Here is a 136,240-nt window from a genome sequence, read left to right as displayed (position 1 = left end):
ATTCGGCGTACACAGGGGCAGAAGTATAACTCAAAGGACATGACAACCTCAAACAGAGTCTCCAAATCATTGTCAATGGAGTCACTCTATGGGAGTCAAAGACAACTGGCAGGGCCCAGCCCGCAGTGACTTTACAAGCACTCAGCCACCATCACCGCCAGCCCCTGCCCCCACAACCCTCAAGAATGAAGCACTCAGCTGCCAACAAGACATATTTCAAATAGTTTAATTTTAAAAATATTCTATTCAGTGCTAAAATATGTCTTCACTCACCGTTGTCCATTTCCATTTTCTTAAACTTTTTTGAAACAAAAAATAAAATCACAAGGTTTGATGAAACATGCAGATTTCAAGGAAAAGGGAACTTTCTAGAAAGTCTGGGCTGAAGAAGTACTGTGGGGATGAGTACTATCAGAACCTCAAATTCTCGCTGGGGCAGAGTCTGCGGCAGGAGAGCTGGGGACCATGGCGGGAGGCAGGGGGATACTGGAATGAAATGTCCAGGTGGAAACAACTGCGAGTATATGTGTGTATGTGTGTTGGGGGAAGGGGGTGGTTACAGTGGGGGGACAAAGGACTGTCAACAGCCAGAGAGCCCATGCGAGGCAGGATGGCCTCAGGAATGGGTACAAGTGCCAGGACAGCATGAAGTCTAGGTGGGACTTTTCTGCCGTCGTGTGGAGTTAAGCCCTTCCCTTCCCTCCAGCGTCTACTCAGGCATTCTCCAACAGCAGCCTATAGGGTCCCTAGCCCTATGGGCAAGTCCATGAATCTACAGTCTCCATTCAAGTTCAAGTAAGCCCTCGGCACGCTCTTCTCTGGAGGGTGCCTTCCCCCCCTCCTTCCTCTTGCAGAGGCACCAGCAGCTCAATCCAGAGGCTGTGGAGCAGAGACTGCTACTGGAGGTGACAGATGATCCTGGAGTGGCTGAGGCGCCAGCCTCCTTGGGGTGCAAAGAGGACAGGAGTGCTCCTCTTCTCAGGATCAGGCAGACACAGGTGCCGGGGACGGGAAGATGATGCTACGACCCCAGGTCCCGCGTCCACCTTCCAGCCCAGAAGGCTCTGAGGTGCAGGCTCTGGACCCCGGTGCTCGCCCTTACCCCAGCAACACAGCACAGCCAGAACCAGAATGCAATAAATAGAGGCATGGGGCCTGGAGGTGAAGGGCGCCAGGGCGGTGCTAGCTTTCCGACGCTGTCTGCGGCACTGCAGGCTGGTCCATACAGAAGCGTTTCAGGGGAGGGGCACTTGAGTCTTCCTCTTCCTCAGCAATCTAGATGTAGCCAGAGCACGGAATGACAGGGCTATCCCTCTGAAGCAGACCTCCCCTTCCACCCTAACTGTCTCACCCGACTGTCTCACCAATCACAGGACCTCTTCCCTACCTCCTGACCTAACCTTCCCCGACCTTCTAACCAGCATCCCTCACTGCCTCTCCACCCCCACTACATCCCTCCCATGCTAGAGAGCCAGTGCATATCAACAGAGCCCTGACATTTTCCTTAGAAACCAGGAAACCCAAAGCACCTCCTTACCTGTGTCTCTAGAGGAACTGGTTCTTCCTTCGTGAGGGTCGGAGGTTCATCAGCAACTTCTGAGGCAGGCAGGGAGGGCTCTGAAAAAGCAAGGTCAGTGTAACTGCAGGGCCTGCTGGGACGGGAGAGCCCCCAGGTTGGGGGAGTGCTCCTAGGAGGCACCTTGGTGAAGGGGTATCCACTGGTTATAGAATCAACATACATTCTAAGAAGAAATTTGCAGAATCCAGTACAAAGGGCACTAACTCCGAAGTCAGAAGGAATGAAACAAATCAGGCAGTTCCACTAAATGTGGGATCGTGGCCAAGCAACTGAATTTTTTAAGACAACTTCCTCATCGATAAAATGGAGACAACAGTTGCTATTCCATGGGCTTTTCGAAAGGAGAATCATGTTTGCTGTTTTAGTCACTAAGTTGTGTCCAACTCTTTTGTGACCCCATGGAGTGTAGCCTGCCAGGCTCCTCTGTGGGATTTCCCAGCAAGAATACTAGAGTGGGTCGCCATTTCCTTCTCCAGGGGATCTTCCCAACCTAGGGATCGAGCCCACATCTCTTGCACTGCAGGCAGATTCTTTACTGCTGAGCCACCAGGGAAACCTGAGAATCATACCAGGCCTCAAATATGAAAAGTGCCTTCCTTGCGGAGAGCCTGGCACTCAATCGTGTTGCTGTTTCTTTCCGTCATTCTGTGAAAGGGGAAAATACAACCATTCCCCAAAAGAGCCTCAAACAACTGACAAACAGCTTGAAGCTGCCAGTTCTGAGGCACCGTCTCTAACCTGTGACTCTAAAGAAGAAAACCATCGAGAGCAAGAGCATGGCCCTCCAAGACACACGTCCTGGGCCAGGGAGACTCACCCTCAAGGATCTCCTGGCCCAGGGTGGGGGGCTGGGAGTCGTCTGTGCGGAAGTCAGAGGTGTGCGCAGGGCTCAAGGACTCGCTCTGCTGGGGGCTGGGGCTCGAGTTGGTGCTGCTGTCCACCTTGAGCTGGTAGACATCAGACACGGAGCTCTGGTTGCTGTTTTCATCTGAAAATCACACACGACAAAGGCAACGGCTGAGGCCGGTCATGGTTGAGGGGGCTCAGTACAGAGCCAAGGGCCTGGGGTCTCTGCAGACAGCGTGGACACAGCTGGGCACACACAGATCACAGCTGCAAACAGCCCCTGAACCAAGGGCAGACATTTCCAGGGCTTCTGCACATCACGAATTACCAACAGAATCTAAATTGATGAATTTAAGCACATGTTATTTTATGACATATATTCTAAGCACCACCGGATGCAGTCAGAATCTTTAAGTTTATGCAAAATTTATATGTCAGGGAGGTCAATATAAGCGTATGAGTCCCTTCTTTAGCATCCACTAATTATAGCTGGGACCTGGTATCTTCTCACTATCCAGTGAATGGAAGGACATGGCTCTGCCTCTCAACCTTTCTCACAAGAGGTATAGAAAAGGACAGTCTGCCTGCCATTCTCAGCTATCTGAAGGAGGGTGACGGGGTCTGGAGATGGTCAGCTCAGGCCTTGCACCTGCCCAGGCTCTGCCTCACTGCCTCACAGACCACTGGATCCCACCTGGGAAGCGCTGTTGAAGGCTTAACGTCACCAGCTAAGTTAAAAACCGACTCAGCAATTCCTTCCTCTCCCCCACCTCCAGCAGCCAGTCACCAAATTGTACCCGTCCTACTGCTCTGCTGCCACGTGTATCCACTCCTTCCTCCCCCACTGCCTCAGTGCAGGCCTGGCCTCTGGCAACAGCCATCCAGCTGCCCTTCCTCGGGTCTCAGCCACGCCCGGCGACCTCACACCACTGCCAGAGTGAACTTTCTAAACCCTTCTGTGGTTCCCTGCTGCCCACGAGAGGGCCCTATCACATCCTACACACTGCTCTCCAGGCCCACCGCCTGCCCTTCTTCCTACGTACCCCTGGCTCCAGCCAGGTCAGACCCAAGCCTCGGAGCAGCTACCAGCACCATGTCTGGATGATGTGCTCCTTCCCGTCTTCCTGCAAAGCCCCTACACCTGGCCGCCGGCAGCTCAGGCATCCTCTCCTCTGCAGAGCCCTGTGTCCCAGGCTCCCCTGGGTGGAGACGACCACCCCCTCTCATGCCCCTGCTGCTTCCTATGTGCACCTGCATTTACTGTATTCACACCGGTCTACCTCCAGGACACCCGGTGCGGGTAGGCTCTGTGGCCCACAGAGGTCCTTGGGTCTCCAGCACAGTACATAGTACCCGGCACCCGGTAGGAGCGCATTAAACGTTCACTGCGTGAAAAGGATGAGACAGTGGCCAGGCTGAAGAAACAGAGCCTCCCATGTCTCCCGAGCTTTATGCTGCGGGGAAAGCTCACGCAGCTGGAGAACTGTCCACCCTTCTGTACCACACCAACCTTGGGGTTAGGGGAGAGGGAAGGAGGGGATACCTGGTCGTTCCCAGTCTAGCTCCAAAGAGAAAATCGTAAGCCTTTTCTAGTCTTCATCCTACAATGACCACTATCTTCTACACTAAAATGGAAGTAGCATTTTATTATACAAAATAATAAAGTCCTGTCAGTCTTCAGCTTAGGTAGATGCTTTTCTTCTCCAAGTATCAGTTTCCTTAAATTGGGATGATGGTAACTGCCTGGTTTGTATCCCAGGCTGATGCAAGGGTAAAAAGGAGACACTGAAGTGAAAGTGCCTCATAAGCAGTAACTACCACACAGGTATAAAAGGTAAAGTTCTCAGTGCAGTGCTGACTCTGGCCGGACGTCTACCAGAGACTGGTTTAGGAGGCAGAACTTGGACAAACTGTAGACAAACAAGCAGATGCCCCAGCCTGGGTTGGGGGCCGGGTGGGGTGGGGCACGGTCCTCTGAAGCGCTCTCATCAAACACACAGTCTAAAGAAAAGAGCTTCTGATCCAGAAAACCAGGACCTACCATGGGTCCTCACTTACGAGTGACTAACTTTAGATACGTAACCTCACGTCCCTGAGCCTCAGTTTCCTTAACTGGAAAGTGAGGAGACTGTTGTCTGTCTTGCAAGGTTACTATGAAGTTGAAATGCAAAGACTTCTGTCAGGTGCCCGGCAAGATACCAGCAAAACCGTGGGCACTGAAATGACACACAGACTAGTCTTTGGATTATTGATGGGTCATTTAAATGCTCATTTTCCTGCAAGGAAGACATAAGGATGCAACTCACCCTGGAATTCAAGAAGGAGAGAGGAATTGGCTGAGGCATCAGAGGGAAAGCCATTAGGTTCCCGGGCTGCGGAACTGTTCGATTTTGACTTTTCTTTCTAGAAAAGGAAAAAAAGAGGAATATGACAGAGCCAAGCAGAAGACTCACAGAGAGAGAGAGAGAAGGTGCTGAGACACCACAGAGGTCTGGATTAGGAACATGAGGAACAACAGTGGTTTCAGGACCCAAGGAATAACAGGATCCTGGACAAGGTGTTCCCGGGCCTCAGTGGCTCTATCAGTAAAATGGACCCTTCCCACTTTAATCTCATGACTCACAAGAGACAGGCAGCTATATACATCTGCTTCCACTGGAGTTCTCTGTGGGACCTTCCTGCTTTCTGCCCTCATCAGAATGCTCTGCCCGATCCTTCCCTACATGGATGGGTAAGAATTACAAAATACTCATTTGAGAAAGATCCCTGTTTCAGGAGCACAGCTAGGGGTAAAAAGAGAAAGAAGAAAGGCCCTTTGACTGGACAAAGGAAGGAGTCACTTTATATGCAATGTGAGCAGGGACAGGACAAGGGGTCCCTACAAGCTCTACTCCTGACCAATCTACCCCATCCACTCAGTGACCTCCCATGTCCACCTCTGCCTTCAAGCAAATGCAAGTCACATGGGTAGGGGAACCACAGTGGAAGGTAAGCACTAGCTTGCAACATACCAGCCCACAGGAAAGGCAATCACCAACCCAAGCATTTGCAAATGAGAGCATCCTCACAGCTGGAATTTCAAATCTGGACAATCCCAAACTTGCTAATCCATACTTCACATACTTGTCACTTTATTGTACATGCATTGTACTAGTAACACAGCTTAGTTTTTGTGAATACTCTCAATCCTAACTCAGCAATAAGTCAACTGTACATATATATGTGTGTAGTCCTTTCCTTCATGTTTTATATGCAGACATAATTTTAGTGCAATTACACTTTACCATTTAACTACAGAGGCTACCTAAACCTGATTTTTACTGGCTGCATAATATTCCAGGTATCATACTCATTCAATCAATACTCAACTAGTGGACATTTAGCTTTACCTTATTTAGGACTGTGTTTGTTTAGTACTAGTAGAAATAAATCTACAATGCTTAACTTTTATTTTTTCCTGGATTATTTGGCTAAATTCACACCAAAAAAAAAAAATCCCTTCTAGATCAGAAAGTAAAACCATTTCGCTTAAAATACCCTGTGCCTCCCAACTCTCCACCAGAAGGTTGGCAATGCATTTGGAGTATGAGCATCACAGCACCCATGCCAACTTTTGGTGCTCCTGTTATTTTTTCCTGATCTCTCATTAGTTCAATGATTCTGTGCCCACATAAAATATGCACTCACCATAAGAAATTCTGAAAATACATGAAATGAAAATCACCTGCACAACCAGAGATACCCGAAACATATAATTGTATCGAAATGGACCATGATTCAGCATTATAACTTGCTCCCCCGCAACTCATCATATTAGAAACATTTTTCTATGCCATTGAGTAGTTTTTTAGACCATCTTTTACAAGGGTAACAAAGCTGTACAATATACGGGTGCACAATAACTTAATTCTTTAGCTAAGATCTTCATTTTGCTTGCAATTTTTAAATACCATGAACAATACTGGAGTACTCAACACAGCAGATGTAACTTGTACACATCATGATTATGTCCCAGAGAATAAATGTCTAGAGGTAAAACTTCTAGATCAAAGGCATAAATATTTTGAAGGCTCCCCCCGACACACACCCTCAGCTTCACTGAGGTATAAGTGACAAATAAAACGGTACAGTATTTAAAGTATATCCTGGGGTGATTTGATATGTGTATATATTGTGAAAGGATTCCCAACATCTGGTTAATTAAGCTTTTAAGTATACATATATGATCAACCTGTAGAAAGTTTGTCCCAGTTTATTCTCCCATCAGCAGAGTCCCACTCCCTTACATCCTTCACTTATTCTTCTTTACCAATTTGATCATTTTCTATTTTTCCTAACCTAATAGGTCTATGCTAGTACCTTCGAAGCTGGCACACGACCACAGACCACTGGAAGGTAGATAAACCAATGGACCTCAGGGTCCAGCTCAGAAACCAATACAAACACTGTGAGAAGTCCTTCGGAGAGACAAAAGGAGCAGAGTCCTGAGCAAGGAGAACCTGAAACAGCAAAGGGGGATGTCCCCCAGGTCCAGTGGTTACGATTCTGCACTTCCTATGCAGGAGGGGCAAATCTGATCTCTGGTTGAGGAAGTGAGATCCCATATGCCACATGGCACAAGCAAAGAAAAAAAAAAAAAAGAAATAGGAAAGGGTCAGGGGCTTCTATGTGAGAAATGGGGAATGGGCTGTTGGCAGTGTCCTTCCCCCACACAAGAGATCTAGCAGCCTGACCTTTGGCCTTTATGGTATTGGCATCACCAGAGCCAAGGTTAGATGAAATACAAAGGGTGGCCCCAGAGCCCCTCTAACGTTCACCCACCGGCTCCATGGACTTGGCGAGGATGGCTGCTTGCAGATAAAGGCAGCATGTGGAGACCAGTACTAGAGAGCTCCTTGGGAGACAGCGGAAGATGAGAGAGGGGAAAAGGGAAAGACTGAATCCCGAGGCTAATCCCATCCCCTCAGCTATAGAGGAGAAAGCACGGAGCTCAGGCTCATGGTCTCCCCTCGGTTACACGTTTCTAGCCAACACAGCTCAAAGTTAAAAGGAATAAAAGACGAGTGCACAGAGAAAACCAACCAGACACTGCAGGAGAACAAGTACCATGAGAGACAATTAACAGAGCAAGCTGTACCAGGAATAGTGCACCAATGGGACATGAGAACTTCAATAAAACATGGCAGGTCTCCTAAGAAAGACAAGGATGACACGGGAAAGTTATTCTGAACCACCGCCAAGGATATTTGGTATGAGCAATGAAATTGTTCAAAGTAAAAATTAGGTGAATGAGTTTATTAGCAGAAATAGATAACAGCTGAAGAAAAGATTAATGAGCAAAAACTGGATGAAGAAGTCAGAATATACAAAGAAAGGATAAAGAGATGAAACAAACTAAAAATTAAGAAATGAAGCTAGATGTCATCATTACAGGATATTGCATTTAGGGAGTTCCCTGGTGGCCCAGTGGTTAGGATTCCGGGCTCCCAGTGCTTTGACCAGGGTTCAATTCCTGGCCAGGCAACTGAGATCCCACAAGCCACATGGTGTGGCCAAAAAAAAGATGAAATTCCATTCAAAACGAAGGACAGAGTAGAGATGAAGGGTGGGGGGAGGGGGGGGTGATGGAGACCAGAGGCTCAGAGGAAAAATACAGATTTTGATAAGCTTTATACATTGACATGGAAAAATAGTGTAAGTTTTATTAGGTTGGAAGTTGCCAATAAAAAGATTAAAAATAGAATGTAGAACTTCCAGATCAGCAGAAGAAAATGTGTCTAGTCATCATGAGGTGAAGAGGAAAAAAATAAAAGGAAAGTGTATTATGACCGAAATCCTTGTCCATAAAAATATAATTTTTAGGCAGTCACACTTTCCCAGCCTTTCTGGCACCTAGACGTGCCACAGCTACTATGAACACTTAGTATATATGTCTTAAGGAGACTTCTGGGAAACTCCTTACATTCATTAAAACACTATTTGCTAACCCTCCCACTCTCTTACTGCCTTGAACTTGAATGTGCTGAATGATGGCTGGAGCTCGAACTTGGAATATAAGGTCAAACATGAACAGAGGAATGGGGAATTATTTAATGGGTATAGAGTTTTTTACCTCTGCAAGATGAAGAGTTTCAGAGATGGGTTACACAAGGTGAATGCACTCAACACTACTGAACTGTACACGCTGAAGTGGTTAAGATGGTAAACTTCATGATAGGTATATTTTAACACAACAGAAACAATGTAAAATGAATAGAACCACTACTCTCTTAAAAGGAAATTTAAAAACAAAAGGAATAGAGAGGGTGCCAGAAACCTGAGTCCCTGGGGACTCTTAGAACAAAATTACCACACCAGTCCTGGACTGCATACTTCTGTTTCTCTAAGAACAAAACAACTGCTTTAAACCACTGCTATTTTGAGTTTTCCGTCACCCACAGCTAAACCTAATCCTAATATGCCCAATAAGCAGAAAAATGTAAAACAGGAGAAATAGCATTACAAGACATACCAGGCAAATACAAATCAAAAGAAGACGGGATATACAGTTAGTATCAGATAAAACAGAATTTGAGGTGAGAAAGGGACAAAGAAGGACTTTACATACTGGTAAAAGGAGGAACAGGTCACGATGAGGTAAGAATCATAAACATACATGGATCAAAAATAGAGCTTCAAAGTACAAAGGATAACTGACTCAGACCATGAAGAAGCAAACAAACCAACGATTTCACACACTCTTCTCAGAAACATACAGAGCAAACCATACAAAGATGAGCAAAGATACAGATTTGGATAACATAACAAATCCATCAATTGTTTAATTTCATATATATGTTTTAATTATAAGTGAACTGTCCACAATTCAATTACAGATCAGGTCACAAAAAAAGTCCCAGTAAGCCCAAAGAACAAATACCCTACCAATTCCATAGAATCAGTGCACCAATTTTAAAAGGACAGCTTTAAAAAATCTCACCTATCTAAAAACTAAATTATCATTCTATTAAATAACCTTTGGGTTAAAGAGGAAACCAAAGAGAAACCTATGAAAATCTTACAGTGAAACGACACTATCAATGATATCCTGATACTCATGGATGTCCAAATTTGTGACAGATAACTACAGAAGTGAAATGGACTACAAAAAAAAAAAAAAGCAAAGAAAAACTAGAAAAAAACATGCTAAGTATTCAACACAAGAAGTGGAAAAAACAGAATAAAACAAACAAAGGAAAATAACAAGGGCAAAAATTAATCAAAAAGAGAACAAAGCAAAATGAAAAGAAAGATGAACAAAAATTACATGATGATTCTTTTAATAAAGATTTTAGGACCATTTTACATGGAAAAAACATAAATAACAAATGCAAAAAAGACAAAATAATTACCAACAGAGACTTTAAAGTACAAAAGGATATTATAAATGACTACACAGCAGTACACATGAAAACTGATCAGTGTTCATCAGCAGGGTACTGCTGGCCTTCCGGACAGGCTGATTAAGTCTTCACTGCACAGGACTGACTCATGTATTGCCAAAAGCTTAGCATGGCTGGCCAACCAAACAGTGCCTTGTCTCATTTCTAAACACTCTTGGGGAAGTGGGTAAGGGTGAAGACTCAGCACTGTCCCCCACTAAAGAAACAATCCCCTACTTGAAATGGAAACGTTTTTTAGAAAAGACACAAAACAGCAAAATAAGTACAGAAAAAGGGAAAACCTAAATACATCAATCACCATGAGAGCCACTGTAATGATAATCAACACCTCTCTCGCCACCAAAGACCCAGAAGGTACTAAAGGTAGACCCTTCATTTTATGCAAGTTGTTCTAGAAATCAAAAGAGGAGAATCTGCCTAATTTGTTTTAGGATGCTGGTGTAAACAAGGTAAAGATAGCATAAGGAAAGAGTATTACAAACCAATTTACAAACCAGATGCAAATGCCTCAATTATTTGTGCATTGAATGTAACATTAAAAAGGAAAAAAAGAAGAAAGGCATGTCCAAGTAGAATTTGTCTTAAGAATGCAAGAATGGTTCAAACATCAGAAATTCATCATTTTAATAGATTAAAGGACAAAAGTCCCATGAACATTTAAGTAGATGCAGGAAAAGCAGCTGGATTAAGTCCAAATTATCTATTCATAATTTTTAATAAGCCTTAGAAAGCTAAAGAGAGAAGGAATTTTTCATTCTGGTAAAGACTATCTTTCCAAAAACCTACAAGAGAGAAAACTCACCCTACTTAACATGAAGACACACTAAAAGCATAGTAAATAAATCTAGAGCAGAAACAGATAAAATAACAACAAAAAAATGGAAAGCTCAAAAACAAAAACATGTGAATATAGCATAAAACAGGAACGACATCACATACCAGTGGAGAAGGACAGATTATGGAGTGACCAGTATCAGGGGTAGTGGCTCACTATATGAAGGAAAATTAAAATTAGATTCTTATCTTCACCATTTAAAAAAAAACAACAAAAAACCTACATGGATTAAAGGTCTAAAAATGAAAGTTAAAATTAAAAAGCTAGCAGAAGATGCAGAAGTCCTCTATAACCAGGAAATGGAGAATAATTTTGAAACATCACTCTGGAAATAAAAATCATAAGGAAAAAGTTAACTTGACAGAAAAAAATTAAAGGCTGTTACTGACAAAGTTACCACATGTGACATGTTAGACAAAGACAACTGCCATGTACAAATCTAATTAGAGGTTTTCTTTATCTATAACATGAACGAATCCATGCAAATCAGAAAAGTAAAGACAGGAAGTCCAATATAAGAATAAGGAGAATTTAAGAAATCAGAGGGGAATTCCCTGGTGGTCCAGTGGTTAGTAGGACTCCACGCTTTCACTGCTGAGGGCCTGGGTTTAATCCCTGGTTGGGGAACTAAGATCCCGCAAAGCCACATAGCCAAAAAAGAAAGAAAGAAGAAATCAGAGAAGAGGAAATCTAAATGCATAAAAAGGAAATCTGAAGAGATAAAATTATCAATCTCCCTAGTATTCAGAGAAATGCAGAATAAACAAAGAGATACCACTTTACATCTACCAGACTATCAGGATTTAGGAATTAGGTGTTAGACGATACCAAATGTTGGTGAGGATGTGGGAAACAGGAGGTGACTATCCAGGGAAACTGTTCAGGAGAGAGATCTGGCCGCATCGAGTAAAAACAATCATGTATGGGACTTCCCTGGTGGTCCTGTGGCTTAGAATCCACACTCCTAATGCAGGGGGGCCTTGGTTTCAATCCCTGATCCAGGAACCAGATCCTGCATGCTGCAACTAAGACCCAGCACAACCAAATAACTAACTAAATATTTTAAAAAATCAATCATATATGGACAGCCAACAACAGAGCAATCTCACTCCTGGGCATCTAATCCAGAGAAAACTTCTCACAAGTCCTCAAGGAGAATGGATAAAGGATGTCCACCACAGTCAACCAGGCTACCAAAAAAGCTGGCAGCAAAACACACAAACAGACCCATATCTATACTTGAAATATGGCAAAGGTGGTTCTACAGAGCAAGACGAAAAGAAGTCTCTTCAAGTGGTGGCATAAATGTATACCCACATGGAAAAATATGAAATTGGGCCCCTACTTCAAAATACACAAAAATCAACTCCAGGTGTATTATAAATGGGAATAGAATAACAAGCTTGTAGATTATACAGAAAAATATCTTTGTAACCTCAAAAAAGGAAAAGATTTAAGACATTTAAAAGCACTAATTATAAAGAAAAGGATTATTTTGTCTACATTAAAATTAAAAAAACTTCTGCTACTCGGGCCTGCATAAACAGAGGGTGAAGATAAGCCATGGAATGGAACAACGTACAGACAGTATTCAAGCAATAAAGAATATGTGTCCACAACACAGAGAATCCCTACAAGTTGCAAGAAAAAGACCATAACCAATTAGACTTAAACTGGCACTGCCTAAAAGAGGAAATCCCAAAGGATGCTGAAAAGGTTCTCCATCTCATTAGTAATTACGTCCTTAACCACCCTATCAAAACCAAAATGAGATATCTTAATACATGAAGTCCAAGAACAGTAACTGTTGATGAGGGTTTGGAGCAGGGAGAACTCTGGTATGTCTGGTGGGAATATACAATGGTACAATCACTTTGGCATTCCTGGTATAGGTCAAAATACACATACCCTAAGATTTGGCAATTCTACTCCTAGGAATATACTCTAGGAAAACTCACACACATGTTGACCCATATACAAAATAAGAACGGTCACAGGAGCTTTGTTCCTATTATCCCAAACTGGAGACAATCCAAATATCCATCTACAGGAAAACTGATAAGATATTAATAAATTATGGTACAGTCCTGTAACAGAACTCCATACATCAAAGAAAAGGAACAAACAGCTCCAAGGACAACATGGATGATTCTACAAACATAACACTAGGCAAAAAAAGCCAGACATGCAAAAATAGATACTTCGTGATGCTGTTTAAAGAAATGTTTACATATGACTAAATAAGTAATAAGAAAAGCAAAAGGAGATTGATCTCCCCTGGAGGGGAGAAAGAGGGATGATAGGAAGAGTTTCAGAGGCTGCTGGGGGAGTTAGCAACATCTATCTTTTGACATAGGTGGCTTTTACAAGGGTATTAGCTTCATATTTTTTTCCCTATATAGTACATTATGTTTTAGATACTTTTGTATGCATTTTATAGTTTAGACCTTTTAAAAACAATTAGAATAAAAAGAAGGGGAGAAATCTGGGAGTTTATCACTCAGGGAATGTATAGATAGATAAATGTGGTTACTGCACATAAGAGAATATAATGCAAGAGTAAAGATAATAATCTTATTTACAATTATAGAAGTATGTTCAAGTTTTCAAACAAAAAAAGAAAAGAGGTTTACAGCACAGTGCTATATATGAATGCAAAGTTTTAAAAATACAAATATGAAACAATGTGTATTTTTCAAGAATATACAGATGTACAAATAAAATCATGGAAGGGGAATTAGAAAGGCATATATACATACAAAACACATCTAACATGCTACAATGGGCAGCAGGAGTCCACAAACTTTTTCTTATGAGGCCAGATAATAAATATCTTGGGCTTTGCAGGCCATTAGATGTTATGGCCTACTCAACTCTACCATTACAACTCAAAAGCCACCACAAATAAGGAAACCAACGGGCACAAGTGTGTTCAAACTAAACTATATGGAACCACAGGGAGCAGGCCTGGGCTGTAGTTGGCCAAGCCCTGGAAAAGAGGAATGGGTTAAGAAAAGGGAATAACGGGGAGAAGGGGGAATCTAATAAAATGAGAGGCTTTGCATGGAACAATGACAGAGGGGTCCCTGAAGTATTTTCAACTCAATTCTGGGGAAATAAATCCCATAACAGCTAAGAGGCAATCAAACAAAGAAAGAAACAAGACGTTACCTTTTTGTTGTTTTGATTTTCTTCCTCACTTACCTCCTTGCTGTCTGTCACAGGAACCCACTTAAATATCCTAAGGGACGTGTCACCCACAGTCACCCACTTCTTCTCCCTAAAACAAAGACACTTCTCAGAACTGATAAAATAAAACAGATTTTCTGATCAGAACTTGTGCTTTTCTACTTCTCACCAGATGTCTTCAATCTTAAATGCTTCATAAACTTTCTGTCCAATCATACTTTACTTTTCAAGGCAAAATCACCCTTTCCAGAAACACTTTGCTATCGAATTCCTTTAACCCTGAACCTTCCACCTGTCACCTCTGCTCACATGGTGTACCAAAACCATTTTTTTCCTCACAGACTACAGTAGTACGGAGTATGAGCACAAATTCAAACTCAGGTATCCATCTCGCATAACTTCTTCATCTCCCCAAAATTAATTCAATCCCACTGATTTTATAAAGTCCTATTATACAGAGCCTTACAGGTGATAAAGGATATATAAGATAGCGTCCCTATCTTGGGAACTCACAGCAATGAAAAGATAAGTAATATGTGAAGGTGGCAAGAAAGAAGGCTGAAAGACCAGGATATTCCATGGAAGGCAAAACTCCTGTGAAACTCTGGGTGCATTAGTCGCTCAGTCGTGTCCAACTCTTTGTGACCCCATGGACTGCAGCCCGCCAGGCTCCTCATGGGATTCTCCAGGCAAGAATACTGGTGTGGGTTGCCATTTCCTTCTCCAGGGGAATCTTCCCGACCCAGGGATCAAACCTGTGTCTCCCGCATTGCAGGCAGACTCTTTATCATCTGAGCCACCAGGGAAACTCTGGGTTGAAACACAATTCCAATACCAAGGAGCAGGACACGATGCTTTCAGCTAACAGAACTGAGCCTCACACTGGCTTTTGGAAAAGGTGAAGGCCAAGTGCCATGGAAATATGGCTTTAAGGTTTTGTTTTACAGAAGAGATACTTTTGAGATAGGCCTTTAAAACAAACGAGTAGCTGTTCTCCCCTCCCCACACATACCTGGGGAGGGAAAGGCAAGTAACATTCTTAAATAAGGGGCAGATTATGGACGGCAAGAGTTGGGGAGCCTGAAGTGTGACTTCTGAAAGTTTCGAGTCCTAATGTGAGCACAAAAAAGCAAAAAAAGTAACTGCTGTTATTAATGATGCTATTCAGCAAATGACATCACAAAAATATAAAGACTGTGATGTAACATGAAAAAGAATGAACTAGACTTAGAAACTAGAATTAATTCCTGGACAAGCCACTCATTTATTCAACAAGTATTTAACTTACAAGACCCTCTGCTAGGTCCTGAGCACACAGGGCACAAGATGCACAGTCCTGACGCTCCCGAGCCTGAATTCCAACTGGAAACAGACACCACACAACTCATTTCAGTTAGACACCTGATCATTAGATTCAACCACATCAAACTGCCATTTCTGCAGATAGAAAAGGCAAATACAGATGTCTTATAGTTCAACCTAATGCCACTGTGGAAAGTTCCATATAGGAGAGGACCCGATTTAGACTGGGGCTCTTGAAAGGTTTTGGTGAGGAAGCAACTGCAGAGCAGAGCCAGGCACTAACTAGGCAAGTGGAAGGAGCAGGGAGAGGAAGGTTGCCGAGAGGAAGGAAAGGTAGGGTGGCCCCAACTGAAAGATGGCCAGCATCTTGCAAAAGAGGGCAGTTTGAGCCAGTCTAGTGAGGTATGAAGAATCATTTTTGGTCTTTATCCTAAGGACAAGAAGAGAGCAATGAAGCATTATTTCCTAAGCAAAAGAGTGCTAAAAAAAAATTCACACTTGAGAAAAATACAAAGTAATGAATGGACCAGGGAACTGAGCCAGCCCTGAAGCAGGCAGACAGATCACAGGGAGCCCAGTACAGAGTTCCAGGTGAGACAGAGTTCCAGGTGACAGAAGATGCTCAACTGCCCCAGACTACAGGTAAGAACAGAGATGGCCAGAAGAGGAAGGGATGCCCAGTCCTAGGTTTCACAAAACCTAAAGCATTAGATTCGGAGGAGGAAAATCATTAACTATTTAACCTAGTATTTGTAAGTCCTTAGAGATGAGGAACTTGGTCATGTAGCAAAATGGACAAATAAACATGCAAATAAAGTCCAAGGTAATGATGACCTTCAGTTTTCCAGGTGGCTCAGTGGTAAAGACCCCACCTGCCAAAGCAGAAGACGCGGGTTTGATCCCTGGGTTGGGAAGATACCCTGGATAAGGAAATGGCAACCCACTCCAGTATTCTTGCCTGGAAAAACCCATGGACAGAGGAGCCTGGCGGGCTATATGGTGTTGCAAAGAGTAGGACATTACTTAGCGACTAAACAGTAACAACAATGACTCTACAGGGAGTGGAGGGTGAAGGGCAGGAGGTCTTGGAGAAGGCTTCCTGGAGGGAGCTAACACCTACCCGGCTTTAAAGTTACTAGTAAAGTAAAAGTTATCGGTAGCAATCAGCTAGAGAAAAGTACTCAAGAAGTTGGCGCAAACACCTGGCTGTGAAAACTTAAGGTGATAGCGGACTGGAACTCTTGGTACAAAATAGGCGGTCAACCTGCGCCTGCAATGAACATGACAGCAGCCGTTTCCAAACAAAGCGGAGATCCTGACTCTTCTACTAACAGCTCCCAGGTCACCAAGAGAAAATGCCTACCCAGTTCGCGCGCGTGAGCCCATATTAGGAGAAAGATAGGAATTTTTCTTCTAATGATTCCCTGGTCCGGTGGCAGGTAGCTTGACGAAAAGTTCTCACCTAACCCAGACGCCTTAATACGCAGAGTGCTCAGTCTGGCCAACGGGAACCCCTCAGAGATTGTTAGTTAGTATACTGGACAGTTCAGAACGCAAAAGGTTCCTCACGCAGGCGAGCGCGGAGACTAGGCCCGCGCCTACCCGCGGCTAAACAAACCCCTCAGACCCGGCGCCGCCGGAAGCCGGCAGCTCCCCGCCGGCGCCGCGCTGCCGGGGGCAGGAGCAGGTGGGCGGGCCTGCGGGCCGGGCAGCCCTCTGATTGGTCGCGGCCGGCGCGCCCTCTGACCTCACGCCGACGCGAGCGGCTCCCTCCTCCCGCCTTCTCCGCTCCCCCCCCCCCCCCCAAGCGCCCGCCGGTCGGCTCCCACCCCACCCGCCAGTTCGCCGCTGCTATGGACCTGGGCCGGCGGCCCTCCCCGCCAGCACCCTTGGGCCTGGCCCCTCACCATTTCCGCACTTTCTCGATGGCCGCCATCACCTTCTTGATGTCATCCTTGGCCCGGCTGCGGGTCTCGGCCCGGACCGACCGGCCCGACATGGCGGCAGCGGGAACGGCGGGGGCCGGGGCACTGCTCCCAAGACACCGAGAATCGCGCGCCTCACGCGCCGCCGCCCGCCCGGCGCAGTAGCGTCACCGCGGCCGTCGCCCCCTCCGTGCGCGCGTGCGCGAGAAGTGCGCGCACCCGCCCTCCCCTTGGGGCTCGAGGCATCAGCGCGCCTGCGCGCTCCGCCCCAGGTGCCCCACCCCGGGCGTCCCACCCAACAGGCCCCACCCTGGGCATCTCAGAGTACACTGAGCTCCCAAGCGGCCCAGGGTCTGCGGGCAAGGTGGCAGCACGTGTTGTGTGCAGGGTGAGGTGCGAGGCACTGCCAGTGGGGTCTCTGGCTCTTGCCCAGGGCAACATCTTAATTCTCTGGTCAGGGCTGCAGCCATAATCTATATTTTATGGACTTGACACCAATGTTACTGAGGTTCTACACTATCCTGTACTGCTTTCTCTCCTGTTTGGGGCCCTCGCTCCGCAGATACACCACTGTGCTCCAACTATAGAGAATTTCACACCTTCAATATGCCTTCCAACGTTTGCACACATCTGTTCTCACCTGGAATTCTCTTCTCTCTTCTTGATGACCACTTACTCTTCCAACATTCAGTTAGAATTCCAACAAGACTTCCCCCTGAGATCCTGAGGTGCCACTTTGTCCATACTTGACACTACATCAATGTCTCATTTAATTCAATAATCGTTGACTAAACGATGCCTGCGCTGTGCAAGTTGGCATGCAAAGTGCTGAGGACAAAATTGGATTTTGCTTTCAAAGAGCTTCCAGGTTAGCAGAACATGCAGACCAGAAAACAAGCATTTCAAATGCCATTTTATAAACGCTAGGTTAAAGGGAAGTACTGTACAAGATGCTATGACAACCCTAATCTAGATGAAGGGTGTCCAGAGGAATCTGGGGGAAAAAATGACCTTGAAGTTGAATTTTGAGAATACAGTAGATGCAATTGCTCTAAGTCCTCACTGTGTCCACAGACACTGTAGATGCTCAGTAGATGTTTGGGTGAATACTCAGTCTTCACTGCAGCTCCCTGTCTTCTCCTGTCACCCCAGGCATTTATTCATGCTAGCGGTATGCAGAGAGGGCCCTGAAGCAACTGCTTTGAGAAACATAAAGGAAGCAGGTGACAGTTTGCATTGCTTGGTAGCAGCTATTTCTTTCACCTCTAGAGAAACTTCCTTCTGTGTACCCAGAGAACTGTCTCACTAACCCTGAACTTGACATAGCCTCTGACTATGACTGTTCCCTATTCTGTAATCCACCAATATCATGGCTCAATAACCACATATCACCTTGCTGATGAGGAGCCCAGGAATAGTGTCTGCCCCCTTGAGGAGTGAAAGAGCTGAACTAGCATGTGGAGGGAAGGATGGGTCTACTAATAGTGAGATCAAAGGTGGCACATGTTTCTCAAAGCCATTGATTCAAAATAACTGAACCGAAGAGCTAGCTTGAGTATCTGCTACATGCCCTATAGTGGTGGACACTGTGGGTGATGCAAAGATGAGTAAAACACACTCCCTGCCCTTTAGGTGAGGATAAGGAAAGCAACAGGAAAATTCAAAGGCAGAGCTTGCTAAGTGTTGTGACAGAGGCCAGCTCTCTAGAATTCTCTAGTTTTCTTCTTAGGGCCCCCTGGTCTAGGCACACAGCACCCGGCAGTTACGACTCTGTTCTCTCTCAACCTGTCCAAGTCCTGGCCAGCCCCCTACCCCACCCCCCAGAGGTTTCTTATCTATAGCTTCCCTGCTCCACAGCCCACTGCTCCTCCCAGCAGTGTTAGCCTCCTGCGCCCTGCTCTCCTCCAGCCCACCCTGCCAGTCACCACCTTCCTCGGGCCTTCCCTGCTCTGAAGACCCAGTGATCCTCCTGATTCCCACTCACGTTTGTCCACCTGACCCTACATTCCCCACCTTCCTCCCATTGATGCTTTATTTAAGAGAGTGGTCAAAATGAGCAACTGCCAACTATTCCCCAAAGCCTGCACAAATGCCCTCTGATGACATACTTCTCTTTAAAAAAAAGTCTCCCCTTGGGACTTCCCTGGCAGTCCAGTGGTTAAGACTGAGTTTCCAATGCAGGGGGTGTGGGTCCGATCACTGGTTGGGGAACTAAGATCCCACATGCCATGTGGAGTGACCATTAAAAAAAAAAAAAAAAAGAAAAATTCTGATACATACCTGGCTGAACATCCAGGAACTCACAATAAAATACTGTTTTTCATGTCTGATGTGTTGAGAAGTTTAGCTTAGTGAACTTGAAATTGCAGGGAAAAGATGAAGTGTGGTCAACAGAATGGTTAACAGTGTCAGATGTGGGCAAGACGACTCCTCCAGAGGGACCCATCCTGGCCCTGCCCTGCCATGCCCTCCCCACGAGGCATAGTTGCAAGACCAGGGAGATGTGACCACCTGGTGCAAGCGGTCACCATCCCATTCACCAGACCCCGGCTTCCCTGTCCAGACAGACGCAAGCCTGCTTCAGGGGCTTGTACGAGCCTCTCCCCTGGGTCCACCCTCACAGAGGTGGCACTGCCCTGGTGCACAGCCTGAGGCCTAAGTGGTTGGTGGCCAAGGGGCGGGTGTTTGTCTCACAGGGATATGACGGCATATGAGGTGTGGGCTGGGGTGTCCCTTGCAGTGTGGAAAAGAACCCGGTGGGAAAAGGAGAGCGGCCTTGATCATGGGATGGTCACCTTTGACAACACACTGTGGCACAGACCTAAGTGAGAATTCTGAATTTGAACATGGCCTTCCAGGACGCTGTATCAAGGGAGGAGAACAGCACATATTGGAGCACACCTTAATTTATAACAGATAGTAAGACTTGCACAGCATGTGGGTCTCCATCTGTATTCTTGTCTCTGGCTTTACACACGTTGGTTAAAGGAATGTATTTTATTGTGTGAATGTATTTATTGTGAGTTCCTAGATAGGCCTAAACTCAAAGGTCTGGGCAAGCCTTTTATAGGTTATGTGTGTTGGGCAATTAGACTCCCTAATAATATTGATGTCAAGGCTCTCTCAGTTTCAAGAGTATCCCAATTCAAATTGACAGTCATACACAGGACTTTCTTGGCTCTTAGTAACTTGGTTGTCCAGTGCTGGCAACCTCAGGTGTCTGGATCCAGCAGCTGAAACAAGAAGCATCCTCAGCCTGAGGTCTCTTTGGCTGCTTTCCTGTGTTGGCTTCATTCTTGGGCAGGACTACACAGTTAACAACTTTACGTTCTACTTATTAAGCAATTCTAGCAGAAAACTAAACATATTTTCAGTTTTTTCTAAAGTCCAGCAAAGTCCAGGAGTCTGCTGATTGGTTATATGCCTACCATTCTTGCCTGGAGAATTCCATGGACAGAGAAGCCTGGTGTGCTGCAGTCCATGGGGTTGCAAAGAGTTGGACATGACTGAGTGACTATCACTTTCACCTTTCATGGAGGGTCAAGGCTTATCCTCTATAAATTGTACAGATAAAGATTTGGGGAGGTGGTAGTTCACCAGATAAACACTAAGATAGGGTTGTTTCCTCAGGCAGAAACAATAGTGAGATGGTAGGGATTGAAGGCTTAGCACTCAATGTGAGCCACTATCAACGGTGAACAAGAAAATGCAAATACACTTAGATTGGGTATGTCTACTGAATAGAAAGCAACTGGAGATCACACTCATTTTCCTACTGCCCTGAACTCTGGGATCAGAATTGGAAGCTTGAAGAAATAAAGCTTCATACAGTCACAGTCTCACAAGGCGTTCCTAGGTTTGTGTTTATGAATCATGCTTTCAGTTTCTGTGGCTGATTCTGCAGTACCAACCTGTGTCATCAGTGGGCCTCAGTCTCAAGAGCTGTGTGCTGAAATCAAGTCATGCTCACCTGGAAGACTCATATTTCTGGAATTTTGTAGAGAACATGAATCCCAAATTATTAAATTTCTAGACACGTGGCCAATTTGGGGCACTGTTGGGTCTATGATATCACATATCATCACTGATAATTCATCACAACAGTAGGTGTTTCCTACTTACCTGCTATAATCTCCAATTATAGAACATCTTTTAAAGATAAGTCTTATTACCTTAATTGAAATTGATGAAGACTATCAACAGACCTTCAGACATGCACTTTTGTGCTTTAAGTATTTTTTATTTTTAATGACTGATAAAAATAATCTATACACCATTTTTTAATTTCCCCAAATTGTTATTCTGAAAACTTTCAAACCCACAGAAATTGAAATAGTAATATTAAAGTATTAACACTGCCTTCACACACAAGGATTTTTTATCAAAAAAACATAGTGGCCTCTGGGCTACATGAATATCCAGGTAACTTTTGCCAGGCTGACAAGGGAAGCAGTCTCATCTTTAGTGAGAGGAGCTGTTTTCTTTCCCCGGGACATCTCTGTAATGACTCTTCTAGTGTTTTCATTCATTTTATTAGAAATTCATAACCCTGGCAAGGCATGCAGGGCCGGATTTATTCCCATTTTACAGATGAGGAAACAAACTCAGAGAAGTGAAGTGATGTGTGGGTTCAATAAGTGCCCAGCCGAAACTGGAACCAAAGACTTCTGACTTAAGTAACTCAACATTCTGTGATCACTGCCCCTCCTGGATAAGTGATGAGAGTAAAGCCAGAGCCAAGCAGAAGTGCGAAGAGTTTTAGTCTCATTCTTCTGACAGTCAGAGAGCACAGTGTCACCAGGACCCAGGTGCACAGCATTACCAGTCCTAAGTCTGTTCTCCGGAACATCAAACCACAGTGCTAACTGGGAACACAAAACCACAGTACACAGAGGGTACTGAGATTTCTGTTAGCTACCCTGGTTCCAGTTCAACATTTATTGAGCGCTTACTCTATTCCAGGTACTGTGTGTGGGATACACAGCAAATCAGACAAGGACTCCTGTCACATTCCAGTGGCTTAATGAACAGTCCCCAGGCTGCCAATGAGAGACTGCTGGGCTGCACCCTGCCATTAGCGTTGTTTGGTTCCTACAGTGCTTACGTTTTCCTTTTTATAATAAATTGCCAACTTCTGGCTTCTCTGAAACGGGCAACTTCTGCTGGATTCCTGAATATTAAGTCGCAGCCACCCCTGCCCCTGACCCAGGCCCTCTAGAGGTGACTTCAGTTCCCACCTTTTCCTACTGTCTTTCACCCAGACAACTGTGGCCCAATTCACCTACTTCTATTACCCACCTTACACCCCTGAAGCCAACAAATATCCAAACAAGATAATTTCAGATAGCATTAAGTAATGCAAGCCTGCCAAGAGAAGGGAAAAATGCTTCTAAGCAGAGGGAAGAACAGAGGCACAAGTCCCCTCTGAAGCTGGAAATAACGTGGCCTGGTTGGAGGCATGGTACGGCTGGGAGAGTGGTAGCAAGGCTACAGAAAGAGGAAGAAACCGGATTACACAGGGCCTTGTACGCTACGGTGAGAATTTTGGATTTTATTCCGAGTGCGATGGGGAGTCTTGAGAGGGTTTTAACTTGGGAATGATGTGATCTGCTTTATATTTAGAGATCACCCTGCTATGTACAAGAGTGACTTAATGAGGCAAGCCAGGAAGCAGGAAGGCCAATGAGGAAGCTACATTATCGTGGCCCTTTAGGTGACAGTGGCTAGGACCAGGATGGTATCAGAAGAGATGGAGAGAAGTAACAGATTCAGGATTTACTGCCATGGAACCCAAAGCATTTTCTGCTGGAGTGGATGGTAGTCGTGCAGTAGGGCAGAGGGAGTGAAGAAAAGGGAGTAACTGAGGATAACTCCAAGGCTGTGATTTGTTCACATGTTTATTTGAGCTGGGGGTGATTAGGGGAGGTCCAAGTTTTAGGGAGAGGGAAGAATTTATCTTGGATAAATTTTGCTGAGGCTCAAGTCTTCCTAGATTCCTCATTTCCCTTACCTCTCCCATCCAAGCAGTCCTCAAAGTCCAAAAATGGGAACTTCTAAATAGCCAATCTATTCAATCTATCCCTTCAACGCCACTGCCTCTGTCCTGATTCAGTCCTCTCTCTTGCCTTGACTTTTACAACAGCCTTCTCCAGCTGTGAGTAAACTAACAAAAAACACTTCACAGACATGTGTACCTCTCTTCCACCAGCCATCTTCGATGGCAGAAATCATGTCTTATTCACATTCATCTCCAGTGTCCATGCTATGCTGGGCACAGAATAGGCACTCAAATGCTGGATGAACTGAAAAGAAGTTCTCCTCAAGCAGGATATAACCTCCTGGAAGAGAAAAGCCCTATCTTGGGATTCTGTGATTCCTCTACCCAACGTAAAGCAGAAGCAGATATGAAATGTACAATCAATCAAATCCCAGAAACTTAGCTTTCCCAAGAGATTCAAACTGCCCTATTTGAGTCCCAGGTTTACGCAGTAGTTAATAAATGATATTGGACAACAGATAACAGTTTATGACTCTTTTCCACTTTTCTTCCAAATCTAGGAAGGAGGTCAAAAGATAATTATTCTCCATTTGACAAATAAGAAAACTGAGGCACAGGATGAAATCCCGTAATTACTTCTGGATGAAGTTAGGCGCTTTGCCTGGGTTAAGATCAGCCTTTCCCTGAGCCACTCCCCAGTTCTGGAATAGGAAGGAATCTGTCTGCCACCCCTGCAAGACTGCTGATTAGCACTCAGGTCTTCCCTGGGTTTTGCCTCCATAATTACAAGCTCCTTTGGATAGCAGGGTGTGTTGCCCCAAGGTCAAAGACCATGTGCTCTCTCTCTTCTAATTACCACTCTCCTCAGTGCTTGATGAAGACAGACTCCACCCCTTGGGCCCAGGAAAAAGAAAAGCACCTCGGTCATTAGCCTGGGAGGTCGTCAAGTAGGCCAGGAGTCACCACCAGCAAGGAGAGAGATCTGAGTAGGCCGGAATAGTTTCAATGGGGACAAGGAGAGAGAAGCTGCCATTAGGAAAATCAGGACACTCCTTTCAAAAGGCTTCCAGCTGGGGAGTACCGGAGAAAGGGCAGCAGTGGAGGCAGCAGCAGGTCAGATCCTTCCTACTGTCCCTCCTCCCAGAGTCATTTCTTCAAGGCCCCCAGGTTCTTCAGGGCCTCCTGGGCCTGCGTCAGCTGCTGCTGAAGCCTCTGGCGGGTGCTTTCGTTGGAGGCTCGCTTCAGGAGGGCCTGCATTTCCTCCACCACTGCCCGGTAGCCAGGCGTGTTGTGGAAGAGCCGCACTGCCCGGTCCCCACAGGAGGCCAGAAGCCGGCCAGTGATGTCAAAGGACAAGTCACTGATACACTCCCCGTGGACCTGCTCGAAGCACTCCTCCTTCTCACCCCGCCGCGTGTTGTAGAGATGAATACTGCTGCCACTGGCCAAGGCCAAGACCTGGGCATCAGGGGAGAGCGCCAGGCGGCACGTCACGGTGCTCGCTTCTTCAAAGCGGCCTGTCCTCAGCAAGTAGGGGTCCTGCTGCTTCTTGTATTCCACGTCTGTGTCCCACAGTTTCCACGTGCCGTCCTTGGAGACAGAGGCCATCCTGCAGCATGGAAAGTCAGGGCTCTAGCCTCACACACCCTGGATGGGAGGGCGCTGGGACAGCACTTGGGGATGCTAGCTGGGAAGCCAATTCCACTGCTATGTCTACTTCCTGCTGAGGGCAGGAAAACCCACCCACCGCACAGCTGCTGCAGAGAATGGCTGGAGGCCCCTGGTTGACAAGAGGGGCTGGGAGTCTTGGTAAGAAACTGGTAAGAAATCAGAGAGGATTCGCTCACCTCCGGGAGTCATTGGAGAAAGCGAAGAAGTGCACGGCTGCAGAGTGGCCCTTCAGTTCAAATGCTCGCACAACCTCCTGGAAGTCCCCTTTCTTCCCAAAGCAGACTTCCCAAACTTTTACATCTGGGGTGAAGCCACACGAGGCTACAAACCTGCCAGACAACCCAGGTTCCTTTAAAACTTAATTTTAAGGGCAGTTTTTTCTGCAGATCCACTAAACCCCTTTCCTGAGAGGGTTCATAATCATGTATCTAAATAACACTGTCTTTTAAAAGTGCTTTTATACATGACCCCAGTTCATCCTCACAGCTATAAGATACATAGGACCCCCGCCCCAACCCTTTATATGCTTTAAATGAGGAAGTAGAAACTAAGGACTTGAATCTAGGTGTCCTGATTTCACATGCCTGCTCCTTCTGCTACTCGAAGTTGGCTCTCTACTCTCTCTCCACCCTAGCCCCCAGCTCCAACCTCGGCCCACATCCGATGCCAGAGTCCCCTCTTCCTTACCTGCTACAAGGGGATATAGCAGCATATGTATTGTTCATGTGGTTGGTGTTGATGGTGGACAGCACCTGGCCTTTCAGATTCCAAATGAGGATGGTCGTGTCACTGGAAGCAGTCATGATGAACTTCCCTGGGGGTGAGGGGGCGTAACATGAGCTGAGGAAAATGACCTGATCAACTGACTTATGAAGGCCTCTGCTGCCCTTCATATCATGCTGCCCTCCCGCACCAAGGGTCGCCACAGATAAGGATATGACTGAAGACTATGACTATGGTGATTATCTGCCTCTCCTGGGGACTTCCTGTGGCTCCCAGGACTCCAGGCAAGTCCAGACAAGGTCCCTTTGGTCACACCAGAGCTGAGCATACCTCTCAGGCTGCATTCACTCCTTCAGTGAATATAACAGTCCATTCCCTCTTGCCTGGGGCAAGCTCCATCCTCTGAATGCCTCTCACCTGTGTCAGCGATGCCAATGTTGACAATGGGTGCCTTGTGCTTTTTAGGAAAGTCCTCCGGGGTGGCTGTGAAAGTATAGCCCCCATCTTCTCGTTTCATCATCTTGAAGATACGGAGGGTGTCTCCATTGGCCAGCCAGACAATGAATGCTCTACAAACAGGGAGTAGACAAGTCTCTCACTCCTTCAGACACGGAGACCTGTCTGTGTGAGGTCCTATGATAGACAGGCTTTAAGGAAAATCAAGATCTCCTTTCAGGACCTAGAGTCCAGCCTCACAACCCTTAATTCAGAGTCTTGTAAAACTCCTTAGGAGGTTAGGACTCTCATAGTTCTGGCTCCTTTAGCTTCTCTCTAGGGTTTAGAAAACCATGAGAGCTTCCAAGACTAATCTGGAAATCAGTCGGCTTTGGTACTTCCCAAATAGCAACAGATTTTCCCCACTCTACTTCCTTGTTAGGTAGCTGCATAACCCTCCAGGGGGCCTCAGTGTTCAAGCTATCTGGATGTTCCCTTCTGCCACCACAAGGAAGACCCTGGGTCGCTCCCTCACTATCCCAAACCAGGCATGGGAAGGACCGAGGCCTGGGTCAGGGCTTCTGCAGGCACACCTGGGGCTCCATCCTGTCCCACCTGCAGTCAGGGCTGAAGCGCACCAGGATGGCATGATCCAGCTCCACGTTGGCTCTCATGCTGCGGTGCTCCCGCTGCAGGAAGTCCTTTGTGCTCCAGATGCGGACGGTACGGTCATCTGCACAGGTAGCCAGGTACTTGCCATTGCTGCTGAAGTCCATGCAAGTTATGTTCCCACTGTGGCTCTAGGGCAAGGGCAGCAGCAAGTATGAACGGGAACCCCCTGGGCAAATGCGGAAACCCGTGCAACCATGACTCAGGGGCCCTGTTGCTTAGATCAACAGCAAGCTGCTGATGGGATGTCAGGAGAAGAGATGGGACAGGGCGTCCCCCCTGATCTGGGTCAGAGGCAGAGGAGTCTGTAACATGCACAGAATCCTACAAAGGAGAAGTCTGCGGGGCCGTGAGTCTTTATATATACGTGCGGTGCCTGGGTACCCGTGTACCTTCAATGCTGCAGCCAGAAGGCGGTGGGTGAAGTTGTGTTGCTGAGGCTTCTCCTTGCGAATCCGCTGTTGCGGTTTCTGCTTCTTGGATTTCAAGGACTTGTCAGATGGGCATCCGTTTGCTTTTTGGCCTATAAGGAAGGGCCAGGTCAACCATCCATTTACTGGCTCAGTGAGCACTCAGTGACCAACGATGACTGGCCGGGCATTGAGTGGAGAGGCACAAGAGATGACCCTGTCCTCGAGAAGAGAGAGGGATACAGGGGAAAAAAAAACAGAAGCTTTGGAATCAGACCTGGGTGTGGACTATGTATCACTGAGTGATCCTGGGGAGGCTGCTTGCTATTAGTGTCTGTAACATAACTACATAGCACCTCACTGCACATTAGAGAAGGTGCCCTCTCTGGGCAGGCGGGCTCAGTGGGTTCACAGAAAGGCCAGTGGAGAGCAGATTCTTAACCAGACCTTTCTAAGTGAGGGACAATGTGCACTACAGAAGCTGCTGACGCTGGTGTCAGGTTAAGTTACTTAATTGCTCTGGGCCTTGGCTTTTCTAAAAGAAAAGTTGAGAATTGGGTGAGATAATATATACAAAATGACAAGCACAGTACCCAAAACAAGCACTAAAAAAGGCTCAGGGAATCCCAGAGAGAACCCGGCAATGAGAGGTAGTCAACATGTGTTGAGCATGTTCCCTGTGCTGAAAAGGGTGCCAGTCATTTTTGTATAAAATAGCTAATTTGATTGAGAATCAGGACAGGTGCAAAGCGGGCATGTGTCAGATCGCCACAGATGCTCAATTCTTACAGGAAGAAAACTCCGGAGGCTACTGTTACAAAGGCAAATCTGCCCTCTGCTTGCCTCTTAGCCTTGTCTTAACAAGCCCACTCCTCTCCTCTCACATCACAGTCAAACCAAACGCTGTTTCAGGACTCCTCGGCTTCGTGCACGTTGCTATTGCCAGGAGTATTCTCCTTCTCTTGGCCGTTCTGGCAAACCATTACACAGATCCTTGAAGACCCCACCTTCAGCGTTCTTTACTTGACCCCCGCCCGCCACCGACAAAAGCGGGGCTGACCACTCCCACCCGTGGGAGTACTAGTATTCTAATACTGATCTATGAAACCCACGACACTATATTTTTCACTTACATTTTCAGATGTTCTTTACCCGACATTGGACTCCCCAAAGCCTACAGGAGATAGTAAGTATTCAATAAATGCTGTTTGTCGGTAGACCAGAGCGTTCATAATGGATGTCTCTGTCCCTTCCTCCCCGTTTTCATAAAATAACGAACAAGGAGCGCGCGGGAGAGTTTCCGAGCGGCCTCTCAGCTGTGCTCCGAGGGAAGGTGGCTTGGTTTCGGCCACGGAGAAAGCACACAGCCGCGCGGGACCCAGGTTCTAACAGATCGTCCCAAAGGGACGGGACGGGCTGGGCAAGGCGGCCCCTACTCTCGGGAAGCGAAACTCGTGTCATAGAGGAGAAAATGAGGCGGCAAGAGCGGGTCACTGACAGCCCACAGGCCGGAACGGTGGGTCGGACCCCCGAGGAGGCCGGGGAGCGAGGTCTCGCGGGTCGCCCCTAACCGTCCCCGCCACACTCACCGGCGGACCGGCCGTTCGTCTCCTCCTCCGCGCGCAGCCACCCCCGCGCTACCGCCGCCGTCGCCACGAGGGCCAGCAGCCCTAGAAACAGCGACAGGCCCATCAGCTCCGGCATCTGCGGGAGCTCCATGTCGGCAGGGCCACTGCCACCTCAGCCTCTGGCCTGGCGGACGCCTGCACGTCTCCGCGGGGACGCGCACGCACGCGGGGCGGGGCCCGGCCGTTGGTGCATCCCGAGGGGCGTGGCCTGGTCGCTGTCAAGTCCGAGGGGCGTGGCCTGGTAGTCGTTGAGTCTCCAGGGGCGGGGCCATGATCGTTGGGCCCCCGGAAGGGCGGGGCCTGGCCATTGAGGCTGTGTGATCGCGGAAGCGTTGCGGGGCAAGAAATGTAGTCCAAGTAGTCCAGGCTCAGGCCTTCCCTTGACTACTTTACTGATAATCGTTAGTAACGGCATTATTCCAGCCGTCATCACACTGGATCCTTTCAAGGAGGCAAGGGTCCGATTATTACTCCCGTTCAACAGGTGGGAACGTCTTAGTATTGGGAAATTCAGGTGGATTTTTACTGTTAATGGAGAAGGGAAAGGGTAGTTCTGGAATTAGGGGGTGGGACAGCCTCAGCAAAGACTTGAGCAGGAGGATGCTTTGTGGAGGCAGGGTATGAGTAAAATAAAAAGCCGGTAAGGGAATTCCCTGGCAGGCCGGGGGTTAAGACTTCACATTTCCATCGCAGGGGTCGTGGGTTGGATCCCTGGTCTGGTAACTAAGATCTGGCAAACCAGGCAGTGCAGGCAAGAAAAAAAAAGTAGCAGGTAAAATTGGAAGCTTCCCAGGTGGCTCAGTGGTAAAGGATCTGCCTGCCAATGCAGGAGATGCAGGTTTGATCCCTTGGTCGGTAAGATCCCCTGGAGAAGGAAATGGCAATCCACTTCAGTATTCTTGCCCTGGGAAATCCCATGGACAGAGGAGTCTGGCGGGCTACAGTCTGTGGGGTCGCAAAAGAGTCGGACACAACTCGGCAACTAAACAAGAAGATTGCAAAAGTGTTTGAGGGCCTTGAGTGCTAGTTCAGCCCAGCGAACAGTAGCCTCTGCTAGTCATTTCAGGGTGAGATAGATCAAAATTGGTATCTTGGAGATTCTATGGATGGACTAGTGTGTGTCAAGACCAAAGGAAAGCCAAGAGGCGGTTGCAAGAGTCCAAGATGGAGGTGATAAGAGCCCGGACTTGGGGGTGGCCTGATGGTAGGAAGGAAGCTGAAAAGATTTTTTTTTTTTAATTTGGCTGTTCCATGTCTTATTTGCAGCATGGGGGATCTTTAATTGCACCATGTGGGATCTAGTTCCCTGACCAGGGATCGAACCCAGGCCCCCTTCATTAGGAGTGTGGAATCTTAGCCACTGGACCACCAGGGAAGTCCCTGAAAATATTTTTAACAACACACTTTAAATTTTGAATTATAGATTCAAAAGGAGTTGGGAAAAAAAAAAAAAAAGAACAGGAAAGTCCACGGACTCTTCCCCCAGGTTCCCTCAATGGCAACATAACTATAGTGCAATATCAAAAATCAGGAAGTTGGCAGAATTTAGTCACCAAAAAAAAAGAGATATTCTGAAAGACTAATGATAGACCAGACCCACTTACTGTAGAGGGAATGTTCCCAGAAACAAAGGTGCTCCATGGGCCTCCCACTCCCACAACCCAGAACAAGTGGAAGTACCAGAGTGAGCGCTGCCAGATTCAAACGTTTTCCTGGCCACCAGGGAGCCTCTCCTGGCAGTGTGGGCCCTCTGGCTCTAGAAGGACCCTCGGAGCACAGAGGCTGCTGCAGAGACTAGAGGACAGACAGACTCACCCACAACCTCGGGTGAGGAAACAGATCCACTCAGAGCAAATGAAGTGGCCTCACTTCCTTCCCTTTTGTCCTTGGTGAGGGGGAGAAGGGGAGACTGGCATTGACTCAGCTGTGGGCAGTGGGGTGGGGAGGGCCAGAAGTGGGGTGTCCAGAGCATTCTGGGGCCTTTCCTCCTTAATTTGCTGTTTAGAACCGAAGGCCCAGTCCTGAACCACTTTCTCCACCACCTAGAGACAACGTGGTACTTTTTTTTTTTTTTTTTTACAACGTGGTACTTTTAAGAATTTCATTCACCAAGCATTTTGCCGATGCCATTTGTTGATCCAGGAGCTTGCAGTTCTTCGAATCTTCTCATATTCCCATCCCACAGATTAGGGGACTGATGCTCTAGGAGATGCTCACTAAGTGATTTTCCATAGGTGACACAGATGAAAAGTGAACCTGGGGACACATGCAGGTCTGTGACACTAATCTATCGATGTGGGGGACAAGGAGAAGCAGGAATAGGGCTCTGGTTCAGTTGAGAGTACAGGATTCTTTGACATCATGAACTCAGTTGATCCTTTAAGACAGATGATGCTATGAAATAACTTTAACCAGACCCCCCAAAAAACCCTAGGCTCTGGTCAAGTGACTTACCCCACGTTAACAAGGAAGCCAGGATTCAAACCCAGAGTCCTACTAGGGTCTGCTATACCCCGAGATCCTTATCCATCTGACCTTGCCACGGGGCTGTGGTAATGGCCTTGTTTTTACCCCCAAGTGTCCTACAGCCCAGCTGGAATCTGAAACCAACCCTCAGAAGAACAACTGGTGACACAAAGCAGAATGGGGGAAAACTGGGCAGATCAGGGAGGGAGATCAGCTGATGGGTTCAGAAGGGCAGTGAAATTCAGCTGTACCTTCAAGGGTGGGCATTTAGAACAGGTGAAACAGGATAAAAGGGAATTCTAGGAGGGAAAGTAAGGCATGAGCAAAGATATGGTTGAAGGGGTAACAGGGTCAGTCATTAACCAATGATTTTAAATTAACATCTGCTAGAAACCTGGTCTCATCAGAGGCGAGCAAGAGCCAGAGAAGCAATGGAAGCCCAGCTTCATTTTGCAATTGAAGATCCACCTGGTCTTGCTTGGTGCCTCGCTCCCTACCCCAGGCCTCTCTGTCCGGTAAAATGATACATTTCCTCATCATTTAAGTAGTGGTTCTCAATGTGTGGGCCCTGGACCAGCATCATTAGAAATGCAGATTCTTAGACTTCACCCCCCCAACCCCCCACCCCGTCTGCTGACTCAGACACTTCAGAGATGGGGGCCCTGCAAGCTGTTTACTTTTTTAATACTTATTTTTATTTATTTATTTAGCTGTGCTGAATCTTAGTCACCATATATGGGATCTTCTTTTCTGTGGCATGTGGGATCTAGTTCCCCGACCAGGAATCAAACCCAGAAAGGACCCCCTACATTGGGACTGTGGAGTCTTCACCACTGGACCACAAGGCAAGTCCCAGCAATTTGTATTTTAACGAGCTTATTAGGTGATTCTGATGCCCACTGATGTGTAAGAACCAATGATTTAGATTAACTTGAGCCCCAGACGTAGGTTATTTGCTGCTCACAGTCTCCATTACAGTGGTTCTTAACCTTGAATACATATTGGAATCACTTTAAAAAAAAAATGCTTATGTCTCCTTCCCACAGCCAGATATTCTGATATAATGGGCCTGGACTAGACCTGCTCAAGAAGATTTTGAAAAGGCCCAGCTTATTCACATGTACATTTAAGTTGGAGTTCTAACTGCAAGGGATACCAGAGGCTAATGCAGGGGTCTACGTGTAAAAGTGATGTTTGTCAGACCAGGGCTGTGGCCATGGCGATGGATACTTATAAGATCGACTAGAGACAAGAGGGAAGGGGGCAGGGCACAGCCATTAAAAAGATGGCATAGCCACTGAGGATACAACAAAAACTGGTTAGAACCAACTAGACTCGAGATGGCAGAAGATTTAACTAACTTCCAGTGGACCTGGAGCCTCACAGTACAGCTCGCTCATTGAGATAGGTTCGCATATGCTACATGACAGACTCACCCAAGCCACAAAGTGGGCGGGTAGTCCAATTTCTGGAAATCTCCACCCCTTCCCCCGAAACAGTTGGAGTAACCCTCCCACTTGTTAGCCTGTGGAATTACCCAGCCCATAAAAACGAACCCCCCAGATTCTGGGGAGCTCTCATTTTCCCACTTGACCCCTGCCCTGAGGCCGCTTTCACCTTCTGAGGCTCATGCATCGGAGGCTCATGAGCCAGGCTCATGCTGGCTGGTGGTGGCTCATGCATCCCACCGCATGCTGTCTAGGGAATGTGCGCATGCGTGCGTGCTCTATCTGGTGGACTGTAGCCCACCAGGCTTCTCTGTCCATGGGAGTTTTCAGGGAAGAATACTGGAGTGGTTGCCATTTTCTACTCCAGATGGAATGTGTACCTCTCTCAATAAGCCTACTTTCACTTTACCGGGGCCGCTGTTGAATTCTTTCCCCGTGCAAAGCCAAGGACGCTCACTTGGTGGTCTGACCCAGAGGCTCACCCAAGCCTGGCACATGACCATCTCCTTGTGCCCCATTTTCCTGCAGCAAACTGGCCAGGCCTTGGTAACACACCAGAGGGCAGTGGGGAGTGGGGAAGAGCTGAAGACGACTGTTTTCCGAGGGCACAAGTGTCTGGACGGCAGTGCCCTTCCTGGGCTTGGGGAGCATGGGAAGGTCCAGGTTAGAGGGGGAGCCTGTGAGTTGCAGTCTCGGGAACACTGGGCTCTGTTTTGGCTCCGTCCGGGTTAACGGAGCTGTGGACGGGGAGGTCAGGGTGCGGCTCTGAGCGAGAGCAGCGCAAATACAGGAGAGGAAGCCCTGCAATGGCAGGGCCCGGAGCTTGCCATAGAGTGAGAAGGGAAGTGGGCTGAGGAAGGGACCGGGGGTGGGGCTGGGGGGAAAGGCTCCCACGGCAGGGCCTGGGAGTCACTGCCAGCGGGGAGAAAGGAGAGCCTGGATTTGCAGGAAAAGAGTGATTCAAGAAGGAGGTCCAGGGGACTTCCCTGCTGGTTCAGGGGTCAAGTCTACACTGCCAATGCAGGGGGCCCAGGTTCAATCCTTGGTCAGGGAACTAGATCTCACATGCTGCAACTAAAGATTCCACGTGTGGCAACTAAGACCCAGCGTAGCCAAATAAATTTAAAAAAAAAAAATTTTTTTTTTTTTTTAAGAAAGAGGTCCAAAGGCCCTGGGGGCACTGCAAAATGGTTGTTGGATTTGGCAGTGAGGGAGCCAAGTGACCTTGGAAAGAGCAGATTCAGGGCAGGGATGAGGCTGGGGTAAAAGTAGGGAGGGAGGAGGAGTCCAAAGGCAGGGTCTGGAGGCAAGTGGGAGGGGAAGAGGGGGAAAAGGCAGGTGTACACGACTCTCTTAAGGGAAGGTGGCATCTAGAGGGGGACACAGGGTCAAGGGGATGTCCTCTGGGGACCTTTCCGTCAGGATGAGTGAGTGAAAGCAGCAGAGCAGAAACTCCCAGGTATTGACCTTTCTGAGAGCCTATAAGCCTCTGTCTGCAGCAGCAAGTAACACCTAAAGGCTGGGTACCTCTGTCACCTGCTGTGACAGTGCTGCGCTTAGTCACTCAGTCGTGTCTGACTCTTTGTGACCCATAGACTGCAGCCCACCAGGCTCCCCTGTCCATGGGATTCTCCAGGCAAGAATACTGGAGTGGGTTGCCATGCCCTCCTCCAGGGGATCTTCCCAACCCAGGGATCGAATCCAGGTCTCCCGCATTACAGGTGCATTCTTTACGGTCTGTGCCACCAGGGAAGCCCAAGAATACTGGAGTGGGTAGCCTTTCCCTTCTCCAGGGCATCTTCCTGACACCGGAATCGACCTGGGGTCTCCTGCATTGCAGGTGGATTCTTTACCAACTGAGCTAGCAGGGAAGCTCTACCTGCACAGTAAAAAGTGGCTAGAAGTAAGACAGCCTGGGTGGGCAGCTCGCGAACCATGAGAACTTGGGCTAGCTAACTTCTCTACACCTCAAATTTTTGGTTGTAAAGTGGGGATCATAGTAGATAGTAATCATTATGACAACTCTTCCATTGAATTTATGCCAGGCACTGTGGTAAGTGTGTATACTTACTCTTTGGTCCTCACCGCAGGCCTACTGAGGTAGGTGAGATGAGAATTAAGTGAGGGAATACACATAAAGCACTTAGAATCATGCTTGGAACACGATGAACACTTGGTAACGGTGCAGCTAGTCCTGTTATTGTTATTATTATTCTACATAAATGTAAAAGCCCCCAGAAAACTGTCTCCTGTTTCTAGCCGGCAAACATCTCTGGATGGTCTGAGGACATGCGAGGATTCAGGCTTGAATGATAGTTCTCAGCGGAGAGCGGTACAGCTATGAACATACTCCTCAGAGCCAAGGCCACCATCTGGTCCATAGTGGGCCCTCAGGAAATTGTTGTTTTTTTGTTTAATTTACTTGGCTGCACTGGGTCTTAGTTGTGGCATGCAGGATCTTTTAGTTCTGGCATGTGGGATCCAGCTCCCTGACCAGGGATTAAACCCGGGGCCCCCTGCACTGGGAGCATCCAGTCTCAGCCACTGGACCACTAGGCAAGTACCAAAATATTTGTTAAATGGGTCAATGAAAGGAAATTCCCTGGTGGTCCAGGGGTTAGGACTCCATGCTTTCACTGCAGGGGGCGTGGTTTCAATCCCAGGCCGGGGGACTGAAAGACCGCTCAAGGTGCATGGTGTGGCTTAAAAAAATAAAAGGATCAATGAAAGGATCGATGAATTATTGGGACCATTTACCCCAACTCCCCATCTGCAGCATCGGTTCCTGCTAAGATATCCAGACCCGGCAGCCACCCACCCTCTGCTTGCATTATCTCACATGGTGCGGTGGTCACGACCCCCAAGGCAGCTTTCTCCTTCTGGAAGGTTCCGATGGATCGCCCTGTCGCTTCCACCCTGTGGTCCCTGCCCTGCCCTCCTCCTGTGTGGAAGGTGCGGAGCCTCTCTGAACCTGCCGGGGCCACAGAGGGAGGATCTCCAGGCTGTGTGCTGAGTCACTCAGTCGTGTCCGACTCTTTGCCACACTATGAACTGTACCCTGCCAGGCTCCTCTGTCCATGGGATTTCCCTGGCAAGAATACTGGAGTGTGTTGCCGTGCCCTCCTCCAAGGGATCTTCCTGACCCAGGGATCAAACCCGAGTTTCTCAAGCCTCCTGCCTTGGCAGGAGGATTCTTTACCACTAGTGCCAGCTGGGAAGCGTCTCCCTGCTTCCACCCTTTACTCTCTGCAGCCTATTCTCAACTCTCCACCAGAGGGATCCCGTTAAGGTCCCTCTGATCTTGTCCCACCCTTCAGTCAAAGCCCTCCAGGGGCTTCCAGCTCAGAGAATAAGCTAAGGTCCCCTCGTGGCCAGCGAGGCCCTCTACAAGGCCACAACTCTCTCTCCATCCCAGAATGAGACACGCTGAAAGTCCCTGACAGTTTCTGTTTTTATTGATCAAGAATTCTTTACAAAATACACACACACACACACACACACACACACACACACACACACACACACACACACACACACACACACACACACACACACACACACACACACACACACACACACACACACACACACACACACACACACACACACACACACACACCCCCCCCAGATACCTGCCCTGGTTTGGTCACCCCCCTGCCCACTCTCTCCTGGGATCAGACCTTCCTGGCCTCATCCGGGGACGCCACCCTGTGGCCTCTTCCCCTACCAGCAGAGGAACACAGAGAAGGAACTTCCTTTGTTTCCCTGCTTAGAAACACAGGCTGGGGCCCCACCTGTGGGGGGAGCAGGTGGGAGTGACAAGGAAGCATCACCCCCTTCCCTCTTTCAAACTCCCTGAGTTGCCAGGTTAGCAACCTGGCACTATAGCTGCTAAGGCCTTGGGATCCTTTTCCATTCAAAGCTTCCCCATCCCCACGTTGCAGACTGAAAAATGGAGGTCCAAAGACTGGAGGATGAGCCCCCTTTAGCCGCCACCCCCGCCGCCCCTCCCACCCTGCCCAGGTCACAGCATTAGTTGCTGTAGTAGGACAGGGACTGGAACACAGTTCTTCCTGGCTTTCGAGAGATAAGAAGGAACCCAGCTTGACAGCCAGGACTCAGGGCAGGAGGGGCGTGCCCAGGGAAAGTAGCCCCAGGGTAGCTGAGTGAGCAGCAGGGTCTGGCCAGCACTATAAAGATTTGCCAAGGGCGCCCTCTGTGACTGCCCGTGTGGCTTGCTCGGGTATACAGTCTGGATCCGTCAGGATGCTGGTGGATGTACTCAGCTGACGTAGGGAGTTCAGAACAGCTGGGAAAAGAGAGAGAAAGAGGGGGAGAGACACTTTCTGGGGTCAGGGGTCATCCTACACTTGGATGCTAAAGACAAAAGGATCAGGGGAGGAACTAGTCAGCAAGACTGTCAGTCAGCCCCTGCCAGGAGCTCTGTCTGCAGGTGTCCTAGTGGTCCACCCTGGAGTGTGGTGGGCGATGGACAAAAGTCTAGGCTATACTGAGGACAGGCTGGACTGGGGTCTGAGCAGGGTGGGCCCCCCACCCCCTGCCCTGAGGCTTGGACACTCTGCTGGGCAGGCACATACTTGGTCGGAGAGCAGGCAGGGAGCAGTACTGGTCCAGCCAGGCCAGGGAGGTCTGGCGGAGGCTCTGCAGGCTTGCTGTAGACACCATCCCGTTAAAGGACTCGAACAGGGGCCGGATGAGAATGCTGAACTGGAGCCGGGTCAAGGAGCAGGCCTGGCCTCCGGCTGGTACCCTCACCCACTTCACATGGAGCCCAGATGCCCGGCCACTGTCCAGCCGTGAACCCCAAGGACCCCTACTGTAGCCGCCTTCCCATCCACCGAGGTCCTCCCACAGCTCTCTGGCTCTCAGCTCCCTCCACCAGCTCGCCCATGGCCTTCCCTGGGCTAGCCCCCACCCCTGGGCTTCCTGCTCTGGCTCAGTCAAGGGCTCGACCAGGTAAGGGAATGAAAGATTTGAAGTCCTCCCGAGGGTCCACCCCAGTCATCTTACTCAGAGTTTGGGCCTTCCCTGGTGGCTCGGATGGTAAAGAATCTGCCTGCCATACAGGAGACCTGGGTTCAATCCCTGGGTGGGGAAGATCCCCTGGAGAAGGCAGTGGCTACCCTCTCCAGTACTGGGTTCTCCCCAGCTGCCCCTAGCGCCTTCTGAGGGCAGGGCTGTGGTCCTCTCATCCAGGTTCCTTCCACTCCCCTTCAGTTTCCCTCCACTCCCAGCCCATCACCGGGCAATGCTGCTGGCCAAGGTGCCAAGGGCCAGGCAGGAGAGGGTGGAATCGGAGCCCCTTCCTCCGGGAGCAGCTCCGAGACCGTGCCTGGCCTGGGGAGCAGGGCCTGCATCAGGTACAGCTTGATCTGGCTGCAGCACACACCGGGCCGCTAACCCAGTGAGGATACTACCCAGAACTTCCAGTTGTGCAGCGTGCGGGTCCGGACATAGTCATCGAACATATCTCGCATTTGGTCGAACCGCTGGTGTGTGATGGGCACCCCAGTAGCAGGCAGCTGCTGCTGGCACAGGCTGGAGGGCATGGGGTGGGTGAGGGCGGGGAGTCAGGCAGCAGGCCCCCCCGCTGGCCCTGCACACCCTCCCCGCCCCCACCTACTTGATGGCGGCATTGAGCTCCTCAATCTGGTCCCGGAGCTGCTGGGCCTCCTCCTGCTTGGCTGCGCGCTCCTGCTGAAGCATGGTGATGTACTCGGCTGTCTTCTGCAGCGTGGTGGCCTTGCTCATCTACGGCGGCACCAACCAGGGCGGCCTTGGGTACTGGGGCCCCGGGGTGAGGCATTGGCAGGGGCGGAGGCCAGCGGGTGTGTGGAGGGCCTTGGGGTTTGGTCTTGGGAGGGTGGGTGGGGGTCCACATGCGGCCGGGGGGGCCTGGGCACTCACTTTGAGGTTGGGCTGGGTGCTGAGCGTGCTCACCAGCCCGTGCAGTGTGTCAAAGCCCAGCTTGATGTTGAAGCGCCTCTTCTGCTCCGCAGAGATGTGTGTGATGCGCCGGTTTTCTGTCTGGCGGTTGGGGGAGAGGCAAGAGAGCCGGAGTGAGCCTGGGAGGGAGCACGGGAGGGCCTGGGGCAGAGCAAACAGACCTTAGGATGACAACGGGTGCCACCTTGCTGTCTGGACGGCCCCGGCTCAGCATGGGTTGTGGGGGAGAGATACAGATGCTCAGGGCCCCCGGGCCTGGCAGCGAGGTCAGCTCTGCAGACAGCCGCCGCTCACCACCTGTGCCGGGGACAGATGGACTCACAGACCGACGCAGGGGAGAGGGTCCCATGGCCCCGTCCCTCTCATCCTGGCCTCAGATGTCATCCCCCACATCCCCCTTCCCCTCCTTCCATCCCACAAATCGCCCCTCCCCAGCTCCAACCCCTCCTTACCGCTGGGTGCTGGGGGTGAGAGCCGCTCCACTTTGGGGACAATCAGGGGTCTGGGAGGGGCCGGGGCAGCCGGGCCAGGAGGCAGTAGGGGTGGTGTGGGGGCCGCCGGGGTCGGGGGAAAGAAGGTGCAGGGGAACTCGGGGAGAGTGTCCTGCTGCAGTGGAGAAGGGCAGAGAGTCGGGGTGAAGGCCCAGGGTGCAGCCCCACCTCCCAGTGCCCGCTGTCTTACCGGTGACCCTGGGGGCCGGAGGAGAGCGCCGGACACAAGCGGTGGCTCCAGGGCTTGCTCAGGCTTGGCTGTGCACAGACAGCATGCTGGGGGCCCCATCCACCGTCTCCCAAGGCCCCACCCCTTCCTTCCCAACAGCCCGCACCCCTTCCGGGTTCCCTCTCAGGGTTAAGGAGCCAGGACCTCTGGCTGAGCCAGCCCTTCACTCCCCACCCTCTAATCCCGCAGGCTCCCCGCGTCCGCACTGGGTCCCCATCTCCCCCGCCGGCCTGACTCACCGGCTGTCAGCAGCTGCGTGAGGCAGGGGTTGTTGCTCCCGGCAGCGGCAGTGGGGCTGGCAGTGGCAGGGGCCACGGCGCGGGTGCCGGGCTTCCGCCCTCTGGGGGACGGGGCAGGGGGCTTGCCTCTGGGCCGCGTACCTTGGGGTACCGGGAAGTGAGGCCCAAAGTGGGGCTCTGAATAGCCGGAGGGTAGCAGGTCTATGGGGAAGGGGGCGGGGCCGGGGGCGGGGCCTGGGCCAGGCTGCGGGGTGGGTGGGAAGGCCGCGGGAGCAGACAGCGGGGACACTCCCGCGGCAGGAGGGACGGCTGGGAAAGAGAACCTGGGCGAGAAGAGGGGCTCTTCTTGCAGCAGAGCAGGCGGCGGGGCCATGGGAGGGAAGGGGGGCGGGGGACAGGGCTCCAGGCCCAGCCCCTTGGCAGGGCTAGGGTACTGGAGGAGGGGTGGGGGTGCGGGAGTGGGTGGGAGCTTGGGCTTGGGGTCTTCAGGAAGGAGGAAATCAGAGTTCAGGTAGGTGCTGGAGTCCAGGGAGCCAGGGCAGCTGCTCCGAGCCTGGTTGGGGGACAAAGAGCGGGGGAGAGAGCTGGCCTTTTGGGGGGCCTCCCGAGCAGCCTCCTGCCTGGCTGAGCCCTGGGTTGGACATTGGGGGAGTTGAATAATCCTTGGCCTCAGACACACACATGGGGGACATTACAATCTAATGAGGGGAAAGAGTGGGGCGCATTTATACACAACTTAAGCACGAGAAAGAGCATCAATCTTTCCGCCCGCTCATTCATTCACTAAATTATCAATCTATCCACCAACCCATCCATCCATCCATCCATCCATCCAACCTCCATCCATCCACCTATCTATTTTCTCATCTATGAGCTAGCTCATCCACCTATATTTCCACCAGCCCACCAGGTACTAACCCATTCACCAATCCATCCAACCACCTGTACTTCCTTTACTCACCCACCAACCCTTCCACAGTCCATCCATCTATCCACCAGCTACATATCCATCCACCAGCCCATTTATTGATCCACCACATACCACGTGGTTGTTGCTCAGTCGTGTCCGACTCTTTGCAACCCCCTGGATGGTAAACCCGCCAGGCTCCTCTGTCCACGGGATTCTCCAGGCAAGAATACTGGAGTGGGTTGCCATGCCCTGCTCCAGGGGGTCTTCCCAACCCAGGGACTGAACCTGGGTCTCCTGCATTGCAGGTGGATTCTTTACCATCTTAACCGCCAGAGAAGCCCTTTACTGATCCAATCCACCAGCCCATCCACCCAACCAACCACTCACCGACCTATATATACACCAACCATACAAGCATCTACCCCCATCTACAACCCAACAATCTATTCTGCAACACACCCACCCACTCACACACTCATCCATCCACTGACTTGTTCAATTACTGGGCAACCATTTTTGCCTGCTGTGAATGTGCTTGATCGGTGCTCAGGATGGGAAGATGCAATGTGGCAAGTGTGAGGATGTGGTGAGTGAAGCAGAGCCCTTCCAGCAAGGAGCTCATCATCTAGTCCAGTAGACAGACCTCTCAAACAACGAACTAAGACAGTGCCGGAAAAGTCTGATAACGGAGGGAAAAGGCAGCTAGCCTAGCATCGGGGGCGGGGGGGGGGGGGGGGGCAGCATCGGAATTGGCCCTGGAGTTCCTGAGCCAAAATGACAAGAGTCACATCTTCCTAAAGGCACATGCTCAGCTTTGGTCTCCATGTTTCCGTTCATACTTCTCCTCACATCTGGCTTACCCTGTACTGGTCTCTTCTGCCCAAACCTGACTCATTCACAAAGCCCAGAACTGCCCCCTCTTCCAGGAAGCCCTCCAACAAGCAGCCCAGCCCCATGCTCCTCTGTCCTCAGCCTCCCTCCCTCAACCATCTTGTCAGCTCTGCTTCACGAGGGTCTTTCCTCCCCAGCTGAACCGTGCCCTCCGGTCTCTCTCGATGGACTAAGCATACCCAGGAAGTACCCCGAGGATCTCCTGGACATGGGCAGGTGATCGGGAAAGTGTGGGGCGGGGTGGGTGAGCTCACCTGCAGGCGGTTATGCCCTGAGAGGTGGGTCATGCCCGAGCAGGCAGGGGGCACCTCCGAGCCCAGGATCCCACTGCCGAGGACCGGGTCAACCATGGGCCCGAAGCCGTGGGGCTCTGGGAAGTTTGACGGTGTAGGCGTCTGTGGGGGGCGGTGGTTGGTGAAGAAATCTGGAATTCAGACGCACAGGGTGGCAGCCGTCAGGGCTAAGGCCGTGGCTGGAAGCAGCGGGCTGGCCCTGTCCCTGGCCTGGGTTGGCGGTGGGGTGGGGGCCGGCAAGGGAGGGGGGCCTTCCAGGGGAGATTGTGAAACTGGGATAGTTTCTGTCTCACTCAGGGGAAGCAGCGGCGGGGGCTCTAGTGGGAGACAGCCGGGGAAGGGTGTGGGGGTGTCAGCAGGACCCCAGGAAGCGGCCCTCCCACTGAGCCCCCAAACTGGCTCCTGGGGACCCCCTTCCACACCCCCAGACCTGGGAACCCCAGGCCTTGTCTGCGCCTGCTGGGGACATCGAAAGTGCGTTGGGGGGAGGAGGGGGTGACTAGAGAGTGCCAGGAAGGGAGAGAGGGTGAGGTCCAAGGGGAGGAGGTCTAGGATGGGGAAGGGCACCATCGGGTTGTCAGGAGGTCACGGAGTGAGTCGGGGGAGAGAGAGGTCAGAAGGTCAGTGGGTCTGGGACAAGCTGGGTTTGTTGGAAGGTCAGTGGGTAGGGCTACAAGGGTGGAGACCAGGAGTCGGGGGTGAGAGGCCTAAGAGGGTCTGAGCAGGGTCAGAGGGTGGGCTCAGAGTGGGGGCAGAGGTGAGGGGGCGCTAGAAGGCCTGAAAGAGCTGGCTGGGTGGGGGGCAGCTCTTGTTGGAGGTGGGGGTTGTGTAAGCCCCAGGCTATTCTGGTTTTGGGAAGCAGCTGTCCGCGGCCTAACCACATCCCGGGCCCGCTCGCTGCCCGCCCACCCGCTCCCTTCCGGGCACCTTTCTCTGACCCTGAGCAGCCTTCTGTCTGCATCAGCTCCCAAGGCCTCCTGGTCTGGCCAGAGGCGACCCCACTGGCCCCAGCCACCCTGGCCAAGACAGCCGGTCAGACTTTCTCCCAGGGGCCCCCTGAAGGAAACCCAGGAGTGGGATAAGCCGGCATCAAGCCGCGAGCCCAGTGGGGTCTTATTTGTGCGTCTTATGGGACGGTGGGGCCCAGGTGCTGCTGGGCGGCTGGTTCTGGGTGTGTCTGTCTCACGAAGCATCTGTCTTTCTGCCTCCCTGTGTGTTGGTCCCGCCGTCTGTCGCTCTGTCTGAGCCTGCGTGTACCTGCCCTGGTGTGACTTGGTGTGTACATGTCTGCCCCCTGCCCGTGTCTGTGTTGGGCTGTGTGTCTTTCTCGGCCACGAGGTCAGGATCCTCCAGCCTCCCTTCAGCAGAAGGACTAGGAGGTGGAGGGTGAGCACCCACGGACCCCGCGCCCCCAGCCCCACAGGGACCACGGGCCTCATCCCGTCGCCCCAGGATGCTCAGGGTCTCAGAGCAGCCCCCCTCACAGCTGCCGCCCACTCCCCAGAATCCGGCGGGGCTCACAGAGCAGCAAGCCCAGCCCGGCCCGAGTCACCAGGGTCCCCTGGTGGGGACCATAGCTGGTCCCAACCCCACCTTGGTTGGCAGAAGTCATTTCCTAGCCCCAGCCACCCAGGGAGCCTTCCCTGGCCTGTTCCCCCTCACTGACCTGCCATCCCCTGGCTGAGCTCCAACCCCCACCCCCACCCCCCACCAAGCCCCTTCCCTCCAGAGAGTTATGGCTCCCTTCCTGGGTTTCCTCTCAAGAGAGGAGCTCTTGGGGACAGAGCAGCACCTCTAAGGGCCCTGGTGCTCCGGACGCCCCCAGTTCACAGGGGCACTTGAAAGGGCCACATTAGCCCCCTTGTGTGACCCACGCCCCCTATGGTAGGTCACCCCAGCTGGACCCCACTCCCGCAGCCACCCTGCGCTTCCTAACTCGACACTCAGATTTTTGCCCAGAGCCCTGGGGTGGGGGCCGCTGGGCTCCTACCTGTGGCAGGGGTCTGTGGGCCCCGAGAGGGCCGCTGCCCTCCCAGGCGGGTCTGATCCCAGGGCACTGCCATCAACACGGCTGCGGTCCCTGCAGTACCCCCGCCCCCAGGCAGGGGTGGGGGTGGTTCCTCATTCCCTCGTCCCCGCCCCCATGGGCCTCCACCTCTCAACTGACAGGCCCAGGACCCCGCCGGTCAGGCAAGAGTGGAGGGGTCACCAAAACCAAGCCTTCATGCCAGGAACCCTTTTTGTGTCTCCGAGGCCTCGGCTGAGACAGGTTGGGCCCCAGAGTCCCCTAAGCGTGTGACCATCGGGAGCAGTCTCCAAGGCCGACAGCTGAGTGAAGAAAGCAAAGTGGGAAGAAAGCTGTCGTGGAGACCAAGAGACATCTGTCCCCGTGTGCTGTACAGACGGGATGTCTCTGGAGCGACACGAGCCACCAGTGGCCGGTGGCCCTGGGGCTCAGGAGAGGGAGGTAGGGCAAAGGGCTACTTTAAAGAATGCTTTATAAGTTTCCTGGGATTTAAAAAAAAAAAATTACATAGGAGGAGAGAAATGGGTGAGGTCTAGATGAAAGAAAAATGACCAAGAAATGATAAATGTTGGTGTTGGTGAGGGTTCCATGGAGGTTCTCTTTCCCTACCTGTGTGGGTGCTTGAAATGTTCTTTAACAAACAGTTCTTAAAAATGAGTTACATAAATACAAATAAACAGACTCAAACAAAGGAGAGGGATGAAAGCCCTTCTCTCCCCTGAGAGAGTCCATGCTTTCCTGCGAACTCCTCAGAGCTGGTGGCTTCAATGGACCTGATCCCCTGTCCCCCTCCGGGTACCCTGATCTCACCGGAGGCTACTCCGGCTGCATCCCAAACATCTGCATCTGCCCAGACAAAGGGAGACCAGGAAGATCCCTCAGAAATCACCCAGATCATCTACCCTTTCAGAGGGGCCTGGGACCAGCCTGAGGTCTCAGTCATGCTGGGGCCTTCCTACCACTGACGTGTGGAGGCCCACCCACCCAGGGGGCGGGGCCTGCCCCACCTGAGATCTCCATGAAGTCATCCAGGCTGGGCTGCAGTGGCGTCAGGTCCGGCTGGATCATGTCAGCATTGCCCACATAAGCTGGAGGGGGCAGGGGTGATGTCAGGAGCGTTGGGCAGGGTGGAGGTGGGGGGCACCCGTGCCTGGCCACCTGCCTCTGGCTGCCTGGATCCCTTCAGGCCTCCCTTCCCTCGTGCAGGCCCTCACCATCTTCGGGTGGCAGCTGCAGGGGTGTGGGACTGGGCTGTGTCATGGTGAAGAGCGTATCAGAGATGTCGGACAGGAAGCAATCAAGATCCAGAAGCTGGCGCCCACCGGGCTCCTCCTCCGGGCCCCCCAGCAGCACGGGCACCACGCTGGTGAAGAGCTGCTCGCACCATCGCTCCGGCGGCTGCCACCCCCTTTCCGCCTGGGGAGACAGAGCCGTCAGCAGCCCCAGGAGACCCCACCACCACCCCATTCCTTCCCGCTCCCACTGCCCCTGGCTCTTCCGGGTCGCCCCCTGCCTGGGGGGAGGGGGTGGTCAGCCATCTAGACGGGCTGCTCTCCGCTCCTCTCTCGGGTGGACTCAAGTTTGCTGCCTGAAAGGCTAGGGTCACCGCACTGGCCTCTAACAACTCTCCCCAGGAAATAGACTGAGACGGGATTACTGAAGAGCAAAGGGTCCCCTCCTGCCTCCTGCACTTTTCCCTACCTGGGACCGCGGTTCTTACAGCCCTCGGCTCCCCCATGCCTCCCCACCACTTGCTTAGCCAACCAGAAGTCTTGGGGTCTTCCCACTACTGCGCTTCAATGCTACGCCCCCCAGGGGAAGAAGAGCTCAATTCACCAACCACAGGACAGCGGCCACGCCCACTCCCCTGCCCTCCCACCGCCTCTGCCTAGCCCACCCAGAGGCAACCGTCCATCTTCTGGGTCCAGGGAGCACCCACCTGCTTTGGGGCCAGGAGATCCCCTTCCCGACTGGACTTACGGAGCTGCAGGAACACACAGAGGGGGACACTGGACCTCCTGAACCCATCCATCCCTCCCCGCCAAGGCCTCCCCTACTCGCGGGCTCCCCCCAGATCCACCGGATCCCTCGCAGCCCCTCAGGAGCTCTTTGGCGGTAAGGAGGCTGCGAGGAGGTCCTGTGGCCACGCGGTGGCACTGTCTGCCTGGGTCTTAGTGGAGGGCCGGTGAGGGGATGTTGGTGCAGGGGGGTGGGAAGGGGGCGTTCCCCCAGGGCTCTTGCAAGCGACGCGGTGGCCAGCAGCCGCAAGGGAAAGGGTCCTCCCCCCACCCCCACCCCCCGCGCCCACTGACCCGCTTCTTGTAGTAGATACGCCACTTGTGATACTCGCGCATCACCACCTCGATGCGCCGCTTCCAGTAATTTCCCTCCAAGACGACGGCCTGGGGAGGGCCGGGAAGGGGCCTCAGTGCAGGGGTAGCACTGACCCCACCCTCACCCCAGTCTCCCTCTGGCCCAGTCCCCTCCCGCTCAGCACGAGGAGTGATGGGCAGGAGGGGGCCCGGTTTGGCAGGGCGGCAGGTGATTGGTCCAGCTGGTCTCGGCTACCTGCGGTTTCCGGTGCTCATCAGCCTCAGGCCCCTGCAGGGGGGTCACGAAGCCACACACGGGGCTCTTCCTCCGCTCCACATCTGAGAGAAGGGGGCCAGGTCAGGGGTGCCCAGCTCCCTCATCTGCCACACTATGAAATTCTGCCAGGCCTTCCATGCTCAGATTAAGTGCCACCTCCTCCAGGAGGCCTTCCAGGCTGCTCTGGCCCTCCTAGATCTCCCTTTTCTATGAGACCCTGTGAAACAAACCTCCCACGCTCCATCTGCTCCTTTGGGAGCTTAGTAGGTGTGCAGGCAATGCTTGCTGAGTGGGAACTGTGGGGCCACAGGGAGTGAATTGTCCAGGGAAGGTCTTAGTCAGGCTGGCTGGCTAAAGGTCCAGAGCCCTGGTTCCTGCCTCAGGGTGCCCATTTCCATCTCAGAGAACCATCCCTGCTCCACTTCAGGCCACCTGCCTGAGTCCTTTACCTCCTCCTCTCCCATCCCTGTCTCCAGCCCTGATCTCTCCCCAGGCTCCTTTTGGGCCAATAAACAAGTGCCAGGCTCTCCTTTACCTCTCAAACCTTCCCTTTGGCTTTCCTCCCAAACGCTGGAAGAGCTGTCACTCACCACCTCCACGTCCACGCCTCCCAGTGGCATGGTCACTCCTATACCCCAGCATCTGTCCCACACTCACCCCACTGACCCAGCTCCTGAACTCAAGGCTCTGGCCCTCCCCAGCCCCATGCTCCCTGACCTTGGCTTCAGGGCACCCCTCTCCTCCTCCCTAAGCCCCAGGAAACTTCCCTCTGTTCTCCTGTCTCCCTGACCACTTTTCACTGGCCCTGCTGCCAGCCCCACCCTAACCTTTGTCATCCTGCTCCCTTGCAGCTTCAGACTCATCTTCCAGCTGCCTGGGGGAACCTCCACTAGGCTGTCTCAAAACATCCCTCACAGATGTTTGGGGACTTCCCTGCCAAGCCAGAGCCTCCTCTGGACTGCCCACCTGGCCTCCCAGTGCCCCAACGTCCCATCACCTCCCAGTGTCCCCATCTAATCCATGGACTGACCCTCTCAACCTCAAGGATGTGTGACATTTCTTCCACCATTCCCTCCCCTCCATATGCTCACTGTCACCCCCGGTCTGGTGTCATTTCTCACCTAGACCTCCCTGACTCCAGCCCCACCCTCTCCAGTTCACCTTCCTTCTGTGGCCAGGCCAATTCTTCCTAAACCACTGGCAGTACAGGCCTAAAACACTCCATGGATCCCTGAACCTCCTAGGTAAAGTTCACGCCCCCTTGCCTGACTTCCAAGCCCCTATGACTGACCCCGCTGCTTCTCCTGCCTTTCCGTCTCCTTCATAGGCCCCACCTGGAAGCCAGACAGCTACTCACCCACCCCACTCCCCTGCCCCAGCAGCCCTCTGGTTTTATTCTATGAGGAATGCCTTTCCCTTCCCTCCTTTGCTTCACCCACCCACATCTACACCCCCATCAGGATAGCCCAGGACAGCCTCTCTACTGGGAAGCCTTTCCTTGTCTGAAACAACCCCTCAGTCCCACCTGCCTCGCTCTCCACCCTGCCTCAGCCATTTCTCTGCACGCTGGCCTCTCTGCTGGGAGTGAAAGCAGGGGTGGTGCCCTTTAGCCCCAAATCCTTGCATCTGGCACAGATGCAAGGCACACAGCAGGCCTTTAGAACCCTGGAACCCACCCCCGCCCCACCCCACGATGAAGTGACTTTTCCTGGCAATCTTGACAAAGAGGACTTCCGGGGTGTCTGTGGAGCCCATCCTGCTTCAACCCACAGCCAGCTTCCTCTGACACAGAGAAGGGGGGACCACCTGACCATGGAATTTCTTGGGACCTTCAGCATCATTTACAAAGTTCTGTCCTAAAGGACATCCTCCAAGACTATCCCTGTGGGAGTGGGGATGGGGGTTGTCCTGGTTGCTAAGCAGGGCTTGGACAGAAAGCAAAGGGAGGGCCCTTGGCTGTGTGAACTCCTGGGGATGAGAGCAAGGAGGATCTCAGATTCTCTGCTCCTGGCTTCGTCGTTGAGAATGTGAGCCAGGAAAGATCGGGCTTGTCCAGGGTCTACAGAGAATAAGCGCTGAGCAGGCCTGCTCAGGCTCTGCCCTCCCCCACCCGGTGACCCTGTGCTCTGGATGGAAGGGCAGGGATCATGTGACTTCCTAGGGCTTGGGCATGCTTTACTTAACAATGGTAAGTTCATCCGTTCCTGCAGCCTCCTAGCCCCTTGCACCTGTGCTGGGACAGGGGACGCACAGAGGAATCAGGGATGAACCTCCCAGCTTATGGGGAAAGACAAGGAAAGCACACACATCACAAAAGCTAAAGCAGGGTGGCAGGTCTGCCCAGGAGAGGGGACAGTGCCCTGGGAGCTCAGAGGTAATACGATGATTTGGCGGTGTGGACAAGGAAAAGGAAGGGAGCTTGGAGGCCCGGAGCCTGCCCAAGAGAGGCAGGTGTGAAGGGGAGGAGCCAGGCAGCCCCCCAGCAAACCCGCTCCTCCGCATTTCCTGAAGCCCACCTTCAAACCTTCCAGGCTCAGGAAGGAGGAGTCCTGATACTGGGTTTCAGGCCAGCCTGTGTGCTGTTGTTATTATCACAATAACAGTAATAAATCCCAGCATTCACCTGAAGGGAGCTCTTGTGTGTGTCTGGCCCTGTGATGCGACACGGATCATCTGTCTTGCTGAAAACCCACAGCAAGCCTGAGCAAGAGGGTGTATTATGATTCCCACTTTACAGATGAGCAAGCTCCAGCTGCGGGAGGCAGGGGCCTTGCCCAAGGTCACAGAGCTAGGACATGCGAGAACTTGACTCAACTGCCCTGTCTGACTCGGAACTCGGGGCCCTTCCATCAGCTTGTGCCATAGTCTGGGTGAGGACCCCCGGCTGGCATCAGAAATTCCTTCTGCATAGAGAGAAGGGTTTGCATCCCATCCTGCTTTGGAGGGAAAGCCTAGAGGTGGGAACCTCAGGGTGGCATGGGATGGTGGGGGAAGTTAGAGACTCCTTCTCCCCCTAGCCTACCAGCTTCCTGGTGTGGGCAGGGCCTGTCCTGAGCGTTCTCACTGGAAGCCAGCCAGCTGGGAGCAGTGGAAGGGGCGTTGGGCTGAGCTGGAGAGCCCTGAACTCACAGCCAGTCAGAGCTCCACTCCTTTTATGCTCCGTCGCCCTGAACACGTCAGCATTCCTGCCTGGAGAATCCCCATGGACAGAAGAGCCTGGCGAGCTACAGTCCATGGGGAGGCAAGGAGTTGGACACGACCGAGCGACTAAGCACACACCCTGAACAAGTCACTCGCCTTCTGGGCCTCACCGGCTCATCCGTAAAATGGGGGTAATAATAACCTGTCTCCCAAGGTTGCTTGGAAGCCTTAAGTAAGATGATTTATGAACCTGCCAGGCACATAAGGCAAATAGAAACCAAAAAACAAAACAAAACAAAAACAAAAAAACCACTCCTTTTCTCTGCTTGAATGGAACCCAGCGGGGCCAGTACAGAGAACACACGGGTGGGCCCTTGTGGGCTGTGTGTTCCCAGCTCAGCACAGCCTTCGACCCTGCAGGAGGACCTTCCTGAGCTGGACAAGGTCCAGCATGGGATTGACTGGCCTCTCAGCCTCTGCTGCCCTGCCATCGGGGATGGGTGGGTTTTGCATCCCCAAATGAATGACTGTGACCTCCTCAAGGGTACATCAGATTCAACCGTCATTTATTAAGCGCCGGCTTTGTGCCAGGCCTGTTCATACCTGTGATCCCCATGCCAGCCATGAAAGTTAGGACTCTTGGCCTCCTTTTATAGATGAGGAAATGGGTTCAGAGAGGTCAGACAACTTGCCTGCAGTCACACAGCCAGCAAGGGCCAGAGACAGGGTGGGAAACCAGCTCTGGGTGACTCTGAAGCCAGAGTCCCTTCCACTCAACCACGTGGCCTCTCTGGGCTCCCTCCCCTCAAATCTCCATGGCAGAGGGGGCACCTAAGGACCTCAGGGGTTAGCTGGTGGAGACCCACCAGGATATGAGTTTCCCCTTTGTGATTGGCCCAGATAGTGCTGAACACCTCTTTCTACCCTGGCATTTGAGGCGCCTGACTACACTAATGGGGTGCAGAATGGGCTTTGAACTGTTCCCCCAACTCAGCCCACGTTAGGACTTCTAAGGGGTAACTCCTGCTGTGCCCAGCTTCACAGTGGAGAGTGCCCTTCGGGACGGACACGTCCCCCGCGACCCTCTGGGTTTAGAAGCTGTCGAGGGGTACTGATGCCGGGGACCCCGGTCTCCCCCAAGGTGCTCTGCCGGAGCCGGGGCTGAGGGTGCCCACTCACACTGGATGTACCAGGCCCTCCAGATGGCGTTGTTGAGGCGGATCTTGTCCCTGCACAGCAGCTTGAGGCCTTTGAAATTCTTCCACTTGGGGGAAACCAGCTTGCCGCTGTCAGAGGGAGAGGGCCGGGTCAGGGTGCAGGTGTGGAAAGTTGAAGGGGGGTGGTGGGCTCCACTCTCTTCCCGGGCCCTGGGGTACTCATCTATGGTGAGGGACCACCCCCAAATCCTGCCCCTCACTCTTACCTGCCTGAAATGACTACCTTTAAAATACTCTCCCAGGCCCCACTCCAGGCCTCTGTGTTCCTCTGGCGAGACCTGCTGAGACCTGTTTCTAAGCTCGGGTCCTTGGAATGACAATGCCTGTCCATTTCTTACTGAAGGAAACTGAGGGTCAGGAAGTAAAGGGGACGTGCCCAAGGACACATGGTGGAATCTCACTCAGGCCCTGTGGCTTTTTTTCTCCATCCATCTCACTGGCCCCCTGAGTCCCCAGGGGGGTGGGTCGGGTTTGTCTGAGTACAGAGGGAACCAGTTCACCAGAGGCGACCTCCAGGCAGCCAGCCACTGCCTTTTCACTGCCTGTCCAGTGTCTGCCCAGCCCAAAACCCCAGCATGGCGATCTGGACTGAGCTGGAAGGTACAGTGTCTCCCAGAGTGTGCGTAACGCGACAGCCACCAGGGCCCAAAGGAAGGCAGCTAGGATGGTGGAGTGATGGGCAGGACCCTGACCCAGGTAGTCAATCAAATCCACGCAATGGATTGGGCTTTCCCATGTGAGGGGCTTGACTCTCAGGGTCCTGATGGTCGCAGGCCAAGTCTGCCACCCCCAAGGAGCAGGCCTAGGAGGTCAAGATGTTCAGGGTCTGAGAATCCCTGCTGCTCCCTCCCTCTTCCCTTTTCCCTCCTTCCTCATGGTTCACCAGCTGGGGTAATATACGAGTCCCCTCTGGCCCACCTTCTCTTGCTCACATGGAAGGCTGAGGCCCCAAGGCTTAGTCTTCCAGAAGACTAGGTCTGCTCTCTCTGGGGGCCTCTCTCAATTCCTGGAGCTGAGGGGCAGGTGGGTGGCAGTCTGGCTCCTACAGCCCCTTGAGTACCCGAGTCACTGGGTCCCCTCTACTCTCTGGTCTCCCAGCTCCTGTGTTTGCTTTGGGGTGGGGTGGGGGGACTGCTACCCCAGGGTACAACAGGCCTCATTACCCAAATAGGGTACATGGCCCAAGCACCCAGCCCGCTGGCTTCCCCTCCATCCCTCCTAAGTTAGGTAAACACCATCTGTCCAGTAGGGAGACAGAGAGGGGGGCACTCTGATACCTCCTGGGCCAGCTTCTTTTGTGGCACCTGGGGGAGGGTACTCCTGAGTTTGTGGCCCCAGCCTGTATCCTAGCAACCTCCCAGCCCACTCTGATCACCCAGTGCCTGCCCCCATTCCCCACCTGCCTCCCTCCCTCTGCCATTACCCCACTGAGTTTATAGTGTTTGTGGCCAGGCAGGGCTCGGGGAGGTGAGACAGTGACATCCAAGCCCAGGAGAAAAGGATTTGGCTGGGAGGGGAGGAGAGGGGCCCAGCCTGGAGCAAAAAGCCTGTAGCCAGAGTTCAAAGGATTTTTTATGACCAATAGAAATTCTGGGAATTTAGGGAATGAGAAGAGGAAAATGCATAACTGCCTCCCTCACTCCACATATCTACCTTGCAGAAATTCCTTTAGAGTTTTCCCTGATAGCGTCCTGCTTGTTCTCCTTCATCCCTGAGGCCATTCTTAGCCAGCTAGCTCTGACCATGAACAGGTATTTTCTCAGAACTTTCAGAACTTGCCTCCCTGAAACTTCCACCCACAGAATCGTGGAACACGGGCCTTCTGCCCATGCAAGCAGTCCTTTCTCTGCCCACACAGCCCTGCTGAGGGTGAGAACTGACCAGACGTCCACAGGCTGTCCCTCCAGGTCAAACTGACCAGTTCCACCCCGCACCCCTGGACCCCCCTGCTTTGCTGTCCCTCCCCATCTACTTCCTCTCTTGGGATACCCCAGCTTCGTCACTCCTCTCCCCTCCAAGGAACCCCTAAAATTAGAAGTCTTTAAGGGCTAAAAACACTGTCCGAGTCTGACTCAGTTTTTCCCTCTGCCAAATGGGAGAACTCAAGAGTCCTCTGGTACTGAGCCACTCCCATCCCTACCCCTTAGGCCCCCACTCAGGGCCGGCCACAGAGATGGAATATTCTTGTTTAGGGAGAAAGCCCAAATCTCTCTACCCCAGCTTCCCCTAACTGGGGTCACAACAGTGTCGTCAGCCTCCTAGTGGGGGTGGTTCTGTGAGTGGGCTCTGTCCCCTGCCTGGCCTTTTCCCCTGAATATCCCCTTTTGGGTCACCCATGGTCTGGGATGGGGGGTGGGCCTGAGCCAGCCCAGGCAGAGCAGTGTGTGGTATAAAGCAAGAAGCCTAAGTTGGGAATGGGTGGGAAAAGAGGACCCTGGAGGACCCTGGGAGCAGGTGCTCCCCCTGGCTGGATCCCGCATCTGGTGCCCCGTGACCTTAGATGCCCTGTCCCCTGAGGTCCCGTGATGTCCAAGGAGGGGAGGGAGGAAAGGGATGGGAATTTGAACTTTCCACACAGGTCTGGCACTCTGGGCGATCAGATTGCAACACGACCTGGGCCCGGGGCCAGAGCGTGCGGGCCAAGGTTACAAAGCGTCCAGCCAATGGGGTCCAGGCTGGGCACCGCAGCAGGGGGTGGGCGACACTCCCCCGCAATCCCCACCCCTGCTCCGGGCTCCCTGTCAGTGCCGGTCTCTAGCCAGCGGTTCTCAGAAGAGGAGGAGGCGCCGCAGAGGAAGAGGAATATTTGCACAGAGAAAAGATCAAGGCCGGCCGATCCCCCTTTCTCTCCTCCGAGTTTTCGGTTGATAATTTATCCTGGTCCCTCCGCTCCGAGGAACTTTGCTCCGGGGCACAGAGCCAGGACCCTGGTTCGCGCCCTCCCTTGGGATACAGGCGTGGAGCTGGGGCCGGGGCGCGGCCGGCGTGCTCTGTGACGCGCCGAGCAGGGGTCCCAGGCAATATTAGGCGCAGAACCTCGCGCGACGACTCGGGGAAGCGATCCCAGGCACCCCCCTCCCCGATCCCGGTTCCCGGGGACCAGCGCTGCGCAGCCTGTATCACCCCACGCCGGACCCCGCTGGGAAACTGCGAGGGAGCGCCTCCTGGGTCCTCCCCAGGCACTCTCTTCCCGTCACCCTCGACCCAGCAGGTTAAGAACAGGTTAATTGTCCCGCAATCGAGGGGTGCAGGGTGGACGAGGGACTGGATTTCGGTCAACGTTGACTACGAACTGGGACAACCAAGGCGCGAGGAGTATCGGGCGGGTGCAAGAAGAGTCGGCCTGGGCAAGGGGCTTCCTTATTGGGAGCAGAAGTCTGCAGGTAGTCGGGTAGAGTGACCCCCGGGGTGAACGGTGGGGATGTTAGGACCGCCTAGGGTCCTGGGAGCGATGCCCTGCTGGCATTCTTTGGGAGCGGAGGGGTCAGGACTCGGGGAGAGAGGCCGGAGGTGGGTCTCCGGAGGTCGAGGCGGAGGGCAGGAGGTCCCTGCCCTACGGAGGGAGTCTTGGTGGCGAGGAATGGGAACCCGGGAGGGATGCAAGTCGGGGGGCCAAGTGGAAAGGGCGGGATCAGAGACACTCCGGGGTGGAGGAGAAGAGGGGATCCAGGATGTGGCCCGAGTCTCTGAGAACAGCCGGGACCAAGGCTTAGGGCCGGGTGGGTTGGCCGGGGGCCCCAGAGCGAGGTCCCGCCATGGAGGGCCGAGGCCGTCGGCCCCGGAGCCGCCCTCACCTGTAGGCCAGGCTCATGCACTCGAACAGGCGGGTGAGTGTGGGGTCGATGCTGCGCGGCCCGAAGTCGGCGTGCCCTAGGGACCCCTCCTGGTCGCGCCGCCGGGTCAGCGAGTCGCTGTGCGGCGACGACACCATGAAGTGACCGCTGTGGATGACCTGCGAACGAAGCAGCCCGCCCGCGCTGCGCCGGGTATTCGGGTCCTCCGAGTCTGTGTCTGAGTCCGAATCCGGGCTGGGGACGACCCGCGGGCCCTGCAAGCCCGCGACCAGACCCGCCAGCGCCCCGGCCATGGTCATCGCCACCGCCGCCTAGCCTGGGCTCCGGGCAGCTGCGGGCGCAACCTGTGTGGCCAGACCGGCTCATTAGCATAGGCCCTCCCACCGCTTATAGCATAGCCCCGCCCTCCCACCGCGATAGGTCGCTCGAGGGGGCGGGGCCTCGGGGCGCGCGGGAGCAGACGGGGCGGGCTTACAGTAACAGTCAATACGCCAGTTGTGAGAACGCCGGGTCAGAGCTCTCGCAGTTTTAGAGTTTGGAAGAGGAGATCTCTTATCTCCTCTCCCGTCTTTCCTTATGCTGTGACCACCTGGTTCCTGGTGGAACCGCCCCTACGTCACCAAAACGGCTCTCAAGAAGAGTCGTTCACGCCTGAGCCAGAAAGTCCTCACTGCCAGGAATCCTTGCTCCCCGGGTCGCCCTCCCGTGAGTCGTCTCATCTAACTACGGCCCCCCCTGCCCTCTCTGACCTCCCGGCTCATAGTCACTCCCTCTCCCGTGCTCCACACAGCGGAAAGCACCAAGTCTCGCGTGGCCTGACCCACAGGAAGGTCCGGATACCTCCAGTTATCATTGTAACCGCTGCAGCTGCCCAGAGGTCGTGGGGGGTTTACCTGAGTGTGAATCCTGCCTGGACACGCGGGGCCCTTACCCGTGGTGAAGGGGAAAGGAGAGCCTTGGTCACCCTCCCCCGGACACCCCCTAGGCAGCCCACCGCTCTGGGTCCCCTCCTCTCACCGACCCTGTGGTCCAGCTTGTGTTCTCGTTTCTAGAGGCCCTCTTCTCATCTAGAAGAGACAAACTAGGCTGTTTGGTCAGAGGCATTTCACACCTGTCACTTCACTGGCACCTTTCACAACCTTTCGGGTGGGTTCTTAACCCACATCAGAGGGGGCACCAGAATCCACAGGCATGGAAACAAGCCTGGAAGAATTCCAGGCTTCCCACCCACGGCCATCTCTGCTGGCGGGGGTGGCGGGGCGGTTGCTGAGGTCTGGAGGCAAATGTTAACCTCCCTTGACTTTGCGGAGGGTGTGGTCTCTGTTAAGTCACAGGCAGACCAAGGGAGGACGTGGTCAGTTGGGGGCTGAAGGCTTGGACAAGGCTCCCCCACACACTTTCTTCCAGCCCATGGCAGGGTCACACAGCTCCAAGAAGCAAATGGCAGAGCCCTGAGAGCCACTGAGACCGCTTGAAGTGCTGAAATGGTTACCCAGGCTGGCCACAAGCCAGCCGTTCCATCCACCACGTCCCCTGGACAGGTTCCCTTTGTCCCTGCCAAACAGTCACTACATGTTCCCAGGAGCCCCAGCGACCCTGCACCACTTCCTCCCTGCTGCTCTCTGCAGGGGGAGGATTCTCCCTGCGCACCTCTCCCAGATTCTGGGGAGGTGGGTCCTCACGTTCCCACCTCAGCCTGCCCTCCTCTGGAGAGAGGGCCATCTCTAAATGGCCCTTTTGGAATCCTTGGCTCAGTGAATTATCCCTCATGTGCCTGTCTGACTTCTCCTCTGGCCTCTGGGCCCTGAGGCAGAACTGTGTCCTGGAGTATCTGAACCCCCACAATGGGCACCCAGGGACTTGGGGGACACATTGTGGGGGTAGGGGTGGGAAGCAGGGCTTCCTCTCCCTTGGAGCCTCCTCGCTTCAGGTGGTGATTTAGTCACTCAGTCGTGTCCAACTCTTTGTGACCCTATGGACTACAGCCCACCAGGCTCCTCTGTCCATGGGATTCTCCAGGCAAGAATACTGGAGTGGGTTGCCATTTCCTTCTCTAGGGGATCTTCCCAACCCAGGGATCAAACCCAGATCTCCTGCCTTGCATGCAGATTCTTTACTGACTGAGCTAAAACAGACATCTGATTTCATCCTTCTCTGCCTCTAATTGCATGAAAGACCCTGGGCAAGTCTGTGTCTTACAGGGAATCTGTCTGTCAAATGTGCTCAGTGTATGCCCATTCACTTCAGTCATGTCTGATTCCTTGTGATCCCATTGACTGTAGCCCTCCAGTCTCCTCAGTCCATGGTATTCTCCAGGCAAGAATACTGGAGTGGGTTGCCATGCCCTCCTCCAGGGGATCTTCCCAACCCAGAGATCGAACCTGGGTCTCCTGTGTCTCCTGCATTGCAGGATAGCAGGGACTTAGAACCAAGAGTGTTTCCAGTTGCAGGACCCTAAGACAGGGGATTCCCTGGAGAAGAGAAAGGCTACCCACTCCAGTATTCTGGCCTGGAGAATCCGTGGACTGTATAGTCCATGGAGTCGCAGAGCTGGATGCGACTGAGTGACTTTCACTTTCTTTACTCATTGAGCCGCCTGGAATGGGGAAGTTGAATTCATTGATGTCTTAGGGTCCTGCAACTTGAACCACTCTTGGTTCCAAGTCTCCACTATCACCATTCCAGCTCATGCTCCCATGTTCCTCCAACCTCCTGTCCCCAGGAGAAAATCTAAGAGTAGTGTTCTGTGGCTCAAAAGACTTTCCCCAGGGGCTTTCTCTGGTGGTCCAGTAGTTAAGACTCCATGCTGCCACTGCAGTTCAATCCCTGATCGGGGAACTAAGATCCTGCATGCTACACAGCATAGCCCAAAAAAGAAACTCTCCTCTGAGCTAGTTTTCACCAGGTGGGTTATCTCCCTTACTTCATGCCTCTCTCTTTGCCCAGACATCAGTTGGCTCTCCACAGGCATCTGTACCCCATCTCTGCCCTCCTGAGGCCTGAGCACTGAAAATATAATCCCTCTGCACATAATTCAAAACAAAACAACACTGCAGGAAATAAAAGGAAGTCCACAATAAACAAGACCCTACTTTATAGCATGGAGAGCTGTATTCATTATCTTGTAATTATCTGTATCAGAAAAGAATCTGAAAAAGAATATATATGTGTATGTATGTGTGTATTTTATTGTTGTTTAGTCGCTAAGTCCTGTCCTACTCTTTTGCAACCCCATGGACTGTAGCCCGCCAGGCTTTTCTCCAAGGGATCGCCCATGCAGAATAATGGAGTGGGTTGCCATTTCCTTCTCCAGGGGATCCTCCTGACCCAGAGATCAAACCCAAATCTCTTGCACTGGCAGGGAGATTCTTTACTGCTAAGCCACCTCGGAAGCCCATATGTGTGTGTGTGTGTGTGTGTGTGTGTGTGTGTGTAACTCAATCACTTTGCTGTACACCTAACAATCTAATACAACACTGTAAATCAACTATGCTTCAATTAAAAAAAAAAAAAACTTGACTCCCAAAATACGAAACAGTTACCCAAATGAATTTTGGAAAAAAAAATTTTTAATTCATTTATTTGAATAAAAAAAAGGGAGTCCACAAATTCTGACTTCTCCCATGATGACATCTTCAATTTTTAAAAATGTGTGTATCACTGAGGAAACCAGATCTGAAAGAGACACGTGCACCCCAATGTTCATCGCAGCACTGTTTATAATAGCCAGGACATGGAAGCAACCTAGATGCCCATCAGCAGATGAATGGATAAGGAAGCTGTGGTACATATACACCATGGAATATTACTCAGCCGTTAAAAAGAATTCATTTGAACCAGTCCTAATGAGATGGATGAAACTGGAGCCCCTTATACAGAGTGAAGTAAGCCAGAAAGATAAAGAACATTACAGCATACTAACACATATGTATGGAATTTAGAAAGATGGTAACGATAACCCTATATGCAAAACAGAAAAAGAGACACAGAAATACAGAATAGACTTTTGAACTCTGTGGGAGAATGTGAGGGTGGGATATTTCAAAAGAACAGCATGTATACTATCTATGGTGAAACAGATCACCAGCCCAGGTGGGATGCATGAGTCAAGTGCTTGGACCTGGTGCACTGGGAAGTCCCAGAGGAATCGGGTGGAGAGGGAGGTGGGAGGGGGGATCGGGATGGGGAATACGTGTAAATCTATGGCTGATTCATATCAATGTATGACAAAACCCACTGAAATGTTGTGAAGTAATTAGCCTCCAACTAATAAAAAAAATAAATTAATTAATTAAAATAAATAAATAAATATTAAACAAAATAAAAAAAAATAAAAAATGTGTGTATCAATTACTAAATTTTAAAAAGTGTTCTAATGCTTCAACCTTGCTGAGGCCTTGGATGTATGATTCATTCACCTTGTCTAGCCTCCTCCAACCTATCTGTTGACTGTTTAAAAGGAGTTTTCTTTTTTTTTTTTGGCTGTGCCATGTGGCTTGTGGGATCGTAGTTCCAGACCAGGGATTGAACCCGCACCCTCAGCAGTGAAAGCTTGGAGTATTAACCACTGGACTGCCAGGGAAGTCCCTGCGTCCAACACTTCTGAAACATCATCTCTAACCTACTGAAGTTAGGTGCCACTACCTTCATTTTACAGTTGAAAAGACAGGCTCAGAGAGGGGAAGCAGTCACTCAAGGTCCCCCGCGGGGAAAAGGCAGAGCCAGATCTGACTCAGAAGTCCAGGTTCCTTCACCTGTGAGGCTGCCACCCAAAGCTCACCCATCCTAGAAGTGCCACTCTGCCATCTTCCCCAAGTTACCACAACTCTTGTTCAGCTGCAACTGCAATTTCATTCGGCCCTGGGTTCACACGCACATGCCTCTCTTTCCCACTAGATGGCAGCGTCTCTGAAAGCAAGACTCGCATCTCGCTCTCTCCATGAACCATAATCTCCAGTGCAAATGTGGAAATGGGTATTTGCTGAATGAATGAGTTTATATTTATCTAGAATAAGTGTGCTCTCCGTATCTATCCATCCACATCCACACACATAGATAATATTTATTAAGTGCACATTATCAGCTTGTCCCTGTGCTAAGTATTTCACTTAGTTAAAACACAGTTAAAAAACAAAAAAAGGCAAAGATCTGGCGCTTTTATTTATTTATTTTTAGCCACACTTCGAGGTGGGATCTTAGTTCCCTGACTACGGATCAAACCCATACCACCTGCATTGGAAGTATGGAATCTTAACCACTGGACCAACAGGGAAGCCCCTGGCACTTTTACTATCTATAGGGTAGGAAAATGGAAAATGACTACTACAGGTACAGGGTTTCTTTTTAGGGTGTTGAAAATATTCCAGAATTAGATAGTGGTGATGTTTGCACAACTTTATAAATATACTAAGAGCCAGTGAAAAAGGGTGCAGGCGTGAATGCTAAGTCTCTTCAGTCTTGTCCAACTCTTAGTGACCCCATGGTCACTGCCAGGCTCCTCTGTCAATGGGATACTCTAGGCAAGAACACTGGAATGGGTTGCCATGCCCTCCTCCAGGAGATCTTCCCAACTCAAGGATTGAACCCAAGTCTCATGTCTCCTTCACTGGGACGTGGGCTCTTGACCACTAGCGCCACTTGGGAAGACTCAATAAGTGTATTATATTTTAGTAAAAAAAAAAAAAAATTAGGCACTTTAATATATTTAATTTATATTTAAATATATTTAATATATTACTTAACTCACTGGTAATCTGCTCCACTGTGTGTGTATGTGAATGTGTTTGTATTTTCACTGCCATTTTACAGAAGGGGAAACTCAGGCTCTGAAAAGGGAAGTGATTCAGAGCTTGTTACGAGAATTAACCAAAAATAGCTAATCTTTATGGAGCCTAAACTGCTTGGTGTAGGGTATCTTTCTTACAGTCCCATGACTTTCAACTCATTTTGTAGACAAGAAAAACAGGCTTTGCTGAAGGTCACGAGTAAAAAGAATGGGATTCAATCCCAGGCAATCTAATGGGGGGAGCCTGCCTCCCAAATACCCAATTTCTCAAATTAAAAGGACTAACAGGGACTTCCCTGGTGGTCTACACTCCCAATGCAGGGGGCCCAGGTCTGGTCCCTGGTCAGGAAACTAGATCCCATGTGCAGTAACTAAAAGTGCATGCTGCAGCTGAAAGATCTGACATGCCAAAATGAAGATCGAAGATCCCACATGCTGCAACTAAGACCTGGTGCAGACAAATAAATAAATAATTAAAAAAAAGAAAAAGACAAGCAATTGTTTGCGAGGATGTGGTGTGCGTGGAACCTCCTCCACCGCCACCACCGCTGTGACTTGGCACAATTGTTTTGGAAAACTGTTAGTTGGTATCCACCAGAGCTGAACACCCGTGTACCTTATGACCCAACAGTTCCACAGATACGGGCGCATATGTGCACCAAAAAACAGGTACAAGACTATTCAGGGCAGCATTACCCTTATTAGCTCAGTAGTAGGAACAACGCAAATGTTTATCAACGGGCGAATGAATAAATATATCTCAGCACAGACACACGATAGAGTCTTAACACAGCAAAGAGATGAACACTCTATTACCAAATGCAACCATATGGATGAATCTCACTGACAACATGTTGAGCAAAAGCAGCCTGACGTGGAAGTGTGGATGCTGTAAGGCTTCGTTTATATAAAGCTCCAAAACAGGCTGGTCTTCCCAGGTGGCACTAGTGGTAAAGAACCCGCCTGCCAATGCAGGAGACGTAAGAGATGCAGGTTTCCTGGGTCAGAAAGATCTCCTGGAGGAAGACATGGCAACCCACTCCAGTATTCTTGCCTGGAGAATCCCCATGGACAGAGGGGCCTGGCGGGCTACAGTCCATAGGATCTCAGAGTCGGACACAACTGAAACAACTTAGCATGCACGTACCAAAAGAGGCTAATCTCTGGTGTTAGGCTGTGTTTTAGCCTTGGGGTCACTAGAGGGGATCAAGAAGAGGCTGCTAACATTTTGTCTCTTTATCTGGGCTCAGGAAACATGTGTGTGTTCATTGTGAGTATTCACTGAACTGGACACTTATGAACAGTTTTTATATGGATGTTAGACTTTTTTTTTTAAAAGAGAGGCTAAGGGACTTACCTGGAGGTCTAGTAGTTAAGACTCCATGCTTCCAATACAGGGGGCCCGGGTTTGATTCCTGGTCAGAGAACTAGATCCTGCATGATGCAACTAGGATCCTGGTGCAGCCACATAAGTTTTAAAAACAGAGAGAGAGCTTAAGTTTGCACATGCAGCCTCAAGGAAGCCTGCCTTGCCTGGGAATGGATTGTGCATCCAGGTAGTGGCAGGAGAAGAAATCACTGAGTGAGTTGAGGGAATAGAGGATGGAGAGGTAGATGAGAGAAAGAGGAGTGAGTCTTAGCTAGGTCTCTAACTGGGGCAAGTTGAAAAGTCATTTCCCCTATCTGGGTCTCAGTTTCTGTATCTGAAAAATGGATGTTCAAGTCACGAAGGGAAAATTGATAAACATGACTACATCAAAGTGAGGAAGTTGGACTTAATGATTTTTCATATCAGAAGCACTCAATTGTTCTATCAAAAAATATGAGTCTCAGACTTCCCTGGTGGTCCAGTCGTTAAGAACCTGCCTTCCAATGCAGGGGATGCAGGTTCAATTCTTGGCCAGGGTACTAAGATCCTACATGCCATGGGGCAACTAAGTCTGTGTGCTGCAACTAAGATCCAACACAGTCAAACAAATAAAATCTTAAAAAAAAAAAAAAAAAAAAAAATATATATATATATATATATATATATATATATGAGTCTCATCATAGGAGGAATGAAAAAAGTCACTTCCCTTTGCAAAAATACACTTCATGCTTACAGACTTTCTGCTTCTATATTTACAGTTAGTGATATTATAAGTAAGGTCATGTTATTCATACTTTAAAAAAAATTTTATTTGGCTATGCCAGGCCTTAGTTGCAGCATAAGAACTCTTAGTTGCAGCGTGTGGGATCTAGTTCCCTGACCAGGTATAGAACCGCTGCATTGGGAGCACAGAGTCTTAGCTACTGGATGGCCAGGCAAGGCCCACTAGTACAGCTGAACAGTAGGGAGGAGAGGGAAGCCATTCCCAAAGGGCCCTGGGGTATAGCCCCTAGCAGGGCAGGGAGCGGGTGGCTGGCGTGCAGGGCCAGCCGGGGGAGATGGGGGAAGAAAACAGTGGCCTGTGGCAGGACTGGGGGGAAGGGGTTATCAGCCCAGAAATTTTCTTTTTCTTTTTGGCTGCACCTTGAAGCTTGTGGGATCTTAGTTCGCCAACCAGGGATTGAACCCAGGTCCTCGGCAATGGGAGCTTGAAGTCCTAATCACTGGCTGGCCAGGGAATTCCCTGCCCAGAAACTTCTTTATCCAGCACTGTGGCTGCTTCCTCAGCAGCAAGAGAACCCTATTCCAGGCCAGGTGGAGGCAGGAATGCCATGGGCCAAATTACAAGCTTTTCCCCTCTTCTGTTGGTGGACCAGTAACATGGGATTCTATTTTTGCAGGACCATTTGGCAAAATCTGTTACACCAAAAATGTTGGTACTCTTTGACCCAACAGGTTCAACTGTAGGAATCTGTCCTATGAAATATCTCTATAAGTGTGCAAAGATGTACAAAGACGTTCTGGGCAGCACTGTTTATAATACTGAGAAACTGGAGAATGAATGAATAAATTCTGATAAATCCCTACAGTGAAATACTATGTAGCTGTTAACAACCTCGTGTATAAAACAGGGATAATAATAGGATCTGTCTCTCATAGTTTTCATGAGGATCAAGTGAATTAATACCTGCAAAATGCTTCCATAGTAATGCTAGCTATCATCATCACTACAGATGTAGAAACAGGGAAAAATGCAATGTTGATTAAAAAAGAAATGAGAAATGTGATCCCATTTGAGTAAATTAATAATAGTAAACACATATTAAAAAAGAAGAAAAGTCTGGACATACAAGTATCAAATGATGACACTGGTGGTCTTTGGTGGAGGGGAGGGTAACGGAGACATTTATTTTGCAAATTTCTATAAATTTTAAAGTAATACCTGTGTATTGCTTTTGAAACCGGGGGTGGGGGGGGGGTGGGGAGGGGGAGAAATCCTCCAAAACAGTAAAGAAAACAAGAGGAGAGAGTGAAGTAGAAGATGGCATGAGAGGGACTTCCTTGGTGATCCAGTGGCTAAGACTCTGGGCTCCCAGTACAGGGGGCCTGGGTTTGATCCTTGGTCAGGGAACTATATACCACAACTAAAATCCCACATGCTGTCAAATAAATACTAAAATAAAAAATATATATGGCATGAGAAACCCCCTCCCCTCTTCTTGAGGACCCTGAAGTCCAGAGATCAAAGCTACCCAAACAGGCTCCCTGGGGAATTAAGGGCCTGGGTTTGATCCCTGATCAGGGAACTAGGATCCCACAAGCTTCGAGGCATGACTCCACCCAAAAAGAAAAGGCTCCTGTTTTGGCTGATCAGACACTGGGGGTGCAGCTTCCCACACAGCTTGTCTGACACTTTATTCTCATTCTGGACCCCATGGGGACATCTTCTCATCAGGGCACAAGGCCCGGGAGGCTGGCCAATCAGGGAGGCTGGACCATCTCACACAAGCCGTTTGCCCTCTCTGGGCCTCAGCTGCCCTCCTTGCAACATGGGCAGAAGCAGCCAGCCTCTCGGCGTGTTGTGAACAGCTAGGGAAACAGAATGCACCACTGGCATTGGAGCAGAGTGAGGGAGGGGGGCCAGCCCGGAGCTGCTGCTTCACCAAGAAGAGCCGCTATGCCAAGAGTCTGTCGTCTGTAAAAATGCTGACGGCTGCCATTTGTCAGTGGGCAGTTTGTACTCACAACACTGCTGACACCAAATGCGCAATGTCTTCTCCAGTTCTCCAATACCAGCTGGGTGTCCTCCAATTCAATTCAGCTCTGACATCGTCTACCCGGAGTTAGCCTCAGATCCCACAAGTTAAGGGCTCGGTTCCACAAGACTGCCTCTGCTTCAGACACCAAACTTCTGACCAACTGGCTATAAACAGGGGGATCCTGTGACCCCTGACTGAGGCTCCATCATTTGTTAGAAAGGCTCACAGGACTCAGGAAAGCTCTTTACTTATATTTTGCGGTTTCTCATAAAGGAGAGAACTCAGGAGAGGTGAATGGAAGAGATGCATAGGGCAAAGTACGGGGGCAGGGGGTGCGCGGACCTTCTATGCCCCCTCCTGGTGCACCACTGCCCCCAGTACCCCAACCCAGAAGCTCTCTGATCTCCTTCATTTAGCGATTTTTATGGAGGTTTCATTTCATAAGCACGATTGATTAAATCGTATAACCCTGGGGACTTGCTGGTGCTCCAGTGGCTAACACTCCAAGCTCCCAATGCAGGACCCCTGGGTTTGTGACCCCTCGTCGGGGAACTAGATCCCTGCAGGAACTAGACTAAAGATCCTGTGTGCCACAACTAAGACCTGGGTGCAGCCAAATAAATAAAGAGAAATGAAAATAAAAACAAATCATTAGCTCTTGATGATTGAACTCAATCTCTAGCCCCTGTCCCTCCACCACAACCCTGGAGCTGAAATTCCAACTCTCTAACCATGCCTTGATCTTCCTAGTGACCAGTTCAAAACTATCTAGGGGCCACCAGTCATCTATTAGCATACAAAAGACTCTGAAGATTCCAGGGGTTTTAGGTGCTGTGTGCTAGAAACTAGGAGACAAAAACCAGGTATGTCTGTTTCCCAGGGTACCACAACCAGGCCTCCCTAGCCGCTTGCCCGGCTCTGAACACTGGGTGTCCTGTCTAATCAACACACTCAACCACGTGTCATCTGGGGCTGATGGTCCCCAGCTTACAGAGCACACCTGGCTTGGAGTTGTTTGTTTACATGTGTCAGAGAGAGTAGGACGGTTGTTCCAGGTCATACAGTTAATGAGTCGTGTCGCCTGGATTTGAACCAGGTGCGTCCGATGCCAGAGTCCCAGTGTGTCCTTCCACTGGGCTGCTCGGAGGCACTGAAGGCTGACCTGACCTCCCGCAAACATCAAGTAGCAGAAGGCGTGCATACCAGGGTGGGAGGGGCAGCCGACACACAGTAGGCGCTTTGTGAATACTTGCGGAGTCAGCAAAGGATTGGCACGTCCTTCTCCCCACACGCTCCAGGGTTCAGGGTGTCATCAGCTGCACAAGACTCATACCCATGATCTAGAAGGTTGTAAGTCAGCGAGGGCCACAGACCTCGTGTTACTCAGAGGGAGAGTGGGGATTGGTTGGGCTCAGGGACCGTCTCAGACCACTGGCATGGTGCGACAGTGACCATGCCAGGCCTCCTCCCCCCCCCCCCCCCCGGCTCTGCACACTGCATCGCTGGAGTCTCACAAGAGCAGGCTGGGAGAAGCAGAACGGGGACCATTCCACAGAGGAGAAAAGAGAGAGCTGGATGGCAGGTACGCAGCCTCCTCCTCTGTGCATTTCTGGCCACCTGTGTGTACCAAGCTGAAGTCTGGGTGTGGTAGCCCAGCGTCAGTCTCTGGAGAGTAGAAAGGGAGGTATCTTGGAGGGGTGGAATCATCATCAAGACCGAGACCTCCCTGGCCCCTCAGATCCCTGCCTGGCTGGGAAACGTCAGGGCCAGAGGATGCCTGGCCCGTCTGGGGCTCCCTGGCCCAGAGCCGTGGACTGTGCTGCCCAAGCTACCCCTGATCTGTGACTTTGGGCCCTGCTCTGGGTGTGACCCCAGTATAAGGAGTAAATGCTTCGAGCACTGGTTTCTCATCTTTAAAATGGGTGTGGCAGGACGTCCCTGGCAGCCCAGTGGTTAAAACTCTGGGCTTCCAATGCAAGGGATGGGGATTCGACCCCTGGTCAGGGAATTGAGATCTCACATGCCATGTGGCCAGGCTGATAAAATAAAAAAATAAAATAAAATGGGTGTGTGATATGATGTTATATTTACCTTAAGGGGGTGTTGTGAGGATTAAATGAAGTGAGTGAGTGACAGCCAGTGGTCGGCACTGATAAGTGTGGTTTCCTTCCATGTTCCCTCTCTGCCTCTCCCACCCCTGCCCTTTCTTTTTTCCTTCCTTCCTAGCCAACACCTCTGGGAATGGCGTTAGAGAAAGAACTAGGTACTCTAGGACACAGAAAACAACCTCCACCAGGGAACTTGGGGATGGAAAAGGCCTTGTCAGACCAGCTGTGGAAGGGTGACAGACAGCTCCGCCCTGCCCAGATCCCTGGGCTCCTCTACTGCTGGGGAGCTCTGGGAGTCACACCAGCTGTGCCCCCATTCCAGCTCCATCAGGGCTTCAGGTCCCTGGACTGACATGGAAAGGGGGTCCCAGGGAGGCACATTTTTCACCCAGAGTCTTACAGCTGATGGGGTCCCCCAGCAGCTGACCGTCACCTGCCCACCCACCTGCCAGTTGACCTCCAGGTCCAGCCAGGGGGATGCATCGCCTACTTATTGGTGCCAGGCTCTGCTGTAGGAATAGTCTGTTCCTTCCTGCTGGGGTCTGCCAGGGTCCCCTACACAAGGTCAGCTTGTGTGTGTATGAAGTCGCTTCAGTCATGTCTGATTCTTTGCAACCCCATGGACTGTAGTCAGCCAGGCTCCTCTGTCCATGGGATTCTCCAGGCAAGAGTACTGGAGTGAATTGCCATGGCCTCTTCCAGGGAATCTTCCTAACCCAGGGATCAAACCCACAGTCTTCTTCATCTCCTGCATTGGCAAGTGGGTACTTTACCACTAGCACCACCTAGGAAGCCCTACTGCTGCTGCTAAGTCACTTCAGTTATGTCTGACTCTGTGTGATCCCATAGATGGCAGCCCACCAGGCTCCCCCATCCCTGGGATTCTCCAGGCAAGAACCCGGGAGTGGGTTGCCATTTCCTTCTCCAATGTGTGAAAGAGAAAAGTGAAAGTGAAGTCGCTCAGTCATGTCCAACTCTTAGCGACCCCATGGACCGCAGCCAACCAGGCTCCTCCATCCATGGGATTTTCCAGGCAAGAGTACTGGAGTGGGGTGCCATTGCCCTAAGGTCAACTCGAAAAGGAAAGACAACAGGAGCTGCCTCCTGTCCTTGTATCTCAGGAGGAGGAAAGACAGATAGGGAAATGGATGAGGTGAGGCCATGAGAACACCTATGAGCACCCATGAATACAACCCTTCTTGTGTGCTGCATTTTGAATACAGAACACACACTCACCCACGTTGCCCAACAGTCTGGGTAAGAATGCTTAGACCCAGGTTATAGATGAGCAGAGTGAGGCCCAGGAGAAGACAGGGTCACCTGGAGAAAAGTCAGAGGCAGCAGGGGAAATAGAAGCTTTGGAATTAGGCTGCCTGAGTTTGAATCCCAGCCCTGCCATTTCCAGGCTGCGTGACCTTGAGCCAGTGCCTTGACTTTTCTGAGCCTCTGTTTCCTCATTGGTAAAGTGGATAGAATACCCTTCCCATCTCAGGTTATCAGGAGGAAGGAAACAGCAACAGAAAAGCACACAGTAGGTGCACACAGTGCCTGGCACACAGTAGGTGTACAGCACATTTCGGTTCCTGCCCCGACTCCCAGCTCCCTTGAGCCTCCTTCCTCTGCTTCACACCTGGGCCCAAATCTCTTCTTCAGCCCTGATCAAGGAGTGAGAATTGACCTAAAGATGGCTTCTGCCGGCCTGACAGCCCCAAAACCTGCTTTTGCCCAGAACAGGGCCAGCAGCAGGGTCAAGTGCAGCCTCAGAAGGAGAACCCTGGGAGGGGAGTCTTAGTATTTCTGCAGGTGAGGTCATGGAGTCTCCAAAAAGCCACCCTTCCCACTTCTGTTTCACTCTGCAGTTCCCCAGTGCTTATTACCATCCACCTCAGTTTACAAAAGTCACCTGCACCCGTGTCAGAGTTTCATTCACAGCATTCCAGGACCCCTGCTGGGGCCCTGACCTCAGCTCCCAGCAGCCCTCTCACCCAGGCCCAGGTTGAGTCCTGATCCCTGCCCTAGACCTAAGCCCAGGTCTCAGATAGATTGTGTCCTTAGAGGGGTAATACGTTGGCCAACTGATGCAAAGAACTGACTCATTGGGAAAGACCCTGATGCTGGGAAAGATTGAAGGCAGGAGGAGAAGGGGACGGCGGAGATGGTTAGATGGCATCACCGACTCAATGGACATGAGTTTGAGCAAGCTCCGGGAGTTGGTAATGGACAGGGAGGCCTGGCTTGCGGCAGTTCAGGGGGTCGCAGAGTCAAACACGACTGAGCTGCCGAACTGACTTAGAGGGGTAAGGGGGGGTAGTGGAGGGGCACAGTCGGAAGAATCACCCTCGCCAAAGAGGGAACTCCTGGCTGCCACAGCACAGAGCTCCTCAGTGGGATTCATCCTCTCCTCCAGGAGCCGTTCCTGCCCTGAGGCTGAGGCGCTGAGCCTCCCTAGGGTGGACCTGAGCCCACTACTCAGGTTCCCAGGCTTGAGAGTCCCAGGCCCCTCTTCTGAGGATCTGAGCAGATGTTGAGAGAATTTGGGTAAGATGGAGGTGGGGGCTAGATCCTTGGCCCCATCTGCCACCTGATTCAGCTGAGCCTCCAACATCATCCCCCTTGGGAAGGACTAGACCGATCTGGTTTGGAGGGGGCTGCCTGGTCCTCTGAAGTGGCCCCAGTTTATTCTATCCCTGTTTCTATACCAGTGGCCCAGGAACAAGCCTCCCCAAGTCACAAGAGGGAGAGCCAGGCCCAGAGAAAGGAGGTAACGTGCCCAAGGTCACACACACAGCCAGCCACAGACAAGAGACCAGTCCTGACTCTGGCTTCCTGGCCCCGCGGGTGGACTCAGGAGACCCGGGATGGGGGCAGGGCAGCAGGGGACAGGGTGACTGGGGAGCCGGTGGGAAGCTTCTTCCCAAGCCAGTAGGAGCCAGTGTGGGTGCTTTCACCACTTCCTGGCCCCTGCCTGTTGGCTAGAAGCCGGGTGGCTGGGAATCCAGACGGCTTCTCCCTGTCCAGCCAGGAGGAGTCTGGGTCCTTGTCCCTGATCCACCGGCCCACCTGGAACCAGCTTCTCTACAGACACCCACCCCTGCCCAGGGCAGGGGGCGACAACAGGGAGGAAGGTCCTTCCTCTCGCTCCCTGGCCCACACTCAGCTCCCTAGAGAGCCCCCTGGGCACCTGACCTCTCCACCCATCCACACCCCTGGCCCGAGATTCAGTCCCACCAGCTGGGTGGGACTGAGGAGGCAGCGGGGAGCCTGCGCAGGCTCTCGATCTGAGACTTCTCTAGGGTATGAACTTCAGGGAGGCAGGCAGGTTTGCGAGACTATTAACCCCTAATGCTCGGCAGAGCCATAGGAGCGCCCCTCCCCCTTTGACAGGTGGGGAGACTGAGGTCCGCCTGAGAGAGGTTCCCACTCCCCTCGGGCTAAGCACCTATCCCCACCTGCTCCCCCCCATGCCCCTTACTTGGATTCCGCTCTATCTGCGGGCGGGGTGGCGCCCAGCCAGGGCCACCGGGTCTCCCCGGGCAGCGTCGGGGCGCACGCGGGATGCTCCGGGCCGCTGCCGCCGCCTCTCGGTGTCTTCTCTACGCCGGCGGCAGAGGGCTCTGTGCGCTGCGCTGCGCCGCCTGCCCGGCTTTTAGCAGCGGGTGTGGACGCTGGCACTGCCGGGGCCCCCGCCCTCCCCGCCCGCTTGGGGTGTCCTTTGCCCCTTGATCCGGTGCCTCCTCCTCTCCTTAGCACGTGGGTGGCAGCCGCTCACCCAGCTGGCGGGCTGTGGGGCAGCCTTGGCCCGGACTATGGGCTCAGGCGCCTGCCAATCCCCTTCTGCGACCCGCTCGTGCCTGATCACCTTTAACCCCCCATCTCCGCGGGGGCTTGGTGCCTGGTGCCCAAATCTAGGGCTGGGTTGGAGAGAGGAGGAGCCACAGGTGTGGAGCCAGGCCCAGGTGGGCAAAGGCAGCGCCTGGGAGGCACAGTTACACCCTGAGCCCCAGCCCCTCTTAACTCTCTTGAGTTCCCATCAGGCTATCTGACCACCATTCATTCCCCCTGGACGCCAGCTCCATGGTGCTGGGTTCCCAGCCCCTCTGTCCCTGATTTCCCTTCACCCTTAGGATCCCCACTCCCTTTCCTCCAGAGCAGCCCTCCCCTTCTCACACCCCCACCCCTTACTGCCCTAACCTCCTCCTCCACAGCCTCTCCCTCCCTAAGCGGTTCCTCCTGGAACCTCCTTCCGACATCCTTTCTCCCCCGGGGGTCCCCGTGTCTTTCTATGACCCTGCCCTTTCCCGGAACCACTCCCCACCGTGTGTGCTCATCCTTGAGGCTCAGTCCTCCTCCCTGAACCCCACCACTTTCCTGAACCCCCTTCCCTCACCCACCCCCCAGCCTCCTGGGGCCCACTGGCCTCCCCTTGTGTAACCTCCCCTTCTGGGTCCCTACATTCCTCCTGATTCTTAGCATTCATTCCAAAACACCCCAGACACTCACAGGGTAGCAGCCCAGAGAGATGACAGGGACAGGCCAAAAAGTATTCATAAATAAGAAATTTTTTTTTTTTAAGTTTAAGTATGTCTCATGCACTATTTAGGGTATGTGTGTGTTTGCGTGCTAAGTCACTTCAGTTGTCTCTGACTCTGTGTGACCCTATGGACTGTAGCCCGCCAGGCTCCTCTCTCTATGGGATCCTCCAGGCAAGAACTGGAGTGGGTTGGCACGCCCTCCCCCAGGGGGTCTTCCCCACCCAGGGATTGAACCCGCATCTCTTATGTCTACCTGCATTGGTGCGCAGGTTCTTTACCACTAGTGCCACCTGGGAAGCCCTCTTTAGGGTATACTTGTACTGAAGGATGATTCAGGACTTCCCTGGTGGTCTACTGGCTAAGAATCCACCTGCCAGTACTGTTTACAACAGCCAGAACACGGGAGCCACCTAGATGTCTATCAACAGATGAACTGATAAAGAAGCTGTAGATTACTCAGGCATAAAGGGGAATGAATTTGAGCCGGTTCTAGTGAGGTGGATGAACCTGAGCCTGTGACGCCGAGTGAAAAAGGAAATGTAAGTCAGAAAGAGAAAAACAAATATCATATGTTAAGGCACATATATGGAATCTAGAAAAATACTACTACTGAACCTATTTGTAGGGCAGCAATAGAGATGCAGACATAGAGAACAGACTTGTGGATACTGTAAGGGAAGAAGAGGGTGTGATGAATTGAGAAAGTAGCATTGAAACACATGTATTACCAAATGTAAAATAGATAGCCAGTGGGAACTCGCTGTCTGATTCGGGGAGCTCAACCCAGTGTTCTGTGACAACCTAGAGGGATGGGAAGGGGTGGGAGGTGGAAGGGAGGTTCAAGCAGGAGGGGACACATGTATACCTACGGCGGACTCATGGGGATATATGGCAGAAACCAACACAACATTGTAAAGCAATTATCCTCCAATTAAAAGTAAAAATCTTTTTTAAAACTGCAAAAAAAGAAAAAAGAATTTGCCTCCCGATGCAGGGGACATGGGTTTGATCCCTGGTTCGGGCAGATTACAGGTGGCGTGCAGAGACTAAGCCTGTGCACCACAATCACTCAAGCCTGCCTGCTCTACAGCCTGAGCTCCACAACAAGAGAAGTCACTTAATGAGAAGCCCCAGCACCACAACTAGAGAGTAGCCCCCATCTGCAGCAACCAGAGAAAGCCTGCACACAGCAACGAAGACCCAGGGCAGCCAAAAAATAGGTTATCCATAATGTTTACCAGAAAGTCAGATTTAACTGAGCAACCTGGATTTACCCTACTCATATGTAAAACAGGGGAGGCAGGGAAGTTTGGACAAGATTTTCTCTCTCCAGGGCCCCACTTAGCTCCAGCTACATCTATAAAAAAAAAACCTCAGGATGACCTGAAAGTGGGTCTGGAGGTGGTTACATCCACTGTAGAATAAAAGGAGAGCAAGATGAACATGGGAAGCAGCGTGGGAGTGGGGTGGGGATGGCCTTCACATTAGAGAAAGACAGAGGGAAGGAGAAGTTCATTGAGGCAGTCCAATCCTGGAAGGCTTCCTAAAGGAGGAAGACATTCATGGTTGTTTTGATGCTGAGAATGAAGAGAGGTGAGTTAGATGGTCTCTGGTGGATGCCTCCCCCTTCCTTAATGGAAACCTGGAGAGGCTTGAGGGTCTCTCCGTTTAAGGACGCCTCTTGAAGATCAGTAGAAAGTATCTCCCCCTTTATATGAAGATTCTTTAGACTTAGGGATATTAAGTCATGTCCAACTCTTTTGCAACCCCATAGACCGTAGCCCACCAGGTTCCTGTGTCCATGGGATTTCCAGGCAAGAATACTGGAATGGGTTGCCATTTCCTTCTCCAGAGGACCTTCCTGACCCAGGAATCAAACCCATGTCTTGTGCTTGACAGGTGGATTCTTTACCACTGAGCCACCTGGGAAGTCCTTGAAGACAGGGTCTCATTTCAACCAGAAACTTCTACCACATCTGGCTAGCATTTGCCAAGAGCTGGCTGCTTGCTAGGGTCCTGCCTGCACTTACTAAGCCCTTACGTGGGTTAATTCATTGAATCCCTTCAACAACCAAATGGTGTGGGTATTTTTCCTTATTTTATAGATGAGGAAACTGAGGCACAGAGAGGTTGAGTAATTTGTCTGAGGTTCACACAGGTGAAATTTGAGCCCAGGTGTCCTGGCCCTGGGCTTCCCAAGTGGTAAAGAACTCACCTGCCAATGCAGGAGACATAAGAGACATGGGTTCGATCCCTGGATCAGGAAGATCTCCTGAAGGAGGGCATGGCAACCTACTGCAGCATTCTTCCCTGGAAAATCTCTTGGACAGAGGAGCCTGGTGGGCTTCAGTCCATAGGGTCACAAAGAGTCGGACATAACTGAAGCACTTAATGTGCGTGCCCTGGGTCTGCAACCACCATGTAGCAGATCCTGTGCTGGGGGTTAGGACTGGAAAAAATGACACAAATTCTGTCCTTGCTCTTAGGGGACCTCTTATCTAACAAGAGAGGGGGATGGGTGAGTCTTCAATGACTGGCGCAGGTCAGGCTGGGACTGGGGCTGGGCTAGAGTGGGCTGGGAAGGAAGGATGGACTCTGCCTGTGCAGGAGGAGGTGTGTGCAGTGCCAAAAGGATGGGTCAGTTCTTCAATAGCTCTAGGTTAAGGCATCGGGAGGAAGTGCATTCTGGGTGGAGGGACATCTTGGGCAAAAGCAGGAGAGGTGCAGAGATGCAGCGATGCAGCAGACTGGGGAATGGTCAAGAGTCTGGCATGACTGGAAGAGGGTCTATACGTTGAGTATGGGATGGGCAAAAGGAAAAAGGAAGAAAAGCATAGAGGAACACAAGCATTAGACAAAGTAAGGTAGTTTCCATTGGGTAGAGGATAGGGAGCTGTAAGTTTCCATCAAAGGCAAAACTGGTCAGATTTGCTAGAACAAGAGGGAGGCAGTGGAGGGCCAGCAGGGGGCAGGGGGGCTCAGCCCAAGAGTGGTCAGTCCCCCTGAGCTGGGCCAGGACCACACAACCGTCTTGGGGAAGTGGGTGGAGGACTTACCCAGCAGAAGGGACTGACAGTCACTTGATCAAAGATCTTGGGTCTCATTCAACTCTAGATTCAGCCCCAGAACAGAATCTTTGTTAACAAAATAATACACTTGTAAATGTCAGGAGAACTGGCTAAAGAGGGGACTTACCTGGTGGCCCAGTGGTTAAGAATCCACCTTGCAATGTGGGGACTGGGTTCAATCCCTGGTTAGGGAACTAAGATCCCACATGCCACACGGGGGAAAAAGGTGACGGAGGAGTGATAATCCCTAAATTCAGGGGTGTGAGCAAGCAAAGTAGGAACACCTAGATGTATGGTTGTGGTGAGGTTCTAGTTCTGGAATTGGGTGGGAGATTCACTGGTGCTCATTATAAATGAATAAATCCACAAATAAATGAAATAAATGCAGGCTAAGTAGACACCAAAGAAGAGAGTGTTTTGAAAAATAAGAATTACTATTAATCTATTTCTGTGTACCTGAGGTCTGGATTGTAAAAGAGGATGTGTATGTGTGTGTTCTAGAATAACTGGATGTCCACATGCAGACCCTTAACTCATACCATATACAAAGATTAGTTCAAAATGGACCAATGACCTAAATAGAAGAGCTAAAAACTGTAAAACCTTAGAAGAAAACATAAAGGTAAATCTTTATGATCTTGAGTTATAGAATGATTTCTTAGATATGATGCCAAAGCACAAACAACAGAAGAAGAAAAGAGATAAATAGGATTTCATCAAACTTTTCATAAAAACTTGTGTGCATCAAAGGGCCCCATCAAGAGAGTGAAAAGACAACCTACAGAATGGGAGAAAATTATAAACCGTATCCCTGATAAAGGACTAGTGTCCAGAATATATAAAGAACTCTTACAAACTCAACAATAAAGAGACAAATATGGGCAAAGGATCAGAGTAGAGATGTCTATAAAGGAGATATTGAAAAGGACAAATTGCATAAGAAAAGATGGTCAATATCATGAGTCATCAGAGAAATGCAAATCAAAATCATGAGATACTTCATACCCACTAGGAGAATTATAATTAAAAAAAGATAGACAATAACAAGCGCTGGTGAAGGAACTGGAACCTTCTTTAAAATAAGTAAAATGGTAAATTTTATATCGTGTATGTACCACCAAAAAATCAAAAGGAATTAAGCTCGGCTGGTAAAGAATCCGACTGCAATGCAGGAGACTCCAGTTTGATTCCTGGGTGGGGAAGATCCCCTGGAGAAGGGAAAGGCTACCCACTCCAGTACTCTGGCCTGGAGAATTCCAAGGACTGTATAGTCCAGGGGGTCACAGAGTCGGACACGACTGAGCGACTTTCACTTTCACTTTTTCACAAGAATGAATCTTAAAAACATTATGTTAAATGAAAGAAGCTGTTCATGAAAGACCACATATTAAAGAATTCCATTAGTGTGAAATGTCCAGAACGGGCAAGTAGGTTAGTTGCCTGGGGCTGGTGGTGGGAGTGGGGGTTTGGAGGCACTGGGGAGTCACTGTTAATGACTACAGAGTTTTTGGTTTGTTTTTGTTGTTTTGCCTTGTGGGATCTGAGTTCTCTGCCCAAGATGGAACCCATGGCCCCTACAGTGAAAGCATGGAGTCATAACCTCTGGACCAGGGAATTCCAGGTACAGTTTCTTTTGGGGGTGATGAAAATGTTCTACAATTGTGCCAATGGATTCACAGTTCTGTGAATATACCAGAACCCACTGAATTTGTACAATTTAAATTGTTGACTTGTATGGCATGTATCTCAATGAAGCTTTTTTTTTTTTTTTTAAAGGGGGTGATGATTGAATCCTTTGAGAATAATGAATTTAAAGACTGCGCCAGGCAGCAGAACCCTGAGGACGAAGTGTCCCTTTTCTTTGGGCAGCCCCTGGTGGTGAGTAGGTGCTCCATAAATTAAATCCAAGGGGTCATTTCTAGACAGAGGAACCCATTGCAGCTGCTGTTTCTGGAGCACGATGAAGTGGCAGTCATTGTGCTGGACACATGTCAAGTCACTGAATTCTTCAACCACCCATTTCACAGATGGAATCATTGAGACTCTGGGAATTGAGGAATTTGCTCTTGGTCACATAGGAAGTGGCAGAGCTCAGAAGCAGACCCAGGTCTGTCTGACTTCAAAGCTAAGGTCTAAAAATATACCCTTAAAATTATTGGGTGAGTGTGTGTGCTCAGTCGCTTAAGCGTATCTGACTCTGCGACCCCATGGACTATGGCCCACCAGGCTCCACTGTCCATGGGATTTTCCAGGCAAGAATCCTGGAGTGGGCTGCCATTCTCTCTCCAGGGGATCTTCCTGACCCAGGGATCAAAACTGTGTCTCCTGCATCTCCTGGATTGGCAGGTAAATGCTTTACCTCTGAACCACCAATTTTATACAAAAAATTTCAGGCTTACCCCAAAGTATGCACCTGTGTGTACCCACACTCAGCCTAAGAAACTGAACTATCTCTTTAATTTTAATTAAAAAAAAATCTTTTGGGATCTTAGTGCCCTACCACAGGTTGAACCCACAGCGCCTGCATTGGCAGCACAGAGTCTTAACCACTGGACTGCCAGGGAAACCCCTGAACTATCTCTTAATGCCATTGAAGTTGTTTCTGTTGCCTCCTAGATTCCATCCCTCTTCTGCCAGACCGCCACACTGCTGAATTTTGTATTTATTGTTCCTGTACTTTGTACACATCTCCAAGCAATATGAAGTATGGCTCTGCATGTTTCTAAACTTTACATAAACATTATTATACTGAATGTATTCTTCTGAGACTGCTGCCTTTATTCTCCGTATTGTTTGTAAGATTCAACCAAATTGACATATGTAGCTGCAATCTGCCCATTTTGGTGTGTAGTATGAAGTGTTCCATTGCCCTGGACATTTGGGCTGTTTCCAGTTTCTTGTTATTACAAATAGAGTCACTGCAAACATTCCTGTTCTTGTCTTCTGGTCCAAGGCAGGGAACGTTCCAAGAAGTCTGTATTAGCTGCTTATTGCTACTATAACAAATTGCCAAATTTGTGCCTTAAAACAACACACATTATTTTTTTATTCATTATTTATTTGGCTGTCCTGGGTCTTAGTTGCAGAATGTGCTATCTTGGATCTTCATTTTGGCATTAAGGAAGTAAGTTGCGACATGTGAACTCTTAGTTGTGGCATGTGGGATCTAGTTCCCTGACCAGGGATCAAACCTGGGCCCCCTGCACCGGGAGCACAGAGTTCCAGCCACTGGACCATCAGGGTGGTCCCAACAACACAGACGTATTCTCTTACAGTTCGGATGTCAGGAGACTGTAATGGGTTTCCCTGGACTGAAGTCATGATATTAGCAGGGGTGCACCCACTCTAGCATCTCTCAGGGAGAACCCACTTCCTTGCCTCTTCCGGTTTCCAGAGGCTGCCTGCTTGTAGCTTCTTCCTCCATCTTCAAAGCCAGCAACATACTGTCTTCAAGTTTCTCAGTGACTAAGACACTCCAATTTTATTGTTGTATCTTCTCTGATTCTGACCTTCCTGCCTACCCCCTTCTAAGAACCGCTCTGATTACTCTGAGCCCACCTGGGTGATCCAGCATATTCTCTGCATCACAAGATCATTGATTTAATCACAGCTGCAAAGTTCTTTTCACCATGGAAGGTGACATATCCACAGGACCCAGGGATGAGGACATGGCTAACTTTGGGGTCTATTACTCTGTCCACGGCACATTGAATGTTCTTTACGAGTTTGTCAAATTGCTCTCCAGTGAACTGATTCTCTCTCCCACTAGCAGTATGTAAGCATTCCTGTCACTTCCCAACCTCACCAACACTTGATATTACCTGACTTTTTAATTTTTGCCAACTTAACACTTGTGAGATGTCTGGACTTTGACTGCTATGTGGTCAGAAAGAGATGGTGGTCGATGATGTTGAATGTGAGAGAGAAGGGCTCTGGAAGTCAGAAGAAGTCTGTGACCTTGGCTACAGCAGTGCCCTTGAAGTGGTGGTGGGGTGAAGTCAGACTGAGTCAAGGAATTAGGGGAGGTATGAGGAAATGGGGGCTGCCCAGCTGGCTCAGTGGTAAAGAATCCACCTGCTGATGCAGGAGGCATGGCATCAGTCCCTAGATGGGGAAGATCCCCTGGAGCAGGAAAGAGCAACCCACTCCATTTTCTTGCCTGAAGAAGTCCATGGACAGAGGAGCCTGGCAGGATACAATCCATGGGGTTGCAAAGGGTTGGCCACAACTGAGCACACACGCATGCTGATGAGGAAACGGATGCACAGAGTGCAGGGTGTCGACGGTATGTTAGTCGGCTTGGACTGTCACAACAAAATACCACACACCGTGTGGCTTAAACAAAAGATACTTATTTATCATAATTCTGGGGGCTGGGAAGCCCAAGATCAAGGTGCTGGCAGATTTGGCTTCTGGTAAGGGTTCTTTTCCTGATTCGCGGACGGTGGCCTTCTAACTGTGACCTCATATGGTGGAAAGAGAAAAAACTTTGGTCTCTTTTCCTCTTCTTAGAAGGACACTAATCCCATCATGGGAACCCACTCTCATGACCTCATCTAAACTTACCTCCCAAAACCCCACCTCCAAATATCATCACATTGGAGGCTAGGATTTCAAAATATCAACTGGGGAGGGGGGAGGGTTACTCAGTTCATAGAGAGAAGGAAATGGCAACCCACTCCAGTATTCTTGCCTGGGAAATCCCATGGACAGAGGAGCCTGGCAGACTACAGTCCATGGGGTCGCACAGAATCGGACACGACTGAGCACACACACTCAGTTCATAACCTGGTACTTTCAAAATATTGGGTGGGGGTGAAAGGGAGGTATCAGTCTAAAGGCAGAAATTAAACATGAAAGAGACAGAGGAAGAAAGAGACATATGAACTTCCTGGTGATCCAGTGGCTTAGACTTCATACTCCCAATGCAGGGGGCCCGGGGTTCAATCCCTGGTCAGGGAACTAGGTCCCGCATGCAACAACTAAGAGTTCAAATACCACAACTGAAAGATTGCACATCATGTATGCCACATTTAAGACCAGCAGAGCTTAATAAATATTTTGTAAACATATTAATTAAAAAAAACAATCCATCTTGCTATGCAGGGGACACAGGTCGGATCCCAGGTCCAGGAGCTAAGATTCCACATACCTTGGAGCAACTCAGCATACCCCAACTACTGAGCCTTCATGCAACAACTAGAGTCTGTGCACTGCAATGAAAGACTGTGCTGTAGCAACAAAGATTCCACCCATTGCAACTAAGACCTGATGCAGCCAACTAAATAAGTAAATAAATATTTTTTTTTGAAAGAGAGAGACATAACTAAGCAAGTGGGGGAAGCCTCTCAGAGGAGGCAGGTGAAGGTGAGACCCATGGCAAGGATACTTAATTGGCTTTGGAATGAGGGGAGGTTTCTCTTCCTGGAAATGAGAGGGAAGGAAGGGTATTGGGGCGGGTGTAGAACAAAGAGGGGTTGGTGACGAAGAGGGACAAGCTGGGGGAAGAGCTCCCATCAGATCTCACCAAGGTGAAGAAAGCCTGGAGGAGGGGCCAAAGGTGGGCCAGACAGGAGGGAATGTCTAGGAGACCCCTGGAAGAACAGTGGAAATAGTGGGTCTGGAGGATGCACAGCAGAACCAAGGAGCTCATAACCAGGAAGCTAGGAAATGTGGAAGGGCTCTTGATAATACCCAGGATCCTGATGGAGGGACAGCAGGCACACAACGTGGCCTGGGGAGGTAAAGAGGGTTTCCTGGAGGAGGTGATGTTCCAACTGAGTCTGGAAAAGGAAAACCAAATTTCAGTTACCATAAAAATGTGGAAGTAGGGGACTCCCCTGGTGGTCCAGTGCCTAAGACTCTGCACTCCCAATGCAGGTGGTCCAGGCTCAATCCCTGGTCGGGGAACTAGCTTTCACATGCCGCAACAAAAAAAGGTCCCACATGTGGCAAGTAAGACCCAACACAGTCAAATAAATAAATAAAAATAAATGTTTTGAAAAATGTGGACAAAGCGTTGCCTTCACAGTGCATCAGCAAGCTTGTCCTGCCCCATTCCATCAGTTCTGTCTCTTCCTCAGACATCTCCAGCACGCCTCTGTCCTCCAGCTGGATTGAGGACCTGCATATACAGGAAGAACTGAGATTGTCTGTCCTTTACCTGGAACGTGATTTTGGGCAGGTGACATCATCTCTGAGAATCTGTATCCTCATCTCTGAAATAACAATAATTCATATCAGGTAGTCATTTAACTACAGGTAAGAGACTCTACGGGCTTTCCTGGTGGCTCAGTGGTAAAGAACCCACCTGCCAAGGCAGGAGGCGAGGGTTTGATCCCTGGCTTGGGAAGATCCCCTGGAGAAGGAAATGGCAACCCACTCCAGTATTCTTGCCTGAGAAATACCATGGACTGAAGAGCCTGGCGGGCTACAGTCTATGGCTTCGCCAAAGAGTCCGCCAGGACTTAGCGACTAAAACAACAAGGGACTCAACATTCACTGCCTCTTATCCTCACTTAGTGTATCATTACCCCATTTTGTAGAAGGGAAAACTGAGGCTGCGGGGGGTGGTGAATGACTTAGCCAAGTTATCAGGAGCACAGGGGCTCCTGGAGCCTGGACAAATTCAGAAAATTGTGCGAATTCAAGGGGTAAATGTGAAACAGCCTTGCAACCTGTAAACGCCTGGGGTGGGAGAGTCCGTGCCTGGGGGCGTGGTGACTGAAGGCCGAGAGAAGGGGAGCGGAGAGAGGCGGCCCTAGAGATCCAGACGGCGGAAGGATGATGGGTTGCCAGGAGATCCGCGGGTGCGGGAGGCGCGGCGCCACCGGGGTGGGAAGGGGTGCGGCCCGCCCCCTCCGCGCCCCACCCCCAGCCTCCACGCCGCGGCCCCTTTAAGAGCGGGCGGGGCGCCCTCTGGCGGCCGAGCGCCGCGCGCCGCCGGAGACCGAGCCCTAGCCGGATCCCGGAGCCGGAGCCGGAGCGGAGCGGAGCCGGGGCGGAGCGGGCCGAGCGGGCCGAGCCAGCAGCCGAGCTGGGGGCGCGGGCGGGCGGCATGTACCGGGCCCGGGCGGCGCGGGCGGGGCCGGAGCCCGGCAGCCCGGGGCGCTTTGGGATCCTCAGCACCGGGCAGCTCCGGGACCTGCTTCAGGATGAGCCCAAGCTGGACCGGATCGTGCGGCTCAGCAGGAAGGTAGCAAGGGGGGCGCGGGCGGGGGGCGCGGGGGACGGGCCGCGGCCTGTCGGACCTGCCGACCGACCGAAGGGCCGCGCTGGCCGGGTTGCGGGGCCGGCGGAGCCTGGCACGTACGAGTGGGCCCGGTGGAGCCGCCCCCGGGGGAGGGGGCGCCCGGAGGTGGCCTGGGGCGGGTGGGGCGCGCCGGAGACCCAGGGAGGCGCCCGTGCACCCCCGGGATGGCCGCGAGGCGTGTCCTACGGCGGATGCTCCAGGGAGGTGTGTTCCGGGGGGCGGCTGTGTTGTGGGGGGCCCTGGCTCGCACACCCACGTTCTGTAGGGCCAGAAAGGGGAGGCGCCTTCCACAGGGAGAACTAGGGGCCTGTTTGACACCTGGGGGGACCGTTGGGAGGGTGTCCGTATGCTGGGGGTGCCAAAGGGGGGCTTTGTGTTTTCCGTTGGGGAGGGGTACTGAAAGCTGAGGTGTGTGTTCCATAGGCCACCATGAGAGAAAGTTGTATATTTCACAGGAGATAGGCCCGGGCTGGTTGTCTGTGGGGGGCGGAAAGGGAAAGTGTACATTGGAGGGAGGCAGGCGGGAGGGCCATGTGCATCCTATAGGGGACAGATGGAGGGTAGTGCGTTCTCCAGGGGCAGGGAGGGGAGGCTTGGCCCGCCTAGTAACAGAAGGAAAAAGCCTTCTCCAGGGCCAGGAAAGAAAGGGGTCTGCTATCCGCAAGAGAAGGAGAGCTGGGAGCAGGTGCTAGGGGATCGGGGAGGAAAAGGGGGTGTGTATTCCTTGGGGTGTGGGGATTCCACTGGAGGGCAGAGGAGGGGTGCGAGGGGGGTGTGTGTGTGTGAGGGGGGGTGCCAGACAGGGACAGGGTGAACACCTCACTCTGGAGAGTCGGAGCAGGGGATGGGGAGTGTTTTCAGCACAAACACCTGAAGAGGAAGCAGACAAAGGCCTGGGATGAGGGGGAAGCTGCCCATGCATGGAAAATGGGACAGAGGAGGGAGGGGGGCTCCTCGGGGACCTGAGCAGACATATTAATTGAAAAATTAAAAATTAACTAACATTTGTAGAGACCTTCGTAGTTTTCCTCACTTCAGTCCCCCAACAACCCTATAAGGGAGACGTTTTTAGCTCACTTTGTGGACTAGGAAACCGAGGCAAAGTGGGGTCTGGGCTCTCCCAGCTCCTCCACCTGTTGGCTCGCCATCCTGAGGTTGGGGCGCCTTTGGCTTGGCCCGTGGGCACTGCCGCCTGGGTGGGGGGGTGGCGGCCGGCGGCCGTGGGGAGAGTCCCTGAATGGGCCTCTGGGCTCTTCCCCGCCGGCAGTTCCAAGGCCTGCAGCTGGAGCGCGAGGCATGCCTGGCTTCCAACTACGCGCTAGCCAAGGAGAATCTGGCGCTGCGTCCCCGCCTGGAGATGGGCCGCACTGCCCTGGCCATCAAGTACCAGGAGCTCCGGGAGGTGGCCGAGAGCTGTGCAGACAAGCTGCAGCGCCTGGGTGAGGGACGGCCGGGAGAACTGCCCCGGGAGCGGTGGGGGGGGGGGGGGGCTTCAGTGCCCAGCTCTGAAGGCTGGGGAACTTGGGCGCACCTCTTCTTCGGGCAAGTTTGCAGGGGTGCTACTCCTGGGCAATTCCCAAGTTGGGAAAGTGAGCGGTTGGTGAGTAGAGCTGAGTTGGAGAGGCCAGAATGGGGCCCTGGGAGAAGAGGGGACCCGCTGCCCAAGGGTCTGGGGTGCTCTGGGAGACAGAGCCCCTGCTTCCTCTTTTGCACTAGGATGGGGGGGGGGTGGGCACACAAACTGATGCCGCGGGGTGTTGTGCAGGTGAGGAAACTGAGGCTCCAGAGAGGGGAGGGAAAGCGTAGAGTCACACACACTGTCAGGGAGAGAGTCGGCAGCGGGCCCTGGGGCTCCGGCCTGTCTGTCCAGGGTGACAGGCCCTGAGGGCAGGGCTATTCACTGTGTCCCTCTGCGGCCCTCAGAGGAGAGCATGCACCGCTGGAGCCCCCACTGTGCGCTGGGCTGGCTGCAGGCTGAGCTGGAAGAAGCTGAGCAGGAGGCTGAGGTGAGAGGAGGGGGTGGCTGGGCCTGGGGACTCGGAGGGGGAGCTCAACCTATCATCGTCCCCTCCCCTTGATTCTTACATTGCAGGCGTGAGGGCCCCTCTTCCAGGAAGCCTGCCCTGAGTGCTGGCCCCCAGGAGGGCCTGCTGAATTTCTGTCCGCACTGGACACAGGCCCACTGTCCCCACCTGTGACTTTCCCCCAGCTTCCTGTGACTGTCTCCAGGCAGCTTAGGCTGGGGCCACAGAGGAGCTGGGGCAGTCGTCCCAGCATAGTGGGTGGGAGCAATGTGCTCAGTGTGTGGAGGGGTGGAGGCGGAGGGCCCTGGCCTGGAGGAGATGGACACCTGTCCACTTCAGGTGTGTCCCCATCTCTGGACCCACCTTGTCCCTGCCCCAGCAGGTCTGCTGATCGTGAGGAAATCAAGGCTTGAGAGGAGAGGACTTGGTCCACAGTCACTCAGCGAGGGGCAGGCGAGGCTAGAACTCAGCGCCCCATCCCTGACCGGGGTGGGGGCGGTGATCGGGAAGCATTCAGGATGGGGCCGAGAAGACCAGCCCTGAGCCTTCGGTCGTGGTCCTCCTAAACTGTCCCTTCCGCCCTGTCCCAGGAGCAGATGGAGCAGCTGCTGCTGGGAGAGCAGAGCCTGGAGGCCTTCCTGCCTGCCTTCCAGCGAGGCCGGGCCCTGGCCCACCTGAGGCGGACCCAGGCGGAGAAGCTGCAGGAGCTGCTGCGGCGCCGGGAGCGGTCGGGGCAGCCGGCCCCCACGGCTGCCGCAGAGCCCCCCAAGTCCTTCCCTGCTGCTGCAGTCCTGCCCACCGGGGCTGCCCGGGGGCCGCCGGCAGCGCCCCGGAGCCTGCCCCCCTTGGACTCCCGCCCAGTGCCCCCACTGAAGGGCTCCCCCGGGTGCCCCCTGGGCCCAGCCCCTCTGCTGAGCCCTCGGCCCTCGCAGCCAGAGCCCCCCCACCGGTAGGATCCAGGGTATGGCCCCCCCATGGGGGGCCCAGACAAACTTGATGCGTGGCTCCTCCTCCTCCCCCACTGCCTGGGTGGGGGGAGGGGCAGGCCCCTCCCCCTGGCCCTAGGCAGGCCCTGGCCCTGGAGGCTGAGCTGGGGAGGAGGGTCCACTGGGAGATGCCCAGAGAGAGGGCTGGGGGTGGGGTGGGCAGGGTCTGATGCCTCTGGCGCTGAGGAATCTCTGCCTTTTTTTTCTCCCCAGCTGGGGCCTCCCGGGTGATGGGCCAGCCCCAGTGCAAGAACTTGACTCATGGGGGCCTGGGAAGTTGCCCGCTTCCCTCAAGGGGCCCTGCCTAGGGGCCCTACCGCCCCTGCCCCTCCACTGGGCTCGCACAACGCCATGGCTGACCGGAGTGTTTTCCATCATGTCCTCAGCCTACCTTTCCCCCAGTGCTGGGGTCCACCACCTAGGAGCCGGGGGGTCAGGCCCCAGTGGCGGGGGCAGGGACACCATGGCTATGGGGCTACTACTACCTGCCCCGCTCAGGCTCCAGACCCTGGGGCGAGGTAGGCCAGGGGTTTCTGACCTGCAGGGGTGAGAGTGGGCCATCCCCGGAAAGACCATTCTGTATTTTTCTGTCCCGTCTCCTTAGAATGGAAGCTTTTTGAGGGCAGGTCCTTGTCTTTGTATGTTCTGTCCCCAGCCCCGCCTCCCAGGGGCCGTCAATAAATGTGATGATGAGGATGACAATGCTGCCCGACTCCTCTCTCACCCTTCACCCGGCCTCTCAGCTGCTGCAGCCTCATCTCAGCTCCTGAGCTGCCTACTCGTGAGAGGCCCTCCCTTCCTCTCTGCCCATCCAAAGCCCAGCTGTCCTTTAGGTCCAGCACTGCTTCTGCCTCTTTCATGAAACCTTCTCTGGTTACCAACCCCAGAGAGTCTTTTCTAACTCTTCACTTGCCAGCTCTCTGGACAGAAGCATACTCTGCCCCATCACAGTTCTCTAAGGGCCTTACCGGTCTCTTTTCCTGGGTGCCCTGTAGGCCCAATCAGGATGGCACCTGGGCTGTCAAATGCCCACCTCCACCGAGTGATGGAGAGGCTTCTATAAGGCTGAAGCTACCTGTCTCCAGCTTGGGTTAAACCCTAGGTGGCAGCTTGGCTGATGACGGTGGGACAAGCAGATGGGAGAGGAGGAACATGTCTTGGATCAGCTTAGGTCAAGTTTGATGAGATTAAGTTTGGCAGGAAGGTCCTCGCAGTGAGAGAAGTCAGAGTGCTGTAGAAGCTACTGTGACCTCGGTCATGTTAGTAGGGAAGTAACCATCTAGACCGAGGCAAGTGCTGGGTTGGCTCTACTTCTTGCTGAAGTTTTAAACTCTAAGGGAACCCCACAGCAGCGGCACCTCCGATAAAGGGAAAGTGTTAGTCGCCCAGTTGTGTCTGGTCTTTGCAATCCCGTGGACTGTAGCCCGAGAGGTATCTCTGTCCATGGGATTCTCCAGGCAAGAATACTGGAGTGGGTTGCCATGCCCTCCCCCAGTGAATCTTCCCGACCTAGGGATTGAACCCAGGTCTCCTGCCGCACAGACAGATTCTTTACTGTCTGAGCCACCAGGCAAGCCCACCTTTGGAGTAACAATAACGAGAAAAAAGGACTGGGACTGAGTCCCCTGCAGAACAGCTGAGGGATCCGTCTGACATACAGGGAGGTGATGGCTAGCCTTTTAGTCTGAAGGGCTGCTTCACATAGAGCCAGAGGTCAGAGTCAGGACCAGTGGGTGGAAACCACAGGGAGTCAGATTTTGAGGCTAGAATGAGGCTCTAGAATCACGGCTGCTACTAGAGGCAGGTGGTCCCCATTCCTCAAGCTGAGGAGCTCCTGAGTGACTGCCTGATGGGATCTTGTGTTTTAATAACTTTGTTTTGGGTTTTTTTTTTTTTGGTTACATGGTGCAGCTCAGGGAATCTTAGTCCATGACCATGGATTGAAACCAGGTGCCCAGCAATGGAAGTGTACAGTCCTAACCACTGGCCTGCCAGGGAATTCCTCTGATGGGATCTCTAGAAATGTAGGCAATAGTTAGAGGGACTGGCCCACTGAGCTTCTGACAGCCCCTCAAGTCCAGTCAGATCCCTCCCAGCAGGGCAGATCCCTCCAGTGCCCACTGGAGATCCTCCATCCCATGGTGGCCTCGGTTCCCCTGCTCCTCCCTGCTAGTGCCTGAGCTGCTGGAGGTGAGGGGTGCCAAGAGGACACCTAGTTCCTGCCTCAGACAACAGACAGAAGACCGAGCAGCCTCGGAAGAACATCTGCATTCTCAGCACGGCTTGGGGCAGGCTGAGCCCCTCTCACCCCGGCCTCCCGATCCTGGCCCGTGCTTCCAGGGTGTTTTCCCAGGTTTGTAACCACAGGAAGAAGAGCTAAGGATGGGGATGCCTGAGCCTCCCTCCACTATTGTGAGCTGGGCAGAGGCTCAGCCTCCCCTCCCCAGGGCAGGTAAGAGGAATGACCAGGCAAGGGTGGGACTAGGAAGGGAGAAGAGTGTTACCATGGGAACCAGGTGGGGGGCCTTCAAAAGGCCTTCCACACCCCTCCCCTTCCCCAAAGAGCTCAGTTTTAGAGAGCACAGGGAGTGACGCCCCTCAGGATTCAGCCCCAGCAAGAAAAAGACCAAAGACCTGAGGGAGGTGGGTACAGATGCTGCCAGAGTGGAGTGGACCTAGTTCTGGGCCACAGGAAAGGCTTAGAGTTGGATGGTTAATAAGCTTTATTAGCCTCTCTGCTTGAAGGAAAATGGAATGTTCTGGAAAGTTCCAGGCAGTCTGGGCTCTCCTGCCAGATCACTTCCGGAACTTTCTAGGTTCTGAGGTACCAGGGAATGTTCTTGGCTGTAATCCTCTGTGAGAGAGAATAAACTTGAGGGGCTACATCAAGGGGCCCATGAGAAAAGCTCTATTACAGACCACCAGTGCATTTACAAACCAAAACCCCCAAATCGCCCCAGTAACAAAACTCCCACCCCTTTTTGATAAACATAATGTGTTCCTGCCCCTCAGAAGTCTGTTATGTGCATCTCCTTGCTTGGAAATCACTAGCTTCTGTGTCCTTTCTTAAGCCTCCTTGCTTTGTCTTCCAAGTATGAAACACTGCATGTGACTTCGCATCTGTGCATGCGTGAATCAAGGCTCCCTGAGCTAAGCAGGCCTGAACCACAGTGAGCTCAAATCTTTACCCCTGAATTGTGTGGTCACTGCAAAGCCATGGCTAAGAAACTGCCCTTGACCTCCAAGGCTAGAGAGAATCCAGTGGTTTCAGAGAGACCAAGTTGGACTAGCTGAGGGTTTATCCCAATTTATTCAAGGATTTTACACGAAAGATCAAGTGCGGGAATGGCATTATTGTACCAAGGGACCTCTGGCTTTGTCTGGGACCTTGCCCCTGTGATAGGCCTCTCAAGAGATTCTTCTTGTTCCACGGAAAATAAGATTTACACTGCCTCCCAGTCAAAGTGTGAGCTCTTAGAACAACACAGGAGGTAATCTAGGGATCTGCGACCTCAAATGCCTGGAGGGGCCAGGAAGGTCACAGTGCCAAACAACTCCATTTCCACAAAGTACATCCTCCCCATTTTCCTGGAAATTTGAGACCCCTTTTGTCTGTCTGTTTTCCCTCTTTATAGACATGGGATACAGACAGATTTCTTTACTAAGAGCGAAATGGTGCAAGTGTGTGCATTATGGCTTCTGACACATCCCCTTTGCTGGTCAGAGTGCAGCAGCCTGGGGAGGAAGGACTTCTCTACAAGGCAGCCCTGACAGCTTTTCCCAGGCGGTCATGCAGATATGGGAGGAAGCTTAATGGTGGCATTTTCTCATTTTTTGGAGTGAAGTTAGAAATCTAGGTTTTTACGCAAAGTCTCCCAAGTTCTCAACGTTGGTAGGCCAGCCACAGCCAAACGCTATGTGCAGGTTGGCTGTGGCCTGTGAACCACAAATCTGGGTCAGTTCTTGGTTCTCCTGAAACAGGCCTTCTTTGGTCTAGTGGCAGCCCCTCCCAGGACCAAGAGTGTGAACGCTGAAGGGACAAAGGCAAAATGGGAGGGCTGACCTCTCTCAAGACTAGCCACCAGGCCCCAAGTTGAGACAGCCTTAAGAGACACTGGTGAGATGGCTGGATCCATCGTGATACTATAATCTTATGACCGATGGTGAAGGGGCGCTTCTGGGGGATGAGCGCGCTGAGCACCCTCGGCATACACAAGTGCATGATGTCCAGACTCAGGTCTTGCTATCATCCTAAAACTAACAGAGGGACCCTCAGCTGCTTTGCACAAACCCCATGGCTGCCAGGGCTCCAAGGCTGGCTGAGAGCCAGGCCACTGAAGGCAGGTAAGGCGGGCATTCCACAGTCCTGCTCAGAGGCAGGTGATAAGGTGACCACATCCATCACAGGGCGGAGAAGCCGATGCGGCAAAGGCCACAAGAGAACACTGGACTCCAGAGAGGGGACTGAAGTAACCCTGCCACTTACCGGCTTCCCTCCTCTCAGTCTCTCTTCACGGGATCTGATGACCTTCCAGGACGCCCAAAGGCCCGAGACAAGACCCCTCCTCCTCGCCATTTTCCCCAAAGTGGGTGTGGTGGCCACTCACTTGGGCTCCACCCTTGGTGTCTCAGCTTCGGGCTGTGGCTATAAGGGATGGAGACATATACATGGTCAGTGATGACCAACGGACAACTCGCTGGCCTAAGGTAGGCTATTCTTCATCTTGGCTCATGGTGGGACCATTACAGAAGGCAAGGTGCCCCCAGAGAAAGAAATGCCAGAACTTCAGAGGGAAGCAAGAAATCTTACTCCTTTAGCACTGGGATGTGTAAAGGATCTTTTCACCCAGCAATTAAAAAAAAAAAAAAAAAAGGACAAGGAGGGGAAAAGTTTGGCTCAGGAGGAATAAAGTCCTGATTAAGCCCAAAGGCCGTATCACAATTGCCTAGACATGCACACCTTTGATTCTGGTCTTCTCGTTCAGTCTCTCCATTTAGGATCTCTGCGTGCATCTCACTGGGCCTGGTACTGAATGACACCCCTTGCCCACCCCAATGAGCGCAGCCTGGAGCAAGCTGAACCCCTCTTGTCCCAGTCTCTCTTCCTCAGTTCAAACTTCTACTTTGTGACCAAAAGGAGAAAAGGGACTAAAGTTGACCACCTCTCAGGAACACAGGAGCAGCCCCTGAAAGACAGGGGCTAATGTCCATGGTCTGGTTCACTCTCCTCCAGAGGGCAGATAAGAAGCTGAGAATGGACAGATGCAGGGCGGGGGTGGGGGAAGAGAAATATTGTTAACAGGAACCAGCACTGGAGGGTCCTTCAGAAACCCTCCCACACACCTCCTTGCCCATGATGAGCCCAGACTGTTTCAGGGATAGTAGGGAGTGGTGTCTGAGTTCAGCTCTGGCCTAAAAAAACCCCAACAGGCAAGACGGCACTAGAGAGAATAGAGGGGGGGCCTAGTTCTAGGCCTAAGAAGAGGCTTAGAGTTGGATGGTTAATAAATTTTATTGACTGCCCTGTTTGGAGTTGCATGGAATGTTCCAGAGGTTTCACAGAGTCTGGACCCATCACCCCAAACCTTCTGGAATTTTCTAGCCATCTCCATGTTCTGGGGCGCCTAGGGAATATTTTCGTCTGTGATCTTCATCCACAGAAAACAAACTTGAGAGGTATATGTCAGAGTCAATGAGAAAGGCCCTGGACATCACAGACCATTAATGCACTTACAAACAAAACCCCAAAGAACCCCAACCCCATTTGATGCAAATTTGGATGAAATCTTGCCTCACAGACTGTTCTGTCCCAACTCTGGTTGAGAATTGCCAGTCTCTGTACCTTTCACTAAGCTTCACTTCCTGTTGTTTGTGCTTTGAAAAGAACAGACTTTCCCCACCTTGTTTTCCAAATATGAAACATAATAACATTAAATGTTCTTTTAAAAAGTACACATGCCCCTCCCTTCAAACCAAGGCTTGCTGAGCCCAGCAGGTCTGAACCAGAGACAGCATAAAGCCTTACCACTGAATCACATGGGGCACTGCAAAGCCATGCCAAAGAACTTGTCCCCAAACTCCAAAGCTAGAGAAAAGACCAAGTTGAACCAGCTATGGGTTTATCCCCAACTCATACAAGAATTGCACACAAAGACTGTGTGGAGGAATTAGTGTTAATATAGCAAAGCACCTCTGGCCTTGTTTGGAAGCTAGACTTAGGTCCTGACTCTTGTAGTAGGTCTCCTGCACAGATTTTCCTATCCTATGGCTTTCCCCTCAACAGTGCATACACACTTGAGTTCCTACCATTTCACAGCTAATCCACACCCTGTGTGCAGAGATTCAGGGTTAAGAGGGCTGGATTACAACAGCTCTAGCAAGTGATCACCCACTATTTAGCACCAGTTAGGAACAGAGGAGGGGAAAAAAAAGAGGGGAGGGGGACGGGGGCATAGGTTCGATCCCTGGTTGGGGAGCTAAGATCCTGCATGCCTGAGCTGTGCAGCCAAAAAGAAAAAGAAAAAAAGGCTTCGGTCAGTCAGCTCTGAATAAGGAAGTGCATTTCTACATGTCCCTCCTCTCCCTCAATAATCTTGTTTACTCAAACTCCCCCAGTTCCCGCAGCCTCAAGTAGCCATGTTTCAAGGACTTGGCTTGTGGGGCCTGCGATAAGCATTACCAGCAGAATGGGAGGCTGGGCCACTCTCAGGCGACTCTTACCTCCGCTTTTGTTGCTCTCCTTCTAGGAAGGGAGGAGCTGCACAGTTAGCAATGAGGCTGGCTGGTCAAGGGATGACCAGGTGCCAGGCACACTGTCCCAAGGATAAATCTGGCTCTACCGACATCAGTATTTTAATCACTGACCCTACTAGAACATGGATAATCAAGTATGACAGATCTCGAAAGAGCAAACAATTTGCTCCCCTGCCATCATGCCCACAGATGAATTTCTGCAAGATCATATATATTTGATAAGTATGGGCACAGGAAGGCTCATGACCTTGCTTTCTTTCCCTCTCCCAGAGGCCACCAACAGAAGGCGGAGTAGGATCTGACTACTCAAAATGGCCAAGTTCCCACGGATCACATCTTTACCCTACATCGGGTCTCACCTGTGGCTTGGGGAACTCACAGAAATGCAAGTTTCCTAAGACCCCAGATTTGTTTGTTTTGGCAGTCACAACTGGTCACATTGCACGTTTCAAGGTTACACAGGAGCCCCACGCTACACACAAGGGGCAGGGGCAGACGAGTCTCGCCCGCAGCTTTACAAGAAAGCCAGAGCAAATGTTCCGGAAGTTAACAACATCTGGAAGCAGGCACCCCAGGGCCTCCAGAAAACCCCTCACTCTCGGGCTTTCAAGACTCTTCATGAGGGGCATGTTTTCTCGAGCATCAAAAAGCCTCCTTTTCTGGAGCAGGGTGGGGATAGGGACGCGCAGGTCAATGGCTAAGCTGGCCAGGTGTGGAACAGAAGGGGGAGAGCAGTTCCTTCGGGCCCCAGCAGAGGTAGACAATGTGAGGCAAGGGGTTCAAGATGACACGCAAGGCCATTGTCCTGGGGGAGGGGGGCGGGAGGGTGTTGGCTGGGGGCTGCTCCCCTGCCCTCCACTCTGCGATTAAATACGAGAGCTCACGATGAGGAAAACGGTGAGCAGAACGAGAACGAAAGCCAAGTCTCGGGTCTCGTCCCAGCGTAAGCCCTTCTTGGCCCGGTCCTCCTGCATCTTGCGGAAGGCCTCCCGGCGCGCCCTCAGGCGCCGTTCGCGCTCCAGCTGCTCACCGTAGTGCGCCTGGTAGAAGGCGTCAAAGTCGAACATGGTGCGCTTGGCTCCCGGCGAGGCCGGACCGCGGCCGTGGGCCCGAGGGCCGGGCGGAGGAGTACGGGGCTTCTCGGGGTCTGCGGCGGGCGTCTTGGAAGGCCGGACGCCCGGACCGCGCAGGTCCTCGTCGCTCAGCAGGCCGCGGTCATACTTGCGACGCAAGGTGGTACTGCCCAGCACCACGTAAGCCTGGGAGATGCGCGTGAAGCGCTCGGCAGCCTCAGCGCTCCCCGAGTTGCGGTCCGGGTGGTAGAGGAAGCTCTGTCGGTAGTAAGCCGCCTTGATTTGTGCCTGCGTGGCCGTGGGGGAAACGCCGAGCAGATCATAGAGCGCCGTGCGCGAGTACGGGCCATCGCTCCGGGTGTAAGTCCTCACTTCTGGGCCCAGGCCCGATCTCGGGTTTTGTGGAACCCCCCGGGGCTGCCACAATCTCCACAGTAACAGTCGCGACCACCTCAGATCGCGCCGGGCTGCCATCTTGAGTGAATCTGGCGGGCGGTGCAAGATGAACTGGCCAATGGGAGACGTGCATTTTTCGCAGCCGGTCGGCCCTGTAGCCAATCGAGTAAAAGAGAAGGCGGGGAGAGGGGGTGGAGCATGCGTATTACGGGGCGGGCGCCCGGCTGATGACATAAAAACCGGGCTCCGGAGTTACTCGCACGAGTTCTGCTGTTGAGGCGTGGTGATGGCTTCTCGCGGGCGGAGACCTGAGCTCCGCGGGCCCCCGGAGCTGGTGAGGGCTGTGACCATCCTATCTCTGTTTTCTCTTAGGGCGTCCGCGTCTTGATATCTTATCAGACTCCCCTCATTTTTTTTCTCGTTCTTGCAGTATTACGACAAAAATGAAGCCCGGAAATACGTGCGCAAGTAAGGGAAGCCTGGATGTTTGTTGCAGGGTGTCGGGGATCTGGAACCGGCAAGTTGCCCTGAACGCGGAGGTTGCTTGGAAAGCACGCAGAATTTGGGGGTGGCGGAAGGGAGAGACTTGAGTTGATCCATTGTTGACACCGTCAAAGTAAACTCTTGAGTAAACCTCCAGATCTCTGGGTCTCGGCAATCTTAGTATCAGAATGAGAGTGATTATACCTCCTTGGTTTAAGGTGACAGCTTATTTTAAACATGTGAAGAATTAGATAGGACGCAGTGGTTATGTGTAAACCATCAGCGCTGTTTGTGTGTGTGTGGGGGGAAATAATATCCGTAGAATCTTTACTGTATGTCCCAGTTTACAGTATCTCAGTAGGTCTCGGGACTGCTGTTGGTAGAGTATCTGAATTTAAGAGAGCGTAGTTGTATGTGTTATTAATGAAGCTAGTTAATAGGTGAGGGCCAGGGCAAGTACTTCCAAACCTATTCTTTCTGTAAACAGTACTCTGTAAAAAAAGTTCTGCAGATACTAATAATCTGTTTTGTCTTTTTTGTTTTGATTAGAGTACTAGGGTAAGCAAAAATGATGTTTTGAGCATATTGGGTTAAATAAAGTATAATATTGAGTATATTGGGTTAGGTTAAGGATTACTACACTTAACTTTATGTAGTTTCTTTTTAAATGGGTCCTCAAGAATGTCCCGAGTGGTTTGTGTTATATTTCTCATGGAGAGCACTGTTATAATTTTTATTGTGCATTGTTGACCATTCTACATGGGAGTAGCTACAGTGGTTAATTCTCCTAGAAAACATATTTTTAAGTAAGAGAATGTCAGAGTTTGGTAGAGTTGAAAATACCCAATGATGGGTTATGAGGTAAGTGATTTGTTTCCTTTATAGTAGCCCTGCAGCTGGTACAGTTTAATCTGTGTCACAGCAGAGTAACATGTATTACATGGTCTTTGGGGGTCACTTTTAAATAGTCATAGTCCAGTTTCTTGGCTGGAAAAGAATACCTCAGGATGATTGTTTCCTTTGACTTTTCTTGGTCTGCGTGAGGTTTTAGCCCAGAACCCCTTTACCACTTTCTTGTGTTTCTGGCTTTTTAGCTCACGGATGATTGATGTCCAAACCAAGATGGCTGAGCGGGCGGTGGAGCTTCTTTGTGTGCCTGAGGATAAGCCCTGTTATGTGTTGGATATTGGGTGAGTTCCTGGGGCCCAGTTCAGACAGTCTAGGTGAGGGGATGTCCCTGCTCCTCACACTGTTGAGTCTGTTTGATTGTCTTCCAGCTGCGGCACTGGGTTGAGTGGCGATTACCTCTCAGACGAGGGGCACTACTGGGTGGGCATTGACATCAGCCCTGCCATGCTGGGTAAGTATGCCCTGTTCAGCACTGGGGTGGACGCCCTTCCATGAGTTTGGAGTGGTGATGCAGATTGTCCTGATTCCTCACCTACTCTTTTCCAATGTAGATGAGGCCTTGGACCGAGACACGCAGGGAGATGTGATTCTGGGGGACATGGGTCAGGGCATACCCTTCAAACCAGGCACCTTTGATGCTTGTATCAGGTAAGGGTCTCCATTTTCTGCTTTAAGTCCTGCAGGTCAGTGCTTCCCAAAGCAGAGTTGTACGGAACACATAAATATACACATTGCCCAGGATTTTCAGGTCTGTTGGATCAGAGCAAGGCCCCCCAAATATGTCTTTTTTGTGTTACAAAACTACTCCTGTGCTTAACTTGTCCTGCCAGGTTTGGGTACCATGGTGTCTACTTTTCTCTGCTTTGTATGTGTGACAAGGTGGGGGCTTCTAAACCTCTGGGAGCCATCTTGTGGGTCTCAGCAGCCATCTTGTGGGTCCTAGCAGCCATCTTGTGGGCCCCAGCAGCCATTTTGTTGACTTCTTTTCAAGGAGTGTTATAGTGGAGAGTGGCCCTCACTGCTCCAATCTTTTCAGTGGCTTAGGAGTCTTCTCCGAGGAGTCGGGGTCAGGCTTTGAATGTGTACATAGTACTTCGATAACATATTTTAGAACATTGGGCCCACAAGATGGCTTCTGGGACCCACAAGATAGCTCCCAGAGGCTCAACAGCCCCCACCCTGCCACACACAAGAAGCAGAGAAATTTATATACCCTGGTGCCTGAAGCTGGCAGGACAAATTAACCATAAGAGTAGTTTCGTATACAAAAAAGAGGTATTTAGGGGCCTTGTTTTAATTACTGTTAGAAATACAAAGTTTTTGGTCTTCTGTGGTAAGCTCTGTTGAGTATTTGGTTTAGTGTTTTGTTGCTGGGGTGGAAGTAGGGGCTAGGAGAGGATGTCAAAGTTGAATCATTATCTGGGAGGGCGAAGATCTCCTATGATAATAGATTGAGCTGTAGGGATACACAGAATCTGGATGAGGAGTACAAATCTGCATTTAAGTGTTTTTTTTTAGGGTAAGTGATTAACATATATGTGGAAACAAGATTGGAGGAGAAAAAACGTTTCAAAGATAGCAACTGTGTTTTAGTAATGATCAGGTGAGATGTTCTAAGCTGCAGAGAGTCAAAGACCAGCAATATGGTCTTGTGTGTTTCGGTACTAAGCAGTCATTTTTAGTTTGTTTTTAAAAAGGAGAAGGTGGTTTGCCCAGCATTTTTGTCTCAACATTTGTTACGTGTAAGAAATTGTACGATGTGCTTTAGAGTTCATGGAAATAAAAGTCCCTGTTTTTAAGACTCTCCATAGTTTTTTCGGTGCTATAAGATGTGGACCCCAGGGGATTTCCCTGGCAGTCCGGTGGTTTAGACTGTGCACTTCCACTGCAGGGGTTGCAGGTTTGTTCCATGGTCGGGGAACTAAGATCCCACATGATGTGCGGTGTGGCCAAAAAATAAAAGATGTGGACCAAGTTACTAAACATGAGCCCCAGGGTGAGGTGTGCATTAGGGAGTCAGGGGACCCACCACAGTTATGAAGAGAAATAAGAGCACAGGAAAACTTTGAGCAGGAGGAGCTGGGGCTGGGCCTTGAAGGCTGGAAGGGATTTGGAGAGCCAAAGGAGAGGGTTTCAGAGTGAAGGAGCAGTGTAAGCACAGGCATAGAAGTGGGTGGGAAAAAGGCATCTCTTTGATGTAGTGATGAATGAGAAATTCCCTGGAAGCTGAGATCGTGTGGGTTTGGTTCCTAGAAAGCTTTTTACTCCATCCTAAGAAGTTGGGTTTTTATTCAGTAGTTGATGGGGCACTGGTGAGTGATGAGACTTGGTCTGTGTTGCAGGAGTATTACTTAAGAGAGAAGATGCAAGAGAAGTTAGGTTGTTGAAGCAATCAAAGTGATAATAAATGCTGACCCAGGAGAGTGGTGAAGGAAGTAAAAGCTGGGAGAGGCAGTTGGGCACACCAACTGGGCTTGGCGTTCTATGTTATGTGTGTGCTCAGCAGTGAGGAGGGAAAAGAGGGCATATTAGTTGCTTGAGGTTTTACTTTTTTAAATATTTATTTGCAACAACAACAGCAACAAAAATAAATATTTATTTGCTGTGTTGGGTCTTAGTTGCAGCATGCAGGATATTTACCTATGACTCACAGGCTTAGTTGCCCCGTGGCGTATGGAATCTTAGTTCCTGGAACAGGGATTGAACCCACTTCCCTTGGACTGGCAGGCAGATTCTTAACCACTGGACCTCCAGGGAAGTCCCTGCTTGAGGTTTTAAATCTGGGGATTGTGGAGACCCCTAGCAGGTACAGTTGAAGGAAATGATTTAGGAGGAGAGTGAATGGCTCTGTGGAAGCTGGAAGCATATTTCTGTTGAATGGAGGAAGGGTATGAAGGGATAGGTGGCAGGGAGAGCCTTGACCTGCTGAGTGATGCTGAACCAAACTTGAGATGTGTGTGAAACAAGGTTGAGGACGTGTTTCTTTGGACTGGCGCAAGGAAACCTTTCACGCTCACCTTCTGGAGACCCTGTTTGGTTCAGTGTTGTGAGATAGTGACTCGAGGTGAACCTGCACGTGCCAACAGAGTTGTGAGCCAGGAGGGTTTCATCTGGAGATTGAGGAGTGTGGCATTGGTTGCGAAGAGGCAGGGGTGGGCCGTGCGTGTCGCTCCCTTTCCTGATGCGATCTCTTGCTCTTGCAGCATTTCTGCAGTGCAGTGGCTCTGTAATGCTAACAAGAAGTCTGATATTCCTGCCAAGCGCCTGTACCGCTTCTTCTCGTCCCTCTACTCTGTTCTGGTGAGTTACGAGATCTCCTCCCCGGCCCTCCGTCGTCCTGCAGGTAGTGTGATGAGGCGGAGGCACCCCGTGGGAAGGACACTGAGGATGGCGGGACCTTGTTGCGGCTACTTCTGTCCAAGTGGGCAGCCTTAAAAGAAGAAGGGGGTGGAGTGGGGAGCCGACACACCAGTGAAATGCAGAGACACTGATGACAGAATCTGAGACTGATCACAACTGCTGTATCTATGCTGCTGAATTTTAATCCCACATTGGCTTGGGGGCCTGGACTCCCCAGATCGAGGACAGGGATGGCCTATCGAGGCCACACAGAACACCTTCCAGAGCTCATATCCTCCCATCTCCCACCTTCCTTCCCCCTACCACGAGTGCTCAGAGAGGAGAGCAGGGTGGTTCTTTACTAGTGAGAGAGCCTTTATTGGCTTTATCTTTAGAAATGATGGCATTGATTTCCATTATTTACTAGGACTAGATGAGAGTGAGATTCTAAGTCCTAAAAATCTGATCTTTTTTTTTTTGGACCCAAGTGTTTTTCTTTTATCAAAAATTTGGCTGTGCTGGGTCTCAGTTGCAGCACCCAGGATCTTCGATCTTAGTTGCAGCATGTGGGATCTGTTAATAGTTTCCTGACCAGGGATGGACTCTGCGCCCCCTGCATTGGGAGCAGAGAGTCTTAGTCACTAGACCACTGGGGAGGTCCCAGATCCAGGTGTTTCTTGGTGCCCTTAAGTTACCTCCCCTCGCCCCTGACTTTTTTAGAGTGGGTTCCGGCAGATAGCTTACTAGACGTGTGCATTATGTAGTTTTTCCTCTGCTCAGACTCGGGGGTTAATCCTGAAGTTCTGAGGACCTTGGTGTTTGCTTTTCCCTCTTCTGAAATGCTCTCCCTTCAGATATTTCAATAGCCAACTCCATACTACAGTCAGGTCTCTACTCCAGCGCCCCTTAGAGAGGGGCCTTCCTTGAAAACCAAAAGTAAACTGGATAGTTTCTGTCACTTATTATCCCTTGTTCTAAGTTATTTTTCTTTTTGGCACTTAATCTGTAAATTAGCTGCCTTGCCGACTAAAATGTCAGCTGCAGACATTGGTTACTGTCTCTTGTTCATGGCACTTCCCCACCCCCAAGAACAGTATACCCTGCACACAGTGGGAACTCAACAAATATTTCGTGAAGAAGAAAAGGGGAAGCGTATGGATCTGGGCCCCATGGATTATTTGAGAGACAGCCACGTTTCTGTTGCAGGTTCGTGGAGGCCGAGCTGTCCTCCAATTGTACCCCGAGAACTCAGAGCAGGTAAGCCCCTTGGCTAGTGGGGTGCATGGAGGTAGGGGGAGCCCAGAACAGGTAAACTGTTCTGTTTCTCACTCTCCTGTCCTCCTATCGGGGAGTGACAGGACAAGCCACCTTAGGCTGCTTGGTGGGAAGGGAGGAGCTGAGAGTGGTCCTCCTTGCTGGCGCATCTTATGGCCTAAGTCCTAAGGAGGGAGGGGTACCTGAGGCAGGTGAGGGATGGGGTGTTTGTCTTCTCTTGACAGACAAACCCTTTGGTATTACTGATTTCCATAACTGAAGAAATAAATGGGGGTCGGGGAGAGGACGTTAACAGTTGTCTGCTGTGGAGGGTGATGCATGAGCAGAGAGGGGGTCGGAGGTAACAACTCCGATGGACAAGTATCGAGCTGTCCCTGACCAGTAACATGAATGAGTCTGGCGCTCAGTTGGTGGCCATTCATTTCCTGAGATTCAAGTGGGGAGGTGGGTCCCTGGGCTAGAAGGAATGATGGGGGGAGTAGGTGGTTCTGTGATCCCCGAGGGAGGTGTTTGCCGTGGCTAGCTCCAGCCTGCACTTTTCCTGCGTGGTTTTCGGGGACTTGGAGTTGGAAACAGTCAATAAAGACCTTTAGTTCTCCCAGGCGAGGTCTGTCCTGGGACCAGACGAGGGCCCAGGGGATGAGCAGGAAGCCGCTGTTAACCGCACTGCCCTGCCTGACTCCCTGCCGTTCTCTCCCCAGTTGGAGCTGATCACCACCCAGGCCACCAGGGCCGGCTTCACTGGCGGTGTGGTGGTAGACTACCCCAACAGCGCGAAAGCCAAGAAGTGAGTACTGGCGGTCAGGGCCCGCCTGTGCAGCAGGAGACAGGGTGCGGGGTGGCCCTCACAGACCAGTGACCAGAGCAGTGCTGGGATGGGTCACTGGGGCCCGGGTGTGTTTGTTTGCATCTGTTCGTGGCGGGGTAGGGTGAGGATTTCACTTGTCCCTTAAGGCTTTCTGAGCCCAGCCCTCACTCTTTGTTTTCTCATTTCAGGTTCTACCTGTGTTTGTTTTCTGGACCTTCGACCTCTATACCAGAGGTGAGGGCCCTTGGTTTGTAGGCCCATCTGTCTTGGGTTCCCTTCCTGTGGGGTTGGGCCATGGGCCTGCTGGAAGGACTCACAGGCCTGGGTACCAGGCCTTCTGGGAGGGCGGGGGGTTTGAAAGTGCTCCAGGTGACCAGAAAGCACTTTGGTTTCTGCAGGGCCTGAGCGAAGATACCGAGGAGGAGAAGCCCGCCGAGTCCACGTTCACAGCTAAGAGGTGAGACGCTCTCAGTCAGCGCTGACTCGGGCAGATGGTTGCCGTCCCCAGGTTCAGGCGGCAAGACTCTTCCGTGTCTCTGCTTCCACCAAGTCTCTCAGGGTCTGATGTGGCAGTGACAGCAAGGCGGAGAGGAGACTGGGGAACCCTCTGGGACGCTGTGTGCCCCTACTTCTGGCTGCGAGAGTGGAGCCCTGCTGGACGTCCGTGGGCAGCCCGCTCCGTCCGCCCATCCTTTTGCTGCCCCCAGCAGCTGGCCCCCTCCTCCCCAGGCTGCCTCTGTCCCCTGGATCCCAGACCCCCTCCCTGTGGCCCCTGTGGCTCCCTGTCCCCCTGCACCCTCATCTTTACCCTCTCGAGTCATGGCTCTCAGCACGCAGCAGTGCTGCGCAGTTTATCCTGACTTTAAAAAAGATCCTCCCTTATCCCTGTAACAGCTCCTGACTACCACTCTGTTTATCCACCCCTGCTTATTGGCTTCTGGTTATGGCAGAACTCCTCGCTCTGGCTCCCCTGCCTTTCTCAGTCCTCTCCTCTGGCTCCGGCTTGTCTCATCACAAATTGCTCTTGCCGCCACCAGCCTGTCTTAGCAAACCCATGAGCCTTTTTTCCTTCTCCATCTTCATTGTAACTTGCTTGGTAAGTAGGAGCTAAGGCAGCCGATTGCTCCCTTAACACTTTCTTCACTTGGCTTCCTACCTCCCTCCCTGGCTGGCCCTTCTCCATTCACTCTGCAGCTCCGCCTGGACCCCTTTTCTCTCTGTGCTGCTGCATGAAACACCAGCTCCAGGTTGAGAACATCCAGGTATATAGCACTGGTCTCAATCCCACCTCTGGTTTCCAAACCACTTCCCCTCCTGAGTGTCCAGACCTGGACTTCCCACAGGTGTCCAGAGCAAAATAGAGCCCTTGGTTTCACCCCCAAACTTCCTTCCTCCATCCTTCCTGTTGTCTACCCTTCCTGTCTCCCTTACATCTCACATCCAGTCAGACCACTCCTTTTCCTCACACCTATGTGGTCTTCATCCCCACTGCCCGGGTTTCTGAAAGCTGCTTCGCTGGTCTCCCTGCTTGACTTTGCATCTGAGTTCCCTGGCTGTGCAGCCAGACAGATCCTTCTCTCTTGCTCTTTAAAAGTGTACATCGTATCTTGCGATTTTCCTCTTCACTAACTTCAGTTGAGTTCTCCTTACTTTTACTTTCTCTAACGCTGTTCACAGCTCTGAATCAGAAATACTTGTTTATGTGGCATTATTTCTACCCCCAACTACAGTGGAAACTTGGTGGGGACTTGTATACATGATACCAGAAGAATGTCTTGTTAGCAAAAGGTGTTCAGTATTTGTTGAAGGAGCAAATGATTATAAGAGAGTAAAGGAGGAGGTTAGTTCTTTATTCCGATTAGAGTGAAAGGTCTTCAAACTTGAAGACATTGAAGAGGAAAAACGGGCAGAGAAAGGATGAGTTAGGAAGGCCCAGGGATGGTGAAAAATCATGAGTCCAGTCCTCGTGTCTACCATGCATTGATGCCCCCTGACCCTTTGGTCCTCCAGGGTCATCTCCCTGAGCTTCCTCTGCCCATTCCCCGTGGGGACTTGGGGGGCACTCTCCTCGCCGTTTCTCCTCCAAGGTGCCCATCACTTGCTCCCAGCAAGTGATCCCATCTCCTGCTTCACAGGGAAATTCAAGTGGTTTAACTCCCTCCGTCCACCTTAGGCTCCCTCTTGTCCTCACAACAGTGTCTACAGACAACATGTCCTAGCTATAAACTTAGGTAAGTTGTGGGACCTCAGCAGCCGTTTCTCATCTCATTTAAAAATCTGGCAAGGGGGACTGTGCCCCCCCTCAGGCAGTGTGTTGAGGAGTCGAGAGCATGTCTGTGCAGGACTCGGAGCAGTGCCTGGCTCGGACCCTGTCTCCCTACAGACTCTTCCTCTTGAAATCCTCTGATCTGGGGAGGGTGGGGAGGAGGCTGTGGGCTGACGGGGCTTCTCCTGGTGGTGTCACTTTGGTCTGATCACATTCGAGCCTCTTACGAATATTGTTTGGGCCAAAAAGTTCATTGAGGTTTTTCCGTAACATCTTGCAGAAGTGAACATTTTGGCCAATCCAATAAATAGATAAATTAAGAAAAAGTTTTTTAACGCTTTATCAAACTCATCTCTAATTTCCTCCCCCCACCCCATCAACTTTGCTTGACTGATGTATTCCTCACCTCTCACCACCTGGCCTCCACCCTGCCACTCGTCACCTGCACGCTCCGTAGGTGCCTCTGGCCTCTGCGCTGTGGACACCTCTCACCTCTTCCTGTGGTCTGCACCACTCGCTGTCTTCGCTGCTCCTGCGGCTCTCCTGATGACTCTTTTGCCATCACCCCTCCTGCAGCTCACATCTTGCCCCCGTTCACTGTGCTACCCCAGAGCTTGTCCTTGCGGATTTCTGGGGTTTAGTCCTGCGTCTTTAGCTGCTTCCTGCTTTGCATCTGGTACATTGGACTCCTGCCCCCCTCATTGTGAGCCTGTTAACTTCCTTCTGTGAACTGCTGTCTCGCTACAGCCTGAAGCCTAGAATATGTGTCATTCCTTTGGGCAAAGGCCTCATTGCTTCCTGGAGAGAGGGCACGCTCCTTGCTGGTGTTCACAGCTCCATGAACTGGTCCAGCCAAGTGGGAATCAGAGTTGTGTTTTTTTTTTTATCTGACTTTTATTACTGGGTTAGAACGGATGAGGTGTAGCAGCAAGAAGGATGTGTCACGCAGTCTGGCTTGGAGGACACTTCAAGGATGACTGGATCCTCAGCAGACAATCAGATTCTCCCTTGGACCCTCCCCTTCTTACACCCATGACTCCAGACACCGAGACTCTTCTACTCTCTAACCTTTCCCTTCAGTCCTTTCCCAGAGCCTCACTTTCACGTCTCACTTCCTGTCTGGACCCTGCCCCACCTTCTGCATGAAGAAATACTAATACCAGCTTAACCTCAGTGGCGCGCTCATTTCCCCCACTTCCTCAGCTGCTCCTGGCCTCTGTGCGCTTGGCCAGGTGCGGGTGGTTGCTGCCCCAGCCCAGCCCTGGATTCTTCACGGGCAGAGCTGGTTCATAGCCACTGTAGAACATCCACAGGCTGGGCCCACCCAGGTACCTCAGGCAGGCAGCCTCCGTGGTGTGTCATTGCTGAAAACAGTTTGATTCCGGCTGCCAGGTGGGGAATGTGCTCTGAGGACCCGGACTCTGCCCTTTCTCAGGGCTTCTCTCCCACGGAGCTGAAGAGAAAAGTTCTCCTCAGCTGGGACTGGAGCCCAAGATGAAGTCTTGAGGGTTGTTTTCGGGGCTGCCGTGAGCTGGGCAGCCGTGTTTTCCTACCTCAGACATTCATAGTTGCTGGAAGCCCTAGCTTGCTCTGAACCAAGAGCCTCCAGTTCTCCTCGGATAGGCTGTGGTTTTAAAATTTTTTTGATTTTTGGCTGCACTGGGTCCTGCTGGGTCTCCTTGCTGCACAGGCTTTCTCTTGTTGCAGCGAGCAGGAGGCTACCCTCGAGTACTGGTGCGAAGGCCTCTCATTGTGGTAGTTCCTCTTGTTGTGTAGTGTTGGTTCTAGAGTGCGGCCTCAGTAGTTGTGGCACCATGGCATGTGGGATCTTCCTAGACCAGGGATTGAACTTGTGTGCATGACCAGGCTGATTTTTAACAACTGGATCACCAGGGAAGCCTTGGGGTCTTTTTTTTTTAAATTACTTTTATTTTTGGCCATACTGCACAACATGTGGAATCTTGGTTCCCTGACCGTGGGGATCGAACCGACGTCCCCTGCAATGGAAGTGAGGATTCTTAACCTCTGGACCGCCAGGAGAGTCCCTCCTTGGTTAGGCTCTTGTGAGCTGATCCTGGCCCCAAAGTAACTTGGCCCCTGCCTGCCCCGTAGGCACTGGTGTGTAGGCCTAACACACGGTTCCCAGTCTGGAGGATATCCGCGAATGAGGGGGACCCTCGCCTCCTGCTGAGCAGCTGCTCTGGCCCCAGCAGGTGTCACCAGGAAGGCACTGTCAAGAATGGGGACCGCAGAGGCCGCCTGCCTGGGGGGAGACTAGCCACGTTTCTCTGCCCGGCTTCACCCAGGTGCCAGCTAGGCTGCCCCGTCCCCTTATTGACAGCTATGTTCCCCCACAGGATCCCGTACAGGATAGCAAGACGGGGGGTGGTGAGGAAGAGCCGAGAATGGGTCCTGGAGAAGAAGGCACGCCGCCGTCGGCAGGGCAAGTGAGTGCTGGGGGTGCGGATTGTGGGCTGGGGGTGGGGCTTGGCCACCCAGGGCCTGGGGCTCTCTTGCCTCCAGGGTCCCAGGGGTTCATAGTTCATTTTCCTGAGCCTGTTCTGTTCTTCCCGCCCCTGTTATTTCTTGGCACAGGGAGGTCCGCCCTGACACCCAGTACACCGGCCGCAAGCGCAAGCCCCGCTTCTGAGCAGGTGACCGCGTCCACTGGGACCCCCCAGAAACCACACGGGCAGAAGCTGTGCAATCCAGCCCAGGCGCTTGCCTCTGCAGACTTCTCTATATTGAAGTGCCTACTTCAGCCGATGACAAAAAGTGTTTTTCTTAGAAAAAGTTTTAGAAAAAGTTCGAAAAAGTTTTAATGTTCTAAAAGCATTTTCTTCACTAAAAAAGAAAAAAAAAATTTTAAGAGCTTACTTTGTTCTGAAAGCAATAAACCACTTTCTGTGGAACCTTGGCTCTGGCATTTTTCCCTCCCTGACAAATTTCAGAAGTTCTTCTGTTGGGGGTGGGGCTTTATTCCCAGGTGTGAGTTAGGTTTAAAGAACTTTTGAAAGCTTTCTTCTAACCTAGAAGGAATGAGGTAGATTCCTTTTAACTTTGGAGTGTTCATATGTTAACTTTGGTAAGACTATTTTGTTTTATATCAACAGGCAAAGTTGGGAAGCAAGGGCAGGATGACATGTATCCATGGTACCCGTGGGCCTGAGGCCACTGCCCAGTCTCTGGTTTCCCTGTGGTCCGAAGGCATCATCCAGCCCAGTGGCCTGGGCTGACCTTTGACCCTGGCTGCTGCCTCAGGTGTTGACTGGCTGGTGCTGGGCTCTCTTGCGGGTCTGTCTGCTCTCCAGTCACTGGTGGTCAGAAGGGCAGGTTCTGCTGTGGGGTTGGGTGGGGACTGTCTAGGGGGCTGATGAGAGGAAGCAGCGGTGGTTTGTGATTTCTGGGAAAGTGTGAAGAGGGGGTCAGTCTGGGCCCACAGTACAGAACAGGCATTAGGCTGGATCTGAGAGGTTCAAGCTGCATTGGGGGGCCCAGTGAGAAGGCCTGGAAGTTGCAGGCGGAGGGAGGTGGCTGGGATCCTTGGCCTCATGAGCCCTGTGGTGTCACTCACGTTCACCCCCGAGGCCATGACGCTAAGAAATCTGGACCTGAGGCGTGGTACAGATACAAATGTTTATTCTACATAAAAATTTCACAAAATGGGGCAGCTGGTTGTACCAAGACCTTTGGTGAAGGGGTGGGGGTGGGGCGGGGAGTCGCTGTTCCAGAAGGCAACACGGACAGTGGTCAGTCACTGGGCAGGAGCGAAGCGGAGGGCGGGTGGGGGCACAGGCCTGGCCCCGTCCCTCACTGCATGCGCACGCATGCACACTCCTTGCCTGTCGACAAGGAAGAGGGCTTCTGGGCAGGGCGCACGGTTCAGACTTGAGAAGTCCCGAGCTGGTGGGGAGGAGGGAGGTGCCCCCTCCCTGGCTGAATACTGCATCGGAGACATCCAACACCCACGCGGTGGGGACGGGGGGCGGGCAGCAAGGGTGGCACAAGATGCAGGCCTGAAGTGACACTGACTTCTCGGGCACAGGGGAGCCGGGACCACCGTCCCACACATGCAACACACAATGGCTTGAGGACCCAACCCGGGGAGAGCTGATGGCCCGGGCATGGGCTTCACCAGTGCAGAGGCCCGACTAGGGCCTGCCCTGCCGCCCTAGCTCCAAGGGCAGGAGACCAGGCCCCTGGTCAGCCTCTTCCAGAATGTTCCCTGGGGTCAGGTATAGCCCTAAGGGGTTGCTCCGGGGGCTGGAGGAACTAGGGAAGGAGGGAGGCTGAGGCAGCCGAAGACCTGTTGGGACTCTGCCCCCAGGCAGGGGAGGAAGTCGGGTCTTGACACGGCCAGAAGCCACCTGGCCACGGCCCCTGGCAGTGATTGGCTGTTAGAGGCTTAGAGCTGGGCTGTCTCTTAGGGCCACCCCTCCCCTAAACCAAAAAGCAGCACCATGTGACCAGCTGGCCCCCAGGCCTCAGAGGCGGGTGCCCATTCAGGGGGACAGCTGGAGAAGACGCAGGATGGGGCAGGTGGGCTGGTCAGAGGAGGCAAGGTTGGGGTCCAGAGAGAGCCTTGATCCAGGAGAGGGCAGACCCCAGGAAGGAGTGGAATTACTGAAGGCTGGGGGACAGGAGCATGGCTAACTACCCCGGGACAGCCCTCCTCGAAGGGGAGGGGCCTGGGCCTGAGTCTGTCCCTTGCTGGCCCGTCCCCACCCAGCTGGCTCTTTCCCAGCCTGGCTCCCCTCTGCCTCTTCGGTACAGACGCACACTGTCACAAAGATCATGCACACGACGGCTCAGGGCGGGGTGGGAGTGGGGGGCCCTGTGGCAGAGAAAGGAGCAGTCTGGGGTGGCGGGGAGAGAGCTCCGAGCCAGAGGCGGGACAGCAGCCAGGGGTCTCCTGGGGGTGGACCATCCAGAGCGGAGTGGCAGGCGGGGTGGGTTCTATCCGAAGATGCCCCCAAAGGTGGAGGCGATCACAATGCCCAGGACCACACAGCAGATGACGATCATGATCTTCTTCTGCACAGGGAGGCACAGAGAGGCCTCAGAGAGCGCGGAAGCGGGGGGCCGGGAGGGAGGCTAAGCCTCATCCGGGCAGAGCTTTGAGGGGTGGGGGGCTGCTGGGGAGCAGGCTCTGGTCAGGGCTGAGAGTTGGAGAGTCTGGGGGACTGGATGAGAGAGAAAGTGATGGCCTGGAACATGTCTGGGTGGGGTTCTAACGGGGTGCTGAAAGTCTGGGACTCTGGTATTTTTGCCTGGGAAATCCCATGAACAGAGGAGCCTGCTGAGCTCCAAGTCCACGGGGTCAGAGAGTTGGACATGACTGAGCAACTAGACAACGACAACAATGAAGGCCTGGGAGAGCCAGGCGGAGGCTCTGGTCGGAGCTGAGGGGCGAGGGAAGGCAAAATGGGGAGGGATTTGTGATGCTTGGGGGCAGGGGGCTCTATGGGTATGTGAGGATGTGGGCTCCAGCGGGACTGGGGCTACTCACCCGGCGCGCCTTGCTCTGGTACTTGACGGCCTTCTTGGTGTCAGACACGGCCCTCTCCACGTAGTCCACCGAATGTTCCACGTTGTACTCAATCCTGTCAATCATCTCCCCCTGCAGGGCCAGGGGCACCCCAGCTCCAGAGGGCCCCCCTCTGGGTGGCGAGGGGGCCCGAGGCAGGATTTTGGGAAAGCAGCGCCTGGGGTTAGAGAAAAGGGGGAGGTGAGGAGGAGGGGGGTCCAGGAACCCCGAGCAGCTCCCCAAAATGCAGCCACCCAGGGGCGGGAACTGGCCATGCAGTCTCAGCCAAGGGGGTGGGGACCATGCAGAGGACGCTCGCCTGGGGCTCTGACCCCAGGGCCGAACAGAGGACAGTACCAGGCAGAGCAAGGCAGGGGCGTGAGTGGTGGTGGGCGGGAGTCTGGCCATGGTGAGCCCTTCCCAGTCCATCCTCCCCAGGCATGATGGTTCTGTCCAGTCCTGACAGCTTTTGACGCCTCCCCCCCCCCCAGTCCCACAGCCCTCGTTGGCCTGGTAGTAGCCCTCAGAGGCCACTCGACCATGACAGCTGACCGCTCCTCCACCTGCACGGCTCCCACTGGTGGCCACAGCACCTCTCACCCCAATGCAAGCAGCAGCTTCCTCAGGTCTCCCTGCTTCCCCACATGGGCCACGTCCCTCCCACACTAAGATCCTCCAACTAGAAGGGACTCCAGGGCCCAGCACCGCCTGCCAACACCCCGCACCGTCTCCATCATCTCCAACTCTCCCTGGGCTCTAACTGCCCAGAACGCCTTTCTGCTTTTCAGGGAAGTCAGGCTTTTGCTGGTCCTGATCAGGACTGTGGTGTTTCTGGTCCCTCTACCTGGGCCAGCTCTTTGCTCTTCCCCTGGGAAGTCTTTGAAGTTCAAATGCCACCTCCTCAGAGAGGGCCTTCCCTGACCACCCCATCCAAAGTGGTCACTGCAGTGACTGTCACTCCAAGTATGGCCCAGGGACGAGGAGCATCGGGATCACTCTTGAACTTTAAAGACGTACAAATATATGAACCCCTACCCCCAAGTCAATCCTAAAGGAAATCAACCCTGAATATTCATTGGAAGGACTGATGCTGAAGCTGAAGCTCCAGTACTCTGGCCACCTGATGCGAAGAGCTGACTCACTGAAGACCCTGATGCTGGGAAAAATTGAAGGCAGGAGGAGAAGGGTGTGACAGAGGATGAGATAGCTGGATGGCATCACTGACTCAATGGATGTGAATTTGAGCAAACTCTGGGAGATGGTGAAGGACAGGGGAGCATGGTGTGCTGCAGTCCATGGAGTCACAAAGAGCTGGACACGACTGAGCAACTGAACAGCAAACCCCCACCTGCGAATCTCTGGAGATGGGGGCCAGCACGGGGAAATGTGGAACAAGGCCTCTGAGTGTGGCTCTTGATCACTTTCAAGGTTGAGAACCACTACTCCGTCAGGTTGCCTCCCTCTAACACCTGGCACGGGTGGAGACCATGCCATTCATCGTTCACTGATGCTGCCCTATTGCCCAACAGACATCCGCTCCGGGAAGCAGGCCCTCATTGGTCTTGCTTGTTGCTATTCCTCTGGCTCCTAGAAAAATGCCCCTCCATGTGCCCACGTGACAAACAGCTGGTGAATGAGACAGGACAAGGCCGAGTGAAGGTGGGCAGGGCCATGCAGGGCCTGGGGTCCTGGAGAGCCAAGCAGAGCCATGCAGAGAGGATCCTTCAGGTGGGCAGTTTCAACCACACGCAGGGAGTTACCTGAAGACTGGGTCCCTCCCAGGCGGGGCAGCGTGGCGGGCAGAAAGGGGAGGGTTAGTGCAGCCCTGGGTGCTGCTGGGGGCGGGGTGGCAGGGGGGCCCCGGGCACCCACCTGGCTCTCCACGAGCATGGCCATGTCCATGAACATGTCGTGCAGCTCCCGGATGCTGTTCTCCAGCTTGATGATCTCGCTGTGGCGTGTCTCAATCTCACTCAGGGCCTGCTTCGAGATGCTGGAGTCCATGATGATCTAGGGGGTGCAAGCCGTGGGTTGGGACCCGGGGACCCATCGAAGAGAGAAGGGTGGGGGCCAGGACAGCAAGAGGCCAAGGGCAGAGGCCGCTGGGATGGGCTGTGGCCTGAGCAGAATGTTCTGGAAGCAGGGCCTGTCTGAGACTTTGTCCTTAGTCACAGCTCCCCCTCCCCCCCGCCCCCACTTTCTGTTAGGCTCCCACCATTGTTGTTGTTTAGTCACTAAGTAGTGTCTGAACTTTTAGCGACCCCGTGGACTGTAGCCCGCCAGGTTCCTCTGTCCATGGGATTTCCCAGGCAAGAATATTGGAGTGGGTTGCCATTTCCTCCTCCAGGGGCATCTTCTCGACCCAGAGATTGAACCCAAGTCTCCTGCACTGGCAGGCAGATTCTTTACCACTGAGCCACTGGCGAAGTCCAGGCTCTTACTAGCTGTTACTGAATTTCTCTGAGACCTGATTTCCTACCAGCAGATTCCTACCTGTAACATGGGGCTAATAACAGTCCCCACCTGTGTCTGCACACCGTTAACAGCTGAGTGGTAGTTCTCACCACCGGTGTTTAGGAGCCCAAGATGACTGCGCCAAGGACCCAGGCCTTGAATGGCCATTGTCCTGAAACCTCTCCTCCTGTTCTTTCTCCCACACTGAATGTAGCTGATCCCTCCTCCTAGCAGCACATGTTCACACTGCCTTCCCTACCTGTGTGCCACCTCCTTCAGGAAGCTCCCCTGCGTGGCAGCACATGGAGCTTCACTTGAATGTAGAGAGGCCGAGGGTACCATGTCCTCCCGGGGGGAAGGGTCCCCAGGATGGTGGAAGGAGCCCCTAGCTGATGGCAAGTGAGCACCGGGCGCAAGAAGCCGACCGACTGGGAGGAACCAGGAGACGAGCCTTACTTCCACCTTTGCCACTAACGTGGGACCTCTGCCTGTCCCTTGCCCTCTCCGGGACTCAGCCTTCTCTTCTCTAAAACCTGCTTCACCGGTGACAGAGCCCAAACACCGCCCAGATCCAGCACTTTGCACACACACCCGAGACCCCGGTGGGAGGCGTCTACACTCACCCCGGAGGCAAAGATGGCGGGGTTCCCACTCTCCAGCATGTCCTCCAGCTCCTCGCTGGTCGTGGTCCGGCCAGCTGCGAGCAGGGGTCAAACTGAGCCAGGCCCTTCACCAGAGTTGTCAGCGGCAGTCTGACCCCGCCCCTCCGCCCGGCCCCGCCCCTCCGCCCGGCCCCGCCCCTCCGCCCGGCCCCGCCCCTCCGCCCGGCCCCGCCCCTCCGCCCGGCCCCGCCCCTCCGCCCGGCCCCGCCCCTCCGCCCGGCCCCGCCCCTCCAGCTTACTGATCTCCAGCTGCCTCTGGATGCGGCCCTTGCAGCGCTCGCGGTAGTCAGACTGCGTGGCGTTGTACTCGGACATCACCTCCACGAACTTCCGGGACAGTGTGGAGTGCTGGGGGCCCGAGACGGGAGTGCAGGTGTCAGCCCCAGCCCCACCCGGGCCCCAGAGCCTCAGGCGCCCCGCTACTCGCCCCGCCCACACCTGTGTCTTTCGGATCCTCAGGTCTGCGGAGGAGCGGTTCAGGCCTTCCTCCTGCTCGATGCTCTGCTCGATGCCTGGGGAACAGCCGGCTGCTGATAACCTGCCCCGTTCGCCGCTGCCTCGCCGCCCACACACCCGGGATCAGGCTCGGAACCTCCCCTGGAGGGACTCGTGTTGTCTGTTGAGTGGGGTCACACAGGAAGCAGAGGAAGGGGCCGCGCCACGCACCGATGCAGGAGGGGCCGGCAAAGGCTATCCAGGCAAGATGTGTGGGTGTGTGCATGTACACTCAGCTGTGAGGCCCCAGGCACACAGTAAACTGTGTATCTGTAAGTGTGTGAGTGTGAGCACCTACTATGTGCTAAGCCTGGTAGGGCAGGCCCACCCCGTCCAGATTACGAAGGTTGTGTATGGAGCAAGGGGCGGGGCATGCCATGGGGGCGGGGCAGGTGGCCACAACCACAGGGCGCCAGACGTGACCCCTGCATTCCAGGGCAGGCAGGCCTGTGCTCCCAGGAGTGCATGGGGGCCCCTGCGTGGGACCAGGCAGTACCAGCCACTCCTCTAACCCTCTTTAGCCTAAGTGGGGGACAGCGTCCAGAGCGCAACACTCCCTAGAGGAAGCCGCAACACCCATCCTGAGGCCCAGCCCAGAGCCTGGCACAAACAGGCCTCTCCGGGTAGCTGCCGAGTGACCGGCACGTGGTGGCACCCTCACAAGGATGGCAAGGAAGACCCAGTGTACCCCTCTGAGTCAGTGAAACCCCCTGGGAAGTGTGGGGGAAGCAGGCCCGGAGTGCCCCTCACACCCCAGACTCACTCTTTAACTTGGAACGGACTTTGTTTGCTGTCTTCTTTATGTCGGACATGAGTTCCTCCAGCTCCTCCTTTGTCTCTAGGGAGGTAGAAGGGGTGGGGGTAGACACCCTGGGCTCCCCCGTGGAGGCCTGAGGAGGGACTCTGGACAGACCCTGGGTCTCCCGTGTCCCCTGGCTAAGGCCCTGCCTACCCCTCCAATCCCAGGCTGGCCCACACCAGGTGCAGCCTCACCCCTTCTCGTGTTGTCTTCCAAGGAGCCTCCCTTCCTCCTTTGCTGGCTCCCCCCACCCCCTGTAGATAACAGATGGGTCTAAATTTAAGGCAGAAATAATTGTGGAGCAGCTGGTGATGCTGGAGTTGGCACTGGGGAACATTTAGTTGATACTTGCCAGAGTCGAGGGTGGGGGGAGCAGGCTCACCTAGCACTACCTGGTGGCTCAGGGCGCAAAGCACTCGGCTGAAGAGCTGAGGGGGCCAAGGGCCAAGGAGGCAGAAGCCAGCCCCATTGAGCACCCTGGGCAGGGCAGACCCTGTTCTACTCACAAAGCCCTGCTCCCCAGGTCTCAGCTCAGCGAAGGCTAACTGCTGAGGGCCTGGTAGGTGAGTGGCACCTGGCCTGGGTGGGAGCTGAGAGAAGAGCTGAAGAGAGGGGGCTCCTGGGGTACGGTCAGCTCTGGAGGTAGCATGTGGCTGGGTTTATGAGAGGGTGGAGCTGGGGGAGGGCGGTGGCATAGTTTCTGGCCCTTGTTCCAACTGGAACCATCTCCCTAAAGCTGGCAGAGGTCATGGGAGTGCCCAGCTTGCCCTGTTCCCTGGGAGGGGTTCACTGGCAAAGTGGGGCAAGAAGGCTGCTTCCCTCTGGGGCACTGGGTGGAGCTCAGCCTCAGGGCACACCCCCCCAAGACTCCACCCCCTGGAGAAACCAGGACTGAACTTCTGGATTCAACCGTTCACATCCATCCTGTGCTTGCTTCTGGGGCTGGGGCTTCTCCCCTGGGGGGACTCAGGAGGGGCATTGACAGTGGCCAATTAAGTGAGTGAGGGGGAGTGGGGGGCTTCCAGGAGCGGGGGTGCGTGCGCCTTATTCGTAGGAACAAAGGAAAACTCAGTTACCAGCTGCTGTGATGTCTCAGCCTCTTTTGCTCAGACCCAAAATAGCCCAGCCCGGATGGCAGTCCCTAGAGAAGGCAGAGCAAGCCTTGGCCTGGGAAAGCCCCCCACTTTCTGCCAACTTTCCTTGTGATGCCTCGCCAACCCTGCTCCGCCTCTGCCCAGAACCCTTCATGTGGGGCCCTCCTCCCCTAGAACCCTTCATGGGGAGCCCCTCCCCCCTTGGGAAGTGCCAGGTCCTGACTGCTCAGCTCACAGGTGGCAAATTCTGAACTGGTCATTGCTGATATCTGATGAAGGCGACACAACACAGCTAAGGTTGGGAGCAGGGCGACTCCGTCTCCCCACCCTACCCTCCGCCTGCTCCATCTTCCGGCAGATGAGAGGCCAAATCCAGCTCTTTACAGTCTCACCCCACAGTCAGCACCCCGCCTGAGCCTCACCAGGAGTGACCCACCAGGGACACGCGCTGACCCAGATACATGTGGGCATGCAGACAAACCATGTCACATGACACCGTCCCTGACACACCTCTAGGTGGGGTGGGAGGGGAGCCAGGACGACCTGGACCACACCGGAGGTATGCCCTGCTCTGGGGGGGTCCCCGTCTCCTCTCCAACCCTTCCTGGTTCAGTCTCCCTGGCTCCCAGCTGACTTGTTCTGCCTTCCAAGGGCCTGGCACTGGGCTTGGTTGGTGTGGCACTGGGATCAGGTCCAAACACACTTTGGGGCCGTGGAGAGATTTAGTCTGGGTGCTTGAGGATGCCTGTGGGCCTGGGGTTGAGAGGCCACGGATAGACAAGCAGTGCTGGAAATGAGAATGGAATCAAGCCTTGGGTGCCTGGGTGGGGGGCTATGGGCCCTAGGCCCTTCCTCCTGAACACCTGGGCAGCAGGTGGACCCTGCCCCGTGCTCTGTCCTGGGGCCCCAAGGGCTGGGGCCTTCCAAAGGAGCTGGAGAAGGGAGAGGGGAGGTGAGCAAGCTGCGAGAACAGGCAGGCGGCATACACGCCCAATCTGATGAGTCCAGGTGGCTGGCCTGAGCCCTGGCCCATCACTGCCTCCCTGGGCTGAAGGTGAACCCCCTCTAGGGGAGGGGGTCCCAGGCCGGCATGCTGTCAGCCTGGCCCATTATTAGCGTAGTAGTAATCAAAGCCTCCACAGGTCAGGGGGACCCGCCTGGGGACAGAGTGAAACAGACACACACATGTTCCCTGTGCAGAGAGAGGGAGAGAGAGGTGACTTCCTGGAGCCCTGAGAATGCCCGGCTCCGAGGCACCAATGGCCGAGTGCCAGGGCCGCCAGCTTTTTCCGGAAACTCTGCCTGCTTGGCCGGCTTGCCCTCCCACAGCGCTGATGCCTCAGAGCAGCCATCTGCTCCCCGGGGAGGCGATAGAAAGGGAAGGGCTGGGCTGGGACGCCTCCTATTGATCACAGGCAGCTCCTCCCTCCTTCCCTCCCTCCCAGAATCCAGGGCTGTCTTAGAAAGCAGCCAAGTTACCTGGGGAGGGCGGGGCCAGCCACCTGACCCCACCCCTCCCACCAGGCATCCCGCAGGTGATTAAGGGCACTGAACCGCCCCCGACCCAGGCCTGGGAGAGCCTGTTTCCTGACCCTCCCCAACCTGGCCAGCAAGGCAGGGTGTCCCTTCCCTGGCTGCAGCGCCTTCCTGAAGGCCTGGGCCCCCCATCCCCACCCCGCACACCCACACACTCACTCTCATCAGGGTTGGGGGAGGCCAGGATGGCGCTGTGTTTGCGCTTCACCTCCTCCACGTTCTCCGAGATCTTGTCAATGAAGCCTCGGATCTCCTCCACCTGTGGGCCAAGGCCAGGTGCTCTGGGGGTGGAAATCCAGGGAGGGGCCTTCTGGGGCCCAGAGTAGGGCTGGAGGAGGTCAGGGCCAGGCTGGGCAAGGTTCAGAGGTGTGTGTGTGGCGAGGGGAGTGGGCAGTGCTGATCCAAGGATTCTTCTAGACAGGGGTGGGGGTGGGAAGGAGTGGGCAATCCCCAATTTTGCTCCCCGCTGAACCTCAGTCTGTTTACCCTCAAAATGGGCTCACTACTCGGTGCCCGTGGGCTGCTGAGCCCAGGCACAGGTATGTAAGAGCCCTGGGCCCGGCTGAGGTGAGACGTGGCCGCCCCAGGTCTGCCGGTGTTTGGGGAGAGGTGAGGGTGCTGCTCCCACCTGCTCGAAGAATTCATCCATGAAGCGGTCTCGGTCCACAGTGACAGTGACGTCGTCATCATCGTCGCTGTCCTTGGCCTGCACGGGGTGGACACACATGAGCACCCCTGTGGTAGGACCACTGGGTCCTGTGGGACCAGGGAGCCCAAGCTGCCCAGGATCCCCATAGTGCAGGCTCTTCGGTTGGAGCACCAAGGCCCGGCCATCCTTGTCCATCCCCTTGGCAGGGATAAGGCCTGGCTGCGCCCTCAGCTCCCAGCCCCAGTGAGACTGGAAACATCCCTGGGGTTGTTCAGTCATGTCTGACTCTCTGTGACCCCATGGACTGCAGCCCACCAGGCTCCTCTGTCCATGGAATTCTCCAGGCAAGAATACTGGAGTGGGTTGCCATTCCCTTCTGCAAAGGATCTTCCTGACCCAGGGATGGAATCTGGGTCTCCCGCATTGCAAGCAGATTCTTTTACCGACTGAGCCACCAGAGAAGCCCCTAGGCCTAGGCACCATCAACACCTCTCTGCCAAAAAGTAGGATGGCTCAGATACGGGTCACGCCCACAGCACCCAGGCTGGCCTGACAGCTACTGCCCATGGAGGGCTCAGGGAGCCCCCAGGCCTGTCTCCTCAGACTGCCTGGAGACCTCTGTTGTTAGTCTTTTTTTTTTTTTTTTAATATTTATTTACCTATTTGGTTGTGCTGGGTCTTAGTTGTGGCATGTGGGATCTAGAACCCTGAGCAGGGATGGAACCCAGGTTTCCTGCATTGGCAGCATGAAGTCTTAGCCATTGGACTATCAGGGAAGTCCCTCTCCCTGTTAGTCTTGGCATTGACCTTGATCATCTTTCCTTCCAGGTGCAGAGTTGGGTCTGACAGGCACCAGAGGCCAGTCATGTTGTCACTCGGCTCGGGGCCTGCCTTGGGTCTCAGCCGCAGGTGTCGGCTCTGCCCCTCAGTCCCAGGAGCCGCCGCACAAAAGCCAGCCCATCACAGGGTTGGAGGTAATTACATCTCTGACTTCCCAGCATGCCAGCCACGCTCATTACTGTCTGTCTCACACCTGGAGTCAGCCAGGGTCGGCCTGCTCTGCGGGCAAGGCCAACGTCCCTCACAGCCAAGGCCAGGCTACTCAGGGTAGGACGGGCACCTGGGGTGCTCGGGCTGGGTCCTGTCCCCTCATCCTCAGTGCCCCACGGGGAGGAGGCACTGGCCCTCGCCTTGATGCCCGCTCGTGAGGATGCGGGCAGGCAGAGGGGGAGGGGCTGGGGTGCTGGGCCCCCGACGGCTCCGAAGGGGCCGGGTTCCGTGCCCAGACAGACACTGACGGGCTGAGGGACTTCCCTTGGGGTCTGTCTGCTCCTCTATGAAATGGGGACAGCGATGCTCTGTTGGGGGAAGGCGGGCCCAGGATGGATGGGGAACCGCAGCACGTTCTGTAAAGGACTGGGGCTTTCGGGGTCCCACCACCCCACCCAAGTGGGGCCAACCAAGAGAAGGGGCCGGTTGGGAGCTTTATGGAGGCGGCCCCTCTCATCAAGAGATCACACCTCCTCCCCCAGCAGCTAAAATAAGTCCCCGCTCCCACAAGTGCCGGTGGCTGCCACCAGGTGGTCCCCATCCCCCACCAAGCCCACCCTTAGCCACAGAGAATCTAGGAGCTGAGCTGGAGGAGGAGCACTCCACAGGGAAACCGAGGCAGGGTGTGATGGAGGTGCCCAGGGCCCTCTCCACGGCAGTTGGCCAGCTTGAGAGGTGTCCCCGGGAGTTCCTGCCATTCAGCATCCTGGCCTCTCTGTCGTTCCGGTACCGAGAGGATAGGGGTGAATGGGAAGAGGTGGAAGGAGAATATTCCAGCTCCATTCCCTCCAGGAGCAATGACCAGCTGGAGCCCAAGACAAGGGCGCCTGAGTCACCAGAGATGAGAGTCACTGCCAGGGACTGGGACCCCAGGGCTGATGCCCCGCTCTGGGCCTCAGCTTGCCCACCTGCAAAATGGACTTGTCTTCTCCAGGCATCCAGCCAGCTCTGACCTGCTCCCTGCACGGCCTCCGTGCACGGAGGCTGGACTCCGGTAGTTTCTCCAACAGAAGGGTGGCAGGGAGATGCCACAGCCTCCTCCATGCTCTCCATCAATTAAGTGGCACTAGGGGTAAAGAACCTGCCTGCCAATGCAGGAGACGCAGGAGAACGAAGGTTCGATCCCTGGGTTGGGAAGATCCCCTGAAGGAGGAAATGGCAACCCGTGCCAGTATTCTTGCCTGGAAAATCCCGTAGACAGAGGAACCCACAGGCTATAGTCCATGGGGTCACAAAAAGTCAGACACGACTGAGCATGCACACAGGCACACAAATACATTATGGCCTGACCTCACAGCCTGGGTCAAACCAACCATGGCTCTGAGCAAAACCGGGAGTGGATGCTCCCAGGGCATCCCTTCCAAGTGCTACTTCTTCCTCCTCAGGGCTCTTTCCACTCTCACCCCTCCACCCACCCCCCACTTCATCTCATTGCTCCAGTCTGAAATCTGATCCCAGCACACCCCACCTATAACCATCTCCCACCCCTAGAATCTTCCCACTGTCCTCCCTGTGGTCCCCAGGCAGCTCCCCCTGTCTGCAGTGCTGATTCCGTGAAACGGAGATTCCCTTCTTCATTAGATGCCATCTCTTTAGGAAGCATTCCTCATCTCCCCAGGGATGGGATCTCACTCCTCTCATTCCCCACACCCTATTCACATCCCTACTGGAGCCACTGCGACACATTCTCAAACCCCGGGAGACCTGAAAAGTCACCTTGGCCACGGCTTCTAGTCATAGCTTTCACCCCTCCAGTGGTGGAGAGCTTGCTAGCTCCCCCAGGCCTTTTTGTCTATCTGGGGCAGCCCCAACTTTTAGAAAGTCCTTCCCTTTCCTACAAGTTGGCCCCAGGCCATGAAGAACCTGTTGGTCCCCTCTCCCTGGGCTTGCCCCGCCAGAAATCTGAGGGCCAGAGATCTGAGGGCAGCATCTGCGTCCTCCCTGGTTTTTTCTTCTCAAGCTGACCAAGTTCCCTCCACTTCAGATCCTTCCCAGAGGCCTTAAGTTGAAACCCCTGCCCCAGATTTGTTCCACTTAGTCTGTCTTCTCCAGCAGTACAAGATAGAAACTGAATCTGTTGCTGACTGTGGTCTGAGCAGGGCCAAAGATCTGACCCACCACCTCCCTCTTTCTATAAAGTCGACCTCTGTTAATGCAGCCAGAGATCACAGAAATCATCACACAGTTCTTCCTGCCAAGGAAGAAGCCCTTCCCTCCCTGTTTACTTGGTTGGCTTTGGGGCTCAAATGAAGGATCTTCATTTGTTCTGATCCTTGTCCCAGTCGGTGAGAATCTGATGGTTTATGCCTCTGTTGCCCCCTCCTACTTTATCCCCATCTATGCCAAGGCCCTGATTGATTACGGCCCCAGCTCCCTTGGGAATCGGCCAACCCTTTCAAAGTGGCAGTCACAGCTCCGGAAAGACGGCTGGACTAGAGTGGGGGACCGGAGAAGCTGTGGTGCGGAGGCGGCAGCTGGAGTCGTGAGGCAGTTACAAGCTCCGAGGTACAACTGTCTTCCGGACAACTCCCCCCACCCCCCGCCCCGCCAGACATCACATGGGCACCTTGCCAACCAGCTGGCCAGAACTAAGTTGCACTTCTTCCTCCTAAGCCCCTTTCTCTGAACCCCCCTGTTCAGAGCCCTGTTCTTAAAGAGTCTCCCAAGTCAGAAACTGGGGGACATCCACACTCTTCCTCCTCCTCTCATATCCAACTGACATCCAATTGGTCCTGGTGTTTGTTTTTTGATCCTGGTGTTTTTAATTCATGGCTTCGCAGGTGGCTCAGTGATAAAGAATCTGCCTGCCCGTGCAGGAGATGTGGGTTTGATCCCTGGATCGGGAAGATCCCCTGGAGGAAGAAACAGCAACCCACTCCAGCATTCTTGCCTGGAAGATCCCATGGACAGAGGAGCCTGGTGGGCTACAGTCCATGGGGTCACAAAGAGTCAGACATGACTGAGCATGCATGCACATTTTTAGTTATCTTTCAGGGGTTCTCAACCTTGGTCCAGCAACAGAGTTCCTTGGGGGAAGGGTTTAAAAAAAAAACAAAACAGCTTCCAGACCAAATGAGAATCTATGGGGATGGCGCTGGTGAGGTTAAGTTTTTTTTTTTTAAAGCCCCCAGGATTGGGAACCACTGTCCTGGTCTCTGGCCAGCTGGCTGTCTTGGCTCTGGTCTCATCACCACAGCCTGAGCAATCAGGAAAGGAAGTCAGGGAGGGAGTGAGCACCACCCCCACCACAGGGACCTGTTGAGACAGGGGAGGGGATCCCACTAGAAGCCCCTGTTGCTCAGCCCTGGTGGTCTCTCTGGGCAGAGGCTCTAGGATTCCACAATCCCTTCCTGGAAATAAGAGTGTGATTCCTCCAAGAGGTGCGGAGGCCAGGCAGCCTCCAGGCCCGTCCTGGGAGATGGCGGCCGGCCAGCAGGCAGGGTTGATTCATTGCTGCTGGAGCAGGAGTTGCTGTTGTCTGTCTCGAGGGCTATTTTTATTTTTTTTCCCCTTCTTTTTAATGACTAATCAAAGCCTATCTCACTAAAGCAGAGAGGCCCAGAGCTGAGTCAGGGGTGTGCGAGAGACTGAGCTAGGTCCAGAAAGAAAGGACTCTCTCTCTGACCCCTTCCTCTTTTCCCCAACCTGCAAACCACCCCCCCACCCCTACCCCCCACCAGATCGCCTCTGCCAGCCTACCCCTTAGCAGGGCCCCAGCACAACTCAGGGAAGCAGCTTCAGGGTGTGGGGAGGGGCCGGGCTCTGCCTCCCTCCAGGAGCTGTGTGACCTGAGATAAACTCCTGGCCCTTTATGGACCTCAGTTTCCCACTTTGTAAAATAGGAAGTTGCACTAGATAGTCCCTGGATGCCATCTGCACCTCAGATGAACATGTGCCCAAATTCATTATTATTATTAATTTTTTTTAAGAAATCCCAAGGAGGTGATGGGAAGGAAGGAAGGGCCCCTAGCCTGGGTCTATTCTTACACCCCCATTTCTTCTGCTCTGCAGGGTGAAGCGGCCGGCTCCAGGCTCCATTATGCAGACAAATGAGCACAGAGAGGTTAAGGCACCCACCTGCCTGTTCTTGCTCCGAACAGTCCCTTCAGTTGGCAGACGGAGCACTAGGCTTCACCACTCAGGCCTGCCTGCTGCCCCGGTGAGCGAGCCGGGACCCTGGGTGTCAGGCCCAGGCATCGCCAGCCCCTCTGCCTTTTCTCACTCTTTTGGCCCTTCTTTTGGCCCACCTCCCTCCTCTCGTTCAAATCCAGCTCCTCCCCTGGCGATCCCAGTCTTCTTCCAGGAAGGTTCCTGCTCTGACTGCGCCATGCTCCCTCCTCTCTCTGGCTTCTGGCTCCTGCCTCAGGCCCCACTGTGCCTCACATGGCCCAGGAGGTACAGAAACACTGTTCTGGGCCCACGGAGGGGTGTCAGCTCCGAGCAGTCCTCGGAAAGAAAACCGGGGAGGCCTCAGAACTGGGGGACGGAGGTGGCGGCTGGCCAGGTTGGGGCTGCCTGGGGACGCCTGTCCCCACAGTCCGCCTGGTTTTATACACTCTGGTCGCACACGTCCGCACCCCTCCTCGGGCTCCAGGTTGCCCTTCTGATCTCCGAGGGCTGTCGGGAGCTTTCAGGCCCCCACATTGGCCCCGGATGACCCTTTCCTTCTCTCTCTGCAGGAGAGGATCGGCCCCCGTGAGAGATGAGAAGGGCTGGAGAAGGCTGGAGGGCTGGGCCCGGCCTGCAGCGCGGAGGAAACATGCCAGCTCCTTCCCCAAGTGTGACTTTTATAAATAAGCTCCCTTTGCTTGCTTTCCTTCTTCCAAATGTGGTGGCGTAGGGTGAGGAAGGAGGAGGAGGGGGGAGGGAGGGGGAGGCAGGGTGGGGATGGTGCAAGCAGCTGTCCCAAGCACCACCCTCTGTCCAGTCCAGCCAGTACTGGCCTCTCAGTTCCTTGGGGATTCTAGTTCCTGGGGTTCAAGATCTCCCCCAGATACGGAATTGGAGTCAGGAGACCTGTGACCTCTTGCCCTGAGAAGCTGGGTTCTCAGTTTTCCTATCCCTACTTCCTAGATGGGAATCTGTGCAGCCCAAAGGAAGACTTGTGGGAATGGCCACCCCCCTAGACTAACGGTTGCACCCCACTCAATGTGGGCTCCTGCCAGCCGATCCTCAGGGATGCTAGCAGCCCCTAAGGGACAGGGCCACCCAGCCACGAGTACGGCAGCCTGCGTGGGCACTGAATGCCTGGAGTGGGGGAATGTCTGGAGAGGAAGCCTCAGATTACTTTCAGAGAAGCCAGGCCTCATCACCTAAGGACCGGTCTGGCGCTTGCGTGTTTGTGTCTGTGTGTGTGTGTGCTGGGGTGGGGGAGGGATTCACAAACACACACCAGAGTAAAGACCTGGCTTCAAGCTCCTACAGTCCAATGTCTCTTAGGCCTTAGGTCTCAGCTGCGTCTAAGTCTGACTATTTTCAGGCCTAGGTAAAGCCCCTTTCCCCCATCCCACTTGATCTGCCAGGCCAGCCACATCTCTCTCTCTCGTGCCTTTGTTTTCCCTTCAGCGGAGGGGATGAAGGTGATGAGTCAGAAGACGTCAGATGTCAAGGGCTCTGTTCCCCCTGAGCACCGGTTCCCACAGACACTCTGGTCTGACCCACCAGGCACCCAAACACCAGTAAACGCACTACACGCCCTTCATCCCCAAGATAACAACGCTCCTTCTGATTCAACCAGCACAGGAAACTTGAGGGCAACCGCAAGGCTGGCGGGGGAAGTGTTTATAGACACCATATTCGACATGAGGGACCATCTTCTTCTTTTGAAACCTCCAGGGGTTTACCCTGGAGGGGGGGAGCTGGGCACTCAGCCAGGAATAATACAGGTCTAAGGGGAGAGTGGGGGCTGGCAGCCAGAGAAAGGGGCGATGGAGTCAGGAGAGCACAGATGCCAGCTCCAGGCTGCCCAGGAGACAAGACTGGTACGATGGGGGAGAGCCGGGCACAAATGCAGGGAAGCTGCGGGCAGAGAGGACCAGCCATGGAGTCACAAGCCCAGAGGATGCTTGGAACTTTCCATATAAGCGGACCAGGTCTCCCGCTCTAAGCTGGGTAGCAGGGGAAGGGTTCTGGGGAGACTCTGCTCGCCGCCCCCCCCCACCCCCCACCCCCGCCAAGGGATCAGCAGGGTGGTCAGCCAGGGCCTCAGAGGAGCCTCAACCTGGTCTAGAGCCCTGATGTCCCGGTTCCCCACAGGCAGGCTTCATTTCCTTCTCTGCACGGTCCGGGCCCCGTAGCCCCTCCCAGGATTGCCATCTTTAAGGGCAGAGGTGCGAACACCCCTGTTAACAGCAGAGGCCAGGGGGGCGGGGGGGGGGCTTTGATGATAAGCAGCAGGGGGCAGGGGTCTCTGTCTGGGCGGGCAGAGGGCGGGCTCTGACTCGAAACCTCTGCGCATCCTTCTGCTCCCCTCACCGGAACCCCGCCCCAGAAGCCACACCCCAGTGGCCTCCGAAACACAGGTGGAAAAAAATAGGTTCAGGCCGGAATCCGATCTGGGAACCCAGGAAGGGTCTGGAAACGCCGGCCCCGGCCGCCCGGAAGCCAAGAAGAGGGAACGAGAGCGGGTCTGACTCCTCCCGGATCGGGGAGAGGAGCAGCTGCGGATCACCACCGGCTGGAGAGCCACAGGTGATGGGAGCTACAGGTGACGGAAGGTGATGGGGGCGGCGGCCGTCCCGCGAGACCGCGCCCGCCCGAGGAGCCCGGCCCCACCCGACCGGCCGGGTTCCGCAGCGCGCCCTGCAGCCGGGCTCTGGACAGGGGACCGCCCCCGGCACCTTCCTATCCCACAGGTCCCGCCGTCGGTCTAAACCAGAGGGAGGGCAGGAGGGTCAGTGAGGAGGCACAGCGGGGAGGCAAGGGTCGGGACCTGCTACGCCGGGCGACGGAGAGGCCAAGCTTCGGTCCCGCCACCGATATTCCAGAATATCCCTCCGAAAACAAGGGGGGCGCCGAAAAGTTTATCTAGGACCCCGGCTTCCAGCCGCCAGCCTGCGGGCCATCGGAGCAGAGCTCACTCGAGCTCGTGACCCCAGGGGATCCGAGGGGCGGGACCCGGAGTGCGGTCGGGGTCCCCGGGTCGGCACCGCTCGCTCCCGCCCTGGCCGGGGGCGCAGGGGCGACCGCCCCAGGGGCCGCCAGAGCCGCTCGGGCAGCGGCCCGGGCGCTGGGCGCCGGCGGCCAGCGGCGCCACGCAGGGGCTGGACTCACCGTGCGGAGCTCCTGGGTTCGGTCCTTCATGCTCCCGGGAGTGGCAGCGGCGCCGGCTGCAGCCCGGTGAGCCCCGCATGCGCGGCGGCCGCCCGGCGGCTGCGCAGCGCCAGCCCGGCCCCGCCCCGGCCCCCGGGACCCCGGCCCAGCCCCCAGCCCGGCCCCGCCCCGCGCCCGCCCCGCCCCGGCGGGTCCCTGCCTAGAGCCCTGCTCTGGGACTCTTGACACCGGGGCTCCCACCGCAACCCTCTTAAGGTCCTCCGAAGGGGCTGAAGGGTCACAGCCCCCGGGACCTCGTTCCCTTGCGTTCCCGACGTCCGTTCGATCCCTCCCGCAGGTCGCTCCCCAGAGCCCCTGCTCCGTCCCATCCCAATCCTCCCTCGACTCAACCGCTCAGCATCCCTCCTTCTGGACGGAGACAATGTTTCTGGATCTTACCTCCAGAGCGCCTCACACCTCTGCTAGAGGCCAGACCCCACCTCCCTCCTTAATTTTATTGCCTTGGGGTCTGCAGCATCACCCCTCTCCCCAAACCTCCAGAGTTCCAGCCTTTGTGCCTCCCACCCCTCCGGCCTTCCCCCCGGTATCTCATCCAGACTCAGGCTCAGGCCCCTTCTTTCCCCCGGATTTCTCGGTTCACAGTCTGATGATGAGTGACCACCTCCTTTAGTTTCTGCTCTCAGCAGAAACTCCATTTGGGGGGGAGGAGATCTAGGTTATTGCCCCATCTCATTCTCCTTCCCCTGTATTCCCAACCCTGCATCCCCAGCCCCGAGCCTGAGAGCTTATTTCCCATCTAGATGCTGAAGGGAGCTAAGCAGGGGCCCAGCTCCCCTGGACTAATGGGAAGATCTTTGCAGCGCTGGAGAGGGATGGTGGTTGGGGGTTAGTCAGTAGCAGAGGCTCCTTTCCAGGTTCCTGCCAGCCTCTTGTTGAGCAGCGGCCGCTCGCACACCACCAGCTGCCCCTTCCGTGCCCTGGCCCAGACGCTCTTGACCTGGAGCCAAGCATTCCCCCTTCCCCTCCCCGGGGGGCTGCCAGAGGTGTTGCCCTGGAGTTGAGCCAGCCCCTTGCTGCGCAGCATGTCAGAGCCTGGCACTTCTCCCAGACTGTGGGCTCAGGTTAGCTGGCTGGCAGACGGGCTGGAGGCACTGTTCCAGCCATCCCTCCTTCCCTGGAAAGTCCGGCCCAAGGCTAGCTCAGATGTAGCCTGGCCTGAGAGACAGCCACACCCCTTCCACTTGTCCGGACCTAAATCTTGAGTGACCCACAGAGCAAGCGCTGGTCTGGTGGTGTCCCATTTGACAGATCCGAGACCGGGACTCATCTGCTAGGGGGGCTTGTCCAGGGTTACAGGAGACAGGTGGCAGGCAGGGTGCTGATTCCTGGTCCAGAGTACTTTCCTGTGTGCAGGGTGACTCAGTGGGGTGAGTCATGGGCGCAGCCCCAGAGTCCGTTGTCTGGCCCTGTGGGGGAGAGGATAGGAAGGGGAGACACAGCTCCTGCCCTCAGAGAGTCCTGGTATCATGCCAAGCATCCCTTATTGAGATGCATATTAAATGGTAGTGTGAAAAATTAATAAAGAATGAATGTGTGCCCTTCACCTTAAACTACCTTTCTGATACATGTCTTAAGCTCATTCATTCATTCATCAAACATTAGCTGGGAATGCATTTTCTGGGGCCACTGTTCTGCACTTAAGGTGCTCCTAGGTGGTGGGAGGGACACAATTTCAATGTGTGAGGGATTCAGGGTGGCTTCCCAGAGACAGTGATGTCCGAGCTGGATGTTGAAGGAGGGGCGTGAAGCAGGCAGTGGTGCAGGCACTCTGGACAGAAGGAGTGTGCCCAGACACTGGGGGTGGGAGTGGGGAGCAACCAGAGAACCTCAGGAACCTGCTCTGATGCTCGGGCACAGGGGTACGCATGGGTGGGAGATAAGGCCGGTGAGAGAGGCCTTGAATGTTAAACTTCACCATGCAGACAAGGTTGGAAGGCAATCAAAGGTCCGACTTTCACTCCCTTAATCAAAAAGTATTCATTGAGCATATACTGTGTTGTGCTAAGTTGCTCAGTCGTGTCCAACTCTTTCCAGCTCTGTGGACTGAAGCCCGCCGGGCTCCTCTGTCCACGGGATTCTCCAGGCAAGGATACTGGAGTGTGGGTTGCCATGCCCTCCTCCAGGGGATCTTCTCTACCCAAGGATTGAACCTGTATCTCTTAACATCTCCTGCATTGACAGATTCTTTACCACTAGCGCCACCTGGGAAGCCCTGAGCGACTGACACTTTCACTGAGCATCCACTATGTGCTGGTTATTCTAGACATTGGACACGTGACATACAAAAGTCCTTGTGCTCATGGAGTTCTGGGAGAGGAAAGAGATGATAAACAAATAACATATATAATGGTGATAATATGCTATGGAGAAGATAAAGTAGGACAGAAGGGTTAGGCTGCTGGCTTTGAGGGAGTGAGCCACATGGGTCTCTGGGGGAAGAGCATTCTGGCAGAGGAAGCATCAGGTGTAATGACCAGGAGCAGGGAGTGTGCCTGGCATATGAGAGAGACAGCAAGGAGGTGAGGATGCCTGGAGCGTGGTAGGTGAGGAAGAGCTCCAAGGAGGTGGAGTCAGAGTAGATGGAGGGGCCTTGGAAGGGACTGTGTCCCTTGACTTTGCCTCTGAGAGGGATGGGAGCCCCCAGAGGGTTTTGAGCAGAGGACCTGATCCATCTTGGACTTCAGCAGGATTGCTCTGATTGCTGGGTGGAGAATGGATGGAAGAGGACGTAGGAGGAAGCAGGGATGTATTTAGGGAGTGATTGCGATTGTGCGTGTGGCTCGGATAAAGGTGATGGCAGTGGTGGTGATGAGAAATAGTCACATCCTGGAAACATTTTCCTTTTGTTTATTTAACTTTACTTGTTGGCTGCATGTTGTGGCTTGTGGGTCTTTAGATCCCTGACTAAGAATTGAAACTAGGCCATGGTAGTCAAAGGATTCAGTCCTAACCACTGGACCTCCAGGGAATTCCCCTGGATACATTTTTTTTTTTTTTTTGCTTGCACTACCAAGCTTGTGGGATCTTAGTATTTATCCTGACTACAGCACTTATTGTCCTGTGTGGATACAGTGTGTGTTAGGTATCTGTCCCCTCATTGGATGGGGACACCTAAAGGGAAAGAGGGGCTTCTCAGGGGGCGTTAGTGGTAAAGAACCTGCCTAGCAATGCAGGAGATATGAGACCCGGGTTCGATCCCTGGGTTGGAAAGATCCCCTGGAGGAGGGTATGGCAACCCACTCCAGGATTCTTCTTGCCTGGAGAATCCCATGGACAGAGGAGCCTGGTGGGCTACAGTCCATGGGGTCACAAAGAGTGGGACACGACTGAGCAACTCGGCAGCACAAGGGAAGGAACTCGGTCATGCCCTTGTTGATTCCTCAGGGATGGCACAGAAAGGGTGTTTGTGGAGTAAGCGATAAACACTGGCACGTGTGGATGTGCTGTGTTCCTGTAAAGCAGCACTGAGGGACAGGTTGGGCATCTGGAAGCCCCCTAAGCCCAGGCACAGTTTGGGGTTTCCATCTTACAGGCTGGGAGGGTGCAGGTGGCAGTCCTTGCCCACCGGATCCCTGATATTGGCAACTGCTGCCACCTGCTGGGCAAAGCCGGTGTTGCCTCGGCCATGCCCTTGCCTTGGAGCACCTGTGTGCCCAGGCTGGGATGACAATCATCACCTGTCCTCCAGACTGGTGGGACAGACACCCTGACCATGACAAGACAATGATGGGGAAGTCCAGGGGCTGTTGGGGTCAGGAGGAGGAACGGAAGGCAGCTTATATAGGATTTGGGAACAGAACTGTCCTTGGGGCCGACTTGTGGGGCCTGCAGAGCAGGAAGGGGCAGCTGACCCAGGCTCCATGGCTGGGGGAAGCGTGTGTGTGTGTGTGTGTGTGTGTGTGTGTGTGTGTGTGTGTGTGTGGTCAGTGTTCTCCCATTGTGGCTTTTCTGCTGCTTTCTGGCAGGATTTCTCCCTCTTTCTCCTCTCCTGCGTAGTCTGGCCCCGGCCTATTGTTGTACAAAGTGCTGGCCATTGTGTAAGCCTCACCCTTACTGTGACCCTATCAGGGACGCCCTCCTTAATTTCAATTCACAGATGAGACGATGAGGCTCAGAATAGAGGTAAGCGCACAGTGTGTATTGAGGGTTAGGTGACATGGTTTCTAAGCCGCCTAGCCCTTGCAAACCCAAGCTGTTTTGACCACCAAGCCCGGCCCTGCCCAGAAGGCAGCTCTCCTCCTTCCAGGCTCCAGACTCCCAGCCCACCGTCAACCTGTAACCATCTTCCAGCTCAGCCTTGCGGCTTGGGCTCAGCAATGCTGGGGGTGCGGTGGAGGAGGGAGACGCCGGGAGGAGGCAGCTGGGGAAGGAATCTCACTGCTTAGCACGTGATATTGGAGGTAGGGTGGTGATGGAATTGACAATATGCTTGAATACATTGCCCTCCTTTTCCCAACGAGATATTTTTTAAAAAGGAATTTGGCCCACTATTCTAATTAAAACATTTAGGAATGCAGATGAAACACGCAACTCTCTGGTTATGATATTTAGTGAAAATATTTCATATTGAAAGTTTTTTTTTTTTCCAAATGGAAAGATTTTAGAGCACATATTTTTTAAGACTAACTTTATTTCAAAGGCAATTCTTTTCCATGCTCACGGTTTGTGAAACTTGATTCAAACCCTTCACTTGCATTTGTGCTTCTCATTGTCACCTGCCATGAGCCATACCTAGCCCCTCGTTTGACGTCCCCCATACAGTTTTCTCGAATGTGTCATCTTCACTTGTGTTTGGAAATACAGACCTTTTGAATCCATAAATGATGCTGTTGCTGGAAAAGTTATTATTCCAAGTCATGAGAATGGCTGTTTTTCATCTAAGTGGTAGGTTAATATTTGCGGTCTCCATAGGGTAGCACAGAATTACATAAACTAGCTGTCTCCTAGTCTTTTCTTATTCTCCTCCTCTTTCTTCACAGAACTTCTTACCATCTGGTGTACTTTTTGTTTATTGTCTGTCTCCGTTCCCTAGAATGTGAGCTCAGGAGGCCAGGGAACTTTGTCTGTCTTCCTACTTTCCATCACCTGGAAACATACCTGAAGCAATACTAGGTGCTCAGTAAATACCTGTGGAATGAATTAATATTAATACTCTTGGAGGGACTTCCCCGGTGGTCCAGTGGTTAGGTCTTGTCTTCCAATGCAAGGGGTGTGGGTTTTATCCCTGGTTAGGGAACTAAGACCCCACATACAGTGCAGCATCCCCCACCCCAGAAAAAAATCTCTTAGAGATGTCTGATAGCCCAGTGGCAGCCAGGGCCGTGTATGTAGTTAGCACTGGGGTGGGGTGGGAAGGCAGCCCTGCTGGACCTGACCCCTTGTAAGGAGGGCATTTAAGTTGGGGGCAGCCTGTTGTCTCAGGGGATTAGCTACACACAGGATTAGCTACATATGCTATGCTATGCTAAATCACTTCAGTCCTGTCCGACTCTGTGCGACCCCATCCCTGGGATTCTCCAGGCAAGAACACTGGAGTGGGTTGCCATTTCCTTCTCCAATGCATACAAGTGAAAAGTGAAAGTGAAGCTGCTCAGTTGTGTCCGACTCTTCGCGACCCCATGGACTGCAGCCTACCAGGCTCCTCCGTCCATGGGATTTTGCAGGCAAGAGTACTGGAGTGGGGTGCCATTGCCTTCTCCGGATTAGCTACATACATTGAACAAATTACAAGAATATATTGAAGACAACTGTGGGAAAGGGAGTAAAAATCTGGAAAGGGGGAAAGCTAGGATGAACCCAGTGCCACTGGACTGGAATGTAATGTCTGAATGACAACTACCTTTCAATAGATGGAAGCTGTATTCGTTTGGGTTTTCAGAGAACCAAAACCAATAGGATAAATATAGAGAAAGAGATTTATTATGAGGAATTGACTCACGCCATTATGGAGGCTGAGAAGTCTCACAGTCTGCTGTCTGCAAGCTGGAGACTTGGAAAACAGGGTGCTGGAGTTCCAGACTGAGAAAAAAGGCCTGAGAAGAGGGAGTGCCCTGCTGGTGCGAGTAACCAGTCCAAGGGCAGGAGAAGACCAAGATCTCAGCTCAACAGGCTGGAAGAGAGAATTCAGCCCTTCCTCTGGCTTTTTGTTCTATTCAGGCCCTCAATGGATAGGATGATTCCTGTCCACCTTGGGGAGGGCCACCCATTTTATTCAGGCCACCAAGTCAAATGCTAATCTCTTCTGCAAACACCCTCACAGACACACCCGGAAATAATGTTTAACCAGATAACTGGGCATCCAGTGACTCAGTCCTAAGTTGACATACAAAATTAACTCTCACACAGATGAAGGAATAGACAGAGGTATAAATGTGTATGTTTATGTGTGTATATAAAATGTGTGTCTACTGAGTGGGCCTGGCAGGAGACATTACCTTAACTGCATTGAGCACAACTAACACCCACATCTTGGTTTCTAAATACTCTTCACCACCAAAAGAAATAAGTATTCTCGCCAAAAGGGATAATTCTAGGGCTGGGGGCAGGGAAAAACAAGGTGAACCTGGAATATCTTCCTGAGCCAGAAAGTACGGAAGGTTCCAAAGAAGGATGTGACACATTAAAATGAAGAGGTCAGTAAGGGCCACCCACTGACCAGTCCTGGGACAATCTGAACATCAAAATAAATGATAGGAATGTGTTATAACCTACTGAATAAAACAGAATATCACAAGTCCACCTGACATAAGTAAAATGAATAAATGGGGGTGAAGAAAAAGTTCTTCTTTATATTAATAATAGAAGGCCAACTGATAAATGCAGAAGAAATGATAAAATTGGAAGATCACCATTTGCAAGCCATTGTATTAATAACTCAGACAAGACACATCAATGGATGCTGAAACCTATGGTCATAAAATACCTCATTTTCTCAGTACTTACTATGATCAAGTGATCAACATTACCAGCACCACCAGTCATGGTTCCAGATGACACTGGATGTGGTAACACAGCATCAGGAACTCCCTGGTGGTCCAGTGGTTAGGACTTGGCACTTTGGTGCTTTGACTGCCATGGCTTGGGTTCAATCCCGGTTCGGGGCACTAAGATCCCACAGGCTCCACCGCGCAGAGAAACAAAAAAAACCCACAGCATCTTTTTGTGTGATATTTCTGCCCAAAATATGTAACAGTTGTTTAATCGTGAGGGAGGAATGAACAAACCCATATCGAAGGACAGGAGAGTCTACAAAATAACTTCCCTGTAATCTTCAAACATGCCAAGGTCAAAATTCAAAGAAAGGCTGCAAAGTTGTTCTAGATTGAGGGAGGCCAGAGAAATGTGACAACTGGGAGCAATGCTTTACACTACATTACTTTTTTCCACCCTAAAAGGATTTTTTTTTTTTTTGGACATTACAGTTTGAAATTATTTCAAAGTAAAAAGTTAAAATAAATGTCATGAATGTTAGCCTGGCATGAATGTTAACCCTTCTGGCTGATTCCTGCTGGCCTTGGGGACTCATTTTTAGACAAGCTCCTGTGGAACCCCCGTGACTGGATGAGGGCCCTCTGTGCTCCCTGACAGCCTTCTCTGATTATACCCAGAGGTCCGAGAGCAGGGGTCCTGTCTGGATCATGACAGAGTAGCCTCCTCTGGAAACATGCTGAATGGAAACCTCCACAAAAAGGGTGTTTAGGGGTACAGCTCAGTTCTATCTCTTCACTGGGGTTCAAAGAAACTGGATGTCTGGCTGTTGGAGCTGCATTTGGCTGAGTGGGACCCACAGACCATCAGGAGTCATGTCTGCAGGGAGCTTCCTGGAGGGGATCTTGGAAGAAGGAGATACTGTTTAGAGCAGGACTGAGGGTCTGATGATCTAATGCCCAAGACGGAACTGTGCTACAGAGGTCTCTCAAAGGGGAAGCCCTTTTTATATCTCTGATGTCACCTGGGCACTCATTGGTTGCATCCAGGGAGCTGTGGGATACCGAGATTCCGAGACCGCCCCACCCCCACCCACGCTCTAGGATCAGAATGTGGGGACTATTGGGGGGATAATGAGCAGTAATGTGGGAATACTGGAGCATATTGCTAGGGAGGATGAATGTTCAAGGCGCTAGAATTTTTTTTTTTTTTTTTGGCTGTGCAACTTGTGGGATTTTAGTTCTCTGACCAGAGATTGAACCTAAGCCCTTGGCAGTGACAGCATGGAGTCCTAACCACTAGACTGCCTGGGAATCCCCAAATGGGAACTGTTTTTGGTACGATGTTAGGAGCAATTTGCCAGGAACAGTTAAACCTGTTTCCCTTCTGTTTTCTGCTGAGCTAAGGTTATGGCTATATGGATGATGCCATTCAAGGTTCCAAGACCCCAGCTCTTCAGGACAGGGGGTTGAGGCACCAGTCTCAGCACCGGAGCCAACTAGGCTGTAACTCCTTTCTCATCTGGCTTCCCAGGTGGCTCAGTGGTGAAGAATCCGCCTGTCAATGCAGGGGCTGCAGGAGACATGGGTTTGATCCCCGGGTCAGGAAGATCCCCTGGAGGAGGAAATGGCAACCCACTCCATTATTCTTGCCTGGAGAATCCCACGGGCAGAGAAGCCTGCGAGCTGCAGTCCAGAGGGTCACAGAGTCTGCCGGGACTTAGCCACTGAGCACCGGCTCTCACCCTCCTTTCCCATCTCCAGACGTGAGTGCAGCGCCCCCTGGAGGTGAAGGGCCCGAATGACTGGGCAAGAAGGGGCTGAGAAAACTGGGTCTGGCCAGAGGGTTCCAGGAGGGGAGGCAAGGGCATGGCCAGCCGGCCGGGGGTGGGGCCTGACAGGGAGTGCCTGGACAGGAAGGAAGGGCAAAGGGCCATGTCCTCCGCCTGCCCCACCCCGCTGACAAGAGTCCCAGTCGCCAGGCCACCCTCTCAGTCTGGGGCCCTCGAGGGGTAAGTTGTCCTTCTGAATTCTCTTGGTCCCTTTTCTGGGGATCGGGTAAGAATGCCTTTCCTCCCTGGGGGTCCAAACACCCCACCCCTCTGCTCCCCCTTAGGTGGGAAAGGGGCCACACCTGCACTGGCGGGCAGGGCAGTGTCTCAGACCCTTCCCCTCCTGACATTGGCATCAGGATCAAGGTCAGGGCAGAAGGGCCACGTGGGGCACCTCATCCAAGCAAGACCCAGAAACCCCTGCTCCCTCCTCTGTCACCCGACTGCAGAGCCCAGAATCCCAAGCAGCTGAAGCACTGGGGGACACCCAGACAGAGCCCTCGCTGGACCAGGTCCTCCGGGAGCGAGATGACGCTATTGCCAAGTGAGAGGCAGCTGCTTGCAGGGGTTGGGAGGGCGGTGGATGGCTCCCCATCGAGGCTCTGTCCTGCCAGAAAGGGAAGCGGGGAAGTCGGGCATTCCTGGGAGGAAAGCTGCATAGATACCTGTATGAATACTGTCTCAAGGCAGGGGGCTGTGGCCACACTGGTTCACCCCCAGGGCCCAGAATCACATCTGCAAGGCCTGGGCCTCAGGCTGCTCTCTGCCCCCCTTAGGAAGCGGGCCGTGGAGGCAGAGCTGGACACGTGCAGAGCCAAGCTGCGTGCTGTGGAGGCCCAGCTGCTGGAAGTTTTGGAGGAGAAGCTGAGACTGAGGCAGGAGGTGGAGGCCTGGGAGGTAGGGTGGGTGTGCCGGCCAGGCCCGGGAGGCAGGGCCAGACAAGCACAGGCCTGGCCCCTGACCCTGCTCTCCTGGCCCCCAGGAGGACATGCAACGGCTGGTGAGGCAGCAGGTCGAGAGTCAACTACAGAGAGAGTCCCAGAGTGCTCCGGGAGCTCCCACAGACCCTGGAACTGCCAGGACCCCCTGGATCCGATTCCCCCTGAGTCGGTGGGGACACTGGCGGTGAGAGAGCTCAGCCCAAGACCTTGGAAGGAGTGTCTTTATTCATTAAAGTTTGAGGTCTGACCCCTTCTGCATCCTTGTGCCCTCGGAGTGCCCACCTGAATGCTTCTGTACAGAAACAAGGAGCAGGACGCAGAGCCTTGACGCCTGGGGTTTCACGTCCCCTCTGGCCAGCAACCCTTAGGCCAGGAAGCCTCGGACTGCAGCCATGAAGTCCTGTGGGCGGTCGCTGTGGACCCAGTGGCTAGCGTTCGGCACGGTCTGCATCTGGGCCCGAGGGAACAGCCGCCTAATCTCAGGGTAGTGGCTGGGACTGAACACCAGAGAGAAGGCGGCCAAGAAGGGGTGACAGGAGGAAAGTGGAGAGAGAAGGAGGGACACAGAGGCCAAGCGGGGGGAGAGAGAGAGCCACATGAGTCTATGTGCCCAGTGGTGTTTCCAGTTTTCAGGCACCCCTTACCCACACCCCAGACCTCCCCAAGGCAGGCTGAGGGGCTGGGTCAGTCGGGTATGCCCGTCCCTACCACCCAGCCTGGCTTACAGCAGGAATTGAGAGTTTCCACCCCGGAGGAAGAGGGTTGGCCCAGAGTAGGTTTCCTGTCGTGCGGGGAAGTCCAAGATCTTGTCCCAGTGCTTATCCAAGGCATCCAAGTTCAGCCTCCACATGAAGCGCCCATCCACCTCCACCAGGTTGGTGAGCAGGAACTGCCGTATGCTCGTGCTCTGTGGGGGGTCCCGCAATTGTGGGGTGGGGGGCTCTGTGTGAGGCCTGGGGCTGCCACTCTTTGTCTGCCCACAACACCACGCAGGGGCTTGCGTGCATTACCTGGATAACAGAGCGGAGCCTCTCATCGGCCAGTTTTCGGGCGCCGGAAAGGGACGCCTCATTTGCCATGTCCACGGCCCTCATGGCTGTGACGTAGTTTGGAAAGTTCGAGCTGGACGTGGTCTCCACTGGGCTGATGTCCACGGCAATCAGGCGCTCCACCAGCTCTGGCTGTGGGAGAGAAGCAGACTGGGGACCTTAGGGCCGGTTCCTGGATCTGGAACTCGGCCATCCAAGGCTCGCTGGAGTTCCAGGCTGCCTGCTGGGCGCTCAGGGTCGACAGCGGATAGGAGGAAGCCCTGGACAGAGAAGGCTCACCCTCTGAAGTGCCAGCAGCATGGCGGTCCTGCCTCCCATGCTGTGGCCAATGAGGACGCAGGGCACCAGGCCCAGCTGGGGCAGGAGGTCTTGCAGATCCTGGCTCATGGCCTCGTAGCTCATGTCTGGGCTGTGGGGGCTCTCACCATGGTTCCGAGCATCCACTGTCAGCACCTGGGGAAGCGGGAGAGGGGGGAGCAGCACTGGCATCCACAATCAGGGCAGAGCCGAAAGCCTGGCAGATCTGCAGGCTGAGGGAGGTGGAGAGCCCAGGATGGGGGAGATCCAGAAGGGGGGAAAGGGCCCGGATGGTGAGAAGACCCCCGTTCTCAGACCTTGGAGGCCCAGATGAAGAACCGGAGCCACTGTGCCAGAAGGCCCAAGGAGTGTGACCTCGTCTCCGGACATTTGGCCTAGCTGGCTGGCAGCTACATAGAAAGCAGACACCAAGAATTGACAACAGCTGGAGCACATCAGGGCGGGCGGCTGCAGGAGGTGCAAAGGCCCTGTCATCCCTGGTGAACAAGCCGGGTCTGGCCCCCTTAGCGGGCAGGATGCCTAGGTGCCTAGGTATCTGAGAGCAGAGCCTAAGTCAGGGTGGAGCACACAGACGGAAATGTACAATACGAGTGAAGGACTGGGTGGGTGAAAGCATCAGGGAATGAATGGGGTTCATCGTGGGCCTGGGTCTGCCCTGGGGCCTCCATCCTCAGAATGTCAATCTCTTCTTTGATTTCTGATCAGAGAGACCCGCCGCTCCCAAGCGTTGGGGACAGAGAAGCTGGCCACACCGCGGCCTCCTTTAGGGCCCCGCCCACCCAGACCCCACCTCCCTCAGGGCCCCGCCGACTCCAGAAGCTCACCCTCCGGCCTGTCTGCTGAGCCAGGGCCTTGGCGATGGAGTTGAAGTTGGTTTTGCTGCCGAAGAGCCCATGCAGAAAGACAAGGGGCGGGCTAGCTGCCTCGCCGTCCAGAAGCTTGTAGGAAAGCGGCACCGGTCTGGCGGGAGGAACGAGGGTGGGGGAAGGGTCTGAGCTAGCAAGGGGAGCCGTTGAGCGAGCGGCCTGGGAGAGAGAGGGCCCAGGCGGAGGAAGCGGAGCCAACCGGGACAAACTGGGGGGGGGGGAGGGGGGACGAGGGACGGCCTCTCAGCGGACGCCCTTGACTGACCTCGGCTCGGTGCCGCCTTGACTGCTGCTGGATGCGATAGGCAGTCTGGAGAAGCTGGAACTGGAGGGGCCGAGCCCCCTATAGGTAAGCATCCAAGCGCGCGTCCAGCCGACCATCTCCAGAATCTGCTACCGGGTGCGCACCTCGTGCTGTCCCGTAGGCTCCGCCTCGCTCAGGGCCCCGCCCAATTCCGGCCAGAGCTCCGCCTTCTCACCCGCCCCCTAGCGCGGAGCGCCCCGCCTTCGCTCACGTCTCCTTACGTAATCCCGGAAACCTGTCTCTCTTCTAGGCTCCGCCCCTTGCACCCGTACGTAACCCGGCGGGAGCCACGCCTATAAGAGCTCCGCCCCTGGCCACGCCCCGGGCGGAGCCACCCAATACCCTGACCCCTCCCCGCTAAGCTCCCGCCGGGCTCCTCCAGAGCGCAGAACCTATGCCGGGAATCCGAGCTTTCGTTTCGGAGTGTGGTCTCGGCCGCTCGGGATGTAGTCACGGGGTTTGGGCTTGAACTCTGGCCGCGGGGCAGATCCTTGGCAAGCCGCTGAAGTCCCTGCCTGGCCCCGCTGCGGCCTGCTCCTCTGCCCTCTAGCGCCGCCTTGGGTAAATGAGGTATTTCCTGTGCCGCGGGCGGCGGCAGGAGTGGCTCCCCTCGCCGAGACGCCAGCTTGGAGGCGCCGTGCCCCACTGCTGCGGGCCCAGGCAGGCCGGAAGGAGCAGAACACTTCTCACTGATCATGAAGTCGACTCTAGAAGGATCTCGGAGAGACTCTAGAGGTCATCTCCAACCTGCCCGCCTCACCGCCCTTTACAGATGGGGAAACAGAGGCAAATAACTTTTACAAGCGGTAGAATCGGAATCTCTGGTCTTCGAGTCAAGGTGGGAGGCCAGTTATTTGTACTAGAG

General features: G+C 53.0%; 10 protein-coding genes and 1 non-coding gene across 24 annotated transcripts; 5 read left to right on the top strand and 6 right to left on the bottom strand.

The window, feature by feature from the left end:
- Nucleotides 1-210: 210 nt before the first annotated feature.
- On the bottom strand, nt 211-17,346 carry BCL7B (BAF chromatin remodeling complex subunit BCL7B). 5 transcript variants are annotated; one of them, XM_043914988.1, is made up of 7 exons: nt 17,101-17,346; nt 13,907-13,982; nt 5,049-5,144; nt 4,732-4,828; nt 2,397-2,567; nt 1,538-1,617; nt 211-1,275 (listed from the first exon to the last, which is right to left on the bottom strand). In XM_043914988.1, exons 1-7 carry the CDS (start codon nt 17,190-17,192, stop codon nt 1,183-1,185), a joined length of 705 nt encoding a protein of 234 aa, XP_043770923.1. In that variant the 5' UTR covers nt 17,193-17,346; the 3' UTR covers nt 211-1,182. The 5 variants fall into 5 exon arrangements, with proteins under 5 accessions (XP_043770923.1, XP_043770924.1, XP_043770927.1 ...); XM_043914989.1 differs by lacking the exon at nt 17,101-17,346 and adding an exon at nt 16,557-16,859; XM_043914992.1 differs by lacking the exon at nt 17,101-17,346 and adding an exon at nt 16,656-16,856.
- A 3,991-nt stretch (nt 17,347-21,337) lies between these two features.
- TBL2 (transducin beta like 2) lies at nt 21,338-28,800 on the bottom strand. 3 transcript variants are annotated; one of them, XM_043914985.1, is made up of 7 exons: nt 28,614-28,800; nt 27,007-27,137; nt 26,561-26,745; nt 25,928-26,079; nt 25,475-25,601; nt 24,964-25,116; nt 21,338-24,725 (listed from the first exon to the last, which is right to left on the bottom strand). In XM_043914985.1, exons 1-7 carry the CDS (start codon nt 28,741-28,743, stop codon nt 24,263-24,265), a joined length of 1,341 nt encoding a protein of 446 aa, XP_043770920.1. In that variant the 5' UTR covers nt 28,744-28,800; the 3' UTR covers nt 21,338-24,262. The 3 variants fall into 3 exon arrangements, with proteins under 3 accessions (XP_043770920.1, XP_043770921.1, XP_043770922.1); XM_043914986.1 differs by having other exon boundaries at nt 27,007-27,241; nt 28,614-28,751; XM_043914987.1 differs by lacking the exons at nt 27,007-27,137; nt 28,614-28,800 and having other exon boundaries at nt 26,584-26,721.
- Nucleotides 28,801-36,147: 7,347 nt separating this feature from the next.
- MLXIPL (MLX interacting protein like) lies at nt 36,148-56,330 on the bottom strand. Of its 4 annotated transcripts, XM_043914982.1 has the most exons (17): nt 54,354-54,768; nt 50,522-50,628; nt 46,181-46,263; nt 45,925-46,014; nt 45,552-45,596; nt 44,827-45,028; nt 44,620-44,700; nt 41,548-41,717; nt 39,493-40,045; nt 39,215-39,282; nt 38,986-39,139; nt 38,718-38,830; nt 38,495-38,614; nt 38,211-38,338; nt 38,002-38,125; nt 37,165-37,294; nt 36,148-36,875 (listed from the first exon to the last, which is right to left on the bottom strand). In XM_043914982.1, the coding sequence occupies exons 1-17, from the start codon at nt 54,650-54,652 to the stop codon at nt 36,757-36,759; spliced, it is 2,586 nt and encodes an 861-aa protein (XP_043770917.1). In that variant the 5' UTR covers nt 54,653-54,768; the 3' UTR covers nt 36,148-36,756. The 4 variants fall into 4 exon arrangements, with proteins under 4 accessions (XP_043770917.1, XP_043770916.1, XP_043770918.1 ...); XM_043914981.1 differs by having other exon boundaries at nt 38,986-39,282; nt 54,354-54,774; XM_043914983.1 differs by lacking the exons at nt 38,718-38,830; nt 38,986-39,139 and having other exon boundaries at nt 54,354-54,765.
- A 24,551-nt stretch (nt 56,331-80,881) lies between these two features.
- Nucleotides 80,882-84,938, top strand: VPS37D (VPS37D subunit of ESCRT-I). Its single transcript, XM_043914979.1, has 4 exons — nt 80,882-81,172; nt 82,497-82,668; nt 83,153-83,235; nt 83,844-84,938. The coding sequence occupies exons 1-4, from the start codon at nt 81,035-81,037 to the stop codon at nt 84,204-84,206; spliced, it is 756 nt and encodes a 251-aa protein (XP_043770914.1). The 5' UTR covers nt 80,882-81,034; the 3' UTR covers nt 84,207-84,938.
- A 4,794-nt stretch (nt 84,939-89,732) lies between these two features.
- On the bottom strand, nt 89,733-92,554 carry DNAJC30 (DnaJ heat shock protein family (Hsp40) member C30). Its single transcript, XM_043914978.1, has one exon. The coding sequence runs from the start codon at nt 92,537-92,539 to the stop codon at nt 91,859-91,861; it is 681 nt and encodes a 226-aa protein (XP_043770913.1). The 5' UTR covers nt 92,540-92,554; the 3' UTR covers nt 89,733-91,858.
- Nucleotides 92,555-92,675: 121 nt separating this feature from the next.
- On the top strand, nt 92,676-104,453 carry BUD23 (BUD23 rRNA methyltransferase and ribosome maturation factor). Its single transcript, XM_043914977.1, has 12 exons — nt 92,676-92,795; nt 92,892-92,929; nt 94,039-94,134; nt 94,222-94,304; nt 94,405-94,501; nt 97,057-97,153; nt 98,399-98,449; nt 99,169-99,254; nt 99,464-99,509; nt 99,674-99,732; nt 103,899-103,988; nt 104,137-104,453. The coding sequence occupies exons 1-12, from the start codon at nt 92,748-92,750 to the stop codon at nt 104,189-104,191; spliced, it is 846 nt and encodes a 281-aa protein (XP_043770912.1). The 5' UTR covers nt 92,676-92,747; the 3' UTR covers nt 104,192-104,453.
- LOC122702362 lies at nt 102,977-103,105 on the top strand. Its single transcript, XR_006343230.1, has one exon.
- A 705-nt stretch (nt 104,454-105,158) lies between the features above and the next one.
- STX1A (syntaxin 1A) lies at nt 105,159-123,187 on the bottom strand. Of its 5 annotated transcripts, none has more exons than XM_043914973.1 (10): nt 123,080-123,187; nt 114,737-114,814; nt 114,268-114,418; nt 111,443-111,517; nt 110,623-110,696; nt 110,424-110,532; nt 110,146-110,219; nt 108,941-109,078; nt 107,051-107,161; nt 105,159-106,575 (listed from the first exon to the last, which is right to left on the bottom strand). In XM_043914973.1, exons 1-10 carry the CDS (start codon nt 123,107-123,109, stop codon nt 106,498-106,500), a joined length of 918 nt encoding a protein of 305 aa, XP_043770908.1. In that variant the 5' UTR covers nt 123,110-123,187; the 3' UTR covers nt 105,159-106,497. The 5 variants fall into 5 exon arrangements, 4 of the variants coding, with proteins under 4 accessions (XP_043770908.1, XP_043770909.1, XP_043770906.1 ...); XM_043914974.1 differs by having other exon boundaries at nt 114,268-114,367; XM_043914971.1 differs by having other exon boundaries at nt 110,424-110,696.
- LOC122701726 lies at nt 110,690-120,620 on the top strand. The gene is made up of 4 exons (XM_043914976.1): nt 110,690-110,882; nt 118,155-118,312; nt 119,819-120,202; nt 120,487-120,620. The coding sequence occupies exons 1-4, from the start codon at nt 110,853-110,855 to the stop codon at nt 120,602-120,604; spliced, it is 690 nt and encodes a 229-aa protein (XP_043770911.1). The 5' UTR covers nt 110,690-110,852; the 3' UTR covers nt 120,605-120,620.
- An 8,679-nt stretch (nt 123,188-131,866) lies between the features above and the next one.
- LOC122702023 (BICD family-like cargo adapter 1) lies at nt 131,867-133,085 on the top strand. Its single transcript, XM_043915542.1, has 5 exons — nt 131,867-131,926; nt 131,982-132,077; nt 132,347-132,441; nt 132,674-132,794; nt 132,880-133,085. Exons 1-5 carry the CDS (start codon nt 131,867-131,869, stop codon nt 133,024-133,026), a joined length of 519 nt encoding a protein of 172 aa, XP_043771477.1. The 3' UTR covers nt 133,027-133,085.
- Nucleotides 133,046-135,642, bottom strand: ABHD11 (abhydrolase domain containing 11). Its single transcript, XM_043914975.1, has 6 exons — nt 135,337-135,642; nt 135,030-135,165; nt 134,167-134,340; nt 133,849-134,019; nt 133,564-133,745; nt 133,046-133,335 (listed from the first exon to the last, which is right to left on the bottom strand). The coding sequence occupies exons 1-6, from the start codon at nt 135,450-135,452 to the stop codon at nt 133,203-133,205; spliced, it is 912 nt and encodes a 303-aa protein (XP_043770910.1). The 5' UTR covers nt 135,453-135,642; the 3' UTR covers nt 133,046-133,202.
- Nucleotides 135,643-136,240: the final 598 nt, after the last annotated feature.

This window comes from Cervus elaphus, chromosome 10, assembly GCF_910594005.1.
Source record: "Cervus elaphus chromosome 10, mCerEla1.1, whole genome shotgun sequence".
Taxonomy (NCBI): Eukaryota; Metazoa; Chordata; class Mammalia; order Artiodactyla; family Cervidae; genus Cervus; species Cervus elaphus.
The sequence above is the reverse complement of the archived record's forward strand: the minus strand, read 5'-3'. Positions and strand labels throughout refer to the sequence as shown.

Coding starts and splice junctions, on each gene's coding strand:
- VPS37D (XM_043914979.1), top strand. CDS start 81,035: ATGTACCGGGCCCGGGCGGCGCGGGCGGGGCCGGAGCCCGGCAGCCCG. Junction 81,173..82,496: donor TCGTGCGGCTCAGCAGGAAG/GTAGCAAGGGGG, acceptor CCCCGCCGGCAG/TTCCAAGGCCTGCAGCTGGA. Junction 83,236..83,843: donor AAGCTGAGCAGGAGGCTGAG/GTGAGAGGAGGG, acceptor GCCCTGTCCCAG/GAGCAGATGGAGCAGCTGCT.
- BCL7B (XM_043914988.1), bottom strand. CDS start 17,192: ATGTCGGGCCGGTCGGTCCGGGCCGAGACCCGCAGCCGGGCCAAGGAT. Junction 13,983..17,100: donor ATCGAGAAAGTGCGGAAATG/GTGAGGGGCCAG, acceptor TCTTTGTTTTAG/GGAGAAGAAGTGGGTGACTG. Junction 1,618..2,396: donor GGGCCAGGAGATCCTTGAGG/GTGAGTCTCCCT, acceptor TTGCTTTTTCAG/AGCCCTCCCTGCCTGCCTCA.
- LOC122702023 (XM_043915542.1), top strand. CDS start 131,867: ATGACTGGGCAAGAAGGGGCTGAGAAAACTGGGTCTGGCCAGAGGGTT. Junction 131,927..131,981: donor AGAGGGTTCCAGGAGGGGAG/GCAAGGGCATGG, acceptor GTGCCTGGACAG/GAAGGAAGGGCAAAGGGCCA. Junction 132,442..132,673: donor CGAGATGACGCTATTGCCAA/GTGAGAGGCAGC, acceptor TGCCCCCCTTAG/GAAGCGGGCCGTGGAGGCAG.
- LOC122701726 (XM_043914976.1), top strand. CDS start 110,853: ATGCAGGAGGGGCCGGCAAAGGCTATCCAG. Junction 118,313..119,818: donor AGGCAGTTACAAGCTCCGAG/GTACAACTGTCT, acceptor TCTGCTCTGCAG/GGTGAAGCGGCCGGCTCCAG. Junction 120,203..120,486: donor TGCCTCACATGGCCCAGGAG/GTACAGAAACAC, acceptor CTCTCTCTGCAG/GAGAGGATCGGCCCCCGTGA.
- MLXIPL (XM_043914981.1), bottom strand. CDS start 54,652: ATGACCATGGCCGGGGCGCTGGCGGGTCTGGTCGCGGGCTTGCAGGGC. Junction 44,701..44,826: donor GCAGCTGCCACCCGAAGATG/GTGAGGGCCTGC, acceptor TGCCCCCTCCAG/CTTATGTGGGCAATGCTGAC. Junction 41,718..44,619: donor TGACTTCATGGAGATCTCAG/GTGGGGCAGGCC, acceptor TCTGAATTCCAG/ATTTCTTCACCAACCACCGC.
- TBL2 (XM_043914985.1), bottom strand. CDS start 28,743: ATGGAGCTCCCGCAGATGCCGGAGCTGATGGGCCTGTCGCTGTTTCTA. Junction 27,138..28,613: donor GACGAACGGCCGGTCCGCCG/GTGAGTGTGGCG, acceptor CCTTCCTTATAG/GCCAAAAAGCAAACGGATGC. Junction 26,746..27,006: donor TTCTGGCTGCAGCATTGAAG/GTACACGGGTAC, acceptor CCCTTGCCCTAG/AGCCACAGTGGGAACATAAC.
- DNAJC30 (XM_043914978.1), bottom strand. CDS start 92,539: ATGGCAGCCCGGCGCGATCTGAGGTGGTCGCGACTGTTACTGTGGAGA.
- STX1A (XM_043914971.1), bottom strand. CDS start 123,109: ATGAAGGACCGAACCCAGGAGCTCCGCACG. Junction 111,518..114,267: donor CTCCCCCAACCCTGATGAGA/GTGAGTGTGTGG, acceptor CTACCTCCCTAG/AGACAAAGGAGGAGCTGGAG. Junction 107,162..108,940: donor CCATGCTCGTGGAGAGCCAG/GTGGGTGCCCGG, acceptor CTGGCCCTGCAG/GGGGAGATGATTGACAGGAT.
- ABHD11 (XM_043914975.1), bottom strand. CDS start 135,452: ATGGTCGGCTGGACGCGCGCTTGGATGCTTACCTATAGGGGGCTCGGC. Junction 134,020..134,166: donor TGCTGCTGGCACTTCAGAGG/GTGAGCCTTCTC, acceptor TCTCTCCCACAG/CCAGAGCTGGTGGAGCGCCT. Junction 133,746..133,848: donor GGCTCCGCTCTGTTATCCAG/GTAATGCACGCA, acceptor GACCCCCCACAG/AGCACGAGCATACGGCAGTT.
- BUD23 (XM_043914977.1), top strand. CDS start 92,748: ATGGCTTCTCGCGGGCGGAGACCTGAGCTCCGCGGGCCCCCGGAGCTG. Junction 92,796..92,891: donor TCCGCGGGCCCCCGGAGCTG/GTGAGGGCTGTG, acceptor TCGTTCTTGCAG/TATTACGACAAAAATGAAGC. Junction 103,989..104,136: donor CGCCGCCGTCGGCAGGGCAA/GTGAGTGCTGGG, acceptor TTCTTGGCACAG/GGAGGTCCGCCCTGACACCC.